Genomic DNA, 110,576 nt, shown 5'->3' on the forward strand with positions numbered 1-110,576 from the left:
CTCCAGCTATCGTCAGACTTCTTCACTAAGACTATAGGGCTTGCCCAAGGACTGTTTGAAGGTTCGATGACTCCACGTTCAACATCTTGTAGATTTCAACTTTTTCAGCTTCCCGTTTGCCAAATGGCAGACGCCTCGGAGGCTGTTTGATAGGCCTTGCATTGCCTGTGTCAATATGGTGTTCAACTAGATTGGTCCAGCCCAGGTCCTCAGGTGACTTTGAAAAGACATCTTGGTACTTGGTAAGTAACCCTGATAAGGCATCTGATTCATTGGGGGATAGGTGTATAGTACTTCTTTCCCACAATTCCCTTAAGTGCTCAAGAAGGGTAGGTGAATGCTGTTGTTGAATTTCATCAACAGATGGGGAACAGAATTATCTAAGCTAGATTCCCTTGTCTCAGGCAGCACACCTTCTCATATTCCTAAGTTCATTTTAGGGTGTAAGATGACCTCCTTCTCCCCCATGTTAACTACATTAACAGCAATAGTGGAAGCCTTTGTATCAATAATACCTCTGGTTAAACATATCCCTTGTTTTTCATATAGGTCCTCAGAGGCTTCGATGATACCATTTTTAGCCATGCCAAGACAATGAGGAAGAACAACAGGAACCAATGACCCGGAGTGAGGTGGAAGTGTGACTGCCTCTTTAACTTATACTCTACAAGACAGTATAGCCTCCCCTCCAGCACTACAGACCAATAGTGAACCTTGGTTTGTTTTAAGCATCATGTTTTTGTAGTCAATGCTACTAATGTATTTGGTAAGAAAATCTTGACCAATGAGCCCTTCGGGAGTTATGTCACACATCACAACCTCATGAAGATAGGTAACATCCCCTGAAATCAAGAGGAACAAGGGCTGTCCCAGAAACATTCAGTGTAGAGCCATTGACACCTTGGATATCTGATGTCCATGGTACAAGTTCTGGCTTACACGTAAGGGTATCATACTTTCCTTTAGACAGAAGAGTCACTGTGGAACCAGAATCAACCAGAAATCTCACCTCCATGGTGTCTACTATTCCAGTGACATAGAAACCATTGTCACATTTGTGGATAGATTCGCCAACCTGTCCTATACTAGGAATGTCTCTGTTACTGAGCCTTTGTTCCTCTGTCAAGATTCGGCCCTCTACCTTGACAGATTGAAGTTTCCCTGTCCCTTAGAGTTTTCCTGCCGGTGACTCTGTTGTGGCATCTGAGTCCCACAATTAGAGCTTGGGGGCATCTTAGGCATCGTTTGCGTCCTCGGCATTTGGGCATACGTTAGCTGAGATTGCTTGAAGCTCTGGCACATCTGATTATAGATGGGACAGTTCCTGAGGAGATGCCCATTTTCGTTGCAGACAAGGCAACGTCGTGCAGGCCTCTGAGACTGAGCAGTGTAATTTCTACCCTCAGGTGTAGGCACAGTGCGCCGTTCTCTATTGGACTCATACCCTTTGTTTTCAAGCCTAGATATGCTCGAGGCAATGTCCTTGAGGTACTTCTCAAGACCTTTATCATCTGGTAATTCAGCAGATGGTGGACCAACATAACTTACAGATGGCCTCTTTCTGTCCTTAGAATCATCCATTATTGCCTCATAGCGTTCAATAACATCAACAGCTTCAGAGACAGAGCGACAGTCACGATCCATGCATCTACATTTCATTTCTAGAGGTATTGCTTTATACAGCTGGTTTAGGGCTAGGGCTTCCTGAGCTCTAGCATCAAGGTTAGAATAGGCTCGCTGTGCCATCTGCCTCAGATCATCACCTAAAGTAGCAATTGTTTCATTGGGTCGTCTTTGCCTCATCTCTAACCGTGAGAGCCAACGACTTTGTTGACGTGAACTGCCAAATCTATCACCAATTTTCCTGACAAGGTAAGTGTAGTTACGCCTCTCATCTGGAGACAGACCTATATAGAACCTCTTAAACTAGCTGCAAGGGCCCAAACCTTGTCCTGGTCATCCCATCTGCCAAGCTCAGCACATGCCTCAAAGTGACACAGGTATTCTTCCCAATCACCATGACCATCATATGAGTCAGGATGGAAATTAAGACCAGCCTTGGGTTTAAAATGTGTGTTTGCCTTAGTAATAGGCCTTAGCCGTGTTTGGTTGGGTCTCGGGAAGGGTAAGTAATCATCAGTACCCTCAGCATGGGGTAACTCAGATGAGCCCTGGCATTAGTCCCTCTACCGGAGGAGCAAACTTTCGCCCATGGCTGTGAACATAAGTAGCACCACCAGCTATTGTACAATTATTCCTAGGACCTCTCCTTGGAGAAGAATTGGGACACCTATGAAGTACATCACCCTCAGAGCGACTATGTTGTACCAAAGGATGTGGAGTTCCCGGCCTCATTGGTAGCCTATCATCAGAAACAGATCTAATACTTGAGCCACAACTGACCCTGGAGATTTGAGACATCTGATCATCATCTGGTTCATCATCAGGAGAATTCCTTGCAACATCAATAGTTTTGAATAAGACATCTGGGTCTGGTGACTCTGCCATCGTCTCCAGAATCTACCAACCCTAATGGATTCGGACCACTGGATACTAATTATGAAAATCAGTATCCCACTTCTGACACCAAAATTGTAACACCCTCAGGGTGCACGTGGGAAAACAAATAACACAAGGAGACGATGAAGTAGAGAGCAAAGTTTGCTGTGATATATGCAAACTTTGTTTTAATTTTGTTTCAATGGCAAGAATGTAGATGGGATTTTGTTAGCAATGCAATAAAATAAATGATGCCAATAAATATCACACACTACTCGGCCTATATATATATATATCTAATGACAAGGCTCAGTCTCCAAGGAAATAGTTATTTTGTTATTTCAACTCAAATATCTTGCAGAAATGTTACTGAGTATGTAATATAGTTATTAAATTGATTGTAATTTGTCTTAAAATATATACCTAGAAGCAGTTATGATGATAAATCTAAGTCAGTAGAGGTGCCAGGTAAAAACTAGAGCAGGAGCCTTTAATCAGACCGAAAGTCTTATTGTATCTAAATCGAGTGAATCGAATCCGAATGCGAATCCGAATCGAGTGTGTCAGGCCTTGACCAGTGATCGTATTTATAGGCATCATCAGGAGGTCATGTGACCTTTCTCAACCAATCAGAACACAGATTTGATGGCTTGCATACAAGAAACACTGCATAGGCAGCGTCATTTCTAACACAAGTAAGTGATTACTAATTGTCCTTATGTTGTCCTTCTTGTCCGAATACAATTAGGACACAGTAGAAATAATCAGGACATCGAGACAATTTGTAATAATAAAACGGACAATATCTTTCCGTCAACGTAGCGTCAGTAGCCGCCATCTTGGTTTGTGGTCGGCTCTATGACAAGTGAAATTTACAAAAGCATCAGTTTCCTTTATCATATGGTATTGTCCTTATGTTAAATAAAGTGTCCGAAAAGATCAACCATGATGGACAAGGGAGATTTGTGTAAACATGTGATATAACAAGAATAAGGACAACGATTATATTCAGGCCAAGCGGCGGGACGACATTTTGGCAGACGTCAAATGTATACTAAGACCGTTGACAACTTTGGCCCAGTGTAGCATCAATATGCCCTGTATCCAGGAATTGATGTTGTCCTATGTGTCCTTTAACAATTCGGACACGAACAAGTTTGCTAAAATATTTGGTAAATGCAAACAGAGAAAACGGACAGCAGACTGTCAAATAGTGCCTAGAATGATTGTCGGCAACAAATGTCAAAACACGAAACGACTGTCATATTGCAGGTACAAATGTAGGAAATACAGGTGGTTATACATTGTCCTCTATATCGTAAAGCAATGCATTTCTACCATAGAATGCAGGAAAATACCAGATAATGAATATGTGGCTTTGATATAGAAACGGACATCTAATTTATAATTAGTCACTCAGCCTAACGTAAATGTTGTTGACAGGTCACCGTAACCCGAGAAATGCCAAACAGATCAAATTCGTTATTCAGTTCAATCAAGTGTAATTTTCATTAGTATCCATCAGGGAATACACTTTAAAACACTTCTGAGTAAGAAAGTTATCAGAAAATCGTCATTAACAAGTGTAATAAGTCATTGTTTATCTGGGTCAAAAGTCACACTTACTTTCTATAAATAGCCACGAAGCAGGAGTGTACACAAGAAATAGTCCCTGACAAACATCGGTGTTAACACTCAAAATACACAATGATTCAAGACAGTGAATAAATACATCATTTGGAGACATGAAATACATAAGTCTGTACAATAATAGTACAGAATGACATCAGTAGTAGAATCCTTCATGGATGTAAATAGCGTAGTGACACACGGTGGTAATTAGGTCATGTCTGACAAGTGCTGCTACCGCGAACGTTCAGTGCTTGATAAAACATAGCTATCAACAGTGAATATGCCCCCTTAAAGATGCCTCAGATCTGTGAACTTCAGAACCAGGTAACTGTCTATAATGTTGTTAGGTTATTATTTAATTTAATGTTAAAAATATGGATGGACATTTGCAGATAGATCGTGATATAACGAAAATAGGTGACACTTGTGATTGACAAAGTTTACATGATGTTTTTAATACTTATACTATCAATTTAGATTCTATTACAATATGCATTCGAATATTTGTTATAAGGGTGTGAGAGTTAATACGATCGAGACTCATCATTCATATTGCAAATGATAAACATGAAATATGAGCATGCATAATAAACATCATCATATATTAGAATATTAGAATTTCATGAAAACTTTCCTTAAAGTGTTTTATATTCAAAATCCTGTTGTTGTTTTTCCAACAAGTATGATTTATCCACATAGCTAAATACATACAAGCGCACACGCACACAAATAAAAAAATAAATTATAAATTATTTTTCACAAGGGTGACTGTACCGGTGTTTTCATGTTGGATATGTTTTGGGGTGTTATTTTGTCGAAATCCCTGTTTGCCAGTATCGAAATGTCAATTGGATACAAAGAAAGAGATTAGAGACACCAGTCTAAATAAACTTAGGCTCAGTATTATTCGTTATACAGCTTATACTGAGTACTGAAACGAATAATACTGAGCCAAAGTTTACTTTCAGTGCCAGAGACACCGTTTCGGGGTTTTCCATTTATAAAAATAGCTAAATCCCCGGTCCAGCTGATTGTGTCACATATACTTCTATCCAAATATCAGCGTGCGATAACAATGTTACACTTATCGGTAATCTACAAAGGTAAGTACATTTTGTAACAACAGTACGTTATTGTCAGCTTACCTGTCATGACATTTCCTGCATGCAAATCCATGAACAACCATCAATCCACCGTAGCGCTCCAAAAGAATCGCGAGAGAATTCTCGGTAGCTTTCGTTTGTTTACTCTCGATCCGGTAAAACTGCCCGCCCGATTTATTTTTAGCTTTGCCACAGCAAACACAAGATGTTACGTTTTTCACAGGTGTGCCCCTCACCTGGATCGGCATGAGCGAATCCATATTTAGGTTTAAAAATACATCACCGGATGTGACGTCAAATAAACGAGCAGAGCGTTTTAAATGGCAGCCTATACCGGCTCCTAGCTTTGTCGAACGTTAGCGCGCGCAAAGGGAGCCGGGAACCAGCTTACGCCTCGTACAGCCTCCTACAGTAAACTACTCCGTAGCACCCTGTTTCTTATTTTGCAGTTGCTTCACTCGGCTAACATCACTGGTGGAAATATTACGTTTATGTTTTTCGACGGATTTAATGTCTCAGTTCGACTTTCAATTTAACAGCGATACGGCAACGTTCGCAATGTTTACATTCCCAAAATGCATATAAGTTGTAGAAAGAATGAATTAACGTGTTTCTTATAAAAATGAACTAGAAGTTCCGTCACAACCTGACATAACTGAGAGGTCATCGGTTATCCAATCAAATCGTTAGAATCTCAGGTCAAGTCGTTACGACACAGGTCAACGCGATACGACACTCGTGTGACGTACGAGATTAGTATGCAACTACCCATACCTTGACCACGTGGGTAATAAAAGATCTTGGTGTTTACATTAATACAGGCCTGTCTCTAGATTCGCAAGTGGATAAATTGTCTCATACCTGCTATTACCACCTCAGGCAGTGAGTCTGGCAAGATCAGGAAGCACTATGGAAAGTGCCCACACTCTTGTGAGATGCCTTGTAACATCCATATTGGATTATTGTAATAGCCTTCTACACGGATTCACCAACGGACATCTCCATAACTACAAAAGTCATTATACTCAACAACAACATCAAAAGTTAAGGACCGAACTAATATTCAATATTTAAGTATTATATGAATCATAATATGAACTATTAAATACTTTAATATTGAAATTGGGGTGGTCCTTAATTTTGCTGTTGAGTATATTATCACTAAGTTATCGTTGTGGTGACTTTGATATAGCGTTACCTCGCTTGAGTGTTGGATCAACCGAACTCCGCATCAGCGCTAGCAACCCTTCGTTAAATTCCACTGTGAGGAGCTGGTTTTGCTAACATGATACAATCCATCAGTTTAAAGTGTTTGAATATGTATACACTGTATACACGTGCCACTCACGAAACGGTTATAACGAACTCAAAGATGTTAGTTCGTCGTAACCAAAGTTCGTTATACCTATTCTGACTAAATTATTCGGGACCAAAAATCGTTCGTTGTATCCATCAGTTCGTTATATGCGTTTTCGTCATAAACATAGTTTACCGTGTCTTTCACAAGCCGTTGTCTCTATGACGATCGAATCTTCAAAACGTTTTCTCTTTATATTGTATAAATTGTTTTCGTCACGATATGGCTGAGATATTGCCGATGTGACGTTAAATATTAACTCACTCACTCACTCACTATAACGATCGTGTCTACGTGAGAACAAAACGTTAATGGCAAGGTTGGAAAAAAGGTGTCAAACTGTCCATTCTTGACAAACCTATTATTTAATAACTTGTGTTTTGTGGGTTTGGTATGACGTCACTTTTGCCAGTTTTGTAGCGATTTTAAGACGGAGAGATCAGAAATCGCCCCGTCTCCATACACGACGACCACGTGTTGTACCGTCCCTTACAGATCGCCATGTTGGCAACAGAAGTGAATGGTGTACACCATGTCGATATAGCGACTGGTGATGTGTCTCGTTTTTAGATGAGTCCCAAGCCAATTAGCACTTCCTTGATAGGCGTGGCAGTTCCTGACGAGGAATGAAGCCAAGTCATATCGACCTGATTACGTAAAACCCATACAAAGAACGGCGTGGTGATTCCAAAAGGGATCGGTCTCCAGACTTGTCAGATGTCACCAAACAGAGTGGATTGTTAGATCTGTTGATTGTCAAATTATCAGCGGCATGGTTCGCTGTTCACAATATCAATTACCGGATTGTCTTATCATTACTACCCGTGAAGGTCCGGGTTAGAATGAACCTTCAGTAACCCATGCTTGTCGTAAGAGGCGACTAACGGGATCGGATGGTCAGGCTCGCTGGCTTGGTTGACACATGTCATCGGTTCCCAATTGCGCAGATCGATGCTCATGCTGTTGATCACTGGATTGTCTGGTCCAGACTCGATTATTTACCGACCGCCGCCATATAGCTGGAATATTGCTGAGTGCGGCGTAAAACTAAACTCACTCACTCACTTATCATTATTATTTACAGTCACCACAAAATTGCTTAGCAAGGTGTTGAACAAAAACAGCACGAGGATATATGATAATTTTAAGAAATACAAATAAATTTACCGGAATTACAGCTTGTGATTGCTTGCTGATGGGCACGTCTTTATCCCATGGAAGACGCGGCAATGCTGCTCCCTGCTACTGAGCTGGGGACGTATATATTTCATTTTAATAATCTATATCCCCACGTAATATACTGAATGGCGGAACTAATGTAAACGCTTGAAAATGGAAATGGGAGATGATTGTTTGGGACATCTGTTGGTCTTCATCGCTTTTCAATCATCGTACATTAGAAGCTGTTATATAATAATAATAATGGATAGCATTTATATAGCGCAAATCTCCGCAAAGTACTCTTTGCACTTGCTTTGTTTTTCCCTCGTTCACTGGATGTCAATCTCAACGGCACATCGTATTGTCAATCTCAACTCCCTGGGGAGCATACAACTCTTGCAGCAACTAGGCGCACCGAGTTATTGTGGCATTCCCATCCTTACGAGGTACCCATTCACAGCTGGGTGGACTGGGACACATAGTCACAGTACTTTGTCCAAGTTCACTGCACGTTGCTGTACCCGCAACTGGGTGTTTGCACTTATTCATGTGGCCACCATCTGGTCATATACCAACGACAACACTGAAAGAGTCTGCACACAAAGTTGACTCCAAGGTTTTTACACCCGGTCACAGGTGGGCTCGATCCCGTCACCTCAATCTCGCTGGATCACTAGCCTGGCGCTTTAGCCAGTTCGCCCACCGCGCATCCCCTATATGTGATACAAATGTTCATATGTAATTTGAGTTGAGTTGCGATATACAGAACAGTTCAGGGATCACTATAATTGGCACAGAGTGTATGGGAGGAAGACCACAAGGCATAGACATTTGCTGGCATTGCATTGGAGAATGCTATATAAGTTCGGTATGTTTGTGCAACCCCATGCCGGAGAATACCCTGCAGCTGTCGAGTCGAACATTTAATTTTGGTTTTATTTAGATATGACTGAACCAATTATTTTAATATACTCTTCTCCAGCTACCTATACTGGTACTAGTCCTAGTCCTACTTCTACGGACCCGTAACGATCCAGGTTAGAATTGGTCTTCAGCAACCTATGCTTGTTGAAAGAGGTGATTAACGGTTCGGATGGTGTTATTTATACCTGAAAAATTACTAAATGTAGCGTTCAAACTATAATTATTATGAATATTTACAGATTAAAAATAGCATGCATCAGAGACGGTTCGGGTGTTATTATCATAACTAGGCTACTAAAACTACTACTGCTACTACTTCTACTACTACTACTACTACTACTACTACTACTACTACTACTACTACTACTACTACTACTACTACTACTACTACTCCAACTGACCGCCTCCGTGGTGTAGTGGTTAGAGCATCCGCCCGGAGTGCGGAAGGTCGCGGGTTCGATCCCCGACCGCGTCATACCAAAAGACGTTAAAATTTGGTACTTGTTGGTCCGTGCCTGGCGCTCGGCATTAATGGGTATAACAAGGACTGGTCGGCTCGGAGTCAGTATAATGTGTCTGAGTGGGGTATTCATGCTTCACTGCGGCATGGTATCTCAGTGGGCTAGCACTATAAAACCAGCTTCAGTCTGGGCTAGTACAAGAAGCCGCACATACACATACCCACGCATGCACGTCGTCATATGAGCTAAATATTATCAAGCTAGACGTTAAACCCAATTCCACCACCACCACTACTCCAACTACTGCTACTACTCGGGCGGCGGGGTAGCCTAATGGTTAAAGCGTCTGGGTTCGATTCCCCACATTGGTACATTGTGTGAAACCCATTTCTGGTGTCCTCCGCGTGATATTGCTGGAATATTGGTAAAAGCGGCGTAAAGCTATACTCACTCACTGACCCACTAGTACTGCTACTACTACTATTACTACTTCAATGACTTCTACAACTAATAATGATGATAATAATGATAATATAGAAACAGGTTTCATCTCTTCACCTCGATTCAGATTCTTCGATGGTACCACATTTTGGGAGGATATCCCTGGCGTTTAGAAACGACATAACCTACAAAACATCAACAACATAACTGTGAGGCCTATATTGATTCTTGTAGATGAAATATAGATTTGTGTTTATATTCCGTTATTCCATGTTAATCAAAACCGTGATATCTGTGCCGGAGCGTGAAGGCAGCACGTGCCATTGTAAACCCTTGATGATATTTGATATCCTATTTTAGCATATAAGCTGAATGATTGAATTAAAGTATGTTTGATGAATAGAAAAGGCTGAGATTAACATTATGTGTATTTGACAATGAAACAAAACCAAATTCATGAATATATTTTTATTAAATCTAGTGTTACCAATACTGGCACAATAGTGAGTTTATGGGTAATTGTAAAGCCAAATCATGTATTTCAAGTTGTGTCTTCAATTGTCTGTGCATTTTACACATCGCCAAATTGTTAGTAGTTGTTCAGAATTTCTTTTATTCACTCAAAGTCATTAAATTCATTCAAATTTGTTTAAAATCATTTTTCACAATAAGGGGAGGAACTCTACCGCGGTTACTCTAGGAGAATCCAACGGTGTAAATCAACTCAGAAGATGAAATAACAGCATTTGAGGCAAAAACAATAGTGGAACTAGTGAACCGTTGTTGCATTCGAATGAGTAGTTTATTTTCTTCTAAATATGTCTTTGTTAACTGGACATTCTGAAATTTATAATGTTTTGTAATAATTGTTACGTAAGAGGACATCGGGGTATGTGAGTAACTGTACAAAACACACACACATGCATTTCTTATTTTGTCTGCCATTGTCCCTGACATTTAATTTGCGGTGAATGTATTTTCACAAATTCTCGTTATGTCGTAAGTTGGCAAGTTTTATTGTAACAAAATCCCAAATTTCACAAAACGTGTTAGAAATGCTCTCTATCATGCACCTCGTCTGCAACAGGTGACCTCAGCTAGCAAAGCAATTTGTTCTTGTGTTAATATAACATTCCGAACAAATTTTCTTGCCATGTAATTTTCAAACATTAAAATTTGAATTTGCAATATAATTTTCTGGTCTTGGGAAGTGCATGAGAAAACGAATTTCGGTTTTTTTAAACAGTTGACAACAGCCACAATCATGGCAGGTGCCTACGTGACAGGAATTTGCGTCCCGACCAAGTGACCTGAAGAGTCTTAGGCTCATATACTGTGGGGATACATTGTTTATCATATTCAGTATGTAGAGGACGTAAGCACATAGAAGAGAAACACACAGAGTTTAAGTGTACAATAGGGATGAACAGAAACCAGTATTGTTCATACTTTTTTAACATGTCTGTGTTTATTACACATTCTTGAGAAATATAATTTCTATTCTGTACATTGAATTTATGCTTTTAATGAAGACATTTCATAGTCTTTTGTCAATCCCAGTGGGTGTTTTTATTTTGTATATTTTTTGGATGGGGTGGGAGTGGCATAGTTAGTTTCGCCCTTGCCCAGATAAGTGTTGCAGCCTCTGCTAGTCTCACCAATGATGACCAAGGTGGCGGGGTGTGAGAGATCTGTTTATTGCAGTATCGCTATGGCATGCCGCTCTGTAATAATAACAAAAATATGCAATAAGTATTTCTGAACACATTTACATATATGCATACCGGTAAATTAAATAGGGGTCTTTAGGGGGTCTTTGTCTCGTATAGGGGCGGTGGGGTAGCCTAATGGTTAAAGCGTCGCCTCTTCACGCTGACCACCCGGGTTCGAATCCCCACTTGGGCACACTGTGTGAAGTCCGTTTCTGGTGTCCCCCGCCATGATATTGTTGGAATAGTGCTAACAGCGGCGTAAAACCCAATTCACTCACTCACTCACTCACTCACTCACTTTATCTCTCATAAAGGACCATTAAACTCTCATTGTCAAGTCACTGCATACATATATATGATATGCAGTGTTATGATTGCATAAGTTCATCACCTTACCTCATAAAAAGCTATTACCTGCTAGCTGGTCATTATTGACATACTAATGTAGGCATGATTGAAATAGTGATTGAATATATATACTCTTCAAAACAATCAATGCATAGGCGTTTTCACCAGTTCATTTCGATATATTGTGACAGCAATCAAAATCACTTTAATCATTGTGTTGTTGTGTATTGCGTGCAAACGCATCCAAATTAAATGTATTTGTAAACGTTTGTCAGTGCACGTACAATGTGTTGGACACATGAGTAGAGATATCGACTATAAAAGACCAAACCAAATTCATCATTTCATTACGAAATTTACGACTTAAGCGAAAATAAAAAATGCCAAGATTGAATGATACTGACCGAAATATCGCCATTGGACGTTTGCAAGCAGGGGGTGCCAGTCTGCCGTTGCGAGGTCACAGCACCATATCTCGATTATGACATCGATATACACGCTTCAATTCCACCCAAGATCGTCCCAAAGGTGGAGGAGCAACCACTCCTGCTTTGGACCGATTCATCCGGGTGTTACACCTACGTCACCGATTTGCTACAGCAACAGGACACTGCAGGACGATTTTCCAACCAAAAACCATAAGAAATCGTCTGAGAGAAGTGGGAATTCGATCATATCGACTAAAGGTTAGACCTGTCCTGACACGACTACATTGACAACGACGTGTCCAAAGGTGCAACAGGGTACATATGCATGGAACCTGGGGAACGCATGGAACGCGTTTAGTTCAGCGATGGGAGACAACGTGTCGATCGACGTTAACACAAACGTTTTGCGCCGAAATGCGTTCGACGGGTGGACAGATTTGGTGTGGGGAGCCATGGTCCTACAGGGTAGATCGGAGCTACTGGTGGTTCGACAAAATCCTGCAACCTCACCTCCTCCCATTTTTTAACCGCCAGAGAGAGCTGTTTCAACACGACAACGCTCGACCCCACACAGCTCGTTTAACAGGTGCCTGTCACGCCAGTGCAAACGTCAATGTCCTCCCAAATCGGCTGATCTGAACCCGATCGAGCATCTATGGGACAAACTTGATCGACGCGTCCGTAAACGTCACCATCGTCCTCAGTCACTTGTAGAACTTGCCAACGCGTTGCACAGGAAATGGTGAAGAATTCCCCTAGCAAAAGTCCGTGCAATCCAAACCGAGGCGGTTCCGAGCAGTGACGCTAGGTACTGACCTGAACGCCCCCTTGTGTCCACCCATGTGCAGTGAGTGAACTGAATTGATGCTGACAATGACAACAATACATATGTTCATTCGAGTGGTGAATTTCTTCATCTATGTTCAAGCTTTATCGACTTACTTACACTCAAATACGTTGAATACATTTCCTTATTTTGGGCCTATGCGTTTCCTTTTTTTGAACAGTGTATATGCAATATGACATTTGCATCTTTGCATATCAAGATGAAACAAACTATAAAAATGCATACCCTGTGAGTGACACCGGAGCGTAACCTTCGGCCTCAGAGGTTGCCGACCCTTAGAATACGCAGTATTCGTAAGCTGTAGCCTACGTTATAAATAACATTCATATCTATAGAACATTGTTGATCAATAATATACACAATGCAGACAACATATACATTTTCTAAATAGCATTACGTCCATATTTATATTATTCCTGATTATTACACTTTGGATAATAGTCATGCAGAAAAAGCTTACAATATGCATTCAGATGAAAATAGTACACAGGCATTACACATTCATCCATTCAACCCGTTCATAACAATCTTCCTCGTCATTCCTAACTATTTACAATATCACACATTAGATTGCTTAAACTTATTCATTGCTATCAATAAGATTAATAAACTACAGGGCAAAATAACGTTATCACTTTTAAAGTAATTGTATAAAAAAAAAACCCGCTGGTACAGGTTTGAACCCAGGCAGAAGACGTTCGCCAAAACGCAACATGCTCTCGATATCAACGCAGCTATACGAAAACATCCTACGAATAGTAAAACTTGAAAAACTTAATTGTGGGACATTAGTCCAAATGCACGTGCATGACTGTGACATAAATACCGATGTTTGACGGAACAAACATGCAGTAACCCAAAACCCACCTAGAATATGCCAAGACTTACGCAAGCGCAACGAGACAGGGCCATCGATATGGCCAATATGAGGGCTTCACAACATCGGCTGGCAAGAAAATGTTACTGCAGCGAGGCCACCATTAGCAAATTGATGAACCGCTACCAGCAAACAGGCCAGACGAGACCGCCCAAGAGTAACGATACCGGCTGAAGACCGTTATATCCGGCTGCGCATGAGGCCCAGTGATCCCTGTATCCCTCATCCCTGTATCAGATTGCCATTGACAATGACAAGTTGTGTCCGATCATGAGATGTGATGTCTCCCCATACCACAACGCCTCCGAACGTTGAACAACGCCTCTGGACGTTGAACATAACGTTCACCTCGCCGTCTGTACACCTTTGCCATGCCATCTGAGCTGTCCAGGTGAGATCTCGACTCGTCAGTGAACAAAACACCATCCCAATCTTGTCTCCTGTACCGTAGATGCTGTCTGCACCAGGCAAGACGTGCCTGTCGTAACATATGAGCTAAAATGGACGTATTGCACTCCCTCGGGGCCACATGTTGTGCTCCCTCAGTCGGTTCCGCACAGTTCGCACATGACAAGCATCGAGACATTAGTCACCACTCGCCCCTTTCTGTAAACTGCAAGAAGACTCGCTCCCCTCTCGATGCTTGCTAGGTGCGAAAATACGACAAACCAATCAGAACGGGCGTAATGATTGCGGTGTTTTGATAAAGATAATCCAGGAGTACTTTAATCGATTATGACATGATGTCATTGTTTTTAAAATTCATTAAAAATATATATCGTCATATTAAAAGTACAAAGAGCCTAGCGAAAAGTATTGTTTTGTCTCATGTGTAGGTTTTAGTAAGGATAACGCCATTGACGGTGAGAGATAACAGCTCTCAAGGGTCCAATTGAGTGCATTTCTGACGATCTTGAGGGTTTACTTTGGAGATTTTACGTGCGCTCTCGAACATTTTTAGGAAATATAACTATAAATCGTCAAGAATTTCAAAACAGTAGTAGTATAACTATATATAACTAATCAACTGTAATCTTGAACATTGGGCTTATATTTAACATCTCTGGGGATATTTTAGTCTGACATTTTTGAGAATGTTCAGTTCGAGAAATATTTTAAAGTCATCTTTGAGTATCTGCTATGGGATTTAATGTAGCTGAAAAATAAGATTACTTTATTAGCATATTCAATAAAACAAATCCCATTTTTTTATTCTTAAAAACTATTTAGAAATATTCATTTGGAAATATAAGGTGAACAGCTGGTAATAACTACGTTTCAATATGTCTTTAACAAAAGACATTTCATGCTTTAAGTTGTTTCAAAGAGGTTTAATTCTTTGAAACAAATAAATATAAACAAAATCAGCAATACAATGCATCAGTGCAGCAATACAATGCATCAGTGCTTCTGTGATATTAGTACCTTTGGAAATCAAACAGGAATAGAGTTATCGTTCTTGCTTAAAGTAGTTCTGATGTTCATGCGCCAAAATGAAATCCCATTCGTAACTACTCGTCCCTTTCCGTAACCTGAAAGTAGACTCGTACCCCTCTCATAGCCATGTCAGGGAGAAATATTCCCCTAGCCAATCAGAATGCGCGCATGTAGAGAAGACATTTGGTCAAAATAGGTCTTTGAAATATTTTTCATTTCGGCTTGCATAATTTTTCCCAGACACTTAGTATATTCTAATAATTGCATAGTCCTCCTAGGTTTCCTGATTTTTATAACCAGGATATATTTACATTATGGCGTAGGAAGGTATTTAAGCTTGTTAAACATACCCTTTGAGGTAATTTCCTTGGCGTGGATGCCATGTGCGTTTTCCAAGTAAACTAGAGTTGCATGCCCTTGAAAATAGTTCGGCGACTAGACTATTTCTTTCTCCCCGCGCTTTTGCGCTCAGACAGAGCCACGTTCACTAAAATGGCTACGAGAGGGGTACGAGTCTACTTTCAGGTTACGGAAAGGGACGAGTAGTTACGAATGATGAAATCCTTCAAAAGGGACACGAGTCACGGCTTGTCACGGAATAACACGAGTTGGTCACGAATGAGGTATTACCACTTATACGTACCACATCGTCTGTATTGTTTTGTTTGTTTTTGCTCGTTTCGCCGCACCCAGCAATGTTCAAGCTCTATGACGGCGGTCTGTAAATTATCGAATCTGTGCTAGGCAGTCCGGTGATTGATATCAAGAGCACTGATCAAACTGGGATGGGGTTACATGCATCACCGACTTCACGTCAACGAGCCTGACCACCCGATCACGTTATTCGCCTTACACGACAAGCATGGTTTTCTGAAGACTAATTCTAACCCATGAGTAAAGTTGTTCCATGACCTATAGTGCACCGTGACATCGCCAAAATTGATCCTTTTGGTCGCCCCTCACGATAAGTACAAGCTACATGGGGAGTATATTCTAACCAATCGTTGTGTTTTAAACTTTGGCTTGTATCGTTGAAACTCATGGTTCGATTCTCGACGTTGGTACGGTGTTCTTGAAGCATATTCTTCTTCCTCAACTTTAAATCCTCAGCCACCCGTTCGCGGTACAGTTTACTGTTTGTCGATATTAACTCAAGGTGTGTTTCAGAGAACGGCAAGCTCACTTTGTTGATTGTTGATTGGCTAATGCTACTATTAACGCCAATATGACTCATATAAACAAAAATGTATTCATAAAAAGTTTTATACATATTTTATAGCATATGTTTATTGCTAGATTTCTGTGAGTATAAGCAAGTAACACCAGCGGGACAAAGTACTTGTGTTTCAATAAAGATGAATGTATTTTGTTTTGTTTTTTAAAGAAATGAATCTTTTGATACATATTCATGACGACGTCTTCGCGAATAAGGTCGGGATTCACAAACAGCACGTGCATGTTGATTTACGGCGCATAATTTACATGTTTGGTATATGTTGTTGTCATGTTCATCAAAACATCAACATCATTTCTTTGGAGATATTGTCTACAGCAGGGCATGACTCACAAGACTGCATTCATGGTTTGTCACGGACCGGTCGTCCACGTGAGACGTCACGTCAGCAAGGTTTAGTCTGTTTGTCGTTTACCTCAACAAGAAAATCATGTTCGGTTTATGCATCTTCGGAATCGATACCTCACTGGCAGAATAACTATAGCTGGGAACATTCTGTGGATACAGAACTATTGGTAGTGGCCCACCATTGGGCAAAGATGACCAAATCACTGTCAGGACGTAAGTTGTTAATGACACAAGAGAACACTGTGGCTTGACACTTGGGGACACTGTGAAATGACCCTGGGGAACACTTTGACAACATGACGTACGGACACATAGTAACACTGTGAAACACTATGGCATGACACATGGCAACACTGAAACACTATGGCATGACACATGGCAACACTGTGAAACACTATGGCATGACACATGGCAACACTGAAACACTATGGCATGACACATGGCAACACTGTGAAACACTTTAGCATGACACATGGAAACACTGTGAAACACTATAGCATGACACATGACAACACTGAAACACTATGGCAATACACATGGCAACACTGTGAAACACTATGGCATGACACATGACAACACTGTGAAACACTATGGCATGACACATGACAACACTGTGAAACACTATGGCATGACACGTGTTAACACTGCTGCAGTCATGCTACCCTACAATAACAGTTGTATGTGAGTCAAGGACACGTTTGATGAACAAGTTCCATTTCGTTTCCCATTGCTGCAGTGCTGAAGCTTTCTCCTGGGTCGTCATTCTGCTGAAACTGAACAGAACAAAATATATTAATATACCAAAACACCATTAACATCACAACCACTCACCCGAACAGTTTTACTTTTCTTGTTTCCTAATCGCGGGAACACAGAAAAGCTGACATTATGGCAATGGCGATTATGCCATAGTACTCGTACTGTCAAGATCTTTGTGAAACCTGTTCGGACTCCACGAATAATATCTGTCTGTCGGATGCGTGCGTGCGTGTATGTGTATACAAATGGTGAGGTTGACCATGTACACAAATAAGGATCATTGCAGGAGTGTCATAATGCTATCCTCATCTCCCGCCTATCGAAAATAACATCTTCAGAATACACGGAAGTAAATATAAGTTAAATCGACCATGGGAAAAGGATTCAACGAATGCACAGTATGGTTTACCAAACTCGAGAAAATTATTTCAAGAGTGAGTGAGTGAGTGAGTGAGTTTAATTTTACGCCGCACTCAGCAATATTCCAGCTATATGGTGGCGGTCTGTAAATTATCGAGTCTGGACCAGACAATCCAGTGTTCAACACTATTACAAGAAAGGAAGCAGCCCCAAGTGTATGTGAACATGCGATTAAACTGCTGCTTTCAAGATTTTAATTGTAAATCCAGCTTCACATATTGTATGCAACAGTGAGATTTGTAGTGTGTTGTCGTGATACTTTCTCATTTCATACATTTATGTCCTTACTTCCCTCGGAACAGATTGAGAAACACAATACAATAGAAGACGTTCAGGGTGCAGTGAAGCCTCCATTCAGTCTTCTATGTACTTTGTTTGTTTGTTGCTTAACGTCGCACTTAGCAAACTTCCAGCTATATGGCGTAAATAATCGAGTCTGTATCAGAAAGTCCACTGATCCAGTGTGCGAAATAGTTTCCAAAGTTTGCTAACAAGTCGGGCTAGCTATGAGGGTTACTAGCCCACAAAATATTTCACTAGCCCGAAATTTGAATGTAGAGGCGAAGCAAAAGATTACAAAAATAGAGGAGGGGTTTCATCAATAAGTTGCTCGACCTACGCACTTGGGATTCAATGATTTGTGTCAACCAAGTCAGCGAGCCTGACCATCCGATTCAGCTAGTCGCCTCTTACGACAAGCATGGGTTGCTGAAGACCAATTCTCGTCCGAATCTTCTTTGTTAGATGTCTTTCTAAGCTTACTTGATTGAGTTCATGGCGATCTGTTTCAGAAACCTAAGGTCATCATCTGACGCAGCTAGAGCCATGAACGCCATGTAGAAGTCATGTGACAGTGGAAGGGCCTCCCAGGGCGCTGGATCATCAGAACTGATGCACACTGGGAAATCCTGGGAGATCAAGATCGCCGCTGGATGGTTCCTCAAATCAGAGACGAGCTTCAGAACCTGAAAGAGTGAAAGCAGTAAAAGTAACTCTCAACTGTCACATGCGTTTTGTGTGAGCATGTAGGCGCGCAATTTTCTTTACTCGGGACTACCATTGTGAAGGGGCGGTTGGGGGTAGTCTAGAGGTAAAGCGGTCGCTTATCACGCCAAAGACTCGGGTTTGATTCCATTACGTAGGTATAAAGTGTGAAGCCAATTTCTGGTATTCCCTAGCGTAATATTGCTGGAATATTGGTAAAAACAGCGCAAGGAAATGGCTGCTTAAATGTTTGGTTGCTTTGATGTTGTCTGCAATTAAAATATTGATTTCAAACATTTCATTACATACCGTTTGAAAGAAGAGGGCAGATTATTGACTGATTAGAGATATGTTTGACGTATATATTCCCTGTTTAGCGTGTTTATATACTGAACCTCAACAGAAACGTCACCCTTCAAAACTAAATGCCGAATTTTGTTCTTACCAGGTGGTGTTTTTATTATGATTGTTCCGTTTTAACATGTTTTTCAATCCAAATTGACAGTTATTGCCAACATCAGCGAGTATTCTGATGAAAAAACATACCTAAAAGGACAAATAAAAAGGCATACGTTGTTATAGGTTCCGTATGACATTCGTGAAAATGAAAATGCACGTGAATATCGTGACAACCTTACCAGTGAAAGCGAGTCCCAAACTCGCCTGAAATCATTTTTGTTTTGACACAATCGCCATGCCACAACTTACGATAGATCAGAGGAACCAAACTTTAGAACGACTGCAAGTCAGCCAGACTGCACGGAGGGTAGCCAATCATTTTAATGTTCATATTCGGACAATCTTCCGACTGTAGGCGCCGTATCAGGGGACTAACAGCACCCAAGACCGTCCAGACCTTCAGTAACATCCCAACGTCAAGACCGACAGATTGTGCGCAACCATCTGCAGGATCGCTTCTCCAGAGCGACTGAGACAATACGCCAGACCATTGGGACTCACAAAAGACCCATTTGTGCCGATACAGTTCGTCGACGTTTGCGCTGAAGAAACCTCTGCTGTCATAGACCATATCGTGGTCCTGTCATCACCGCTGGACACCGCCAAAACCGACTGCAATGGGCAACTTAGCATCGAACTTGTCGTTATCGACAATGGAGAACTGTGGCGATGGCAGAGTGAGAGTATGGCGAAGGCGTGGGGAACGGTTTTCCAATGAGTGTATTGTTGAAAGAAACTCGTGGGGTAGTCCAAGCATCATAGTGTGGGGTGCAATCGGTCTGAAGCAGAGAGTTGGCCCCGTGGTGTTCCAGAATCTCGGTCCAGCACGATGAAATGGGATGACAGCTGCTCGCAATATTGACCAAGTCATAAGACCCACACGGCCAGAGCAACACTGGACTTCTTAAGACAACATGGCATCCAAACCCTATAATGTCCTGCACTCAGTCGGGATTTTAATCCAATAGAACACCTTTGGGACGAGATTCAGAGAAGACTGACTGACCTCTAACCAAGGCCGACAACTGCGGCTGGACTCAATCAGGCATTTTGTAGAGTATGGACCCAAGTGCCAATGGTCTTCATCAACCGGCTAATTTATTACATGTACAGACGATACAACGCCGTCATCGATGCCCATGGAGGCCACACACGATAGTGATTTTGAGGTATCCTAATGGTGATTTTGTTTGTGTGATCTCTAAATGTGATTCCCGAAGATGTCTTAACCATAATTGTCAAGTTTGAACTCAATCCTCCGTTTTGATTGTTAATAAGAGCGAATTAAAGTGTGTGCTTTAAGAAACCTCTATCGGTGTGGCATTTCTGTTGCGGTTCAGTATATATCCAGGTCAGAGTTTGCCAGGTTAGAGGTAGGACGTCTATGTTGCCTTGTTGAAGGAAGGGTTCATGTCTATATTCCCTGATAAGAATTTGTTGTTAGTGGTAGGGTTGACGCCTAAACTATTTTGCTGCAGATAGGGTTGCCATGAATTTTCAAAATTACCTGGTTGGAGATAGGGTTGACCTCTATCGGAATATTTCTCTCCTTAATTAGCCTCATCACCTCTGGGTGTTTAGGGATAGCGAAGCCATGTCCGATCCTTGTTGTGTTGAGGAGGATGGCGTCGATGAGGTTATTGTCGTGGATATCAAGCCAGTCTGGGAAAAGAGTTCACATCTTACTCACATCTTCGATATTCACTGTAATGTATCGCCATTCTACTATCATAAAAATCCCTTACCCATCCGCCACTACAATGTCGTTTTGAGCATAAATCGCTTGACATGACGCAAAAAATAGTCGATGGAGATTACAGTAATAAGAGATAGTGGAATAGCGATATGAGAGCTGGAGATCATGACGTCACAAATCTGACGTCACTTCCGAAACAAATCTGGTGTGGTTCATGAGTCTAATCATAATACAATGCCAATAATCCAGGCATACGTTTCGCATAATACAATATCGAAAGAACAGAATTTCGTGTGAAATACCTTAGCAGGATGCTTTGTTTTGAACTGTACAGAGAGGCAATAACGCTAGTGGTGGCAAGGGAGAGTCACGTGAACGAAACTACCTCCAGTATGGATTCAGCTAGCCGAGATGACATTGTGGACCATTTGATATCCCGCTTGTACAATAAACTCTTCCCGAAAATGTTGGACAAATTGTCGGGGTCCTTATTCCCGAAAATCTTGTTTCTGTTTTGGAAACCTTTGACACGGAACACGTGCATGAAAGCATGATAAAATACAGATGACATACAACAGTCAGTTAATAAGATTTGACCACACGACTGTCACATAATGCTGACGCCATCGATGAGATGTTTGTATCTCTTATTCAGACATTGTCCGTGTTGATTACAAATGTAAGGGAGACAACTTACCTGTTTCCCCGGCATGGAAGAAGTAGGGGATATTACTCTTGTGAGTTCCTGGATAAAGCAGATCTGACGTGTAGTACAGCAAAGTATGTGTGACGTCCTCCTGTTGGACAAGGTCGTATCCAAGGACAACGTCTGGAAATTGCTTCACCAGATCCATAACGGCTTTGACGTCTTGTAGTATCACGCTGGCAGGCTCCTTCCTGTATACAGTGAGGGCGTTGTGTTTAATTGAGCCTTGACCCTAATTTCATAATGGCGTAGTGGAAAGATAGCCACAAAGCATACGTGGATTGCTTTACCAAATATTTGAACTGTCTTTATAAAGCTCAAAACAGGTTTGTGTCAGCGACATATAACACCAGTGTTGAAATATACTATTCACACCTTGCTAAAGATCAAATCATGGATTGAACAGAAAAATATGATGTGGGGGTCAAATTGGATTTAAATATCTAAGCTTATTGTAAGCATGGATCCTAGGCTTCAGTGTGTCATTTCATCTTGTGGAACCCATACCTCCTATTGACAGGTGTTGTGTACTTATCATTGACTTCTTCCATGATTTGCGAAATGGTTGATTGGTGCCATGAAAACCATTTTATGGTTACTCATGTATCAAGTGCATAAGGTCAGATTAAAGTGACTGTTTGTCTAAAGAGGCGTAAGAATGTCATTATTTATCCAGTTTTAAATGGATACAATTTCAAATTATGAATCTACGTTTAAGTAAAGCTGTGAATTTTTTGTGATCCTTAGCAAAGTGTGAGTAGTATATATGTATCCATGTATCATACATCTTATCCTTACAAACATGCACTAGCGGATAGCGGAAAATGTTCTCCATGAAACGTTTAATGAGGTTTAAAGAAATAAACCATTTATAGACATTCATGAGTACCTTAAAGCCAGGATTCATAATTCGGATGTTTACGTGTGTCTTTTTTGTTTGCTTTTTCTTTTCTTTTTAAGACATGACCTTATTCGGTTAGTGCAACTACGGAATCGAAACCCAACTGACACATTAACAGTTTGGATAATTCTAGCTTTTCTATCTGCAGTTCTTTCTTCGGACAGCTCATCCACAGAAGATCTCGGGATGTGAATGTCCGACGTCTACGACGGGACGAAAACCAGCCAGTAAGGCTCTTTTGTATCAACCGTTGGTTGATATTAAGAGATCCTGAAGGCAAATAATGGCCCTAAAGACATACAGTTTATTAATGATAAGATGTTTTGGATGACACATTGCTTGTCAAGATATTCCAGTATATCCGGTTTTCTTTGAATGTACTCACAAATTCTTTAAGCTAATTATTGCCATGAGCAGATATTCTGGTAAACTGCAGTGGATGGGAAGCCTAAGCGTTAAAGCGTTCGCTCGTCACGCCGAAGAACCGTGTTGTTCGATTCCCTGTATGGGTAAAATGTGTATTTCTAGAGTTCCCCGCCGTGACAATTCTTGAAGGTTGGTAAAAAGCGGGGTAAGTTATACCAAACTGAAACATGAGTCTCATTAGCCTATTCAGACAATGACCTACTTTTCAGCCGATCCGAATTTTCTCGTGTGAAAGTGAAAATAGACATCACAAACAACTATGGTTACACTGCATCCCAGTGCCTTGTTTTATAAGAAAATGGTATTTACAAATCAATTTTAATTTTAAACTTTAATAACATCGTGTTTCTATATTTTATGGTGAGGTGTCGGCAGCATGACCTTAACTAAGACGTCACAGACTGCCCCAGTTTGATGAGGTCGTAAAATGATTCACAATGTATCTGACTCACTGGTTACACCTATTATATGTTTTTTGCGCTTATTCAGTCTAGTTCCGTAACGCACAATGTGATTGATATAATATCAAGTCCGTACTAGACCGCAAAACCTTTCTAGCAGCAGAGCCTCGTTGTGAGATTTCCACGATTTCCAGGTTTCTGTTTGTCAGTGCTCGCTGTACGACAGAGCACGCTGCGCGACATGTTTGCAAGGATTATAAGGAGCGTAGTGTTGCAGTATACAAGTGCGTAGGTGTATCAGATAATACTGATTAATATTTATGAATCCAGTTGAATGAATCGGTCTAAAAAGTCTGGACTGGTTATTGTACTGAGTTGCGCAATAGGACGGAACCCAGTCAGCAAGAAACGAGACTGTTGAATAATCTATGTTTTGACTTGCTCCTTCCCTCACTCACTTACTCACTCTAGAAAACTAAACCAAACATGGTGAAACAGTGATCGAGCCTGTTCACCATCATTTGACATTGGATTTGACGTTTGACGTCATTTCACTGTTTGGGAAACTGTTTCCATCATCATGGAATGGTGAATATATCACATCACCAATTTAACAAGCCTTACTTTCGTCCACCAATGATCAATTTGGCACCAGAAAAATCCTGATAATCTTGTTTAAACTCGTTGACAACGTCACGGAAAGTCTCCACGGCCCACGTGAAATCATGAGTTGTCCCGTTTAGTTCATACGGCTGAAAAACAAGACATTTGTAAAGAATACTTATTGGTTATTCAAGATTTGGTGGAGTTAAATAGAGAGTTAAATGAAGAGTTTGGTTGATGAGAATTTCAGTCATATCACTCAGGAGGAGAGTATGAAGTGAATGATGAATTTACGATATTGACGTTCATCTTTGCTCCTGCAAATGTATTAAACAATTGTTTCCGTAGCAAACCGAAAGGATCTTCATTATGAAGAATAATTATTTCTAAGTGATTCTCTTGCTGGTTGACTGTTATATGTTTTACGCCGCACACAACAATATCACAGCCAGATGGGGCCTGTCTGTAAAATAATCGAGCCTGGACTAGACAATCCAGTGATCAATATCATGACCATTGATCTACGTAATTGGGATACGATGATAATATGTGTCAACAAAGTCAGGGAGCCTGACCACCCGATCCCGTTAGTCGCCTCTTACGACAAAGTAAAAAGCAAAGGTTGCTGAAGACCAGTTCCAGCCCGGATCTTCACGAATCCCCACTCTGTGTATTTCATACATATGACACTGCAGTAGACAAATGCCAATTTTATGCTCCATGGTGTTAACTGCATTAGTCAAATACATTAACACATTTGTACACTTCTATTGTGCAATGCCACACATAGTTTGAACATTTTTGTAACCACTACTCTGCAATTTGGAACAACTATTTGTAATTATGTAATAATTTCCAAACGTATATCGAGGTTAATCCACCGTCAAATCTGCTTTTTGAACCCGAGGTGGTTATCGTAATTTGATACCTCTGATAGACCGACTAATTGTGCGATTTCCAAATTCGTGGTTGAATACAAAGTGCACTTTGTACGTTAAAAGAAATGACAAATGCTGTTTATACCTTTAACAGGCCAATGCGGGTCTCTAGGTACTGCACGCCGTCCTCGTGGAACTCCCTCAGAGTCTCGTAGAGTGCATCCTTCAGTACAGGCGCATGACGTAGGAGCCCCCGAACTGTTTGGAAATACTCCTCAAATCGCTGCCAGATGACGTTGATGTTTGGGTAGACAACTTCCGGGTTATCTACTGTCAGTGTCAGATTGTTGTATAGCCTGTGGCAATACAAGAACATGGGTTTGTTAGGTTTGGGGTTTGTTGGTTGGTTGTTTAACGTCGCCTTCAGCAGTATTCCAGCTGTAAGAGGCTGTTTTATTAATAATCGAATTTTAACTTTGCAATCTAGCGATTGCATGACGACACCAAAGCTGGCGCAACGACATCAATACATCAGAATAATATTAATCAATACTCACAGTTCAATACGATCTTCACCTGGAACCTTACATCACAGAACTAAAAAGTAAAGATCTCATACGTGCTCTCTGCAAATTTCGGATTGCCCACAACGATTTTAAAGTCAACATTTTTTGTCATCAGGATGTGCCTATTGAAGAGCTCTACTGTACATTCTGCAATTCCCCAAAATAGAAGACGAAAAACATATTTTTTTTCTGTAAACAGGGTTGTGGACTGTACACTAGAGGTTGTGACAACACTGAAAGAGTCTGCACACGAAGCTGACTCCTAGGTTTTTACACCCGGTCACAGTGGGCTCGATCCCGACACCTCAACCTCGCTGGATCACTAGCCTGGCGCCTTAGCCAGCTCCCTCACCGCGCCCTGTACATAATCGAGTCTAGACCAGGCAATCCGCTGATTGACATCGTGGACATACGATGACATACATCAACCAAGCCTGACCGCCCAATCCCGATGATCCCGATGGCATTGACAAAGAGTTAGACCGGTAACGATGAGTCGCAATGACACACCATGACGGGTCACTATGACAAGCTAACAGTCGGTTCAGTATGACACGTATGATAACCAACCGGGCCATGGTGCTTTACAATCAGCCGGGTCACGATGACACACAATCAACCGTGTCACGATGACACACGATCAGCCGCGTCAAAATGCCAATCAATCAGTTGTGTGAAACTGTGCCAATCCGATTCTAGATTTTAAGTTACATGTGTAGTTTACATCACACTGGAACCTGGTCTTGTACATCAACGTACACGATCTCTTAAGCCGATTTTGCTCGGCTTAACGAGGTGATTCCGTGTGCTAGCTTACCACTGATCGAAGACTGCGATATCCCTGTTCTTGGCACGTTCAGCTGAAATCTCAAGCCATTTGCAATCTGAAATGAATCCAGCTAGTGATGAGAAGTGTATTTCTAGAGATCAAACTGAAGACAAATCATCATTTACTTCTAAGGAATTTATTCAAGAAATTGAAACAAAACACAATAACTTAGTCTCGACCATTTTTTGTACTGTCTCTTTGAAATCGAGCACAGGCAGGGAAACAACATGTAGCATGAATTTTATCCACAGGATCGCAGGGAAAAGTATGATTAAATGAAACGTAATCATGACGTCAACCTACCTTTATCCGCAGGAGGTGTCAAATAAAACCCGGTCATTGTGATAACATTCTGCTTCACACACATATAACAGTTGGGACGATACGTGACGTTCTTCACCAGCCAGTCATTGCTTGTAATGGAGCCGTAATGTAGATGTAGAGCCGCACCTGTCATTGAAACGATGTGACATCACTTGAAAGTTCTACAATGTCACAATAAAGGAAAAACAGATACAGCTGCTTGATAATTCTGGCATAGAATGGTCCATTTCAAGATGGAAGTGTGTATTGTCATTTGGCAATATGTTATGAAAGTGATCATACACTTCGCTAAGATATAGCACCATAGTATTTATAGATAAAACGTATGTATGTTATTTGGCAGTACGTTATGAAGTTATTATACAGTTCGTAAACATAAAGCTACTTAATATTCTCCAGACGAGTCTTGTCAATATAATAAGTGACATGAATACTAACGGCGCTTTCAGTTGAGCAACAAAAGCTAGAAATCCCTGCATCAAGAGCATGCATATAAACCGAAGTACAAAAGAAAGTACACATCTGATTCTTTGGCATTATTTTCGAAAACACAACGAGTCGTTTACTTTGGGCAAGGAACATGAGGGCAGCTTACGATATACATGTCTGTGGTGATTTGGCAACACAAACACAATTTTTATAACTGTAAGACACAATCAAAATAGCTTCGTAAATATTTACGTTGTTTGGGTGAAACGAATACCTCAAAACAAGATGTGTACTTTCTTTTGTTCGTCAGTTTAGATGTTACTCAAAATAGTTACTGTACAGCAACAATCAAAGCACAACCTCTCTCTCTTCTATATTTCTGGGTTTGTGTCAATAAATCTTGTAGTATATTATTATTCACTACCGATAACTCATCGTTTATTCATTGTGAGCTGAACATCTATGAAAGAGGAACTGGATCAAACACCTCAAACAGCATTACCTTTGGGCATTTGTTGTATAATCTTGAACACCTTGCTTTGTTCCATCCGCTCTCTACCTTGGAAAAAGTGGACAGCGGGAATGTAGTTGCTGTCGTCGTAGATGGCGCCGTTGATTTCGTCTTTTTAGCTGCCATTATTATCTTGTTGACAGCTTCCTCGTCAGAGGTGAGGTTCAGCGTCGACCCAATGGACTGCCGCCTTTCTGTAGACAATATTGCGTCTCTCTGGGCTTTGTACCACGCCGGCACGGACTGAACGTTTACTAACAATGTCAGCCAGATCAAACTAATAAAGACAGGCATCGTGATCTTCATCTCCTTCAGCTGAAATATAAAAGGGATAAATATTTGACAGGAGATGTGTCGTAAATACAGATTAAAATAAGAACAACATTGAATTTGAAATTTTGCAACAGTTTATGGTCACCATGACTACACCGAGTAGTATAGGGAATGGGGGTTTTGGACCAGTTCCAACAAAAGCCTCTGCAAAGCCTTATTCCCCAAATAAGGCTTTGGTCGGACCCTTAGCTCTTGCTACCATTACCCCTACTGCTTTCCCAACCTATAAAAATTTCAAGCGTAAAAGTAGTAAAATGTCCCCGGCAGCCACAATTCCCAAAGGGAGAAATAGAAATGTATTGCGCTTCCTCCCTTGGGAATTGTGCCGGCTGCCTTTCTCTCACATCACACAAAGTTGCAGAGACAACGGCGGGATACGAACCCACATACACAGCTTGCGCAGACTATACATAATGGGCCGCACCACTTAACCGACTGAGCTACCGCGGACTTAGCTGAAGTAGGTCAGTTTAACGGGTAGATCATGCGCACCCACGCATCACGTGACACGTTGTCTGGAATCAATAATTCCTGTCTGCCTGGCCCATCCCTCAAGTAGTACAAGGTAGGTTCGTCTGATTTCATTTTCATTTTATCTATGTCCACGTGCTGCTATGTCACGTTGGCCTCGATGAAACAGTTTAATGTGAATCGCCTATGATCTCTTTGGTGTTCGTTATAAAAGCTTGCCGGGCTTTTTGTATCCCCTGTTCTATATACTTTTTTTTCTCGTCCTCGCTGATAGCAGACTTACGAGACTTGGATCGAATCTCTTGTTTCATTTTGTCATATTTTGTGAGTTCAGAGAGGATTGAACGAAACTCCTCCTCCGAGATCTTACTGTCAGTGAGTGCCGTGGAAATACGCTCACTCACCGTGTTCAGCTTTGCTTCAGCCAGAACCCTGATTTCGTCGTGTTTCAATGCTTTACGATGCAGTCTGCGGGATACAAGCTTAAGCCCCAACCCCAACACCCCTGTCACCCCAGCTGTTATTTCGAGCCCCATCACTATAGGTGCGGCCACGATGGTAGCTAACAACCCAACACCTGCCACCCCTAGGCCCATGCTGGCTGCCATAAGGGTAGTATCAGTCCCGTCCACGGCATTGAAAGCTCTATGGTACTTCTTATATAGTGCTTTCCGCTTATCGCGGTCTTGTTCTAGTTGACGTTTTACATCGCATAACTGTCTCAAGCGGAACCCGTCTACGGTTTCCAGGGTCTTCGCTACTTCATCTATGCCTGGGTACAGTCCCATCCTATAATATATATTACAAAAGATATTTTAATTGGGTTTCATTTAACCTTCGATCAACGTACTTGAGACTTATAAGGTGTAAATCCTCATGTAGGAAAATAGATGAGAAGTTAATAGGTAACTTTGCATCCACACGATCCCCATAGGAGGGGTTTATTGAGGAGGTTATAGAACCCGTTGAGGGGTCCGTTTGTATGATGATGGTGCAGTAACATTCATTAACTTTCTGGGGATTCCAGTGTACTATCACCCCAGGTACAAGTTGTTGTTCTAGATTATTACTATTAACTCTAGTGATGTAGACTTCTATGATGAGTGTGGAGCCTGGTGACACAACTGGAATACCAAATAGGTGTCTGTAGCATTCATAATTTAACTCACCCCCGTGGAATGATAGTAACATATTGGGTAAAACCGGGCTTAGTGTAATCTTTGTATTAGGTCCCGGAACGAAACACCCGAGTCTAGTACCACTATTCTTAATTTCAGAGATAAAACGTTGTTCCTTAAATGAGATATAAGGTGAGGTGAGGGTTAAGTTGATTATCCATTTGGGCTCTTTAAAATCTGATAACGACACCCGCCTATACACGTTGTCTTTCAAGTGCAGGATGTATAAGGTGTCTTCCTCACCAGGCTGATCGAATCCCTCCGTGTCCCCTAGATCGTTAATCGTAGTGTTGGGGTGAAGCCAAGACATTGCTATAATACTATTACGATATAATTTCCAACTGGTTTTCTGATAATAGTTCAGGGGTGCACTTCACCCCCATGAAGTGTATGTTGTCGGGTAGGAAGATCTTGGTTAGTGATATAATGTCTTCCACGACCACAGTGACACCCTGCAGACTGGTTTTGGAGTCGACACCCACCCGCACGTAAACGTTGCAAACGTGATACTGTTGTTGTTTCCCCCACCGCAGTTTGACCCCCTTCACGATCTCTACATCATCCCGCGATGGTTCCCCTAGGTAGACTTGGATGATCAGTGTTGAGTTCGCCGGTAGACTCTCCAGGATCTTGACCACGCCTTCGAATTCAGCCACCAACTGCAATACCACGTTTTGCATGCCCGCTTTACTCGATAGCATGTGGGCTGCCATACTGGCGAGTGGGCTGATGACTACGCTACGTCTCTGAGTCGGGATGTAAGCCACGAGCAGGGTTCCGTTGTTCACGACTTTATTTAGGTGGTTGTCTTTGTTATCCGTGAACACGTAGGGGGAGCCGAGCCTAATATTGAGAAACCAGTCGACTTTATCTGGTAATAACACCCACTTGTCATCATCGGTGAAGACGAGCGTATATGGTTTGTTTCGGGCGACGGTAGTGCTCTCAACATCGGTTAAGTCGAACAGTTTGCCCCCGAACGATGGGTATATTATCCAGTTATCATCACCGGTGTTGACAAGGGTGTACTTAGTGTTGACTGCCGCTCTTGAGGTATCTACTATATCACTTAGGTTGCTAGTACCACCGGAGGGGACTTCAACGCGTTTGTAAATGCTGTTTTTCAGTTGCAAGGCGTACAATTTGCCATCTACTCCGGGGTCGTCGAATCCGCGTGTGTCCCCGAGGTCGGAGATCCCTACATTGATGCATTTTTTCAACTTCATTCCGGGACCTTGTGCGCTGGTCATTTTATGTGCAGCGTTACGCTGAGGTATCCTATATTCACGAGATTATGATTTATATCTAACACCGATATTATCAGCTCAGGGATGTTGCCCTGGGTTAACCTCTTATACTGCCGCGGTGAAAACGACTCGGTTCTGCCGTCGTTGTATTTCTCCGTTTTCACCGGTACGGCTCTCAGTATAGTGGAAGGGTGACCCCCCTTGAATGTTGTCCGTTGTGCTAACCTGGCTGAGATGAATGCACAGCTCTCGGTACGGTACTAGGTCGGGTAACTTCGTGCCTGTGGCGGTAGTCGTTGGTTTTATCTCGTCAGGCTGTATACCGAGTGTCCTCGCCAGTGGTCGACCGAGCCTCAAGGAGTTTCTTCCGTTGTTGATTAACACCACTGTACCGTTTGAGTCGTTCATCTTGAGTTCGGCTCCCAGGGGTTTGAAGACCTCGTCGCTTAGAGAGCACACGCTGTAGTAACCGTCAATTATCTTGTTGCTAGCGCCACCTACGAACAGTTTATTGTTGCTAGCGTTGATGTTAGTCCATCGTGGTAGGTAGGTGATATCGCACAGTCGCGACTTCGAGTTGACCCGACGTGTTATCGATCGCGTGCGTCAGCTGAACGGCCTCGCCGCTCGTTATTCCTGGAAGTGTTATGTACATGTTAGAGTATATAAACTCATTATATAATAGTTTTAAAATGTACTCCCCTGGAGTGTTTTACCCTAAACTGGACGTAGATTTCCCCCACATGAAGATCGTGGTCGCTGATGGGTTGTATTTCGACGCCCAGTTCATAGATGTGTTTGATAAGTATAAGTTTTCGGTGACTAACGCTAAGGTAGTTCACGCTTGGTTCAACAACCCGATGCAGTTCTGGCAGAATCAACTCAACTTCGCCGTGTGGTGCGCTACAACGGGGTGTGGTGTGACATTGACCGACACTCGGCGTGGCCCTCTGAGTCAGTCTGTGTTCACGTTCCACGTGTACTACCAGGTCAGACGTATCCTCAAAGAGATCAGCGCCCCGCTCCCACAGGAAAAGGCGTGGAATGCAGTAAACAACCAGTACGATAGACGGGCCTACGAACGTATTTGCAACGAATTCGAACTAAACACGAAGACGGATTGGCGTTTGCCGGGACCGAACCACGGGTTGGGTATCCCCATCGTTCACAATATGCCCCTCGTGGAAGCCAGCGAGAAGTTGAAAGAATGGGGATACAAGTCATATCATATCACAACAAACGAGTGGGATGACCGTTACATGGCTTTCGACAACAGCAAGGATTACAGAGTCTGGAGGTTCGAGCAGGGGGCAGCGGATGACTGGAAAAAGTTCATGCTGGACACGTCGAAAGGGTTTACTCGTGCCGGGGTAATCAGGTTGAACGACTCGATTCGAACGTACGTGTGGGCGCTGTTGGGTGCGCAGACGCAAACGCGTTCCAATATCCTAGGTAAGGGGACTGCTTACGACGCTCAGAAACAGTTCGTTGTCAACGTTGAGGATGCTATTAATGCTCCAGTTGATCTCCCGAGTGCCATCAAACGCTACCAAGACGTGTTGGAATATGCCAGGTCGAAAGTCGACTACGTGTTCGACGTGGGACTGTACATGGCTCCGAGTGATATGCAACTGAGAGTAAAAAAAGTGGTGGGCTACAACAACGAAATAGTTATAGCCACGGCGGGTCAAAAGTTGGGCGTCAACCTCGATGTCAACGTCCCCCACGTCCCACCACCCACGACCGGTGAAACGGGTATAGTAGCGCCACCCCCGGAGCCTAGGGTTCAACACACACACCTACAGCCCCAGTCTGCAGCCTCCAATCAGCAGCACATCGATCGTAAAACAGCCCTGGTGGTTGGTGGGGTAGCTTTGGGGCTCATTTGGTTAAAAATTCCTTAGCCGCTACGTACACCAGACCCGCCACGGCGACGATGGCTGCCCACAGGTTTTGACTAAGCCACGTGGCAGTTTTAGCCAGAGCGCTCAGCAACCACGAGACGATGCTACCCAGGATGCCGGGTAGGGCTTCGGCGGCCTTACCAGCCAGTTTAGCCAGGGCCTCCCCGAGTTTTTTTATCCAGTCTTTGACACCCCCCACCACTTGGTGCAGGCGTGGGTGTACCACCGGCAGGCGTCAGTGACACCACCAGGGTTGATATGATGAAGCCCAGTGCAGTCAGAATGCTGGCGATGGTGATGCCTTGCTCCCGGAACAGGGTCCGAATCCTGTCAGCTAGCGTGGTGTCTTCATTTAGAACTCGATCGATGGTTTCCCGTACTTGGCTGATCTGCGATCCGAGGGCTTCCCTGTTCGAGGAAGCGGATTCCAACCGAGTCCGTCTCTCCTCTTCCAAGTTTTTTATTCTCTCCTCGATACGACGTTTCATATCATCGTCTTCAGTTTCGGTGAGTTTTATTTTCTCGTGAGCGATGCGCTCATCGACTTCGTTCAGTTTCCCCATGTTGTTAACGAGTTCTCCACGTACATGTTTCAAGGCTTCGTCTAAACCTCGCAGTTCCCTCAGGGGAAATTCGAGCCCAGGCAAGGGTTTGTCATGGTACGTAGCCAATATTTTTTCGATACTGTCCGATGTTTCTTTAGCATCCCCAGTATTGGCCCTGGCTACCTGCAGATCTTGGACGACCTTCGGGGGAAGCTTAGACCGTGCGCCACCGTAATCTATGAAGCCTAGTTCCCCACGGAGCAGTTGACTCCCACCAGGGCGACTTGTGAGTGTTGACAAAGCATATGGTTTCCGTCTTTTTTTATGATATCAGCCCACGGGTAAGCCTTCAATCGCAGCGTGCCCTTCTTATCGACCATAAACTTGGAATAGTCCCTCCCCAATGGCTTGATGTTGTCTTTATTTTCAACTGCGTCGTAATAATCATCGACGGCCGACTTTGAAAGTTCAGTACTTAAGGGGGTAGTGAATGAGGTCTCCTGCTCATCGAATGCCTGGGCATTATCATCCCACATATCATCCATAGGGATATACTCAGCCATTATTTAGTATTAAAACTTATATATTTCATTTATATAACAATGTACGGTAGAAAACTAGATCCTTTCAGAAGATCGAGAGAGCCACTAGGTGTCAAAGCCGTGCGTCAGTCGGTGACCATCACCAACAACCCCAGCAAGATAGACCAGAATCAAACGCTGCTGGTTAGATTTCCAAACCTTGGCGCGAATGACCTCATCGTACCAGGCACTGTTCGACTGGCGTTCAACCTCACGTTGACCTCCGACAACGACAAACGTGAGCTAGTGCGGAACGTAGGTCGAGCTATCATCAAGAAAACCACCATCAAGATCACCGGTAACGAGGTGCTGAGTATCGACGACAGCGATGTGTTTCACTGCTACAGGGACCTCTGGAAAAGCGAGGGAGAACGCGTCAATGACGTGTACCAGGGTATCAGCAAATCGACCAGGTCGCGCATTGGGTATGCCTTCACGGCAGACCAGTTATCTAAGATCACGGACGGTGAAAAGGCTATCGCTCAAGCGTACGGGAACAGGTTCTGCGTGCCGCTCGACTTCGAGTTGCTCACGGAACACGCGCCGTTTTACCAGGCCGCGCTGGGTGATAGGCTTGAATACGAGCTCACGTTTAACGACTACAGCAAAGTAGTGCGTACGCCGAACGGCGATGAGGCCAGTTACGCCATAGACAACATCTCTCTGGAGTTCGACATGGTCACTAACCCGGAGCTGGCCAGGCAGGTTCGAAATCAGTACTCGGGGAATGTGGCCATCCTGTACGATCGCGTGCTGAGGCATAGATCCATCGTGCGGGATAAGAGCGACACTGTGTGGAATATCAACCTGAACGTGCCGGCGCGATCGATGAAAGGCATCCTGATCGTCCCCGTGGAGGATTACGAGCCGTTCCGGAGGAGGACAGCGAAGTTTTCAACCCGAGATTGAAAAGGTGGAAGTGACCATCGAGGGCGTGCCCAACCAGCTGTTCAGTCATGGTATGAGGGCATACCAGCAGTGGGATGAGATAAAAAGCTGCCGAGCAAAACATCCATACCTGGACCTGGATCATCATCCGTGCAAATCGGTGAATGCTTAACCAACAAGTACTGCGCTGTGGTTGGACATGCGATCCACGGATGACAATAAACTACACGGTAGCGGGCGCGTATTATAGACAACGGTAGTGAGGGATTACTATCCAGATTACCAAGAAGGCTCAACCCGCTGGCAAGTTGAAATTATATCTGTACGTAATTATGGACGCGCAACTTAATATAGACAATGGGAGATTCGTGCAAGCCATCTACTGATTTGCCTGCCGGCGGCATTGGTTTACCGCGACCCACACTGCGCCATAGTGTGCGGGCAGACTGGCTGTGGGAAGACCGTTTTCGTGTTGGATATGTTGGAGGGGTACTACAGGGATGTGTTCGACCACATCGTTATCATGTGCCCTACTCTGAGCATGAATAAAACGTACACGGAAAGACCTTGGGTGATGATGGACCCGGACGTACACAGAGTTGATCCGGGGCCACGTCTACAGGACTGGTTGAAAGCTTACCATATGAAATTTAAAGGGGAGTCGACACTGTTCATACTGGACGACTGCAGCGCTAATCGCGAGATAACAAAAAAGAGAGACATGCTATCGTACCTGGCCTTCTCCGGCCGACACGCAAATCACAGCGTCTGGGTGCTAACGCAGAAGTTCAACTCGGTGTTGAAAGACCTCAGGGAGCAGACGCGATGGGTGGCCTTATTTCACTGCAAGGACAGGGATTCGTTCGAGGAGTGTTTGAGAGAGAACGATGTGATGAGCAAATTAGAACGGGAACGTGTGAAGAAACAGCTCGCTGAAACTAAACACGCTAAGCTCGTGCTCAAGACCGATCAACCAGTAGCCTATAGGGTGTTTTAGCTAAGCAATGCTAAGCAAATGCTAAGCATTTAGTTATAGCTATGGTATTTGAAGTGTTCGTCGTGTGCAACTTAACCTTCATTTCTCTGTGTTTTGCCTGCATAGGGTATTATATTATTAAAACTAAAACTTACTTATCACATTATAAGATGGAGTGTGAGGAATTGCTCGAACAATTGTTGGTACCCCAATCACCACAGGTGGACGATGATAAGCGAGAGAAACTGGTGGCGTTGGCTGTTGGGGGCAAAGCCAAACATTACTTTGGGGAGTACACTCCGGATAAATTCACAAAATGTCAGCCGAAGAAATCGATAAACTGTACGCTAAATACGAGGCTAGACTAGGCGCAGAAATGACAAAGACAATAGGATCGGCTATGACTCAGATATACACTGGTATTGCGTCGTACTTCCTTCCCATCCCCCCGGAGCGTCGACTTTACCTGTGGGAAGACCTCGAGAAAGACCCTTTTATCGAACAAGCCTTGAGCTCTATTAGCTGCGATCTGTACCACAAATACGGTATGTTGTTAGCCCCGGTGACAGCGGCGATTATCACGGCAAAGCATTGTCAATTTGAGAGGAAAAATAATAATAATAGTATAGATGGATGCTGCACAGACCCAGACCCCTTCAGAGGAGACAGTGAACCCTCCCGAGCAGACCCCACCCCAACAACTGGAGGTGGAACCCCAACCCCTACAGTCACCAGGCAGAAGAATCTAAAGAGTAGTAGCCGGTAAAAACGGTGGTGTAACCAACATAAAATTATTAAGGTGACCAACCCGTCTCGATTATTGTTGGTTGTATGCGCAACTGCTGCCGTGACTATCTCGTGGTTATATACACGGCACAGGAATCCCAGGGAGGATTCCCCAGAATTAAAGGTCAACCCGCATATCATGCAATAAAATATATATATTTTTATATCATATACATAATGTCTGAGGGGAAAACGTTCGTCAACGACGCATACCACGCCACCATGGTCGCCAGTCTAGCCGTAGGATACGCTCGGTTGACCAAAATGGTGCTTAAACAACCAACTATCAAGCTAGATTTCAACCTGCAGGATATGAGTATGCTCATAATGAACCTTGGTATGGCGATGGCCACAAAAGACATCCTAGTAAAACAAGGGATAATACCTGAAGATATTATGAAATAAATATAGGATGGCCACGATAGCTATGATGGTCGGTGGTGCGTTAGTAAATGCCCTGGCATTTTCCGGGAGTAATTTCCTCTTTCGAAACTACGAGAGTCACACGCAAGCGGCTGAAATACAGGCAGAGAGAAAGCGGCACGACCTCGCTATTGAAAAATTACAGACAGCACAATCCGAGTGCGGCTAAAAAACGCCTCCAGAGGATCGATTACATTAACGAACAACTCAGGCGTGAAAACCATGCCGTTCAAACATTCCACGATGTCGACGACGCAGCGAGAGAATACTTCTTATTAACTGGTAAACGATTGGAGCCACTCAATAAACCCACACTCTCTCAGTACTACACACCATCCAAGGGACAAATGGACCGTGAACTGGCCTTCATAGCGCTGGGTATAGCGGCGACTGCGTTGGTTGCGAAACAATTAGACTAAGTACTCATATAAGTATGCTAAACATGAGACCTGCTCCATACCGATGCGGATACATACTTATGGGAAGACAGAACCCTGTGGTAAGAAATGTAGGACAGAGGGGTACTGTTGGTTCCACATGGGAAGCCCTAACTACGCGTGTTCTGTGTGTGGTATCGGGGTGAAAGGACACTACTGCTTATGTAAAGCTCACGGAGCGAACGTAGTCAGACATCACCTCATCTACGAGAACAAAAAGGCCTACATAAAAGAACGTAGGTGGCTTCTCAAGATAGAGCCCAATTAGAGATTATACACACCTACGTATAGCTATGTTTGTGGAAATTGAGCCCAGGGAAGGTTGCCTGAGAAGCTGGCAGATGGATGTCGGGGAAAGTATAGATATCAGTGTCCTCAAACCCATGATTGTTAGTGAACTATATAAGGGTGCTCGTTTACAATCATGGTAAAAGTAGGGTTTGATGTGCCATGGGCTGGGCACACTTGGAATTACTTTGATGGGGGGCGAGTAGATGTGCATGGGGATATAGATATACTTGTTGACGACTCGTTGCAAGTAATACAAAACACCCTACTATGCTGCGCATGTTCCGGGTGGGTCGAGGGAATAATCGATAAAGTGTATCTAGATTTTTACCTTCACGGCGGCCCAATTAGACATTGATCTTCATAGGTGTGTACGCAACTATGACTACTGTTGGTGAACTTAAGCGGTCGCCAGGCAGAGGGTGTAATTGGGTATTCTCGAATGTCCAAACCAGCATTGTTGAAATTACTAGGTTTAGAAGCCCCTCTCACGGTAAAACAATTAAAAGCTCAAGCAAAACAGCTTGGGCTCAAGGGTTATTCAACCTGGGGAGAGCCGGGTTAAACTCATTGTTATCACATGCCCCGTACCTACTGTAAAACAATTGAAAGCTGAAGTTCGTGATTTGGGGTTAGGTGGGTATTCCCGTATGAATAAACCACAGCTTGTAGAACTGTTACGGCAGAATAGAGCTATCGACCTACAGTTCGTAGCACTGAGTAGCTGTAGGAAACTATTTGAGAGGTTGGCGCATGCATGTTAATAGGAACATAGACATTACAGATATTAAGCCACTGATAGCTGATAAAATAAATCAGGAACTAGACAGTCTGGGAAGTATCAAGTTTCAGATCACATTTAAAATGTCGCTCGATAAGCAGGTAGGGAATGGGGTCACTGAATACGTTCAGCCTTACTTCAGAGGTAGGCAAGAGGTTGTCACGCATACAGAGACCATTAACGCATCGATCGATACCAGTTTTCAGCAGATCTGAGAATACCTAGAACGCTACATAACACTTGGGGTCGGGTGGGCTGTAGATAAAATCGATAATGTCTATCTAGACATAGCTAACTACGTGCCGTTCAGAGGCGGGTCATACCTAGACTTGCCTCCCTACTATAGGAAAAAACATGCCATGGTCAACGTCAAGAATAGAGGAGGCGATTGCCTGAGGGTAGCTATCAGGTCAGCCTTGTTTCCAGCTGACACTCATTCAGACAGGCTTTCTAGCTATCCCCAAGATGATGGGCTCAACTGGGATGGTATAGATGAACCCACCCCCATATCCCAGATAACTAAAATAGAAAAACAGAATAATCTAGCTATAAATGTCTTTGGGCACGAAGGTAACACAACAATAGTGCACAGAGTCAGCCCGTTGGGGGAGCCCCAAGGGGGAAACCCCCCTCGTGTTATCAATATATTCATGATCCAGCGAGGTGACAAGTACCACTACACATGGATAAAACACTTTAGCAGGCTGTTGTATGACCAATCGGCACACAGAGAAAAGACCCACTTCTGCGAACGGTGCCTACATGGCTTCACACGAGCTGATTTATTAGAATCCCACCGGGAGGATTGCCAAGGTGTGGGGCAGACGGCTATACGGGTCGACATGCCTAAGGAAGGTGACAATATCCTAAAATTCGGTAACCACAAGAACCAAATGCCTGTGCCTTATATCATATACGCCGACTTTGAAGCTTTGGTCAAACCAGTTGATATTGGGGGTATCCCCACAGGCGGGGTTGTTGGGGGTACCCCAACCACACTCAAAACACAAGAGCATGAAGCCTGTGGGTTTGGATACGTTGTCGTCCGTTGTGATGGGGAAACGAAAGATCCGGTAGTGTACAGGGGTCCCGACGCTGTTGAAAGATTTCTTAAGTGTTTGCAGGAGGAAGAAAAAATTATTAGGAACGCGTTGTATAGAGTCGCTCCCATGCGTATGACCCAAGACGACAGGCTAGCTCACACCTGCAGCACTAACTGTCACGTGTGTGACTCACCACTTAACGGTGATTCGGTGAGAGATCACTGCCATATAACCGGTAAGTATAGAGGCGCCGCTCACAGCGCGTGTAACCTCAAGCTTAGAATCATCCCCAAGATAATAAACATCCCCGTGGTCTTTCACAACTTGAGAGGGTACGACTCACACTTGATCATGCAGGCCATCGCGAAAATCGATGGTAATATAACGTGCATCCCCAACAACATGGAGAGATACATCTCCTTCAGCTTAAACGGCCTTAGGTTCATAGACTCGTTTCAATTTCTCCAGTCGTCACTAGACAGTCTGGTCAAGGCCAACGATACCTTCCCTATTACCGATCTATACACAGACCCCGAGACTAGACCCCTGCTTATGAGGAAGGGTGTGTATCCCTATGAGTACATGGATAGTTGGGCCAAGTTCACCGAGACCAGACTACCCCCCATCAAAGAATTTTACAGCAATCTGACAGACTCGGCAATATCCCAAGACGATTACTCGCACGCTATTAACGTATGGAATAAACTGGGTTGTAAGAACCTGGGTGACTATCACGATCTGTACTTGAGGACAGATGTACTGCTGTTAGCCGACGTGTTTGAGACGTTTAGGCAGACATGTTTCAAGCAGTATAAACTCGACCCCGCATGGTATTACACCAGCCCAGGTCTGTCGTGGGATGCCTTGCTTAAAAAAGACCGGAGTTAAGTTGGAATTGCTTACAGATTACGACATGCACCTATTCATTGAGAAAGGCTTGCGAGGCGGGATCTGCATGGCAACCAAACGATACGCGAAAGCAAATAATCAATACGTGAAGGGCTACGACCCTAGCAAGCCAACCAATCACATTCTCTACCTAGACGCCAACAACCTGTACGGCTGGGCCATGAGCCAGTATCTACCCACAGGGGGATTCGAATGGGCGTCACATGTTGATGTTATGAGCATCGCGCCGGATTCGAACAAAGGTTATATCCTCGAGGTTGACTTGGAATACCCCAAGGCATTACACACATCACACAACAGCTACCCCCTGGCCCCCGAACGTATGAGGGTTAACCCAGACTGGATGTCTGAGTACCAACATAACTTGTTAGGTGGGCGGGTGGCGGACGTTGAAAAACTCGTGCCTAACTTAATGAATAAGACCAAGTACATCGTTCACTATCGCAACCTACAGCTGTACCTGTCGTTGGGTATGAGGCTTACCAAAATCCACAGGGTGCTCGTGTTCGACCAGAGCCCATGGATGGAGCCCTACATCAGAATGAACACAGACCTCCGAAAGCTTGCCACCAGTGACTTTGAGAAAAATCTCTACAAGCTCATGAACAACTCGGTGTTTGGTAAGACTATGGAGAACCTTAGGGAAACGCGTGACCGTGAAGCTGGTTCGGTTGAATGAGGAAGACAAGCTCAGGAGACTGATAGCCAGTCCGGCATTCAACCGTAGCAAAATATTCACCGATAACCTAGTTGCCCTACACATGAAGAAAAGCCACATAAAATTCAACCGGCCTGTTTATGTGGGGATGAGCATCCTCGACTTATCCAAACACCTGATGTACGACTTTTACTACAACGAGCTTAAGAAACAGTACGACGACAGGTGCGAAGTGCTGTACACTGACACGGATTCCCTGCTGATGGAGATTCGAACCGAGGACGTGTACGAGGACATGAAAAAACACCTCGATTTGTACGACACCAGCGACTACCCCAAGGACCATGCCATACACAGCACGGTAAATAAAAAGGTCCTAGGTAAGATGAAGGACGAGTGTGCTGGCACGCCCATAGCCGAGTATATAGGTTTGAGACCTAAGATGTACTCCATCCTGAAGGCCGACAATAGTGAGATCCGGAAGACTAAGGGTGTTAAGAAGTACGTGGTGAAACAACACATCAAACACGCCAGATTCAAGGAAGCCCTGTTCAAGACCCGTACCTTTAGACATAAAATGAACACACTTAGAAGTGATGGTCATAAGATATACGGACTGACAATAAACAAGACGTCCCTGTCGCCTATGGATACTAAACGTTGGATAGCTATTGATGGGATAAACACGTACGCGTACGGGCATGAGAAAATTGAACCAAGAACATAGGTATAAATATCGGGGCGACATGTCACGGAACCAGAGAAAGTTTGAGGCTATTTACTACAGCCCGCGTGGGTACTGGAAAGGAGCTAGCGCTGTAGATAAGCTGGCTAAAATGGCGCGAGTACCCCCGGAGGAAGCCAAAGCGTGGCTTGAAAAACAAGCCCTGTGGCAGATCTATTTACCGCCACCACGCTACGTGCCTAGAAGGAAGTTTGGTATTAACATACCTAATAGCGTTCACCAGGCAGACCTACTGTTCCTACCCCACGACAAGAGGTACAAGTATGCCTTAACCGTAGTGGACGTAGCCAGTCGCTACAAGGAAGCCGAGCCCTTGACCACGAAAGATTCTGCCCAGGTAGCCAGAGGATTCGAACGCATATACAAACGCAGTCCGCTGACGTGGCCAACAGAGCTGCAAGTTGACCCCGGGCGGGAGTTCATGGGCGCCGTGTCACAACTGCTAACCAAAACGATACAAAGGTCAGGCGTGGCGGCTGGAGCCCATCGCAGCCAAGCCATAGTTGAGAGATTCAATAGGACTTTGGCTGAGCTTATTTGGGCATCAGTATGCTAGGAGATGGCCACCCCGGGAAAACGATCGACTGAATGGGTATCACGGCTCCCTAAGGTGGTGTCAGCAATCAACCATGAAGTCACCCGGCTCACTGATAAGAAACCGGCAGACGCTATCAAACTAAAATCAATAGTTGCAGAGTCGGCTGCTCCATTGCGTGGAAAAGAGAAACAGATACCAGATAGGGCCCTAGTTAGGTATCTATACCAGCCTGGGGAACACGAGGGTGATAGCCGTAAGCGAGCCACCGATCCTATATGGTCAGTCAAAACTTACAACATAGATAAAGTGGACATGAAAGCCGACGAGCCTAACTTGTACTACTTGAGGGATGGGCCAGGTAGGGGGTTTGTAAGAGCGGAATTATTGATCGTACCGTACGGTACAGTGTTACCTCCAGTCAACACGGCATAGCGGCATCCCAGGATACCAACCAACTTCAACCATGTCCCCGGTAGCTCAGTAGCACGTTTGTGAGGTATACATGTGCCGTTCGTATCCCGCCGTTGTCTCTGCAACTTTGTGTGATGTGAGAGAAAGGCAGCCCGCACAATTCCCAAGGGGAGGAAGCGCAATACATTTCTATTTCTCCCTTTGGGAATTGTGGCTGCCGGGGACATTTTACTACTTTTTCGCTTGAAATTTTTATAGGTTGGGAAAGCAGTAGGGGTAATGGTAGCAAGAGCTAAGGGTCCGACCAAAGCCTTATTTGGGGAATAAGGCTTTGCAGAGGCTTTTGTTGGAACTGGTCCAAAACCCCCATTCCCTATACTACTCCAGAGTTTTATGTTGTTAAAGTTGACCACTGAGTTTTCCAGCAACTGCAATGAGATCCAACGTCACGGTCATACGAAACGCAACCCCACACCATCACTGAGCCACCATCAAAGGGTTCAGCTGTGTGGATCATCGTCCTAGCGACAATTTTTTCGACAATTTTTTATTACTCAAAATACCACCTTCGGTGGTACAAGAGCATATTTTAACAACAATTTATGTACAATTCATATGCATGCGTCTTATATAGACAACTGAATACAATATATAATTCCTTATACATATGTACAGTTCCCTATATATAAATAAGTGAATATATTTATTGGTGGATTAACACAAACGCTTATTAAAGATTGGTTAGCATTTTTTGCAACTGTATGATAAAATTCGACAAAAATTTCTTATATCTAGTTGTCGTCGGCGAGAGAACAAGAACTAATTTAGATATGTTGTTAAGATATTTTGTGGTGGGTATATATTGTTCACGATATGAGTTAAGTGCCGGACATTTAAGAATATAGTGTAATTCGTCACCGATTACACTTAAATTACAAAGTGTACAATATCTTTCATCCCTCGGTATACTTTGCAATCTTCCAGTCTCAATTGGCACGTTTACATTTAAAGTTCTAAATTTTAAAATCTGCACAGAAATATATTTCGGTAAAAGTAGGTATTTTTCAAAAGCAAGTGATTGTTTGTAATGTTGATAATACATTCCTTTCGGGCTAGATTTGATACTTTCCCTCCACTGTTGAATAAACTGGTCTGTTAAAACTTGTCCAGCTTTCAGAACTAGAGAAGACGTGGTATATACCGAGGGATTTACAAATACATATGATAATCCAATCCTATCTAGTAAACCCTTGATATAGTGAATCCAAGGATCCGACTTAAAATTTTTATTGTATTTATTTAAACTGTAATTATATAACACATGGGATAATTTAAGTGTATCAGTATATGTTAGTTTGTGCCAAAAGGATAACATACGTTGGTATATTTTATAGATATTGGAGTTCTGCCAAGTTCGCCGTAAACCATAAAATTCGGCGTAGATTTCCTTAGTCCAGATGCAAGTTTCAGAAATTTTAGATGTATATTCTCTATTAGGTCAAGTTTTTCAAATCCCCACAATTCTGATCCATAGGTTAAAATAGGTGTTATCATCATATCAAATGCCGATAATAAACAATCTAAGGGTAAATTCAAATTTCTTGATTTTTCAGCAGGCTATACATAGCCTTTGTAGCGTTTTCGGTTATAGTTTTTATGCTAGTTACCATTCTTTTGTTTCTGTGTAGTTTTATACCAAGATATACATAACTGTCGACTAAAATAAGATTTTTGTCCCCAAATTTAAATGTCATTTTTGATTTAGCCGCTGGGCCCGAACCGAATACTAAAATTTTGGTTTTTGATACATTTACATTGAGTTGCCAATTAGTGCAATATTCATAGAAGGAATCAAGAGACTTTTGTAGGGCTTTAGGAGTAAGGGCAAATAAAACAGTGTCATCAGCGTAAAGTAACAATAAAATTTGCAGCCAAATTTGTATTTCATTTTCATTAGATAATTCCAAGTTAACTCCTTCGCAACCATTTTCATACAGATTATTCTCTAGATCATTTAGAAAATTGAAAATAAAAGTGGCGATAAGTTCTCTCCTTGCCGTACCCCTTTTGACATGGGAAATAATCGGATGTACTGTTTTGTGTACTTACTGTTGACTTAATGTTACGATACATACTTTTACAAGCTCAAAGAAATCTTCCATGTATACCGGACTTTTGCATCTTCGTCCATAGACCGATTCGCCAGACAGTATCAAATGCTTTTGTGAAGTCGATGAAGGCACAGTAGAGCTTTTGCCTTTGTGATGTCAGTATACTATTAATTGTCCGCAAAATAAATATGTTATCGGATGTTGTAAAATGTTTTCTAAAAGCCTGCTTGAGCGGGAGTAATGATATTGTTTTGTTCAAGGAAAGATGTTAAACGCGAGTTTAGTATAGAGGTAAAGAATTTTCCAACACAGCTTAAAACAGTTATAGGTCTGTATGAACTTGGGTCAAGTTGGTCACCCTTATTTTTGTATATCGGTTTTATAACTCCAATCAGCCAAGAATCGGGAATTTTACCTGTTGTAAAAACGAGGTTGAAAAATTGAACATAGAAGGGGACAAAGATGTCAATAGTATCGATTATGTAATCATTTTCAATATTGTCCAAGCCCGCTGCTTTATTTCGTTTGAGTGTTTTGGTGGTAGACATAATTTCTTCAATGCTAATGTCGTTATTAAGAATACTACAGTCATATTCCAAATCGGGATGATTACTTTCTTTGAAATTCAATACATGTTCTCTGTAATTTTCTGCATTTAGATCTCTATAGTATTCAAAAAATGTTTTGGTATCAGGCATCGCGATGTTATCTTTCGGGTTTCTATCTTTGAGACATTCCCAGTATTCTTTCGGTGACTTTTTCATTTTTTCAAGAGATATCCTATGTTTTCTAATATGTTCATCTATGCATTTCTTGTAAGCTCTCGATTCGGTGCGTAGGTTTTCAAGATTAGACTGTGATTTATTTTCCTTAACTTTTCGTTTTGCTTTATGGAATCTTTTTCTGAACTTTCTACATTTTGTATTGAACCACGGCTTGTTCTTACGATAGCGGGGTGTGTATTCCATCTGTTGTCGTGTCCCAAATGTTTCACGTGCAGCATTAACAAGCACGTGCGCGAGGCGATCGGAGAGCGTGTTGATAATCGATAAATCTTCATGGTTGGATACCGCTGTACGGACAAGATTTGTAAGTTTATTTACTTTATTCATGTCAACATTTTGGTGAAAAGTTGCTTTTTTATCGAGATTATAACGTTTAGGTTTAGCCGTTTTACTGTTATCTACATGATGACTAAGTTTAGGTTGCTTTACTACATCGGGAATATACTTGCTTTTCAATGTGAACGATAATGGGCAGTGGACATCTGACGTGAGGGGAGAAAAGTCTAAAACATCAAATCGGTAAAAGGTTTTAAACTTTTGGGGGAAGTAAGAACATAATCGATTAAACTTTTGTCATTACAAGTTAACTTCCCAATATGTTTATCATTTCCCACCCTTCCATTTACAATGAATAAATTCAAATTCTTACAAATATCTATAAGTGCATAGCCAAAATTGTTTACTTTACCGACATCTTGAGATGATCTTCCTAGAGGAAGGTTTAAATCATGTAAATATTTCTCAGGGCATATATCTCCAGTTTCATCTAAATCAAACTCTTCAGTAAGAAAGTCATCGTATACAGAATAATCACATAAGGTATTTGTTCTGGAGTTGAAGTCACCCATTAGCGTAACATATTCACTTTTCGTAAGCTTATGCATAACTGAATGTTCTAGGTCGAGGAAAGCGTCATTCGTAACATATCTGGATCCATCGGGGGGGGATATACACTATTCCTAAATAGTGATCTTGCTCAATATCAAATAAAGTTTTTGACATTTTTATCCACATTACATAATCATTATCCTTCTCTACTAATGTAATAAAATCTTTGTACTCGTTCTTAACAGCTATTCCAATTCCTCCTGATTTTCTGTTAGTTTTTACTCTATTCCTGAGCGATAGTGTATACCCATCAAGATGTATGTCATCTAATTCATTTGTTTTAGTTTCTTGCAGTACGATAATATGTTTACTTTCTATAAGGTTACACTTTTGTTAATATGTTTCATTTTGTCTTCACGAATAACAACAGCATCACTATTTATAATTTCATTGGCTTCAACAGTTTTATCGTCAATAATGTCAAAAGCATCAAAACAAACCACATTATTTTGGTCTGCAATATTAACGTCACTGTGTTCAGGGTACATATGGGAGCCATTGCAAATGAGAGTCATTGATGTATTTGCTTTGGCATATGTGGCAATACTGACTAGGTATCGATCATATGAGGTAATACTGACTAGGTATTGATCATATGAGGCAATACTGACTAGGTATCGATCATATGAGGTCTCAGTAGTTTGTACTTCTGTCTTTAATGAGAACTGGGGTATTTGTGAGTCACTTTTGGAGGTTTGGGGTTTACATGAGTGAGTGTCATATTGTTCTGGTGGATAATATACAGAGGGGGATGCAGGCCATGTAGTACTGACTGACTCAAGCTCCTGCCCACCGACGTCTTCCTATGTGGGTTTCTGTATGGGATGGCTGGGCCCCTGAGGTACTCTGTAGGGGAAGGACAGGGGACTGGAGAATTATTCTCAACATACAGCTTGTCTACTACAATCACTGCTTTCTTCCCGCTTTTCCTAGCCTCCCTCAACAGAGGCATCAGAACATTCTTTCTATAGTCACTGATTTCTTCCGGGAATTGTTCTACAATATGGAATGGTTTTCCTTTCAACATTTTCCCACATTTTTTAACGCTATCTCTCTCTTTTGTGATAAGAAACTTTGCAATGATGGGTCGAGGTTTGATAGACTCCCCATGATATCGTGGACTGCGTTTAGGTCCTATTCTGTCAACTCGTTTGAATTGAATCTTGTCACCATCCTCATGTTTTAGTTCATCTTTAATAAAGTTTCTCAGTACTTGTTCACAGTCTTCGAAAGGTTGAGTTGTTGTAGTTACGTACTCAGGGATGTTGGTGAATATGAGATTATCTCTCATAGATCGGCAACGTTGGTCTACGAGGGCTTCACGGAGGCTTAAATTGTTATTTGGACTGCTTGCTGACTGGGCCCTAATATCAGCAGTTTGTTTTTCCATTTCCACTTTGTTCAGTTTTAGATCATCATAGCTGTCACTGAGAAACCTTGCGCTTTCTTCCAAAGCATTGACCCTTCCTTTAACGTCGTCAATATCTTTCACTTTTAGTTCCAAGTTAGCAATGTTTGTCTTAATGTCATTCACATCTTTCACTATTGAGTCCAACTTAGAAAGTTTGTGATCCATGGACTCTAACCTGGCCAAGATGGCTGCCGAGGTTGAGTCAAGGCAAGGGCTGGGGGGTAGAGGTTATGCGAGAGGGTTGCAGTGAAACGGTACCTGACTTATATATTGTCCTTGTGGGGTAGTGAAGAGAGTCTGCTGGTTGGGCGTGTAGATAGTCTGGAGGGATTCTCCCACGATGTTGGCTGTGCTACCCGGTGTTGACGTGGCCATTGTTGACGTGTCACCTGTAGTCTTCTCGCTGATTTCGGTAGGTGAGGTAGACTGTTTATGTCGTTTTCGGCCCTTCTTATCACTTTCACTTTTCCCATACTTTGTAGACAGCTTTGTTGTATTTTGGGGCAGTTTACATTAAAATCGTGTTGATTCAATCAGATGGAGACTCAAACACGTCTTGTCACCTCGACGCATGCGCAATGTCAGGCGATATGACTCTTTGCAACATCTCCAAACGCGACAGAAGACAGCGGCTTGCATCAGGCCAATGGACCATACGCCAAGTCGGCTTTCTCGGAGCATCCACCACGTCAGACGTTTCCGTCGACGTTTCCTCAGGCCAGCAGCCGCAGGTTCCTTCTGATGGTACTTGTGGAAAGTCTCACTCTCCATTGGCGGCACATGTCTTTTTCATGTGCCATACACAATTGCGTCTTACCAGATGGATTAGGACTGTCATCACGGTCATTGGTCTTCCTCAGTCTTCCATTACTTGGACGATTACCAGTGACCATGTGCTACCTTTTAAGTTAACTAATAACCGTGCGGTTAATGTTCAAGATAGTACCGATGTTGCGATAGGACATCTCTGCTTCATCCTTGCCAATAACTTGAGCATTTGCTGAAAGACTTCGCCTTGCCGTGGCAACAGTTGATTTATAGAACAGTCGTATTTTAAATCAGTTATGAAAAATGCTGGAATATATTCTCAAATGTGCTTGGCGCTTTCGCAGCACGTAAACATACGACCCATAGCTTTTGAGCTGTTTAGACCAAAATGTTAAAATATCCTCTTTTATTCAGATGGTGCTTAATTATATATAAAGCCCATGTGCATATGCGAGGCGCTTTGGCGTGATAGAGGTTTAATCAGGCACCTTTGTATATCACCTGGACCTTAGGTAGATATGGTCTTCAGCAACCCATTATTGTCGTTGGTTGGTTTGTTATTTAACAACGCACTCTGCAATATTCCAGCTGTATGGCGGTGGTCTGTAAATGATCGAGTCTGGACCAGACAACCCAGTGATCAACAGCATGAGCATCGATCTCCGCAATTGGGATAAGATTACGTGTCAAGCAAGTCAGCGAGCCTGATCATCCTATCCTGTTAGTCGCCTCTCACGACAAGCATGGGTTACTGAAGACCAATTCTAACACGGATCATATACCGTTGTCAAGCATGGAAAACGGTATTAGAATCTATACCGAAGCGTTGTCAAGCATGGAAAACGGTATATGAAACTATACCGAAACGTCACCATTGTGAAAAATAACAGAAGTTGATCATCCATAAAGTTTTGTCATCTCTTCCCTTTAAAACAACTTTGTGGGGTTGGTATGGCGTCACTTTTGACAATAGTGTAGCAACATCACCACAGGGGATCAGAAATGGCCCTATCTCCATGCCCGACGGCCACGTGTTGCATCTTCCGTTAGAGACCGTCATTGCGCCAACAGAAGCCAATGGTGTACACAACGTCAAACTGTTACAGCCACTGGTGATGTGTTTTGTTTTAAGATAAATCCGGATCCAATTAGCACTTCCTTGATGGGCGTGGTAGTGCCAGGCGAGGAATGAACGCCAAGCTATATCGACTTGATTACGTAAAACCCATACAAAGGACGGCGTGGTGATTCCAAGAGGGATCGGTCTCCAGACTTGTCAGATGCCACCAAACAGATGGGATGGTCAGATCTGTTCATTGTCAAACTATCAACGGCATGGTTCGCGGCTCACAATACCGATCACGGGATTGTCTTATCATTACTTTATTATTTACAATCATCACAAAATTGCATAATAGGGTGTTGAACAAAAAACAGCACGAGGATATGTGATATTTTTAAGAACTACAAATAAACTTACCGGAACCGGAAGTACAGCTTGTAATTGGTTGTTGATGGGCACGTCTTTATCCCAATGCTGCAACCTGCTACTGAGCTTGGGACGTATGAGTTTCACGGGATTGTCTAATCATTACTCTATTATTACATTGCTTAGATTGAGTAAGGCGTTGAATAACAAACAGCACGAGGATATATGATATTTAATACAAGTACAGACAAACTTACCAGAAGTACAGCTTGTGGCCGTCTGTTGATTCGTGCGTCTTTATCTCATGGTAAACACGACACTCCTAGTTAACAAACAATGATGTTCCAGAGATCGCTGCTCGGCTGGAGACGTATGAATTTCATTTAGATATATCGCCCCTGTTGTTAAGACGTTCAGTAATGACAACACTCGTGGGAGTACTGAATGGCGGACCTAATTTAAACGCTATCTCCCAACATGGAAATGTGACATGATTGCTTTTGACATCTGGTGTCTTCATCGATAGCCCCATGTCTGTGGACCCCTTGCTGGAGAATACCGCGCAGCTGTCGTGTCGGTCGTTTATTATTTTTTTAGATACATTGAAATATTTTTCTTCCACTCCTTAATAGTGAGTGAGTGAGTTTAGTTTTACGCCGCACTCAGCAATATTCCAGCTATATGGCGGCGGTCTGTAAATAATCGAGTCTGGACCAGACAATCCAGTGATCAACAGCATGAGCATCGATCTGCGCAATTGGGAACCGATGCCATGTGTCAACCAAGTCAGCGAGCCTGACCACCCGATCCGTTAGTCGCCTCTTACGACAAGCATAGTCGCCTTTTGTAGCAAGCATGGGTTGCTGAAGACCTATTCTACCCCGGATCTTCAGGGGTCTCCACTCCTTAATACAAATAGAGGCTCACAAAATACACGTTGAAATAAGTATTGGAACAAATATACGTGTCGACAGTGCTTTTGTGATACTGTGGCTGCTGTTGCTATTGCTACAACTACCACAATACTACTACGGCGACTACTACTAACGATAAGGGGCGGAGGGGTAGCCTAGTGGTTTAAGCGTTCGCTCGTCACGCCGAAGACCCGGGTTCGATTCCCCACATGGGTACAATGTGTGAAGTCCATTTCTCGTGTTCTCCGCCGTGATATTGCTGGAATATTGATAAAAGCGGCGTAAAACTAAACTCACTCACTCACTAATGATAATGAGAATTATAATAATTTTAGAAACAATCCTCAGATTCTTCAATGGTACCACATTTTGGGAGGATATCCCTGGCGTTTAGAAACGACATAACCGTGAGGCCTTTATTGATTCTTGTAGATGAAATATAATTTGGTGTTTATATTCCGTTATTCCATGTTAATTAAAACCGTGATATCTGTGCCAGAGCGTGAAGGAAGCACGTGCCATTGTAAACCATTAATAATATTTGATATCGTATTTTATCATATACAGCAAAATAATTAAATTAATATGAGTTTTGTTTGCACATTTGAATGAATATTAAGGAAGATATTAACATATATATGCCAATGGTAAAAAAACAAATTAAATCTAGTGTTACCAATACTGGTGTAACAGTGAGTTATGTTTTACGCCACTTTTAGCAATATCCCAGCAATATCACGTCGGGGGGACACCAGAAATGGACTCAACACATTGCATCCATGTGGGGAATAGAACCCGGGACTTCGTCTTGACGAACTAACGTTTTAACCACTAAGCTACCCCACCGACCACTGGTATAAAGAACGACAGCAAGAAAATATTCCAATAACGATGTTTTGACTATAGATATTTTCCGACTGTCACAAGTCAGGGGAAGATAAATAGCCTTAGATGCGGAGAGTTAAGTAGTGGGTGAGTGGGCCAATTTGGAAAGCTTGTCCCAAAGCAAGAGATGGATGGGTACCCGGTGGGAAGAGACCGCAATGTTAAAGACCAGCCCCATGAACGTCCGGCTTAAACATGAGTAGTAGTAGTCTCAATCTGTAGTAGTAGTAGTAGTCTTAATCAGTAGTAGTAGAAGTCTTAATCAGCAGTAGTAGTAGTCTCAATCAGTAGTAGTAGTAGTAGTAGTAATAGTCTCAATTAATAGTAGCAGTAGTAGTCTAAATCAGTAGTAGTAATAGTCTCAATTAATAGTAGCAGTAGTAGTCAGTAGTAGTAGTAGTAGTAATAGTAGTAGTAGTAGTAGTAGTAGTAGTAGACGTCTCAATCAGTAGTAACAGTAATCTCAATCTATGTTAGTCAATACAGTCTATGTTAGTCAATACAGTCTGTTAGTCAATACAGTCTATGGTAGTCAATACAGTCTACGGTAGTCAATACAGTCTACGGTAGTCAATACAGTCTACGCTAGTCAATACAGTCTATGGTAGTCAATACAGTCTATGGTAGTCAATACAGTCTATGTTAGTCAATACAGTCTATGTTAGTCAATACAGTCTATGTTAGTCAATACTGTCTATGGTAGTCAATACAGTCTATGGTAGTCAATACAGTCTATGGTAGTCAATACAGTCTACGGTTGTCAATACAGTCTATGTTAGTCAATACAGTCTATGGTAGTCAACACAGTCTATGGTTGTCAATACAGTCTATGTTAGTCTATACGGTGTCTATGGTAGTCAATACAGTCTACGGTAGCCAATACAGTCTGTGGTTGCCAAAACGTCTGCGATAGCTAATACAGCCCATAACAGCCAATACTGTATGTGTTTAGTCAATACAGTCTATGGTAGCCAATACTGTATGTGTTAGTCAATACAGTCCACGACAGCCAATACAGTCTATGACAGCCAATACTGTCTATGGCAGCCAAAACAGTGTACGTTACTCAATACTGTCTATAGTACTGAAAACGAAAGCGATAGCTAATGCAGTCTATGATAGCTAATACTGTATGTGTTAGTCAATGCAGCCAAGATGTCTCTCTCGCTAATTCTCACCAGCAAAGTAAACGTACAAACTGTTTGGACTCAAACATTAATCTGAATCAATTGTAAGTGAAATTATTGACACCAACAATTTCTAACCATAGGTCAAAATATACCTCCACCAAAAGCCATAAATTCAGTTACAATAAATACTGAATTAACCTTTCAACAATTAAACATATTTTTGTAGTTTATTCCTTTTATATAAAACCAAATGTAACTAACCTGTAATTCACCAAAGTCACAATCCACCACCCATGACTTTCAAACCACCTTGCCAGGTTGGGAGAAAGACAGCAAGTGAACAAACTTCACACTTTCCAAATGCAACTAAATTCATCCAATCAAGATGCTGCACATCTTCAGCCAATAAAAACCAAGGACAAGACAGCAGACCTGACCTCATTAAGACTTGGCTAATTTGCATAGGAACTACTTTTGACCCATGACCCAGTGGTGACTATAAATAAATCATGGACTTGTGAAAGTGTAAACCTTTTCACTGACAATTGTATTATTGTTTAAGGTGTTATTAATTGATTCCAAACAGGAACATAAGACAAGACATATTAAAATAGATTGCTTTTCCAGAACATTTTAATATTTGTATATTTTGTACTTGTTAGATACTTGTATTTGTTACACACTTGTTTGTACTTGTTACACATACACGCCTCTACACTGTCCCTTCACAGGACACTCATATTGTCTGCAAGGACCCTTAAAACTAATAATTGGGGGTTCTGCGGACCCCCACGTTTATGAGTCGAGGTAAAACCCTGGATGGAAATGGTAAGAAAAATTCCAACCACTCGGGAACCAGGCTCATATTATCAGTTTGTGTTCGAGTCACAGTCCTTCAGAGTTTGTCATCTGGTATGTTGATTTGAGAAAAAATATGAACAAAACCAAATTAAGAGATAAAAGTTCTTTATTTACAATATAAAAATATGATGAAGACTAAAATTATATCTTTTTTGTACATAAATACATTCATAATTTAGTACATGATATACACAACCAACGAACATGGGTGCAAGTTGTTTTTGGCCCCAAATATATACTTCTAAATGCAGATCCAGATCCAACTAGCTACAGCTTCTGTTGACAGATTCAACATCCATCACTGTACATGTTTATTCCACTAAAATCACATCCTTTACTTTGATCCAGTACCTATCTAAGAAAGATTTGACATCCTCTATTAGACGTAGAATCAGGAAAAACTTTCTTATTGGCTAATCAGTTTTATGGCTTTCGATTGGTTTGTACAAGTGAGGGACATTCAGTTACTTGTATCAGACCTTAATTTCGAAAATGAAGTTGAACAACAAGTTCCGAATGTAAATAATAAAGGATGCATCATCATAAAGTGGGTATTTTATACAGTCCTAATGGCATCTACACTCAAAAGGGGTATCATCACAGAAACGTTTGTGCCCCTTGTGGGTTTCCTTTCATCCAGAACAAGAAGAAAAAGTGAAGCCTTTTCTTTTTAGAAAGCTGACATCTGATTGGCACACATACTTTATATAAACCTTCTACATTGGGCAAACACTCTCTTCTGATTCATCTGACATGATGTCCTAACAGATGGGGTTAGATCTTCATGAATAAGGTATGTCATGTGTAAAAGATCCAATATTGATGTGACTGACATATGACAAGTTCATCTTACATAAACCCATTTGGCAAATTCATATCTGTTGAGGATGTACTGGGATAACAAGCTTCACTGATTAACAGACCTACAAAAATCCTATTGGCATATATGGTTATTTTCCTCTTCCACATCAAACAAGAGTTATGTAGAGATACAAAGAGAATGTTCTAATTGAATCAATCTGATCTGAAAAGTGTCATGGCAAACGTATACTAAGCAGCAAAAGAAACGTCAGTTTGGAATTTTCCTTCCCAGAAACGGATAACTGTAAACTCATTTAATGTTTTGGTTGTATATTTTTTACAACATCTCCAACTTTACCTGAGCAAAGACATTCCTTCCCAACTTCAGAATTGAACCCAGGAAATGGTCTCAAAAATGCAACCTGATCTTGGAGATGGTACGGTGTTCTCCATGTTTTTCATGGAACTCATGCTGCACTTGCTGTTCATAAGGACCAGCCCTATAAAATGCACCCCCAAACCTGGTTGAAACATTCACATTACAACGTCAGCAGGATGCCGCGACTCACGACAGCTCAGAGGAACTAGGCGCTAGGAAGACTTGAAGCTGGCCTCACTGCACAAGCCGTTGCCAATCACTTCCAGGTCAACGTTCGGACCATCTACAGGCTGCAATGTTTCTTGGCCACCAACACCACAAATGATCGCCCCCGTACTGGCAGACCAAGGGTGACCACAAGACCACAAGACCGCCATGTTGTGTGACAGCATGTACAAAATCCCTTCATGTCGGCATCCGAAACAGCACGCCAGACAGTGGGAACACACGGAAGACCAATCAATACTGATACAGTACGCTGACGTCTTAACAGCGGGAACCTCCATTGCTGTAGACCTTACCGTGGACCTATCCTCACCCCTCATCATCAGCGTGAACATCTACAGTTTGCCATACAACACCAAAACTGGCGATACAGGCAATGGAGAACTGTTCTGTTCACAGATGAGAGTTGGTACTGCCTATCAACTGCAGATGGCAGAACAAGAATATGGCGACGACTTGGCCAGTGTTACTCAGACCAATGTGTTATGGAAAGAGACTCATGGGGAGGTGCAAGCATCATGGTATGGGGTGGAATAGGCCTGAACCAGAGAGTGGGTCCTGTGGTGTTCCAGAACCTTGGTCCAGGGAGAGGAGGCGGCATCACAGCAGGTTGCGCTACATCGACCAAGCTCTCAGACCCCACGTCATACCACATTTCGCATGTCACCGGAACAACATTTTCCAGCATGATAACGCCCGGGCCCATACTGCCAGGGCTACACGGGACTTCCTACAGCATAACAGTGTCAACATTATGCAGTGGCCAGCCCTTAGTCCTGATTTAAACCCAGTTGAACATCTTTGGGATGAAATTCAGAGGAGACTGAATAATGTCATACCAAGGCCGAACACAGCCGGTTAATTGCGCCAGGCCTTTCTCAGAGTGTGGTTCAAGGTGCCAATGGCCTTCATCAATCGATTGTTGCACTCCATGCATAGACGCTGTGCTGCAGTTATTGCCACTCATGGTGGTCACACTAGATACTGAAGTCAAGAGTCTGAAGGACTGCAAACGTTCATGTAATATCTTGGAATTGTGCTGAGTTATTCATTGATGTGTCAAGATATTGTACACAAAAAATATTTTTGATCTGCTCATTATGTCCATTTCTGTAATGATTTGATTACAGTGCCTATATAATTTTGAATTCGAACTGACTTTGTTTTTGCTGCTGAGTATATTTAAGTTTCCCATCAGCAATTTATGAACCTGATCAGAAAGTCCTTTACTCCTCTTCTAGTTCTATAAAGATGCACACAGAACCTTGTTAATTTTGATTAACACGAAGACACCAGAGGCAATCTGGGTTACCTTAGACATCTTATACATCACTGATACTTAACACAGTAAGCTAACAATGTGTTCTTCTGTTTTCACTACTTGTTGAATTTGCAAACAATTCTAATATTTTGGAAATGAATAATTGTCTGGTTGTGATGTGAAACATGGCAATACACAATGCAACCTTATGATGCACAGCAGAGTGCAGTGTCTATACCATCTGTCTCAGTCTCCTTCGTGGACCTTGGGGGGTTTCCGGCCTCTGCTTTCTGTGGCTAGTCTTTGTCTTAACTGACGGACACCATTCAATAAAGCTATTTCCTGGTCATCAAACGTTCTGCGACTTCGTTCAAATGAGACTGGAAAAAGATATGGAAAATATGTGTTGACACCTGTTGATGGTACACATGCCATGCAATCCTGTAATTGACAAAAAAACAGCAGGCCAGATACAAACCGGATTACACAATCTTGATTTGACTATGCATTGAATCATCATCAGTCCAGCCAAAACATAACTTCGAAAAACATTGGGAATGGTGGAAACAGGACATTTATAATCAGTTAACATCATTGTCTAAGGAAAATGACAAGCAGAACTGGTTGACCTTATGACTGAATAGATTTAGTCACAGTGATGACTTCAAGCCACTGGAGAACAGTAGTTTACCAGGGATGTGTGTGGAACATACTGATAGATAGAACTTAGTGAGTTAGATGTGCTGTTGCTTTGATTAATATTCCACCTCATGACATGTTAACATATTGTGTAAGAAGCTACAGATGATAACTGATAATCATGGGAAAAGTGCAAAGAATCATTATGGTACTGAAACAGCTTCCATCCCACAAACTGATCCCCGCATAGCTCAGTGACACAAATGAAGGACAGTTATTTAATAAAGACATAGTTGGGGCCATGAGGTAACCTTGAAGTAGAAAATGTCTTAAGATGATTGATTCTGTGAACAAGTGGTGGATGATATGAGCAAATGCATCCACATTGTGATAGGTGATACTGGTTTACTTACGTTTTGAGTTGTCACCTGTGTCGACACTGTCATACAGCTCACTGTTATCATGATATGAAGCTGTTTGGTATCCTGGAATATCAGAGACATCAAAATATATACAAAATTAATACAGTAGTTAATAGTGGTGGTCCGATTAATTGAAATAATCGAAGATTGGTCGCAGTGGCCAAACGACCAAGCAATCAGTCACATTTTCTCATTATCGAACACAAACAATTTTGGAACCGCTGTAATAGATTTGAAATACTTGATGATGGAACATATCTAGGACGTTGTCAGGGCCTGAAAAAGTGTTTATTTCTAAGAAAACTCACTTCACTTTCTGAAAAGTCATGACTGAATGTTTCTTGAAGAATCTGGGAAGTTAATGTTACACTGGACCTGAATCATTTTACACTGGATGTGAAATCTGCAATTGTAATTTGTGCAGTTTCTAAAAAAAAACCAGAGAACCAAATGTTTTTTTCTTTATACTTATCTGCAACTAAACTACAACCTGAATAGGAAAATCTAAAAAATGATGCTAACCAATTTTTTTGTGGTGATTGGTCATTGGTATTGAACCAATCATCAATTGTGAGATTTTACTAGTAGTTAAGTAATAAATATTGCAAAGCAAGTAAACAATGTCTATGTTACCCATGTGTAATTGTACTCATCCTGTAGTCCTTCCCAAAGACAAGCACCAAGAGATATTCTGAATGTTTCAATTTAGCCTGTAATATTCTGTCTGTCAATGTATCTGGGTGTTTGTAAGTGTGCATGTGTGTGTGAAATTTTCATCATGTAAAACATATGTCTAAATTCATATTTTCATGTGATATTGTGGAATATTGCTAAAAGCAGCGTAAAACTAAACTCACTTATATTTTCAAACATTTTAAAGCACACATGAAGTCAGATGAAGCCATTTTAAATCTGTAGACTAAAAGTATATTGGTAGTGCTTTGTCATAAGCTTTTATGACTAGTTCACAATATACCTATCTATCTAACAACACTGTCCGAGACTCACTGTTAACAATGTCGATGGCCTGTTGAGACAGATCCCGGGAATGCTGGCGGCCAGTGTGTATATCTTCCTCCAGACTCAGCAGCCTTCGTGATGCGGTGTTCTCTCGATCGTCCTGGTCCGCTAACAAATCCCGATACCCAGCCTCCGTCTCATCCTCCTACAAACAATACATCAATCACGCTTGTTAACTGAAATGAGAATGAGATGATTATAATTGGGACAGATTGAGAAATCAAACTCCTGATCATTGTATCCAGGTCTGACAAAAAGCCCACAGGAAAATGTGTACATGTACCTTGTGCACCTTGTACACCCAGGCACATCAGATCATCTTTATGGATTCTCCCTTAGAGACCTGAAGGCTGGTGGATCGAACCCTTTGTGTTTGTTGTCACCAAGCCTGATGCTCAACTTTCAGGGGATAGAACAATGGTCACCTTGGAGTGAGTATACTGTGTCTGAGAGGGGTATGAACATGAAACTGCAACATGGCATCTCATTCAGATAGTGCTATAAAACTGGCATTAGTCCAGACTATCACACACACATGCAACACATACAACCTAGTGCATGCACACCACTACGTAAGTGCAATAAATGCTAGACCCCATTTCACTTCACACCATCCACATCAGTGCTGTCTTACCCTTGTGTCATGGCATCTCCTCATCAAGTCATGGACTTCCTGCTCCAGCTCTCTGTTCTGGACATGTAGACGAGACAGCTGCAAAACACACACAGGGTTGACCGTCAGATGTATGGCTGACAGTTATCAAGCTTAGTTCAGCCTCAGAATCTAAAGGTCCTTTCGTTTTTCTATCTTAAGATAAAGGTCAAACTTCGGAAAGTATTGACTCATTAACTGCTAAAACTGAACACTGACACTGTTGAATGAAGTGGTTGTGAAGAGACAACATACTTTTGAACGTTCAAGCGAAAAGGAATATACTGGAATTTGTTTGAATGCTGTAGCTATAAAACAAAGTATTCCTCAAATAATGATAAAGCTTCACATCTGAAATCATCATGGGGATAAAAGGAACATCATGGGATACTGGCAAACCTGTTCTATTTCTGGGATCCCTGGGTGACAAGGAGGAAGTAATGGAGACCTAATTTAACCCTGGAATGTCTATGTTAGAGACAAGCATAGGATAGTAGAGACCTAATCAACTTCAGAAGAATACCCATAGTCAACTACTATTGGGTCTGATCCCCTGAATCCTAAAACAAACATGCAAAGGATAATAAGGACCTATTCTGTCTACATCCTCATAGAGACAGGCATGGTATACTGGGGACCTGTTAAAGCTAAAACACTCGTTCGTTCGTTCGTGAGTAACTTTTAGCAATATTCCAGCAATATCACAGCGGGGAACACCAGAAATGGGCTTCACACATTGTACTCATGTGGGGAATCGAACCCGGCTCTTCAGGCGTGATGAGCAAACGCTTTAACCACTAGGCTACCCCATCAACCCTAGTTTAAGATGAGAGACTGTGCCCCTGGTGCTGTACCTGCACATTCTTGGCCTCCCGCTCCAGGTCCTCCATCTGATGGCGATGCTGCATCTCTTTGTGAGCCCACATGTCTATGTTCTTCTGAGATGCCTGGGCCAAGTTCTGAGACATCATCTGTTGTGGCAAGTCACTCAACAGTCAACATAACAGGAGACATAACAGCTGATACTTGGTATGAAATAACCATTACTGGCAAGCATATGAAGAAAAGAAATAATGATATATATGGCTTATGCCATTTATTCAACATAACACAACATACCAACAAAAGACGTCATACTTTAAAATCATAAATCAAAATATACTAACACACTTTGAACATGATGAAGACAATCATTATATGACAAACTCTCTGAAATTGTAACTGGCAACATTTGCAACGTGCTAGCACCACATAATGGTTGATAAGACACTGGATGTAAGGACTGAACTTGGCAACCTAATCAGTGTTCAATGAATATATAGCACCATATAGTGGTTGACTGGACACATTGATGTAAGTAATCTGCAGACTGACCTTCCTGACCTCCAGCTCCCTCTCCCTCTCAGCATCCCTCAGTCGGTTCTGTATCCTGTCCTCCAGCTCCACCTGCTTCCTGTGCATGTCCTTCTCTGTGCGCAGTGTGTGCGATGCTGTCGCATAGTCCCGGAACAACTCCTGTACCCAACATTATACATGACAACTCTATACTGAGATGAACAAATTCTCAGCTTCTCAAAGACTTGGTTTCTATGCAGCAGTGAACATCATTCCAGTCATATCATGACAGGTCAGCAGAATTTGGCAAGAAAGCCCAAAGTGATTGATGCTGTGTATGTTGACCACTCTAGTGCTATGAGGGTGACAAAACCCTACATTTCTTAGCAACATGAAGTTAGAAACAGATTCCGGATTGGGCACTGGGGATTCGAATCCCGAGTCTGAATATTTTTTCCATATTCAGGATTCAAATCCCGAATCTGAATTTTTTTTCAGATTCGATATTTTTGCACATTTGACACTCGGCATTCAGTATTTGAACTCTTATATTTCACCCCCCTTCTAATGTACTAGCGCTCGTTGTATATCTGGGTAACTTGAAAACATAAACAGCCAAACTACAGTTTCCAATATTTGAACCTCAAATCTGTGTTTTCTCAACATTCGGGTTTCAGGATTTGAATCCTGAATATGGAAAAAATATTCAGATTCAGGATTCGAATCCCGAATGTGAAAAAATTATTCAGATTCAGGATTCAAATCCCAAAAACCCGAATGTTGAGAAAACTCAGATTTAAGGTTCAAATATCGGAAACTGTAGTTACCCAGATATACAACGAGCACCTAATACTTTAGAAAGGGGATGAAATATAAGAGTTCAAATACCGAATGCTGAGTGTCGAATGTGCAAAAATACCGAATCTGAAAAAATATTCAGATTCATCATTCGAATCCTGAATGTAAAAAAAAAATCAGATTAGGGTTTCGAATCCAGAATGAGAAAAAAATATTCAGATTCGGGATTCGAATCCCCAATCCTGAATCCGTTTCTAACTTCATGTTCCCACATTTCTTATCACTTTATTCGAACAACACGTAGAGTGGATTAATCAAATAAGCCAATGCAGATCCTACTGACCTGTTCAAACATCTTCTTCTGAAGCTGCAGCTCCAGGTTCTTGATCTCCCCTTCCTCAAGAGCTGCTGCTGTTTCCTGGTCCCTCATCAGAGCCTACATATATAACATGTGAGGTTCATGTCATTACATCCTACACACACTGTTCCTCATCAGAGCCTACATATATAACATGTGAGGTTCCTGTCATTACATCCTACACACACTGTCCCTCATCAGAGCCTACAGATACAACATGTGAAGTGCATGTCATTACATCCTACACAAGCTGTTCCTCATCAGAGCCTACAGATACAACATGTGAGGTTCATGTCATGACATCCTACACACACTGTCCCTCATCAGAGCCTACAGATACAACATGTGAGGTTCATGTCATTACATCCTACACACACTGTCCCTCATCAGAGCCATGTGAGGTACATACATCCTAACATGTGAGGTTCATGTCATTACATCCTGCACACACTGTTCCTCATCAGAGCCTACAGATACAACATGTGAGGTTCATGTCATTACATCCTACACACACTGTCCCTCATCAGAGCCTACAGATACAACATTTGAAGTTTATGTCATTACGTCCTACACACACTGTTCCTCATCACATCTACAGATACACAGGTTCATGTCATTACATCCTACACACACTGTCCCTCATCAGAGCCTACAGATATAACATGTGAGGTTCATGTCATTACATCCTACACACACTGTTCCTCATCAGAGCCTACAGATATAACATGTGAGGTTCATGTCATTACATCCTACACACACTGTCCCTCATCAGAGCCTACAGATACAACATGTGAGGTTCATGTCATTACATCCTACACACACTGTTCCTCATCAGAGCCTACAGATATAACATGTGAGGTTCATGTCATTACATCCTACACACACTGTCAGAGCCTACCTCATCAGAGCCTACTAGATACAACATGTGAGGTCATGTCATACATCATTACATGTGACACACATGTCATTACATCCTACACACACTGTTCCTCATCAGAGCCTAGAGCCTACAGATATAACATGAGGTTCATGTCATGTCCCTCATCAGAGCCTACAGATACAACATGTGAGGTTCATGTCATTACATCCAACACACACTGTTCCTCATCAGAGCCTACAGATACAACATGTGAGGTTCATGTCATTACATCCTACACACACTGTCCCTCATCAGAGCCTACAGATAAAACATGTGAGGTTCATGTCATTACATCCTACACACACTGTCCCTCATCAGAGCCTACAGATACAACATGTGAGGTTCATGTCATTACATCCTACACACACTGTTCCTCATCAGAGCCTACAGATACAACACTCATTACATTACACACACTGTTCCTCATCAGAGCCTACAGATACAACATGTGAGGTTCATGTCATTACATCCTACACACACTGTTCCTCATCAGAGCCTACAGATACAACATGTGAGGTTCATGTCATTACATCCTACACACACTGTCCCTCATCAGAGCCTACAGATACAACATGTGAGGTTCATGTCATTACATCCTACACACACTGTTCCTCATCAGAGCCTACAGATACAACATGTGAGGTTCATGTCATTACATCCTACACACACTGTTCCTCATCAGAGCCTACAGATACAACATGTGAGGTTCATGTCATTACATCCTACACACACTGTCCCTCATCAGAGCCTACAGATACAACATGTGAGGTTCATGTCATTACATCCTACACACACTGTCCCTCATCAGAGCCTACAGATACAACATGAGGTTCATGTTCCTACATCCTACAGATACACACTGTTCATGTCCTCATCATCAGAGCCTACAGATACAACATGAGGTTCATGTCATTACATCCTACACACACTGTCCCTCATCAGAGCCTACAGATACATGTGAGGTGAGGTCATTACATCCTACACATCCTCACATCCTACACACACATGTACATCCTCATCAGAGCCTACAGATACAACATGTGAGGTTCATGTCATTACATCCTACACACACTGTCCCTCATCAGAGCCTACAGATACAAGTGAGGTTCATGTCATTACATCCTATACACATCCTACACACACTGTCCCTCATCAGAGCCTACAGATACAAGTTAGGTTCATGTTATTACATCCTACACACACTGTCCCTCATCAGAGCCTACAGATACAAGTGAGGTTCATGTTATTACATCCTACACACACTGTCCCTCATCAGAGCCTACAGATACAACGTGTGAGGTTCATGTTATTACATCGTACACACACTGTCCCTCATCAGAGCCTACAGATACAAGTGAGGTTCATGTTATTACATCCGTGCTGAAGACCCAGGTTCACTTCCACACATGGGTAAAATGTGTGGGGCTCATTTCTGGTGTTCCCCATCGTGATATTGCTGGAATATTGCTATGAGCAGCCTAAAACTAAACTCACATTCTACACAAGCTGTCCCTCATAAGAGCCTACAGATAAGAGATGTGAGGATACCAGGCCAAGGTGAACCACAAGCATTTTTCAAGGTACATCAATACATCCTTTTTTTCATATCAATTTCTTTTGCAGTTCTAAAAGCTTAAAACACATTATTTAGCATAGTGTCTTAATCAGAGTTTCTCTTTGATATTTCTTGACAATCTATTAATATTAATGTGGACATTTGCAAAGTTTGACATTGAGGCAGTAACACACACCTTTCTCTGCATCTCGTCATCCAGCCTCTTGAGCTCAGCCTCTCTCTGCTTCTGCTGGAAGTGGAGGAATTTCTGTCTGGCAGCATCCAGCAGCTGCAGCTCCTTCAGCTTCACCTCCCGGTTCATGGCAAACAGTCTGTAAACCACAGCAAGCATAGGTAAACAGCCTACAACATGCACCTTGGTACAGGCATGTATCAAAATCCATGGAGGTTTTGAACTCACCTCTTCCTCTGGTCCACTAGCTTCTCCTCTTCATGCATTATCATATTACGCCTCTTCTCCTCTGCCTCTGTCAGCAGCTGCTGCTGTCTGTACCATGCCTCTTCCTCCTGCTGCTTCTTGAGTGTCTCTCGCTGCACCTCCATCGACACCTTCCTACAGAACATCACATACCCTTGATAAAGACTCCATACACTGATTGATCACTTCAATAACCTACTTCTCACAACTCACATAATGTACTGAAGGTAGAGGCAATGTGGCTCAATGAATCATTACAAAATGATCTGTTGGCAGAGTAGGTCACCCATGCTCTGTGTTCACCACAGAACAACTGAAATTTGGATGAATGATCCAGCTGATGTGTGTCATCATGCCCCAACAGTGCAGAATGTTGCTATGACATTACTCACTGGTGTGGTTGGCCCTGCCTTGATTAATTACAGGATGCCAGGATGTAGCGGTGAGTGAGTTTAGTTTTAAGCCACACTCAGCAATATTCCAGCTACTGTAAACGTACTTATTTTCGCGTGGTGCAATTTTCGCGGAATTGACAGTTTAGACTACATCGCGTGGTCAATTATTCGCGCAATCAGTAATTGCCGGAACTGCCAGCTGTCTCTTTGGCCGCCACTAAAAGCAGTGAAAACAAACAGAGTGGCTTAACCTGTCAGGCGGCGTTTATTGCTTACTCACAGGAAATCCCTATCTGTGCGATATACTAGTACACAGTAATCCGTTTACTCCGGAAGAGATGAAAAACACATCAGTCTTATGTTCCGAATTCTGACGATTTGACGAATTAACTTATACTGTATATGAAGCTCTTTGTGATTTCAAACAAGCCGGGTTGTTGTGAGTGAGATGATTGAGTGTTAGTGACTATTCGCTTCATGATGTACTGGTGAATAAAATCTTAATGAATCTTAATAAAATACTGCTGTATTATTTCTTTCCGAGTCGTTTCACGGTAATCTGTTTTGTATCAAACCATCTGTCATGTGACCAATTTCCATGGCGGCCACAACACACATTGCTGTTTTCGCTAATTCGGCAATGGGATTTGGCTCATTATTTAATTATGTTTTGGGAAATCCATTACAGCAACAGTTAAGTATGATCAGTCGTCATTTTAAGATTCCCGTTGATTTCTGTCTTCAAACGTGATGTGTTATGGTAACAACTCAGGGGCGAGCGTGGCTAGACTGAATGAATGACAGGTTTATTCGCAGTGTATAAATTTTCGCGCTAAAATGTTTTGCGCGAAAAGCGCAAAAATAAAACCTCCGCGAAATGTAATACGTTTACAGTATATGGCGGCGGTCTGTGAATAATCGAGTGTGGACCAGACAATCCAGTGATGAACAGTATGAGCATCGATCTGCGGAATTGGGAACCGATGACATGTGTCAACCATGCCAGCGAGCCTGATCACCCGATCCCGTTAGTCGCCTCTTACGACTAGAATGTGTTACTGAAGGTTCATTCTAACCCGGACCTTCACGAGAAGCGGTAATATAACCATCAGTCACTATTGTTTATTCTCCATGTTTAACATAAAGCCAGTCTGAATCTTCAAGTTTTGGGAATGACAAGAGACAGCTTCTTAGGTTGATGTATATGATTAGGAAACACATGAAGGAATTTATATCACTAAACTAAAAGAAAATGACTTACTTCTGACGGAGATATTCCATTTCTTCTTGTCGAATCCTATCCCGTTCTTGTACCTGAAAGCACACAAGCAGATAAAGGTACATTGAGCTGACATTTTACTTACAGGTTAACAACAGAACTACCTAATCCTTGGCTCCTGGCCAAACAATTATAAGTTTTATAGACTTCCCAAAGGATAAAATGTCCATAAAGGTTTTAATAGAGAGAACATGTTGAACAACTCTTCAAAATGCATACTTGTGCATATGAGTGTTTCTCAATACAGTTGAAGTGATTGTCAAGAACAATACAATATGACAACTTGAATCTTTCTTCAATGTGATAACATTTGGTCATCTGGACACAAGACCGACTCCAGTGAAATTTCCTTCTGGGCTTGATATTTGACACTGCACACAATTTTCAATATTAACTTTCTTACAATAACAAGACTTAAGGAAACAAGTATGAAATGCAAAACAGTGGTAAATTTAGAAAGATGGTGTAGGCAGCAGCCTACATTCACACAGGTGACAAAATCTTCACTGCCAGATCTGGTACTAAATTATCATGTCTGATGAAGTAATTACTTGTGTGTGTACAACTGGTGCGCTGTTCCACTTTCACATGTACACACACCTGATAGTCCACAATAAACTTGGGGTATTTGTTGAACACAGGGTATTGTCCTCGTGTGAGGGGCTTGTATTCCTCCAGGGACTTGCGTGGGTGTATGTCAGCAGGTGTGGATGCCATGAGGCGGTGAGCCTCCTTCAGGACCTGCTTCACATCTACAGCATTGCGGTGGTGGAAGAAGTACTGCAAGGCAGGCACAGATACAACATGAAGGTCCATTAGGATGAAGATTGACCATCACATTTGAAGAAAACATTATCATTTTTATTATTATATTACAATCGGCCTCTGTGAACACCGGCACTCTGTCTACATCGGCACACAGTTTAAGTCCCGGCAGAAATGCACTTAATTATCATTTAGAAACATCTGTAAACATCGGCATCTGTCTACTCTGGATATCGGCATTGTTTTTCAGTCCCAACAAACAAGTTGAAAACGAATCTGTAAAACGGGCACATGAAGGACGGCGCAACCCTTTGATGCAATTAGGTCCAAATGATGTAACAACACAATTCACGGTTACTCCCGAGATTATTCAGAAACGGGAAGTGTCAATCAGTTTCTTGTTAATAGTGAGTGGTACGTGTCACTTACATAGAGTAATTAATACATGTAGTGGGCAGTTTGACTGTAAAAACGAACAAAAGTTTAGTTCCTGCAAACATGACTTCAGTTTTTCAACCCCTAGATCAAGGTATAATCTGCGCATTTAAGGCACGTTACCACCGATATCTTTTGAGATCACTTGTCTCTAGCATGGACACATGTTCCAGCACTGATGAACTTTGCAAAGCAATCACAGTGTTAGATGCAGTGTACTGGATCGTGAGGGCGTGAGAACTTGCAACCTGCCTAAACCGGCTGCCTGTCAAAACCGACATTTATATTTGGTCCCGAGTGATGCCGGTATTGACAGAGTATACTTGTATATTGGTATCTCAACTCCCTAGGGAACATACATTGGCAGATGTGAAGAAAACGCAACCTTCATTTATCTCCATAAATAAGGGAGGGAGGTATGTTACACTGCTTTGAATAGCAAGTATTCCCAGAACCCTAATTCATCTCCATAAGTGAGAGAGAGAGAGGAAGGTTACATGGTTTTGAATAGCTAATCACTTCTATTATCATAGGATCCTTTCATGCTTCTTTGTTGTTAAATGCAGCACTCAGCAATATTCCAGCTAAATGACAGTGGTCTGTAAATAATCGAGTCTGGACCAGACAATCCAGTGATCAACAGCATGAGCATCAATCTACCAAATTGGAATGTCTGGATTTTTTCATGGCTAACGGCAATATTCCGCACAGCACCTTACAGAAGAGAGGAAAGGGGAGAGGAAAGTTGAGAGTGGAATGGAGGGGGAGTAGAATAGGGTGAAGGTGTCTGTGAAGGGATATGGAAAGATAGTCGGAAGGAGAAATGGGGATTGAAAGGAATGAAAGAATCCGCACAGCTATCTAGAAGAGAGAGAAAGGGAGAGGGTACAGAGACGGTGTGGAGATATGGAGAGTGGGAAAAGGTGAGAGGAGAACAGTGCAAAGGTCTGGTAGAATCAGGGTGAGGGAAAGACAGTGTGGGAGAAAGTGTGTAGGGAGAGGGTGACGCAAAGAGATGTGATGTGATGTGAAATTGGGTTTTACGTCGTGCTTGAGAATATTTCGCTCATATGACGACGTGCATGCATGTGTATGTGGATGTGTGGCTGCTTGTACTAGCCCAGACTTAAGCTGGTTTAATAGTGCTAGCCCACTGAGATACCATGCCGCAGTGAAGCATGAATACCCCACTCAGACACATTATACTGACTCCGAGCTGACCAGTCCTTGTTGTACCCATTAATGCCGAGCGCCAGGCAGGGACCAACAAGTACCATATTTTAACGTCTTTTGGTATGACGCGGTCGGGGATCGAACCCGCGACCTTCCGCTCTCCGGGCGGACGCTCTAACCACTACACCACGGAGGCGGTTGACGCAAAGAGAGAGTGAAAGAAAAGAAAGCTAATATTATCACATCTGCCATTACATATCGCATAGTTAAGGTAATGGTAAAGCCCTGACTATTATTTCAGATAGATAATATTTTAGAAATACTCTCATATCTTTTAAAACAAGGTGAAAAACAAAGCAAACTGAAAAAAATGACAACTTTTTTCAAGATATTATCATGACAACCTTACAACTGTGATAACATCTATCAAAGCTACCATATCAGTGTAAAGCAATATCAGTATAGACATTTCAACCCATGAGCTGCCATTTCTCCTCACCTTGAAGTCGTCCAGCTCTGTGCACTGCATGAGAGGACCTCGTGCACAGATGGAGTAGGCAGCCACCACCATCAGCAGGAAGGAAGGGTGATTACTGAATACATTGTCCCACATCATCAACCACTCTTCTTTGGTCAGGACCTCCGAAAATACTGTTTCAAGAAGTGGCCATCCGTAAATCTGAAAACAGCAATGATAATGAGAACAACATGATGGTTTTTACAATTTCAACAGTTGTCCTTTACAGTAATCCACCAGGGCTGGGATGGGTAGCACTGGTACTCAGGTCTGGTGAGTCCTGGATAGGAACTAATGCACCCTCTGAACTACCAGGACAAATGGTTAGTCATACATTATGTTTAATGACAAGAAAATTCACAACAACCTGTAGATGTTGCTGATTCTTTGTAGAGAGGCCTCCTTTGGGAACTTAAAAGCATTTTATGTCCATTAAACCATTACAGTTTGAAGTGGAATTCTTTGAAGAGAGCCATCCTTGGGGTACTTAAAAGCATTTTTTATGTCCATTAAACCATTATGGTTTGAAGTGGGGAGGCGACGGAAAAGTTACATTCATGAATGAAAATTTTGCGAACGCATTCAATATATTGCCCATGTGATTAGAAAAGAACCATACAAACAGTGTTCGTTCCTTTCTTACTAATCTTTCTCTTTGTTTACTAGGAATTCAACTAGTTTTCTGGACAGCATGCACGTCTTCACCATGTGAATGACAGCATGGAAAGTAATTTGCAAGGTTGAAGGTTAGAGTTGCCTTCTCTTGGCTGTGGGGTCCCACTGGGCCCTGCAGGGGTGGTCAAACAAGACAAAAAGAAGTTTTTTGTTTTGGAAATATTTTATTTAAAACATGGTTACAACTGCCGTAGGAATTTTTAACGGACATAAAAAATGCTTTAAAAAAGTACCCCAAGAAGGACCTCTTCTGAAAACGAACCCTTGGTTAGATTACCAGTTGTTTTAATGTTTGCACTTTTTTTTAATATGCAGGACTACTTTCTGACTTATATATGTTTGAGTACAGAAAAAGCATCTGCAAACTTCTGTGTATGTATGATCAGATTGTTTTATACATGTATCTGAATAGTTTGTGCCAGGGTTGAGGAAAAAGAATTCCCAATCGGAGATTTTGGACACAGGTGGTAAAATTCAATTCAGATCACTCCTATAACCTCAAATTTGAGATAAGCTGAGCATGGATTTGCTGTGAACAGTAAGCCCAAATGCCTCTGTGATTTGTGGAGAGCATATCTGCTCAGAGAGCAGAAAGTAGATGGTTTGATCCATGTCACACAGACAGTACTTGTTAGCCTGCCTGGGTGTCAACATCATAGGTAAAAACATGGACTGGTTGGCTTGGTGTCCCTATACTGTGTCTGAGTGGGATATCCACTTTCTACTGTAAAACCAGGGGTGAAAATAACCCATTGCCCGACGTCCCAGTCCAGTGTTTTTCTGTCGGGCAAGCAAATTTCTATATCACGCTGTACCGGTGTCCAGTTGACTTTCCAATGACTGAATGTTAATTATGTTGTTTATTTGAAAAATCAACAAGAAAATCGTGAGGTATAGTGGAAAACTTATCAGGACAAGTGATTTTACATGTGCCACTGTACCGGGAGTACACTAGCAATTTTAAAGTTATTTCCATCCCTGAAAACTGACATTTGATACAACTAATGCACACAGCCAGACATATTTTGCTAACTAAAATAAGGTCCATGAAAGGATAACGATATGATGACTAAAGGTGAACAAGGTAATGACAAACTTGCAGTCTTAGCATGTTTGTTCAATTCTTTCAAACACCACATTATGTCTCTTAATTCAAATGGGGCGGGGGGTAGCCTAGTGGTTAAAGTGTTCGCTTGTCACGCTGAAGACCAGGGTTCGATTCCCTACATGGGTACAATGTGTGAAACCATTATCTGGTGTCCCCTGCCGTGATATTGCTGGAATATTGCTAAAAGCGGCGTAAAACCATACTCACTCACTCTTAATTCAAATGGTCTAATAATCACCCAAATTACACAGGAGCAATGCATGTTTCATACCAGCATGAGTTACAACATACCAATCTAGTCTGAAAATGGGCTGCAGAGTTCATGTTTAGCAATGTACTACTCAAAGGACCTTAATGACCAACTGAATCTTTCACCATACTGTAGTAAGGACCAACTGAATCGTTCACCATACGGTAGTAAGGACCAACTGAATCGTTCACCATACTGTAGTAATGACCAACTGAATCTTTCACCATACTGTAGTAATGACCAACTGAATCTTTCACCATACTGTAGTAATGACCAACTGAATCTTTCACCATACTGTAGTAATGACCAACTGAATCTTTCACCATACTGTAGTAAGGACCAACTGAATCTTTCACCATACTGCAGTAAGTAATGACCAACTGAATGACCAACTGAATCTTTCACCATACTGTAGTAATGACCAACTGAATCTTTCACCATACTGTAGTAAGGACCAACTGAATCTTTCACCATACTGTAGTAAGGACCAACTGAATCTTTCACCATACTGTAGTAAGGACCAACTGAATCACCATACCATACTGTAGTAATGACCAACTGAATCTTTCACTGTAGTACTGAATCTTTCACCATACTGTAATGACCAACTGAATCTTTCACCATACTGCAGTAATGACCAACTGAATCTTTCACCATACTGTAGTAACCAACTGACCACCATAGCTGAATCTTTCACCATACTGTAGTAAGGACCAACTGAATCTTTCACCATACTGTAGTAATGACCAACTGAATCTTTCACCATACTGTAGTAATGACCAACTGAATCTTTCACCATAATGACCAACTGTAGTAATGACCAACTGAATCTTTCACCATACTGTAGTAAGGACCAACTGAATCTTTACCATACTGTAGTAAGGACCAACTGAATCTTTCACCATACTGTAGTAATGACCAACTGAATCTTTCACCATACTGTAGTAATGACCAACTGAATATTTCACCATACTGTAGTAAGGACCAACTGAATCTTTCACCATACTGTAGTAAGGACCAACTGAATCTTTCACCACACTGCAGTAATGACCAACTGAATCGTTCACCATACTGTAGTAATGACCAACTGAATCTTTCACCATACTGTAGTAATGACCAACTGAACTTTTCACATGACCATAGTTAATCTGCCATGGCGAGTTGTATAGAGTTATCAGTAAAACTTCAACGAATCCATTGAGGTGAAAACGATACATATCACAAATATAGGTTAATGAATACAAATAGTTTTTTATGACTTAAAATAACATATCAGCAGCTGATGCATTGTTCAATATATTCAGTGAAACTAACTAAATCAGTTAAATAACATGTTCACAGTGTTAATTTAAAAAGCCAATGACTACATTATTTTCCAATCAAATACGTTCAATATTTCTCAAACTTTGATAAATAACTGACAAATTCAAGTAAATTGCACACTTTTTAAAGAATTCATGAATATTCAATGCTACTGATCAAGATTAACAAATTTAGTTAGTTGGTTTGTTATTTAACGCCACATTGAGCAATATTTAAGCTATATGGTGGCGGTCTGTAAATAATTGAGTATCTACCAGGCAATCCAGTGATCCACAGCATAACCATCAATCTACACAATTGGGATACAATGGCATGTGTCAACCAAGTCAGCGAGTCTGACCACTCAGTGCCATTGGTCATCTCTTACGACAAGCATGGGTAACAAATATAATTCATGAAGTGATACTGTTTCATTCACCAAATACACATGTGAATCGTAACAGCTCCACTTATCAGTATTCCAGAAAACCCAACTTTGACCTCGACTGTTGATTCTGGAGACAATAACACAAAGAGAAATACATCACTGCAAATTTGGGGAAACAATTTTATTTACAATACTTTTTATGTACAATAATGTGACAAAACACAAAAAGAGCACTATAACTGGGGAATGCAAAGAAATATATATGTAAAACAAAACATGTTTCCTTCAGTTAGCATATTAAATCAATATATTATCAACTTAACTCAGTTTCCTTCAGTCTTCTAATATACATTGTCATAATTACACCTGTAATGAGTTTCTAGCACTTGTATGATCTTCATTATCAGCAACCATTCAAGGACACGCTAATGCATCAATTTGCATCAGATGTTAACACAATACCTTTGAATCAGTGATAGTAACAATGTTCTGTCAGTATGAATCAATATCATAATAATGTTCTGTCACTATCAAAACCATAATTCATGTCAGTGATTCTAGTTCACTTCTGATTCAAAGCCACACTGGTCTGTGCTGAAGATATTACTTCCGTTCACGATATCAGAAAGTTGCTGAATGATATCGCCATACATCCTAGGTGTCTTCTCACTGCCAGTCAGCTCACTACAAATAGACATCAGACTCTGTTCCACCTGCATCTTCTGACGTTTCGGCTTGGTATTAGCTGTTCGGTTCCGCTTGTTGGCAAACCAGGCTTTGACCTGAGATAGAGATATACCCCCTTCCTCAGCCATCTTCACCTTCTCATCGTCGCTAGGGTAGGGGTTGTTAAGATGCTGCTCGTACCACTGCGTCATTATCTGAACAGCTCTGGGACTAAGCTGTCTTGATCTTATCTTCCCTTGTGAGCAGTCTTTCTGGGAGCTGACTTCAGATGGAGGGATGGTCTGTTTCAGCAGCTGGAGGCTGGATGTCACTCTGCTGATCAGGTGGACACGTTTACGATCGAAATGATCGTGGACAATCATCAGCTCTTTCTGCAACAGTGTGGAGCGGGAGGACTTGAGGTTTGTGATTGCAGCTGCTCTTTCCTTCTCGATTTCAGCAATACTACTGAAGTAGAATGTCTGGAGTTCGAGAACCTTCGGGTGATGAGTGATCTGGCGGAACTCTGACTGGAGACTGGCCTCCTGGACTGCAGTGAATGAAGGGTCCAGAGTGTCGGTGTGACAGAATGTGGGGGTGTTTACGGATTCCAAAACAGTCTTCATCTCCTTGTCATGCTTAACAGCCTGGAACTGTGAACTGGCTTTATTACATTCCGGTACAAGGGCAGCACGCAACTCTCTGAACATGGGGTTGCTAGACAGTTTAGCCAAGGATCCTGTATAATACAAGCAGCTGTCTGTGGGCAGATCAACTATAGATGCCATCTCTCAGATTCAAGACTTCTTCAAGAGACTTTGACAAATGTGACAAAACACTGATGTAGACCTTATGCCACAAATTTAGAAATGATAGTTTATGGCAGTGTTCAGTGTTCTTAATCAAGATGCCATGATTCTGAGCATGACAAATATTTGACCAATGAGAAGATACAGCCAGTTTAGAATAATCCAATCAGAGGATGCAGTGGTTGTGACTGGCTTGGGAGTGAACACCTCTGCAGACCTGTGTCAATCAATTAGCCACACAAGCTTGCTCACAGTTCAGAGGTGGCAAACAATCACTGAACAAAGTCACTCACCCAAAGCCAACTGGTGATAACAATACTGCCAGCCTATTGACAAGGAACACAGCTAATCCATTAATTAATGTGCTGACTGGTCACTGACCTAATTAGCACACTGTCTTTTTGTGATTGCCATTTGATAGTCATGTTGTACATTCATTGATCCCATTTTCAATTAAAACCATCTTGTTTTTATGTAAAGTATTTCAGATGCTATCACCTTGTTGTTTAATCATGCTAAACAATGATCAGATCAGAAATTGAACTATGAAAATGTTTCTTTTTAAATAAATAATTAGACTCTGTAGTGAGGTCTTGCAAATACAACATGTTACATGCAACATGATATAGATCTAATATGACAAACACGCATTGTGTTCCATGATTTCATCATGAATCTTAGAATATCGGTGATCAAGCTATTTTTTCTGATATTTTCACAATTGTTTCAAAATTTTATTGACAATATAATTCATACTTTTTAAAAGGATATCCTCTTAATGTAAGTTCAAAAATATTTCACTCAACATTCATCTATGATGACACTGAAGACTTAGATTTTGTAAGAAGTGAGTAAATGGCAGTTTACATGGACAAGTTCCTTTATTGAGGATCAAGAATTAACTCTAAAACACAATTACCAAGAATAAAAGAAGTTTTTACTGACAAAAACTCTCAAGTATTCATGATGACATGGTGATTTGTATTCACTTGCATGACTGCAGTGCTGTTTTTCTCAGTTTGGATTCTGTTAGTTGATAGTCAATTGAATTTCATCAGTAAGGAATGGGGACGATTATTCTGATGTGTGATAATTTTATGTCACATAGTTGTGAATCTACCAATTTGACAGGTGTGAGTTGGGCTATTGTTCTATCTAATGACACCTGCTAAGGTGCACTATGAGAAAGCAGGTAATAGTTATTAACAATTTGTTGTCAAATTATTTCATTTATGTATCCAGCTATTAATTTTAAACAATGTACTGGAGCGGCGTTTATATAAGCCACTAGGCTTGTTTGCCTATCCAGGTTTCTGCTTTGGCGAAATACAAATATGTTTAAACCAGATATTAACTCGGATGAGAATGAAGTTTTGAGAAAAACTCTGAAAACTAGCCAAGGCTCCCAATATTTAGGCATTTTAGACCTTTAAAACTGGCTCAGAAATGACAATATCATGAACACAGCAACCATTAAAAAATTTTAATCTGCTGAAGCACATTCATACAATTGTCAACGGATTTAGACGATTCACAAAAATTACCCTTGGCCTAATGAAATTGCCGGAATTCCGCGGATCTGCGGAGGATTCTCATCCCTGTATTAACACTGTAGCAGCATGATGATGATGATCAGCATAAACTCATTAGACCACATAAATCTTGCTTTGTTCTACAAATATAACTTGCCCATGTGTTTATCAAGATATGATCTCAAATGTTAAGAACATTTAAGAACAATACCCCTAAGGTACTAGAGTGTCAGAATACTGTCTTTCAGCATGATATAATTTGGAATGATGTATTCAGATATTACAGGAAATGTACAAATGATTGTAAGCTGTTAGACTTTCAGTACAGATTTATTTACAGAATAATTTATACAAAGAAAGAACTATTGAGGATGAGGCTAGTTGGTATCGATGCATGTAATTTTTGTAAAATTACCTCAGAAGACATATCACATGTATTTTTTAATTGTGATTTAGTTAAAAGCTTTTTGCAAAATGTAGAACAATTTCTAAATACCCACCTCCATGTAATAATGTCACATTTACAAAATTCCTTATCATGTTTGGAATGTGCTCAAAAATAAAATACTAAATCATATTATACTTCTAGACAAAAGATTCATTTATGGTTCAAGTATTAATCAACATGCACTTTCTTGAGGGATTTCTTAAGTTATTAAAAGATATATGAAAAACTGAAAAATATATATAGCTAGGAAAAACAATAGCTTAGATCCCTCTATAAGGAAGTGGAACCTTAGTATGTACTGAGCATTGAAGCACTCTTATAATATCAGCTGATATTTCCAGTCTCCACCCACTACAATCACACTATTCAACCTTAAACAATTTTATATACCCTCCACAGAAACTTTAATGATATTTTATGTATCTGTTATAACCCTTACAAAACCCCAATGATGTCATATATATTGTCTTTTATGTCATGTGTAATTTATCTGAGAATTGAAATGGAATAAAATAAAAATAAAAAACCTTGCCCATGTTCATTTAAATTATGACCAAAATTTAAATAAATGACACTGTATAGGTTGTTTGATTGCATTTTGATCCAGATTAGTCAGAGTTTTGTTCAGCAAATTAAAGTCAAACCCCTGAAAAAAATTCTTAAATTTTTATATTTTTCCTGCGTCTTGGCACATTGGCCATGAAATGTGTAATTCTGTGTGTTTACAGCATATATAAACATGCATTTTCTTCTCACCCTTCCACCTCACTCCACTACGGTTTTAATTTTTGGAAATAATTTGGTATGAACCATATTGAAATGTTAAATTGAATCCAGAACTTACAAATTCATATGGTACATAGGACAAAACATTAAACACTTTAGTGATTTCTTCCAGTGTTATGGACACAAAAGGGAACTGTCCAAAAGCTGGATGTCAAGTATGACTGCATAAATAAGCTATGGCAGGCATTAGACCATAACTTATGTTGTTTTGAGCTATAGAGTGGTCATGGGGAAGCCTAGTGGTCAAACCCTCCACTAGTAATGCCAAAGGCCCAGGTTCTATACCCCACATGTGAGAAGTCCATTCCTGGTGACCTCTGCCATGATATTTCTGGAATATTGCTAAAAGCAGCATAAAACACAACACACTGACTGTTGCAGTCTGTAGTTCTCATGGTAGGACATCCAGACACAGGTGTGTAATGATTCACCAATAGTCAACAGTAAGAACACATTTATCTAATTCATCACAACAGTAGAATTAACACTGCATTTCTTCACTCACCTGTGAAGTGACCTTGCACTTGACGAAGTGCTGCAGGAGGTATTGGTCATGGTGAGCAATGATGTTCTCCACCATGGCCAACACGTTTATTGGAGGGTTTGGGAAATACTCAAACCAGTGGCCACCCCAGTTTCCTGTAACATAATCATACATTTAATGAACATCGCATGAATAATCTCTTTACTTAAATGTGTCCTGGGATGCTCCGTCCCCCACCCCCAACCCCAACACTATCTACTTTGGTATCCTTCCAAAACTTCCACATCTACTTTATATGCTGCATTAATTGCCCTGATCCAAAAAGCGCCCCAGTAACTATTTCCTAAAATAGTGACCCATGAAGGTCTGGGTTAGAATTGATCTTCAACAACCCATGCTTGTCGTAAGAAGCGACTAACGGGATCGGGTGGTCAGGCTCACTGACTTGGTTGACACATGTCATTGGTTCCCAATTGTGCAGATCGATGCTCATGCTGTTGATCACTGGATTGTCTAGTCCAGACTTGATTATTTGAAGACCGCCACCATACAGCTGGAATATTGCTGAGTGCGGCGTAAAACTAAACTCACTCACTCCTAAAATAGTGAATGGGCACATTTTACCAATGTCACCATGGCCAGTGCACAGATTTGCACATCCCTCACTTGACATTCCCAGCAAAGAAAGATTACATTACAGGCACAGATCAGGATAATACCTTTCTACAGATACTTGCAGCTCAACACTGTCTGAAAAGTATTTCTGGTATAATATGGTGTGTCAGCTATACAGACCAATGATCATAACCGCTACAAGTTTAGAATTGAAAGTCATTATCAACATAAAGGATACAACTCTGGGTGGCTTAGAAAAATGGGCCACCCAGGGTCTTGATGAAGCTTATTTATTGTTTGGGGGGTAAGTTATTCAAAATGTTTACCTAAGAGAGTAGCAATGATTTCAAAGCAGACAAGATGGTTGTTCTGGAAGAGCTTGATGAAGGGGAAGGCAAGCATGGGAAGATACTGAGTTTCCCCAAATATTGGTGACCAGTGTGCTAGCGCTGACAGGACTCTGAAACAGTGGTGAAACATTACGATGTTAGTTGATGGTAAATACATTCATAAAGCCTTATGTTAATGTCTTATGTAATTTTATTGCATACACTTGATAAAAAACAAACATGGCAAATTTGAATCACACACCAGCAGAACTATACATGAGCTTGTTCAGTTTTCAAATATTTATATAATTTCTTGGTCGGTGGGGTAGCCTAGTGGTTAAACCGTTTGCTCGTCACATTGAAGACCCGGGTTCGATTCCCCACATGGGTACAATGTGTGAAGCCCATTTGTGGTGTCCCCCGCCGTGATAGTGCTGGAATATTGCTAAAATCAACGTAAAACCAAACTCACTCATATATTTTCTTGTTTAAATCATTATCAGCTGAACAAACTGTCAATACTGACCTCTGAAGTACCCTCAGCAGTTTTCGGCTCTTTATAGGGTAGGCTTCATGAAGTTTGGAGTAAGCAGGGTGAGCTCCCTTGTCCACAAGGGCACCATAAGCAGCATGGTTCTCTGGCAGCCGCAGGACCGACCTCCATATGAACATTCTGCAGACACAGGTAAGTCCAATGTGTAAGATTCCTGGCAGTTGCAGTGTCCAAAATAGATGCCTGCTTGCTGTCCTGTCTGGTAACATTTCTGTCCGGATATGTGAAATTTATTCTTAACTCTTTGTTAGTATTTTAATGCTATGCAGGATCCAGGTTTTTTGAGAAGTGGGGTGCACATAAATCATGAAGTCCAAAGGTTGGGGGAAATGCTCCTCAGGGAAAATTATTTCGGGTGAGAGAGAATTGGGGGTGGGTGTCGGGGTTAAAGAGATGGGGTTGGGTTGGGTTGTGTGTGTGCCCCTCCCCTCTGTGGATCCACCCCTGCTATGTTCACATTGACAAGTTTGAATCCAATATGATAGGTGACACTATTTCCTGAGAGCAGGAGTTGCCTTTGTTAATGTTAAAAGCACCAAGTAAAGTAAATCTGAGAAAATTGGTACCCTGGTGTGCAGTGACGAATGCTGAACTGTGAACCTTAGAACTGGGTAGGTACATATTGATACAGCAATAACCTACAATGCATTGATCATGTTGATGCTGATGAAATGGTGCTACTGTTAACACTTCTAAGACATCTGCACAATTCACTCTACACATGCATGACAGCAAGTGGTCACTCTACGTTCAGAACTGACCAAGCTGCACATGTATATTACTCAAAGAAGGTAAAGAGAACTCTTTCTCATTGTACTGTTAATTTGTCATAATTTTTAACTTGTTTTGCACAATATACATCAAAATCATAAATCCGTATTCGTGAAAGGATTGACTTCAAGATTCTCTGCCTCACCTATCAGTCTTTCCACAACTCAGGACCTTTCCTACCTTCAAGACCTACTGACACATTACTCTCCAGAAAAAACTCAACGCTCAACACAACAACTGTTACTTGCTGTCCCGAGCTATAATCTAAAATCATTTGGCTCAAGAACATTTTCATATGCAGCAGCTACTCTGTGGAACTCTCCCAATTGAGTTAAATCATCTCCTTCCCTAAGTACATTCAAAACACAACTCAAGACTCATTTATTTCTCCGCTAAAAGTGACTTTTAATCATCTGTACCAAACATCTGTATATAGTTTTAACCTGAGCTCAGGAAGAGCTTTGAGCATATCGCTGTGACGTGGAAAGGTGCTATATAAATGGCCTATTTACTATTATTAAATCTGAGCAGAACACAAGCTAAGAAGGTTATTAACAAGGTTTTACTGGGCATAAATACTTCATCATATACACATAACATTTAAGACTGGATGCAAGCAATTTGCACTCGAAATCCCATGGGATGCAAAGATATGATGAAAGCCGATTTACATACAACCATTCAAAGCAACATGCATGATAAATGTCATTCTCAAGTCCCATATTCTTTAATTAATCAAGAAGGTGCATTACAAACGAGAAAAGTCCCACTGAATAAGCCTAAATCTTCACATAATTAACAGCTGTTGTTATGGACACGGTAGTCCTCTGGGGTCCCATTGCCATGTCTGGGACCCACAGAAACATTTTGGAGTGTTACAGCTAGACGCCTTACATCATCCCACCCCACTCCACCCAAGCCATCCCCCTAATCCCTTGCATTATAAGTGATCTGATGTCCTGTGAATTACAATGTAGTTTGATGATCTTTCATCATCCATGTCTGCCCTACTAAGGCCGCCTACCTGTATTTGTATGGGTATTCGCCAAATTCCTTCAGAATAGCGCTGAGCTTGTCCATGTCCAGCCCTTCTGGTAGACTTGCCTGAAATATTTGAATCGGATAACCAAGGTTGACATATATGTACAGAAGAATACACCAACAGAAATTCCTGTCAAGCTAAATGACAGAGGCTGCAATAAGTGTCCTTTATTAGATGGTTATCTGTTTGGCTAAATATTCAGTTGATGTGATAATGAAAACATACTATTTTTGTTTCAAATATCAAATGAAATATTTATGAATGAAAATCAGTAAGGATGTTGAGTTTATAGTCTCCCTGGTGACATGACATGTGACACATGTGGTCTCACCCTATGCAAGTGAATGTGTTTAAAATTGCCTCTGTTCACCAAACAGAAAGTGGGTACCCGGTGTGATAAGTCATGTTACTATTAACCTTCAAACGCCTCACAGTCGACTTATTAGTTCACTGAATATACAAACCCTACTACACTGTAAAGCAGCCATATGTCTTCGCTAATGGAGGTGAGGTGAAATTGGGTTTAACGTCGTGCTTGAGAATATTTTGCTCATATGACGACGTGCATGCATGTGTATGTGTATGTGCAGCTGCTTGTACTAGCCCAGACTTAAGCTGGTTTTATAGTGCTAGCCCACTGAGATACCATGCTGCAGTGAAGCATGAATACCCCACTCAGACACATTATACTGACTCCGAGCCGACCAGTCCTTGTTGTACCCAGTAATGCCGAGCGCCAGGCAGGGACCAACAAGTACCATATTTTAACGTCTTTTAGTATGGCGCGGTCGGGGATCGAACCCGCGACCTTCTGCTCTCCGGGCGGATGCTCTAACCACTAAACCTCGGAGGCGGTCCTTCGCTAATGGAGGAACCTAACGTACACAAACTCAATGATATGAATGAGTATATTCAGCTTCCTTTTAACAAAGGCCAAGGTAAGATTACAACATATTGAAAATATGTTTCTAAATCGATGATAGCTGCAATCTATGACTATCTACTGACGGTGTCATCATCCTGGGTCTGTCGCCCCTTTGGTCGCCTCCTCCGTGAGAAGGATGTGGAAGACTTGTGAAGGTTTTTCTCATTGTCATTATCAGTGGTTACTGTGTCTGACATTTTGTTGGAGGCCACAACCTTCACCAGGGGAGCTGGTGGCTGAAACAGCAAAGTTACTGGATACAAAAATGTTCTATAAAGATCCTTGTTTTTGAAGGATAAGAACATATTGAACAACTTCCTTAATACAATAGGAGCAATACTTCTCAATCCATATTCGCTACATCACTTGCTTGATGATCCGGAAAAGAGCACTGTCACCCGAAGTCAAAGTTGTTGCCATGGAAGCGCAAAAAATATTTTATTCAGAAATCCTAAACTACCATAAGACACCAATTCATGACCAGGCCTATCTATGTGCCACATTTGGTGAAGAAACTTGAACGGTTTTAATGTTCTGCTCCGGAAAAGAGCTCTACAACCAATTTCAGTCAAAGTTGTTGCCATGGAAACTCAAAAAAATATTTTATTCAGAAATCCAAAACTACCAAAAGGCACCAGTTCACCACCAGACCTATCTATGTGCCAAGTTTGGTGAAAAAACATTGAATGGTTTTAAACTTCTGCTCCAGAAAAGAACACTACCATCAATTTCAGTCAAAGTAAAAGTTGTTGCCATGGAAACGCAAAAGATACGTTATTCTGAATTTCAAAACTACCAAAAGGCACCAGTTCACCACCAGACCTATCTATGTGCAAAGTTTGGTGAAGAAATATTGAATATTTTTATATTCTGGAAAAACGAATTTGCACAGACGGACACACGGACGGAGTCCAAAATAATACCCCCCTGCAAAACGTGTTGCAGTGGATAATAACAATACACAAGCTCTCAATATCTGCAAGGTTGATTTACCTTATTGAGTTCTGAGGAGAGGGCTGGCACACTATACAGATGAAGATTGCCATCATCCATCACCGTGGCAACATACCGACCATTGGCGCTTATGGAAGCATTACACACACGATTCTCTATTGTGCCGATGTCAAACAGAAGCTTGCATGTGTCAATATTGATGAATCTCATTATTCCATCTTGACACAACACCCCCAAGACCTGCAACACAAATGTATATACTGGGGTTGAAATTACACTTTGAAGTCCAGGCCCCCGTTCCACAAAGCCATTGTAGTGCTAAGATGATCGTAACTTAAACATAAGACTTACGACAGTCGAAACGCTACGATCGCTCCAGGAGCCTGATCCACAAAACGTTCATTACAATATGCCATTCATAAGCCTATGATAAAGTATAAATATATGATAGGCCGTAATGTTACTTAACGCTTTGTGGATTGGGATCAGGCCCTAGATTTTTGAAGCTCTCTTACAAGCTAATATAGTCGTAAAGTGCCATACATTAACATTAACATTATGACTATCTTAGAGCTAAGAGAGCTTCGAAAAATTGAGCCCAGGGTCCTTGCTGTAACCCTCATGTTACAATTTAAAGATACAAATTCTATAGCATCAAGTCTGGTTATCCCAGGGACGTACATAACTTCACACACTGTATAACCTACGGTATATATTTTCAATTTACTCCATGATCACTGAGTGTCTGTATTAAGTGAGAGGAAAGTCTATAGCATCAAGTCTCTGAAATTAGTTCCTTATATCCGTCAAGTTACAGCTACTCACTAGTTTATATGATAATATAAGGTTTATTCAGGACTTTTAAAACAGTTCGCTATAGCCTTCAGTTCATTATATCCGTGTTTGTTATAAAAGTATTCCACTGTATAACCGTGATAACAACTGAGGCAAATGTGGGTTTTGACATCACCTGTCAATCCTACGATTATGAAATGATAAAACTGACCAGCGAATTATCGCACCTTAAAACCCTGGCCAACTTCATCAAATGAGCTAACTGATGTCAACCTCTTTATAAATATAAGGCACATGTCAAGGTCATCATTCATCAAACTTTTGGCTGCAATATATTACAAGGTAAAGGCCAGGGCCCCGTTCCTCAAAGCTTATCGCTACAACAGTCGTAAGTCTATGTTAAAATATGGGAGTTACGATCAACTTTATGCGCTTCTGATCGCTTTGAGGAACGGGCCCAGGTACCTAGGACCATGTCATCAAAAAGGTGGTTGGCCAATACCATAAATCAACAATATTTTGCAGGGACGCTTGTCAAAATAGAGCACAGATAAAAATCTGCCACTGGATATCTTAGCCATGTTAACAGTCAGTTGTATGTAGATACAATGTTTGTAAACAAATTGGAAGAAATATCATCAAAAAATCTTTAGAAAAAAATCATATTCATGCCCTGTGAAAAATATGTAAGAAAATTTACAAAGTTTGCAAGTCTTAGTCATTTACCATCTTATTGAAACCCATGGCTGACAAATGAAGAATTATTCCATCAAACAAAGGGATGTAACTCTGCAAAGCACATGCCAGCACATGAGACAACTGCACAGTCTGCCAGTAACACATACATGGGCTGGGCTTAAAACAGTTTTAAACAGTATTGAATATTATGACATGTCAGATCAATGTAGGAAGACTACCCAAAGAGATGCAAGTCACTGAAGCTTACCCTCTCAGTGAAACCGATGAGCATGGATGGACAAGGTGTTGAGAATTCAAAAGCAATAGTCTGGTGTCAGTGAAGTATCAATATCCAGTGTCCACCTGGTGTTATTTTCAGTATTTCTATTTTTACAATTACTGATGTGTTGCATACCTGATCAACTCCACCTTGAAAGTTGTCTGGGACAAACTCCATGTACTTGACGGACGTCACCTTGTTGGGCAGCTCCACTATACGTAGGAGCCGCCTGGTGTCGAGTGACCAGAGGTGAACGAAGCGTGACCGACCCCCAGCTGCCAGAACACGCCCATCTCTGTAAGACATAACAAGTGATGCTAGTATACACAGAGATTTCCCTGGGTCTAACAACAAGTGTGTTCTAACCATTCTCAGGAACCATTTTCAGGATTCCAATCTGTGAAACGTGGGTGAATCAGAATTGATAACAGCAACCTACTTGATATCAATAGGCAGCCACAATGTAGCACACTTGATGTGAGTGAGTGAGTGAGTGAGTGAGTGAGTGAGTGAGTGAGTGAGTGAGTGAGAGATCTTCGACATGTTATAGTGTTCTAGAGAAAAACGACTGCAGGATCAGAGCACAAACTTGAGCAAGGAGGAACAGTTGATGAAGAGGGAATTACCAAACTTCACAATAACACAATAGCATTTCAACAATCCCACAAACAATAACAGTGAACAATCAGAATAAGGGGAGACAACTGTACCTGGTAGCTGCAAATGCTCGGTATTGTGGACTGTTGCCAGGAGGCACAGGCAGCTGGAACCTGCAGTCCAGGGTCTCAGATTCCCAGGCGAAGATCGAGTCATCACGGAAACAAGTTATGATTGTGTTGCTCAATGGCAGGAAGAACACCTGGTGGGGTAAAGTTCAGAATCATTTATAAACTTGTGTCCTTCATAACTATTTGGCTGTTAATGATTCTAATCTTCAAAATAGATGAAATATTTGGGATATTATTTTAGAACTTCAGTCTTTTGTAGTGCTCAAATTCTGGGCATAACTCTCAGATTGGTGGTATTTTTTAGTTATGGTAGATCTTAATATTATATGGCTTACAAAATAATGAATAAGTATGAAGTTTGAGTGAGTGAGTTTAGTTTTACGCCACTATTAGCAATATTCCAGCAATATCACGGTGGGTATGAAGTTTGAATGTGAACGGACTGCCTCCGTGGTGTAGTGGTTAGAGCGTCCGACCAGAGAGCGGAAGGTCGCGGGTTCGATCCCCGACCGCGTCATACCAAAAGACGTTAAAATATGGTACTTGTTGGTCCCTGCCTGGCGCTCAGCATTAATGGGTACAACAAGGACTGGTCGGCTCGGAGTCAGCATAATGTGTCTGAGTGGGGTATTCATGCTTCACTGCAGCATGGTATCTCAGTGGGCTAGCACTATAAAACCAGCTTCAGTCTTTGGCTAGTACAAGCAGCCGCACATACACATACACACGCATGCACGTCGTCATATGAGCGAAATATTCTCAAGCACGACGTTAAACCCAATTTCACCTCACCTCACCTTGAATATGAACACTAGTCACAAATATTAAAGCAAACTGACTAACTGGTACTTACACAATGTCAAAGCAAATCCACAATTATTCCAGTTGTAATCATTATCATGTTAAGTATTTCATTAATAAACCTGAGTGTTCATTGATTAGAGCATAGCCCTATATAACTACAAAATGAGCTTTTAGCTGGTTATATTAAGGAACTTAATCTTCAATTTGTGATATCTTGGAATGTGTTATCAGCTGTACCTATTAACCCTTTCACTGACCTGTAACACACCAACATCCTCCTTGATGTTGAGCTTCCTCTTCCTCTGGAAGGTGTCCAGGTCCCACAGATGAGCGACGTCCGCTGATGTGGTCAAGGCATAGCGCCCAGACGCATGGACAGAAATGCTGTGTATGGCTGATTCATGGCCCTTCATCCAGGCAACCAAATCCTTAGTATCTGTGCATGGAAGTGAGTGAGTATTGTCTTTTAGCAATATTCCAGCAATATCATGGTGGGGAACACCATAAATGGGCTTCAGTGATTATGCTGTATGGAAAAGTGTAATCACTTGTTGTAATTTGTCAAAGTATGAACCCAAAGTGTCCCATTTTGAGGAGGAGTGAGTGAGTGAGTGAGTGAGTGAGTGAGTGAGTGAGTGAGTGAGTGAGTGAGTGAGTGAGTGAGTGAGTGAGTGAGTGAGTGAGTGAGTGAGTGAATGAGTGAGTGAATGAGAATATGGTTTTACGTAAAACGGTGCAAACGGCTCTTTGAAAACTAATCGTTTCTGAACGATTGTGGCAAATTAAAGTTTACGTAAATCGAAGCCTAAAGAAGGCATCTATTTTAAACTTGTGTGAGTGAGTGGACAGTGATTGATTGATTGATTGATTGATTGATTGATTGATTGATTGATTGATTGATTGATTGATTGATTGATTGATTGATTGATTGATTGATTGATTGATTGACTGACTGACTGACTATGGCTTCACGCCCGCTTTTAGCAATATTCCAGCAACATCACGGGGGGGACACCAGAAATGGGCTTCACACATTGTACCCATGTGTGGAGTCGAACCCAGGCCTTCGGCGTGACAAGCAAACACTTTACCCACTAGGCTACCCCACCGCCCCAGTCCCATTTTGAAGTCTATTCAGATGTTGATGACTAACCTCTGTTAGTTCCCAGTACACAAACCCATATGACGATCCGGGTTAGAATTGATCTTCAGTAAACCATGCTTGTCGTAAGAGGTGACTAACAGGATCGGGTGGTCAGGCTCACTGACTTGGTAGACACATGTCATCGTATTCCAAATTGCGTAGATTGATGCTCATGCTGTTGATCACTGGATTGTTTGGTCCAGACTCGATTATTTACAGGCCGCCACCATATAGTGAAGCCAAGAGTAAGGGGGCTTTACATTGCTTTGCATGTAGTTACCTGGATGGTGTACAGATCGTACAGGACTTAAATGATACTGGATGATTGATCGAGCTTGGTGTAGGTCATATATTTTTATCCCCGAACCTAGTCATATCCCATACCATATTGTGCATGGTTGTGATCAAGGTGGTAAAAGGATAACCCCTGGGCCTTGATTCACTAAATACAGATAATTATTTATAATATTGTGATACCCGGGTAACTATTCACCAAGATGGCAAATACAGATACAGGACCATCATACATGGTGAAGTACTCTACTTAGATAGCATTTGGGACACTAAAATAAATATTTAGCTATACTCAGAGGCCCCGATAAGCTGCGTATCAGGGTAAAATATGCATAGAATTACGCATTGAAAATTAATTGTTGCGTACCAATTACGCATTTAAGATGTTAGATACGCAGAATGTTTAAAACAAATGCGTACTGAATATATATTTATAAAAATCGCTTGCGTAATGAAAAAGACATTGATTGCTATCAAGTTGTACTGTTATAGTCCGTTTGGCTCAAAAGCGGACCGATGAATTGCAATCTAACTCGAAAACTAATAAACATAAAATACTCAATGAACGCTGATCATAATCAAAACATCATACCAACTCTGTCGTTTTTGCAGAATTTTTGTCTAAAAATAAAATAGTTGTTTAACAATCTATCATTAAAATATTGACACAGTTCACTATTTGTTACGAGGGAGGAGTGCAGAGAAAGAGACAGCCAGGTGTATAGTATAGGACAAGTGTTGTACTGTCAGTATAGGATGAGTGATTTTTTATGAAATCATTTCCATTATATTTAAGTTGGTTTTGATTAGGTATGACATAAGGCAGAACATACCTGCTTAGTAAACTTACTCAAAGTCATAATACTTAGGTGAGTAAAATGACTGAAAACACATACTTACATTGTATTAGAAAGCAGTGGGTAACGGAAAATGAAATACCCACTCTACATTCATAATACCCACTCCAAAATAATACAGTGGGTACAGTACCCACATGAGCTGAATCTTATCTGGAGCTCTGTATACTAAACCAATTATTCAGCTGATACTTAACACCCATGTTGAGTTTCACAACAGCAGTGCCTCCAGTGTGCAATGTTGTGCGTTGACATCCGCTCTGTTGAGCTACTACCCTACACCTTCCGCTGTAAGTCTCTCAATGTCCAAGTGTCTCAATGACCCTCCCACCCCACCCACGCCCGTGTCATGTCGAGTTTGGAAGCCTTGCACAGAATGATGCTACACATACCAAACCTCAAACACAACTGCAATATAAATTACTATGCAGTTTAGCAGAGTCAGACGTATCTTAACCTCTTATCTCGCAGAATATTAGGATTTGGGGACTGATATATGGTACAAAGGAAGCCAGTGAATGAGTCCAAGGTTCAAAATTCGGATTCTACATAGTCAAAAATGTATGATTTGACACCTAGATCGTTCAAATCGGACAGGTCTCTGCAATTTTATTGCGAAATGCAATACTTCTGTATCTTCAATGGCAGCCACCTTGAAAAATGGCGACCATCTTGAATTTTAGGTGGCTAACGGGTTTTATCAAAAGAACAATCCCCCAGGAGTATGTGTGCCAATTTTGGTGCTTGTTTCCAGAAGTGAACGTCTGAACGATTGTTACAGTTATCTGGTCCACCATAAAATTTGAATAAAAAGTGAGTTTGCTGATTAATAATTTATGCTACATAGATTTTTGACATAATATTGACAATACTACTTTCACTTTTGAACTCCTACTGATTGGAGCAGAATACTTTGACAGTTCAAAATAACTGTCATTTGACCATTTTTCCATTTGTGTCCAAACCTTGACTACAAGAAGATACAGATGCAGTATACCATTACATGACTGGCAAAGAGGATAATACATGGCTGGTGGGTTATTCATTACAGTACAGAACAGTACAGTACATCATGAACATACCTGTATCATAGCACTTCAGGGAGTAATCAGACAGGCCAACAAGGAACTCTGTCCTTCTTCTTAGAGAAAATGCAAGAGCTGTGCAAGGATGGCCTGTCTTTTGTACCAAGGAAAATCTGCAATGTATGAAAAGATATCATCTAATCATCCACCTAAATGTATTTGATCAATGTCAAAGCATGACCATGTTATGACAGAATACATACCTCTATATAAATACAAAGGACTGACTGACTGACTGAGTTTAGTTTTACGCCCGCTTTTAGCAATATTCCAGCAATATCATATGGGGACACCAGAAATGGGCTTCACACATTGTGCCCATGTGAAATACAAAGGAAACAGAGCAGGCTGGTTATTCAGTATTGCTCATTTATAGGTCTTCTCAAAATGTATTCAATTCCACCTGACTGAACTTGTGACTCACTGTGGAACTTTTTACACAAATATATAGTGCACAGAATCAACATGTGAGATAAGAAAATGTTTTCTTTTAAATAAACATTATAAAGAATAATGTGATGCTCATGGACTAACAAAAACAATTTCACTGTGGTTGATTTCTACTCTGTCAGACAAGATTATGATCAATCAAGAAAAAAATTGGTTAGCGACATTTATGAAATTTTCCTGTCTGCACAAAAGCATAAAGAAAAAACTTGTAGTTCTTTGGTTGTTTTTTACGCAAATTGCACATCTTTAAAGGATGACTAGTATGTTAGGAACATAAATTTCTCGGGGTCTTATAGATAAATTCAATCATGACTTGGACCGAGCTTGTAGTGCTCAAAATTGTTAATGCAAAAGGTGTTCCAGAATTGTTTGTATTCGATTATGAGAAAACATGATCGATTGCTTGGTCGTTTAGTCACTGCGACCTATCTTTGATTATTTCAATTAATCGGACCACCACTACTAATAAGATGAAGATTTTACAAGACTTGACACTCTATTCTGTCTAAACACAATTTACCGTACTGAAAGATAAATTCAGAAGTGAAACCTGTCTCAAAATACATGACATGCCAAATTACCGTACTACAAAACAAGTTGGTAACAATTTATTTGGTAATAAGCATGATGAAAGAGCCTTATGAAAAATGAAGTCTGGGATATGTGCTCTTATTGAATAGTATCGGGAACCGAATTCATCTTTATGCCCCATATACTAGGAATACAAAAGGACTTACCTGTTTCTGTTAATATCAAACATGAAGATGTTTCCTTGGTGATCGCCTGCCAGTAAGTTGTCTCCTGTTGCATCAAATGATGCATGTAGGAAGCGGACCGTGTGTGATGGAGTTGACAACGCCCCTGCGAAACTACTGCTCACTCTTAGCATCAACCTGGAGAGTAACCATGGAAATATCACCGTCACAAATACGTGATCAATATGTATATCTGAATAAAAAATGATCTGGTCATGCACACACCACAATTGAGAGAAGCTTTTCTTTTTACATACGTAAAGTCAATTAAAAGTTAAAAGAAATGTTGGCATAGTCAGAATTAAATGAAAATGTTAATGACTGGCATATTTAAATGCACAATGTCACACCACATTTCTCTAAAAATAAATAATGCATTTCTCTCAATAATACTAACTATCAGCCCTCAGGGAAGCTACCATATAATTTATTCCCCCCAAAATTACATATTTTGATTACAATATCAAATTAAAAAGTTTGAATGAATTAATGCAACGTTGCATTAAATCAACTCTCTGCGCAGTCTACTGGCCAAACAATATTTGAAACGAACCCCATAGAGTTACGTCCCTTTGAGCACTTTTTACGAATATCCTACGCACAACTTGTGATTGAAACCAGTTTAGCAAACACCAATAACACTGCGTGCGACAGTTTTTGATGTACGGAGAAATCGTTTACACAGCACTTATGGCAAGTGTTTCTGTTTGGAAGCCGTTTGCCTCGAAGTTTCAATTATCAATTTCATTCAAGCTGTAAGGGCATATGCCCCGAATATATAAAATATAGGCCAAAATGTTGTCGAAAAAGAGTGATATTGTGCCTTTAAGGAAAACAACTCTCCATGCTAAACTGTAGCAACCACTGGGCTCCCAATGCCCACAAGTTCATAATTTAATGTGTTACAAAGTGATTTCAAAATTGGTATCAAAGGCAGACTTTACATGAAGATAACAAACAAGTTAGATCCAGTGAGGGCTCTGATCACCTTCAGACTTCCTGCATGTGTCTCATCCTAAACCTTTCAAATGATCAAGTCTGCTATGTTCATGTGCACCAAAAAGATAGATAAATTCTGGAACTAAGCCATACTGGGAAGTTCTACTCACTGCCGTCGCCTGCTGTTCAAATCTGGCTGAGACAGTACTTGATATTTTTGCTTGTACTTGTAGTTCAATCATAAGCATGTTTAACTGCCACTGCATTCTTCCACTAGTCTCCATTACCATGAACATCACTTACACATAGCACATGTCACTTTCAGTAGTGTTAGATATAAAGTAGGTCAAACGCCCCTTGACATTCGTCATAGCTTGAAGGGCGGTTGGGTAGTCAAGTGGTTAAAGTATTTGCTCGCCATTCGTTGGTTTCACATTATTTTTCAACTCGCTGAGCACATGCGCAGAGCGTGTGAAAAATACCCACTGGCATGTTTCCGGTTTGGTCGTATGCTTATCGATAGTGTAAATGCACTCTAAATAAAAGCTGTTATGAAAATGATTTATGTTGTGACAACTGTTCATAGCTGAGTACATACTTCCATTTGCATCTGCTTTTCAATAATTGATGTCCTATTTTGGTTGCAATTCCATCAGAGATGTGTTTGTTTAGTTGTGAGAAGGGATGTGCAGGAAGGACGGTGGTGGTGAGATGTCTTTATACAAGAGCTTGTTGACATAAATGAAGCTATTTATTTAACTAATCCCGGCCTCTGTTTCATAAGTCAATTGGGAATCAGTTATATTCGACATAAAACTATATATTTGTTTTCATTTTTGTTTTCTTTGGAGTGTTTACACTATCGATAAACATACGACCAAACCGGAAACATGCCAGTGGATATTTTTCGCATGCGCTCTGCGCATGCGCACAGTGAGTTGAAAAGTAATGTGAAACCAACGAATGCTGACTCCCCACATGGGTACAACGTGTGAAGCCCATTTCTGGTGTTCCCCATCGTGATATTGCTAAAAGTGGCATACAACTAAACTCACTCACTCACTTCTCATAGTTTGGCACCAATTGCATACTAAACACCATAGTGGTCCCTTCACAATCCTTAGGGTCATAATCTCATATACCCTTTTTCTCTCTTTTGGGTCAGTTTTGAGTTCAGATAAGGTTATGAATATGTTTTAATGTATAAATACAATGTAATTTGAGGACAATATGTATAATTTTTTATCAGGTTTCATACTGGGCAACTACATATAGTCAACTATAGGGTGATGTTCACTTGGTTAATGAATACTAAATATCCTTGTGTATTCGGTTTTTGGTCATGTAACGATTGTCGACCAACGTAACATAAAGTGCATAAATAAATCGATAATAAACAAACCTACCTCATTTGTTTGTTATTTATTTATGATATTCAAGTATCTGATGGATTAACCTCGTGTTTCACCCACACAGCAGGCCTCATAGTTCGCTACACAAAGATCGTGAATGCGGAAGTGACGTCATCTGTTTTCGTTCACTTCATTGGTTCCCCGTAAAACAGAAATCTAATAGCAGTATTCGTGCTATGCTGATATTATTATAATATAAAGTTGATAAACATCCAGTCCAAAAAGAATATTTGTAATAGGTCCAATAATAATTATTAGAAACTATGGTCGAAATAATTTCATGTCAAAGTTAATCATGATAAGACTTTGCTAGTTACATCACATGTCCAGACATGTTTCACTCCTCCGATTCGCGGTGACAAAGGTGCCAAAACTCATCAGAAGATCTCACTACACATACGGAGGTGCACAGCTTGAGATGGACCCAATGACAGCATGCAGGATGAGTACACTGGGCCCATGACACAGAAATATTCATTGCAGTTTCGAAAATTAAATGAGCATTTTGGAAAATCGTAATAAGAGATGACCCTATCCAGTTTCCATATATATTTCTTACGACGGCAACGCCACATGATATGTCATGTGATAATGATACGTCATACCATAAACAAGCAGACGACACTATACTGAAAAGGTGGAGCTGACGATATTTTAGATATAGCATTTTGATTATATGAAAATTTATGCATTAGTAAACACGGTTCTAAAACGTAACATTTACATGTGTTTGCAATCATGTAACTTTCTAAATTTCACACGAAGCATTTTGTTAGTCAGAGCTGAAGCAGTCGACCTCCTGCTAAAAATAACCTGTCTGGTGACGTAATATATCGCTAATAACCGCGAGAAATGAACACGCAAACGGCCGACCGAAAACAGATGTTGAACGAAAACAGATGACTCGAGGATACTTGTGTTATGTGCCCATGTCCTGAAGGGTTGGCTAATCAGTAATTATCAATGGTTGGTCCATCCGCCAAGCAGACCTAACTGCAATGTGAAAATGTGCTCCTAGCACAATGCAGTACTCCCTTGTTTATTTTCCTGTTTCTAGATAGAAGCTTTCATCTTTTGTCATGCATACCCATTATCACTTGATGGCGTCGGTTTTCGATGCCAAATTTTGCCAGATGTTTTCTTGCATACGTCCAGTGTCTGCATCTTGAATGTTTTCTTCTAGCTTCCTGATCAGTTCTGTTATGTACACTTCGGATGTCCACTCTGCATCATTTACCTATAGCTGTCATACATGAAAATATTCAAAATAACACTGCATCAGGATTGTCATTGACAACACGAACGAACATGATCGTTTCCTCCTTCTTGGACTTTTTGGAAATTTACGGTCCTGTATCCGTGGTATTTCCCCTTCGTAATCAATGATCTACCAAAATTTGTATATGCGAACTCTGTATTTCTTTATAAAACCAGTTGTTTATCAAAATCCGTGTTTGATGTGATTGAACATGTTTTTCAATATGGCGCGTTTGTTTTGATGGTTAACTACAAATTTACCAAAAACGAATTATTACATTTCAGCGGGAATATTAACCACATAACTGTCTATCATTTACATTTACTACAAAGCAGTGTCTTCTATTACTTGATTAACTAATCTGAAATGTGCTCCGATCCCAAATTAACTTAACTGTCCTTTCGTACAGAATTGATCAAATTTATATTTTCGTCTGTAGGTTTCTCTTTTGTAAATGCTTAATGCAGCTAGTTCTTACAACTAATAAGAACTATTTTACATTCATAATGATCTCCGCTGCTGCTCACCAGGGCTAAAGAAACATAATAAATATTCAATTTAATCTTCACATATCTCTATTACTCAGAATACTGTAATACTTCCAAAATAATCATGATGGAATATGCAATGTCGAAGTTTCTGAGAAACTGTTGTTTGGAAAATATTAGTACATATTACTTCCGCTCACGTTGAGTGAGTTGCAAGTTACTGTGTGAAGGCCACGTAGATTTAGAATTACTTTCAAGCTTCTCTCATTTGCGTTCACGCTGAAGAGAAACACCATCTGATTGAGCACTCGCGAGCAAGTATCTAGACAAAAATGGCATCTAGTGACATTGGAGACTGGTATCGTAGCATACCACAGATGACAAGATACTGGTTCACAGGTTCGGTTGTTGTGCCATTGGTTGGAAAGCTCGGTATATTGAGTCCTCTTTGGTTCATTCTACAATTCGAACCCTTCATTTACAGATTCCAGGTAGGTCTGTTGTAATAATATTGTCATTTTAAGTGCGTAGAATATTTGGAATATATATTTGTATGTTTCATCACGAGCTGATGATAATCATACTCTTTCCCTGTAACACATCATCGTTGAATTACCGTTTGTTTGCATTCTAGAAGTTGTTGAGTAAATAAGAAGGCTGACACTTTATGGAGAATAATTTCTGGTTTCGTGTGTTTTATAAACATTCCATGTGTATTTTTTAACCTTTATCAAGCTAGCTTCACCCAATTATCTTTGTGCTACTTTTTATCCATGACCATGATTACTGATGTTAATTTTAATCTGTTGCTTATCTCCAAATATTATGTAAATGTACTTTCATAAGTTGTCATTTCAGCTTGATAACAATGTAGAAATTCACATCGAATATCGAATGAGTTGTTATCTGTCATGTCTATTAAGTTGTTTTCTTAAACCCTTATTGTCCTAATTTTGGCAAGGATTGCATTTTGTACAGTAGGCTATTGTAATTTTCCAACTTCACTCACTTACTTAGCTAATAAAAACACTAACTTCCAATTAATTCACTGTGAAACCAGCTTTTGCAGTAGAGTTGATTATTGTGATTTGAAATTTCTTATTGACTAATAGGAAGGGAGTATTTTCCAGATCATGACAGGATGTTTGTTTCCGTGTTGTAGATATGGAGACCACTGACAGCTGTACTATACTACCCAATATCAGGTCCACGAGGATTTCACTTTTTAATGAATCTCTACTTCTTGTATTCATATTCTACCAGGCTGGAAACAGGTAAGCTGTGTACATTATATAACATTGTATATATTCATTGTTTGAAATTGATATCCAGGTTTGTTCTGATATCTTGTTCTTATTATCTGTTGATATTCTTAAAATTCACTCCCATCCTTTTACTAGAGCTGTCGAAAGAGATCAATAATCAGAAATAATTGTCGATGGGAAGAATAATTAATGATTATTGATGTTAAAGATTTGTCATCAACAACATCATACACAAACTGTTCTAATGAAAAAAGGTTTAGTCTACTCGCACAATACACAAATTTACTTCTTTTACACATGGGTTGCTTCTAAGGTTTGTTCAGGTTGTTTTGTTAGTAATTTTGCAATGAAGGAAAATGGTCAGATATGTTTCTTAATCTTCGCTAAGATTATATTTGCTTAATCTAAATTTTTATGATGTTTCTGTTGTTCTGATACCAAACATGTGACTAAACGGTAATGTTTTGATGATATGGTTAGCCATGTGATATCAAACACCAGACGTATAATTTTTATGTATGTTCTTATGTTTCTGAAATTATTCGATGTGTTCTTGTACATTTCAGGGGTGTTTGATGGAAAACCAGCTGATTACCTGTTCATGCTCATATTCAACTGGGTTTGCCTAACTGTATCCTTGATGGTGATGATGATGATGAATGTAGATTAGAGTTGATAGTATATGATAGTTGATATGTAAATAATATATCACACAGTTAAAACCAAACAGGAAAGAAACAATGTTCCTTAACCAACTGACAGATCATTGGACTGATGTCAGGTCTCATGGTAAGTTATATGGTTTGTTTTTTCACCAGTCATGAAACTGAAATTACTTTTTCCACTCAAATTTTGGTTTCATGAGTGTTTCACTCAATTTTGATTTTTCAATTTATAAGTAACCATATTAATAGTAATGTATGAGTATCAATGTATGTGGATGTGCTCTTAGGTAAAATGTCTCTCTAGTCTACAGCAAATCTCTGTAAACAGTCCTTAATTGGAATGAGAAAATTCCCACTTTATGTTACATCTATGGTAATTTTCCCATGGAAGAGAACCTTGTCTGGAATATCTGATACATCTTTAATGTGGATGCTGGTGTTGTCTTCCAGCTTCTTATGGATCCGATGGTGCTAAGTGTCCTGTATGTCTGGTGCCAGCTCAATAAGGATACCATTGTCACGTTTTGGTTTGGCACTCGCTTCAAGGTAAGACATGTTTAATGTTCACTTCTCCATATTTAGACCCAGTGGCCATTTCAGGTTAAACAGATCCCCAGGAACATATGCTGGTTATAATGGATGACTAAATGGTCAGGTTCAGTGACTTGGTTGGTTGCATGTCATTTAACCCCCACAGCTGGGATTGTTATTTTGTTGTTAACAATATTGATCACTGGATTGTTCGGTTCGGACACTATTATTTACGGACCACTGTCATTCACCGTGACAATTATGGAGCAGATTGTTAAATTATAAACAAAACAACCATACATTTTGATTATTGTCACATAGTTTTTCATATAATCTGTAGTGGATAACACGAAGCATGAATGTTTGGCTGGTATTCAAGTAAACATGATGGGGAAGGAAAGGATCACAGATAACAGATTGATATATCTGTTGGTATTCTTGGACAGAAAATATATTTGAGGGAAGGAAATTTGAACCAAACAGATCTAGATATTGGGATCCTTGTCCAATACTGATAGCAACCATGACATCTTAAACCTATGAGATGCTGGCAAAATCATTTTGTTGCTAACTGACGTCAAGATTTCAAATTCCTTGTATTTCGGTTTGGTAATAAGCACACTGTTAAAATATGTTCAAGGTCCCTGTTTGACTCTGCGAATGTATCAAGTGTCATAAGTCTGTGTTGATGTAATGTCTGAGTTAAGACAGTCATCGTGTCAGCATCCCTCCCTGCATTCTCTTCCCACAGATGTTACTCAAGTCATATCTTCCCACATAACCTCTGTTCTAATACTGCCCTTTCATGGTGAGAGTGTTCAGATTCGTGATTGGTTGCAATCAGATTTAGTTGTGCAATCAGCGATGTTGTTTCAAAAGTGATTATTCGCAAGACCTTGGTAATTTCCGTATGCTTTGGAAAAAACAAAAACCTCTTCCCCTGCGCAATGCACAAACTTTTCTTCTAGACAGAACTCAGTCATGTAATGGCAGATCAATGGCGTCTCCATCGCCCTCGTTGACAGCGGACAAGCTAGCCATTAAATGTCTTGTGTGTCACATCAACACAAGTCCCCGGCAGAGGAGGGATATTTGTGGCCCCCCTTTTATTGCTACTTTCTGATTTTCAGTTAAATATGAAATAGCAAATCTGTCCTTCACATATTGATCTACCGGTACTAACTCCATGACTGGCGCCATATTGGATATTATAGGTCGATGTATCACGTGTTCTGATTGGATAGAAAGAAGGGAGATAATTCATGTTGCGATTTTTTTGCCGCCAGGGGATTTTACGAGAACCAGGAAATATGGCCGTATTAGAACAGAGAGTTACATGGGAAGATGTGACTTGAGTATCTCTGTGGGAAGAGAATGCCCTTTGTGAAACTTGGCCCAGGTTTCTGAAGGGCACACTGAGGTTTTTGATTTTATAGGACCCTGTGACAATAGTTTATTATATAGAACCAGTGTATGTTTACACAAATGTACATGACCATATGGACAATTATGAACATACATGTGTACTTAATACATAGCGATTCACAAAATGGAATTTGCAATCTGAAAATTCTCTCTGGAAAAAAAAAAGGGAAATTGTCTAAGTTACAACTGCTTCTGATTAAGCTTTGGTATTCTGAAATTTTACAAGATTTGATGCTCTGTATTCTTTAGTTGGCACATTTTCAAAGGGCACATCTTGGACATTTTAATGTGTTTCCTGCATCATGGCAAGAAATGCTTTTGATTCTGTAGACATTCATTAACAAAAGTGATGGGAGTTTCCAACCTCATGAAAGGGAGGGATGGCGATTTTCCAGTTTATTTCATTATCGCCCCCTGGAACCTTCCATTTGAAGACACAATCTTAAGTTTTACGCTGAAAATAGATTCTTTGTTGCCATCCCTGTGAGGGTGAAGTTGTTATGGTAACTTTCAGAGACTTCACTGTGTCTAGCCTCATGATGTATGTAATGTTTCTGTATCTACAGGCGATGTACCTGCCCTGGGTGCTCCTGGCCTTCAACATGATCATTGCTGACGGGTATGTTCAAGTTTCTTGAGCAGCCTACATTGGTGTTCCTGATGCTGAATCCTTGTCCATTCTCCCTTGTCTGTAAAACAGATCAGCATGCATGTCCGTCTCTCTGTCCACCTCCCATTTTCGTTTCTGGAGCAGACGTCCTAAACTAAATCCTAAAACCTAAATATTTATTTGTGAAACACGTATATTTTTTCTTATTCTGACTCATGTTTATTTGCTTGTCTTCTTCTTCTGGCGAACCTAGTGGAACACTTGTATCTCCCAATTGAAGTTCCCTTCAATAAAAAATCACTCATTAGTACTGACCACGAGTTACCTCCCTTCCACAAGCGCGGGAACGAGGGCGCCACCTGAACCCATGTGCCTCACTCTCTCCTTCTTCGCCCAGTGAGCAAGACGTGAGAGCACCTGTGTCTCCCTGCACACTATATCCTTTATTTATATTTAGTTTGTTCCCTCTTATATTCATCTATAGAGGTGTAACTAGTATCATTATTCAACATGCATTGATAATTATTAGTGTTTCTGCTGCTTGATTCACGCGGTTAGCCTTGTTTGCTCAGCAGTTTGCGTTAATAAAATCTGCACTGTTTGTAAATTACGTTACTCTGCTACCGATCCACATTTAAAATGCCCTAGTTGCATTACTCCATGTTCTTTTGTTTCGTTGTAAATTATGTATTAATTTACCAATTTCTGCCTTTGATAAATATTTATGTTCCGTTTTGAGACGGAAGGCAGATAAATCTCGAAACAATCTTCAGTCATGGCTAATAGATCGAGTCAGATATATCCTGAGTTACCTTCGGGGATAAGCGTGGGACGAGTCCGCTATATCTAGAAGCGACCTGCTTCCCAGGACCTTCTTCATCACAGTCTAAAACTAGAAGAACTTCCCACGCCGTCTTCAACGTTATGCTCCGAGCCCCCAGGTCTACAGTCTCGTCAAAGGAAATCCAACGAAGCTACTAAAAAACATATAAAAAAACAACTTTTGCTTCTGATATTCAGAATTATGTTTATATGATGATGACATTTCGTTTATCATTCCAGATGTATGTCATAAGAAGTGACCAGTACGCTACCGCCACTTCAACGCAGATCAACATGCAATCAGAGATGCTCACGCTGACGCGGAGATTATAACTGAGGGTCCCGCCACTATCACAGAGAGGACACCCTCAACGCCAGCGAGACCATCCCAGAGCGACCTGGTCAACCAAATCATGAGGCTGATGGAAGACCGTTACGGCTTACAGAGGCCTCAGAGCCACGGGCCCCAGAGCCCACCCCATACTAAGTCATACAGGGCCCCAGAGCCCGCGCTTGACTTTCGTGAGGGCCCCTGAGCCCATAGACGCCAAGCCCCGCAGGGGCAACCCTGCCCGAGTGAGCTCTTTGCATAAGGTATCCCAGGGCCTCGAGGAGGAGCTAGAGCCTGACCCTTTGCAAGAGGCTTTCGCGGAAAGAGCGCTTCGCCAGCACGCACCTTGTCGTATGTAATGAGTTATAGAAAGCAAGCACTTTCGTATGTCGGATCGGACACTGACTCCAGACATTCGCGCAAGACGCGAAGGCTAAGTGGTTCTACGCCTAGGAGGCATTAAGCGGTAGCCCTCGACGTTCGAGAAGTCCAGAGCGCCTGCAAAGCCATCACCGTTCTCGAAGCCCACAGTTTCGCTGAAGGATGTCTTCTTCAAGGTCTACATACACACTAGCCAATCGTCAGTCCGTTCTCCTCAGTCCTCACATAGATCTTCTTACAGATCGAGGCTCGACATCACGACCATACGTCAGAGGAAGACGATGGTATCATTTAAGATCGAAGGGCTTAGCCGAGCCCACACCCTGTAAAACACAGAGGTCGCTCGCGAAGCAAGCGCCATATATTGATCGGACTCTGACTCCATGCGCTTCGAAAGGCAGCGAAGGCTAAGTGCTCAAAGTCTACTTCACCCAGAAGATCTAGAAGCGTTGCCGAGATCTTCTCGCGAAATCCGGCGTTAAGCCGAGGAAGTCTCCTCCAAGGTCTCCATATACTAGCCACTTTCGTCATATATAGCCACTTTCGCCAGTCCGTTCAAGACATCACATGAGTTGTTTATCAACTGTAAGCCATATGCCGCCTACAAGCCTACGCCGAAGACAATTGCACAGGCTATTTACAACTACACAACGCCGCTGTATTGATTTATCAACAGATGAAGAGCCTAATTAGGGATCTTCAAGCCGACTACCTACTACGATACGATTATCTACATGCGTGACCATTACGCAGATCTGCGCAGACAATTCAAAACGAAATTGAACAGCAGTCTTGTTACAGCGAGTAAAACTCATAATCGTCAACGATTTCCTCAGAAGTAATATGTACAACAAGTTCAGCTTTAACAGTCTACAAGCTGACAACTTGCAAGGTTATTGAACCTTATATAAGGAAGTTGGAATTATCTTCAAGACTGAAGTTACTTCACGACAGCCTGGAAAATAACTTACCCAGCATTAATATTACAGGCGAGGTATTTTCGCCGGAGGTTTCGCGTTTACCATCAACCCTCGAAACCCTTGGTCACCCGGTAACCCGAGGAAGTTACGGTGAAGACCGACAATTGTTCTAATATCAACCAAGGCACTATATTATACAAGGTTCCTTTCCTGATACACGCAGACGCCACGTGCGCTGGTACTCTACAGAATCAAAATGCCTTGTTCTGATTGGACCGAGATGGACAGCGCCCTACGCAGAGAAGTCGATCATAGTTCACAGTTCAACACTTAGGTTGCAAGTGACAACAATATATCAGTGAAGCGAGCAAGCCTCCTTACAGTCCAGCTAATCTAAACCTTCATGATTGGGCTGCCTTCTTGAGGTTAGAGACCTCCCCTGTCAAATAAGGGCGAGGAACACGGCAGTCAGGCGATTTTTACATAAAGTTCAACGATGGCAGTCACCCCTGGTTATGCATCTACATCGTCAAGCACGCCATGAATTTAATTTACCTCGACGACCGGGATACAAATGGATCGAAATCCATAAGCGTCTCAGACTACAGTTGAATTCATCATCAAGCTACTAACACAACTAGATGGTTAGTAAACCTACTTAAGTTGGACCTAGAACCTTTGCAAGATCTGCTATTGCTAGGTTTTGATTTGTAACAGCTTAGAATGGTATAATTGTACCCGGAGGACCATGGATCAAGATCCAACAGTCATTTCAAAAGCCTTACTATCTCCGCTACCACACGACAGTGACAGAGTCTGTTGGGGTTACGCACTTCAGCTCAGCTCAAGACATGACAGACAGAGGCAGACTACAATTACATCCGTTACAAGTCATCAGCACCAAGCATCTAGACGAATCTCTACCGTTCAATTCATCGGTTCAGGTCAAACCTCATCTACTATGATGCACCAAGAGATCGAATGTTTGAATAGGGCGCCTCGTTAATAGAGCTGGAATCGATAACACTTCTCACGTAGATGTGTCACTATAAGGTTGGGGAGCCCATCTTGCCAACAGGACGGCATCAGGGCTATGAGCAATCAAGAGAGCAATTACACATAAATCTGCTAGAGATGCAAGCAGTAATAAACGCCTTAATACACTGGAGCAACTTACTACAGTATACCCAGTGGATGATTCACACAGTCAATTCGACAGTGGCGTTTTATGTGAACAAACTAAGCTCAACCAGGTCCCCGAACATATCGACTCTGTTTTCAATTGTTCGATTTAATCAACAATCTCAACATACATGTCAGAGCATATCACATTCCAGGAGCAAAGAATGTGATAGCAGACGCTTCTCTCGGTCACACATACCATCACGACAGAATGAATGCTCCATACAGAGATATTCACTTCGAATTATCAAGGAAATAGGAACTACACTAATAGACCTATTTACCATTCGATTCAACAAACAACTGACAACATTAAGTACGCCAGTTCCAGACCCACTAGCATTGGCAACAGGCGCACTAAGCATATCGGGAAGGTCTCCACGCGTATGCTTTTCATACCAGCGTTAATCTCACAAGTTTACTCTAAATCAGTCTAAAGCAGAGCCTCCATCTGATTTTGGTCACGGCCTACTGACCAGCGAGGAAGTGGTTTCCAACTCTTATTCAAGAAATCGGACAACCAATACTACATCTTACAGAGTGCTCGAATCTGTTGATACATCCGCGACACCAAACAAGCGTACGGAAAGCCAGATATATTCCAACTTCACGTATGGATTGTATCATGCGTGTCTGAATAACAAGTTATTCAGCCAGAGCGCAAAGCAGTCTAACTTGCCCTGCGTAACTCAACTGGCAACTTATCACGATGACAAATGGCACAGTTTTGTCAATTATGCTGCAAAGGAAGGATTTACAGCTAGATATGCTACTCATCCTCAAGTGGCGGACTACTTATGTTATCTACGTCAGACTAAGATTTATAAGGCTCAGCTTGTCCACCTATTTTGCAGCAATAGCTCTATCATAACTGAGAGCGGGCGTCAAGTTAACCTAACCCAGTTACACAAGCCTGCTACGAGCTTTCGATTGGAGGATTAAACGGAAGTTCACGCCCAACTTGGGATCTGAATATAGTGCTCCAACACCTCACAAGTGAGGTTTATGAACACGCTTTGATGATATACTTGAACCCCATGATAACGATGAATCTATCACGATGGCCAGTAACAGCACTAAAAATATATCTCCACCCGAGCCAAACAGGAGGAAAATGCAAGAGATTTATTTCCTCTATCAAGCTACTGAAGGCGAAAGTCTCACGTACTACTATATCTCCTTTTGGATCAGAACTGTCATACTACGTGCCTACAAGACTGTAGGACTCTACCCTCCATGAGCTTCTAATCCTCATAATATTAGAGCGCTAACATCTACAATTGCTCTACACAAATGCTTTTGGAATAATGAAGGGTTATTTCTGGAGATCCGATATGGTGTTTGCCAACCACTATCTGAGAGATATCACCACCGAGGACGTCTCAGGTATCCACCTATTCGGTCCCATTGTCCTTGCACAACAGTTGACAGTTCCTCGGAGAAGATAAGTCCATCTTACAGAATTTTACTTATCTTATAACAGTACTAAATAGCTACATGCTATATATATTTAGCTTAAGTTAATCATATCTTAAGCTCAGTACTATGGTTACATTATAAATATATTAGCTAACAAACTCTACGGAGTTTTTTGCTATTATATATGTAGCTTAAGTTTATTCATATCTTAAGCTCATTACTATGTTTATATCATATAAGTATATTAGCTAACAAACTCTAAAGAGTTTTTTGCTATCATATATAGCTTGAGTTTCATCATATCTTAAGCATTATGGTTACATTATAACATGTATTAGCTAACAAACTCTCACGGAGTTTTTGCTATTATATATGTAGCTTAAGTTTATTCATATCTTAAAGCTCAGTACTGTGTTTATATCATTTAAGTATATTAGCTAACAAACTCTAAAGAGTTTTTACTATCATATACTTAGCTTAAGTTTCATCATATTTTAAGCATTATGGTTACATTATAAAATGTAATAGCTAACAAACTCACCGGAGTTGTTTTGGCTATTTAGGTTGCTTAAGTTAATTATATCTTAAGCACAGTTCTATAATCATACTATATATATGCCTACAACTCTTAGGAGCTCTACTATTATATATATGTTCAGCTTAAGTTTCAATCCTTAAGCTCAGTCATATGTTCATTTCATAACATGTATTAGTTAACAAACTCTCAGTAGTTGGTTACTATTATACAGCTTAAAGTATCATTATACCTTAAGCACAATTCTGTTATAACTTACATATATGCATATTGTAAGCTTACTACTTTGGTTCTTATAAAAGTATTCATTATAAACTATCAACAGTTTATACTATCACATTATAGTATATATAATCCCACCTCCTATTCCGGAGGATTCTACAAGCAAATAAACATGAGTCAGGATAAGAAAAAATATGAAATTTTTAAAGTAAAATTAATATTTTTATACTTATCCTGACTCATGAGGTAAGCCCTCCCGTCCTCCCCACTTAACACTTTGGATTTCCCTGGAAATTCAGGTGTTGGGCTCAGTATATGAGGAGAGAGTGAGGCACATGGGTTCGGGTGGCGCCCTCGTTCCCGAGCTTGTGGAAGGGAGGTAACTCGTGGTCAGTACTAATGAGTGATTTTTTATTGAAGGGAACTTCAATTGGGAGATACAAGTGTTCCACTAGGTTCGCCAGAAGAAGAAGACAAGCAAATAAACATGAGTCAGGATAAGTATAAAAATATTAATTTTACTTTAAAAATTTCATTTTTGTTATACCATAGGGTAATAGAAGTATAAATGTGATATAGAGACAAAATTATCCATTGCAGAGGTATGTTGGAGCTGATAGGCATCATTGTGGGGCATCTCTACTTCTTCCTTATGTTCAAGTACCCGCAGGACTTCGGTGGAGCCAGGCTCTTGAATGTGCCACAGTTTCTGTGAGTAGCTGTAAACAAATCTGTTTTGTTAAACAGTTATAGTGTGTGTGAAACATCAGTGATGCATTGGAGTGTGAATAGTCACCCATGCATGGATGTGTGAATGGTGAAGCATGGAAGTGTGAATAGTCAGCTGTACCAAGAAGTGTGAATAGTCACCCATGCATGGATATGTGAATGGTGAAGCATGGATGTGTGAATAGTCAGCAGTACCAAGAAGTGTGAATAGTCAGCTGAATGGTGAAGCATGGAAGTGTGAATAGTCAGCTGTACCAAGAAGTGTGAATAGTCACCCATGCATGGAAGTGTGAATGGTGAAGCATGGAAGTGTGAATAGTCAGCTGTACCAAGAAGTGTGAACTGTCATGGAGTTTAACGTCGTCCTTGAGAATATTTAGCTCATATGACGACGTGCATTTGTGTGTATGTGTGGCTGCTTGTACTAGCCCAGACTTAACTTGGTTTTATAGTGCAAGCCCACTGAGATACCATGCCGCAGTTAAGCATGAATGCCCCACTCAGACACATTATACTGACTCCGAGCCGACCAGTCCTTGTTGTACCCATTAATGCCTAGTACCAGGCAGGGACCAACAAGTACCATATTTTAAAGTCTTTTAGTATGATGTTGCCGGGGATCGAACACACAACCTTCTGCTCTCCAGGCGGATGCTCTAACCATTACACCATGGAGGCAGTCAAAGTGTGAATAGTAATGCATGGAAGTGTGAATAGTGACGATGGAAGTGTGAATAGTGATGCATGGAATGTGTAAATGGTGATGCATGATATGTGTGAATAGTAATGCATGAAAGTGTGAATAGTGATGCATGGAATGTGTGAATAGTGATGCATGGAATATGTGAATAGTAATACATGAAGTGTGAATAATAATGCAAGGAAGTTTGAATAGTGATGCATCGAATGTGTGAATAGTGATGCATGGAATGTGTTAATAGTAATGCATGGAAGTGTGAATAGTGATGCATGGAAGTGTGTGAATAGTGATGCATGGAATGTGTGAATAGTGATGCATGGAATGTGTGAATAGTGATGCATGGAATGTGTGAATAGTGATGCATGGAATGTGTGAATAGTGATGCATGGAATGTGTGAATAGTGATGCATGGAATGTGTGAATAGTGATGCATGGAAGTGTGTGAATAGTGATGCATGGAATGTGTGAATAGTGATGCATGGAATGTGTGAATAGTAATACATGAAGTCTGAATAGTGATGCATGGAAGTGTGTGAATAGTGACGATGGAAGTGTGAATAGTGATGCATGGAATGTGTAAATAGTGATGCATGGAAGTGTGTGAATAGTGACGATGGAAGTGTGAATAGTGATGCATGGAATGTGTGAATAGTGATGCATGGAATGTGTGAATAGTGATGCATGGAATGTGTGAATAGTGATGCATGGAATGTGTGAATAGTGATGCATGGAATGTGTGAATAGTAATACATGAAGTCTGAATAGTGATGCATGGAATGTGTGAATATAATAATGCAAGGAAGTGTAAGTAGCAGGAAATTGAAGAATGAATAGTGGTTCATTCAAATTCTAATCATACTTTATAATATCTAATTGAAATTAGATGAGATAAAATATTACAATTTGGTGGAATTGCATGTCAAATTGTCATAGTATTATCACCGATATTATATATAACTACATACACACTTATTATATCCTTCTTCTTTCAGATACAGTTACTTCCCCAACAGGAGAGGGGGTGTTGCAGGTTTTGGAATGGCTCCCTCAAGCAGACGGCGTCAGGATGATGGCCGTGATGATCGCAGGGGTCATAATTGGGGACGAGGTCAAAACTTGGGTGGAAACTGAAGGAAAATGAATCACTTATTAAAACTTGATTTCCTAACCCATGCTGTGGAAGACTAGATATTGCCACAAATGAATTGATACAAACAGTCTTTATGGTTCCAAAACACTAGTAAGGGTACATATAGTAGTGACTGTTGTTCTCTTGTTTTGAGAATGGACAAAGTCACCTTATTGCTTTGATCCAGTAGTTCTGGATTGATATTATAGGAAATTGTAATATGTAACAGATATTGTTTATTTCTTTGGAACAGAATGAATTCTTTATTTTGTCATCTGTTTTACAAGATCAAGCCTATTTTGCTATTAGTCATGGAGTCCTATTGTATTAATGGATTGTGGGTTGAAATCCTGGTTCTCTCCAATGATGTTTCCATATCAACAGCGTGCTTGTGGGTTTCACATGAAACTTGGACTTGTGTGACATGCATTGTTTCAGGCAACGTGCTTGTGGTTTCACCTGAAACCTGTACGTTTGTGACGTTTGTGACATGCATCGCTTCAGGCAATGTGCTTGTGGTTTCACCTGAAACCTACACGTGTGTGGTATGCATCGCTTCAGGCAACGTGCTTGTGGTTTCACCTGAAACCTGCTTGTCTGTGACATGCATTGCTTCAGGATTTTCTCCCACATTAAGCTGAGACACTGTGATAAAGCAGGGATACTGTCCAAAGTGGTGTTAAAACAACCCACTCTTTCACTCACTGTTATGTTTTTGGACCTAAAAATATCTCAGATGATTAACTTCAGAAGACAGCTCATTTGTGATACTGCCAAGTCTATTTCCACATTTAACACACACACACACACACACACACACACACACACACACACACCCCAAGTTTTTGGAAGGGAGGTAACTCTTTGGCATTGAATGAGATGGGGTAGTGTGCCTGTTGTCAGAGGTGTTGCAATTCATTGTCTAGAGTTGAGTCCCTTGGGCTGACAAGATAATGGCTCTGATTACTGATTTTCCCTGATTGTGTTTGGGTTGTCTGCATCATACCAAATTTCGCTTGTTTCTCCGAAATGCTGATCATCTAAGACATGCATAACTTCAGAATTTTTTTCCTATTAATATAACTCTGTGATATAACTGGAATACTGCTAAAAGCAGCTTAAACCAACTCGATCACTCCCTTTTTCACTTCCTTTTTCACTCAACAAGACATGCCACCATATATATATAGTCTGTTTGTAGTGAAAATGTACCAATGAATTTCACTTTAAACAAAAAAGTAAATCAAATAAAGTGAAATTAAGATTGCTAATCCTCATAATTTTACCTTGCCAACTGAATTTTTAAATCTCAGAATTTTATTCAACTTAGGATAAAAGTTGTTCAACAAACGATCAAAGTTTCAAATCGCTATTATTGGTTTATATTACAAGGGGGGAATGCACATTAAATGAAACACTGAGAACAAGTAGGGTTGGTTTAAGTTAACACTCATCACATACCGCACATGCATTTGTTTCACTGTTCCAACTACTGCGCTTACCCCCTTGTAATACAAACCGATAATAGCCATTTGAAACTACGATCGTTTGTAAACAACTTTTATCCTAAGATGAATAAAACTCTGAGATTTTAATGTTCAATTGGCAAGGTAAAATTATGAGGATTCGCAATCTTAATTTCACTTTATTAGATTTACTTTTTTGTTTAAAGTGAAATTCACCGGTACGTTTTCACTGCATACAGACTATAGATGGAATATTGCCGAGTGCAGCGTAAAACTAAACTCACTCACTCACTCAAGGAGACTGACTCTGACTGTTGCTTTAAGAGATGACCCAGAAAAAAGTAAACAAATCTTCACCATACTTACAGCAAATGCTGACAAAATGGCTTTGATATTTATTTGATAAGCAGCAGGGTACAAGGGCATAAGACTCTCTTCATAGCAGCAATGAGTCTTTGTGTGTACATTGATGCAGAAACGTTAATGCATGGATAGTTGCGATTCTAAAAATAAGAACCTGCTATCTTTGCTTAACTCCTTCCAATAATGATTATAATAAACTGAGATTTATTTATCTGGTCATCTTCAGATTTGTTGAATTATGTAAGTGTAATGTAAATATGGATTTCTGGATATATTTTTTGTTGTTGTAATAGCAACTTGTTGACCTTGGAAATGATGTTAATTTAGTCAGTAAAACTCCTTTTTTTCATTTTTTTTTGTTTTATGTTTTATGTCAATTCATTGATTCATTTTTGGAATGCAAAATATACAAAGGAATACAAAACTGAATGTGACCCTAAACAGACCTACACTGATCTTGCAGCTGTGAAGGCTTTGTACCTCTGTGAATGTGCTGAATCTTCACCTAATCCACTGTAAGCAATTTTGTTCACAAAGAAACATTTGAAGATAAGCTGATCCATAGATATACTAAGTATACCAGTTCACAATTTTTTGACAAAATATACTTTAAATTGATATATTTGATTATTTGAGGTTGAATGTTTTTTAGAAATTGCACAATATTCCCATGCTGCCATGTGATATCTGTGGCGAAGTGAGTGTACTGCAGGAGGGATTCGTAGCTGTACATAACAACAGTTTCTAAGCTCCTGATCATCATGTTCCTTTTCGTGGTTTAGGTTTTCTCCAGAATTCTATTTCCCCAAGACTTGGAGACCATGAGATCAGGGCTGAGATTCTGCTAGAGTGATCTCAAGTGATGCATCAAAGCATCAAGTTATC

General features: G+C 41.0%; 3 protein-coding genes and 1 long non-coding RNA gene across 6 annotated transcripts; 2 read left to right on the forward strand and 2 right to left on the reverse strand.

The window, feature by feature from the left end:
* Positions 1–16,482: 16,482 nt before the first annotated feature.
* On the reverse strand, positions 16,483–28,048 carry LOC124290792 (adenosine deaminase AGSA-like). Of its 3 annotated transcripts, none has more exons than XM_046727618.1 (10): positions 27,693–28,048; positions 26,741–26,887; positions 26,426–26,492; positions 25,188–25,398; positions 24,186–24,313; positions 21,825–22,024; positions 20,939–21,093; positions 18,751–18,953; positions 17,438–17,582; positions 16,483–17,228 (listed from the first exon to the last, which is right to left on the reverse strand). In XM_046727618.1, exons 1-9 carry the CDS (start codon positions 27,736–27,738, stop codon positions 17,468–17,470), a joined length of 1,272 nt encoding a protein of 423 aa, XP_046583574.1. In that variant the 5' UTR covers positions 27,739–28,048; the 3' UTR covers positions 16,483–17,228; positions 17,438–17,467. The 3 variants fall into 3 exon arrangements, with proteins under 3 accessions (XP_046583574.1, XP_046583573.1, XP_046583572.1); XM_046727617.1 differs by having other exon boundaries at positions 16,483–17,259; XM_046727616.1 differs by having other exon boundaries at positions 16,483–17,582.
* Positions 28,049–46,825: 18,777 nt separating this feature from the next.
* LOC124290825 lies at positions 46,826–54,701 on the forward strand. Its single transcript, XR_006902043.1, has 3 exons — positions 46,826–46,837; positions 50,432–50,433; positions 54,590–54,701. It is a non-coding gene; the product is annotated as an uncharacterized LOC124290825 (long non-coding RNA).
* Positions 54,702–56,447: 1,746 nt separating this feature from the next.
* On the reverse strand, positions 56,448–94,730 carry LOC124290817 (TBC1 domain family member 31-like). Its single transcript, XM_046727641.1, has 24 exons — positions 94,338–94,730; positions 90,882–91,037; positions 89,692–89,807; positions 86,572–86,750; positions 85,493–85,641; positions 84,918–85,077; positions 83,069–83,269; positions 82,159–82,311; positions 81,133–81,212; positions 79,311–79,457; positions 78,782–78,915; positions 77,862–77,995; positions 69,375–69,554; positions 67,103–67,282; positions 66,485–66,537; positions 64,811–64,963; positions 64,586–64,721; positions 61,901–61,993; positions 60,799–60,939; positions 60,279–60,395; positions 59,407–59,484; positions 58,761–58,917; positions 57,744–57,815; positions 56,448–57,071 (listed from the first exon to the last, which is right to left on the reverse strand). The coding sequence occupies exons 1-24, from the start codon at positions 94,412–94,414 to the stop codon at positions 56,938–56,940; spliced, it is 3,180 nt and encodes a 1,059-aa protein (XP_046583597.1). The 5' UTR covers positions 94,415–94,730; the 3' UTR covers positions 56,448–56,937.
* Positions 94,731–95,187: 457 nt separating this feature from the next.
* Positions 95,188–108,674, forward strand: LOC124290797 (derlin-1-like). The gene is made up of 8 exons (XM_046727622.1): positions 95,188–95,487; positions 96,159–96,270; positions 96,828–96,892; positions 97,024–97,050; positions 97,377–97,472; positions 99,449–99,501; positions 105,905–106,015; positions 107,726–108,674. The coding sequence occupies exons 1-8, from the start codon at positions 95,329–95,331 to the stop codon at positions 107,862–107,864; spliced, it is 762 nt and encodes a 253-aa protein (XP_046583578.1). The 5' UTR covers positions 95,188–95,328; the 3' UTR covers positions 107,865–108,674.
* Positions 108,675–110,576: the final 1,902 nt, after the last annotated feature.

This window comes from Haliotis rubra, unplaced genomic scaffold (genome assembly GCF_003918875.1).
Source record: "Haliotis rubra isolate DU_JTF1 unplaced genomic scaffold, ASM391887v1 Scf475, whole genome shotgun sequence".
Taxonomy (NCBI): domain Eukaryota; kingdom Metazoa; phylum Mollusca; class Gastropoda; order Lepetellida; family Haliotidae; genus Haliotis; species Haliotis rubra.

Bases quoted from the DNA above. Each gene is read 5' to 3' on its own strand.
- LOC124290792 (XM_046727618.1), bottom strand. From the start codon at position 27,738: ATGGAACAAAGCAAGGTGTTCAAGATTATACAACAAATGCCCAAAG. The intron at 25,399-26,425 runs GTAAGCTAGCAC...GTATTGCCACAG, and splicing joins ATCGCAGTCTTCGATCAGTG to GCTATACAACAATCTGACAC. The intron at 24,314-25,187 runs GTATAAACAGCA...CTTGTTTTTCAG, and splicing joins CCCGCATTGGCCTGTTAAAG to CCGTATGAACTAAACGGGAC.
- LOC124290817 (XM_046727641.1), bottom strand. From the start codon at position 94,414: ATGCAGACACTGGACGTATGCAAGAAAACATCTGGCAAAATTTGGCAT. The intron at 79,458-81,132 runs GTAGGCGGCCTT...CTGTGTCTGCAG, and splicing joins GAATACCCATACAAATACAG to AATGTTCATATGGAGGTCGG. The intron at 58,918-59,406 runs GTAAGACAGCAC...TATTGTTTGTAG, and splicing joins GGAGATGCCATGACACAAGG to GAGGATGAGACGGAGGCTGG.
- LOC124290797 (XM_046727622.1), top strand. From the start codon at position 95,329: ATGGCATCTAGTGACATTGGAGACTGGTATCGTAGCATACCACAGATG. The intron at 97,051-97,376 runs GTAAGTTATATG...GTTGTCTTCCAG, and splicing joins GACTGATGTCAGGTCTCATG to CTTCTTATGGATCCGATGGT. The intron at 99,502-105,904 runs GTATGTTCAAGT...TATCCATTGCAG, and splicing joins AACATGATCATTGCTGACGG to AGGTATGTTGGAGCTGATAG.